At 42.5% G+C, this 121,136-nt stretch overlaps 4 protein-coding genes across 12 annotated transcripts; 2 read left to right on the top strand and 2 right to left on the bottom strand.

Annotated features, from left to right (window-relative positions):
* The first annotated feature begins 4,262 nt into the window (after positions 1–4,262).
* On the top strand, positions 4,263–5,272 carry tas2r202 (taste receptor, type 2, member 202). Its single transcript, XM_073465799.1, has one exon. It carries the CDS (start codon positions 4,263–4,265, stop codon positions 5,238–5,240), a length of 978 nt encoding a protein of 325 aa, XP_073321900.1. The 3' UTR covers positions 5,241–5,272.
* Positions 5,273–7,238: 1,966 nt separating this feature from the next.
* On the bottom strand, positions 7,239–56,156 carry dock5 (dedicator of cytokinesis 5). 4 transcript variants are annotated; one of them, XM_073465856.1, is made up of 51 exons: positions 56,016–56,155; positions 43,620–43,703; positions 43,372–43,412; positions 43,235–43,290; positions 42,883–42,979; positions 42,645–42,793; positions 41,924–42,059; positions 41,346–41,503; positions 40,849–40,930; positions 40,175–40,304; positions 37,135–37,207; positions 34,527–34,669; positions 34,238–34,363; positions 33,991–34,115; positions 32,671–32,769; positions 32,355–32,427; positions 32,160–32,263; positions 31,748–31,928; positions 30,464–30,561; positions 30,263–30,352; positions 29,500–29,600; positions 29,228–29,362; positions 29,032–29,143; positions 26,926–26,996; positions 26,588–26,694; positions 26,276–26,412; positions 24,580–24,675; positions 24,309–24,407; positions 23,029–23,199; positions 22,807–22,907; positions 22,663–22,721; positions 22,255–22,409; positions 22,035–22,120; positions 21,519–21,675; positions 21,352–21,392; positions 21,146–21,236; positions 20,932–21,051; positions 18,437–18,526; positions 17,829–17,933; positions 17,417–17,558; positions 15,704–15,785; positions 15,508–15,592; positions 15,244–15,330; positions 14,969–15,145; positions 13,400–13,483; positions 13,174–13,311; positions 12,771–12,943; positions 12,423–12,567; positions 10,492–10,651; positions 10,192–10,310; positions 7,239–10,056 (listed from the first exon to the last, which is right to left on the bottom strand). In XM_073465856.1, the coding sequence occupies exons 1-51, from the start codon at positions 56,056–56,058 to the stop codon at positions 9,955–9,957; spliced, it is 5,616 nt and encodes a 1,871-aa protein (XP_073321957.1). In that variant the 5' UTR covers positions 56,059–56,155; the 3' UTR covers positions 7,239–9,954. The 4 variants fall into 4 exon arrangements, with proteins under 4 accessions (XP_073321957.1, XP_073321958.1, XP_073321955.1 ...); XM_073465857.1 differs by having other exon boundaries at positions 12,423–12,546; XM_073465854.1 differs by having other exon boundaries at positions 15,508–15,785; positions 56,016–56,156.
* Positions 56,157–67,105: 10,949 nt separating this feature from the next.
* neflb (neurofilament light chain b) lies at positions 67,106–69,228 on the bottom strand. Its single transcript, XM_073465798.1, has 4 exons — positions 68,158–69,228; positions 67,873–67,997; positions 67,373–67,776; positions 67,106–67,293 (listed from the first exon to the last, which is right to left on the bottom strand). The coding sequence occupies exons 1-4, from the start codon at positions 69,226–69,228 to the stop codon at positions 67,106–67,108; spliced, it is 1,788 nt and encodes a 595-aa protein (XP_073321899.1).
* A 1,460-nt stretch (positions 69,229–70,688) lies between these two features.
* cabin1 (calcineurin binding protein 1) lies at positions 70,689–119,603 on the top strand. Of its 6 annotated transcripts, none has more exons than XM_073466477.1 (39): positions 70,689–70,797; positions 71,319–71,377; positions 71,484–71,576; positions 71,678–71,791; positions 72,049–72,183; positions 72,284–72,464; positions 72,563–72,692; positions 72,848–72,997; positions 73,267–73,574; positions 73,687–73,864; positions 73,954–74,087; positions 74,179–74,396; positions 75,426–75,498; positions 75,811–75,998; positions 76,091–76,228; positions 76,369–76,557; positions 76,653–76,898; positions 77,261–77,414; positions 77,512–77,627; positions 77,750–77,911; positions 78,925–79,131; positions 79,266–79,411; positions 80,721–80,982; positions 81,141–81,311; positions 82,495–82,584; positions 82,732–82,892; positions 82,974–83,185; positions 86,957–87,022; positions 87,719–87,898; positions 89,100–89,494; positions 91,611–91,724; positions 101,555–101,718; positions 101,814–101,910; positions 102,021–102,704; positions 106,247–106,321; positions 111,907–112,165; positions 115,780–115,938; positions 116,079–116,281; positions 117,091–119,603. In XM_073466477.1, exons 2-39 carry the CDS (start codon positions 71,375–71,377, stop codon positions 117,238–117,240), a joined length of 6,705 nt encoding a protein of 2,234 aa, XP_073322578.1. In that variant the 5' UTR covers positions 70,689–70,797; positions 71,319–71,374; the 3' UTR covers positions 117,241–119,603. The 6 variants fall into 6 exon arrangements, with proteins under 6 accessions (XP_073322578.1, XP_073322576.1, XP_073322577.1 ...); XM_073466475.1 differs by having other exon boundaries at positions 117,064–119,603; XM_073466476.1 differs by having other exon boundaries at positions 78,925–79,143.
* The last annotated feature ends 1,533 nt before the right edge of the window (positions 119,604–121,136 follow it).

The raw sequence follows: 121,136 nt of genomic DNA, 5'->3' as shown, positions 1-121,136 counted from the left end.
GAGCTTGTTGCTTTGGGATCTCATGGCTTGTGGAGACTTGGATTAAACCGGATGAGCTGTATGGAGCCATTTCATGTTTTCTTTGGTTGTTTTCCATTTTAAAACAAGTCTCCAAAAATGTTTTGTGGACTATGAAACTTCCCCTGACTTTCCATCAGCACGAGGGGAGGAGATGATGACTCCATAAATCCGCTCCTTACATGTGCAGAACCTGCCTGAGAAAAATCATGTTTTTAAGTTTTCTTCAGTATCAAAGTAATCCAGTGATAGTTGTCTGTACATCCACAGGTTCACTGCAAACAGGAACTACTAATAGATGATTCAGCAAAGTTTAAACGTAGTTTTGGAGAATTTTGATGCTGACTGAATTAACATTTTTTGTGCTGTTCCTTTTAGATTTCCATATTAAAAAACAATATAAAGTGTTAATTAGTGAACTTAAGTGCTGGTAGATTCTGTGAGCTTGTTTTTGTTTTCAGATTTTATGCTATGCTAAGCTAACCTGCCTCTTGATTAAGCTATATATTGACCATGAGAGTGGTATGGACCTTCACGTCTTACTCAGGAGACCATATTTCCCAAAACTTGAAACTATTCCTTTAAGGAAACGTGTACGTCCACTTCAGTGTGGAAGCATCAGTTACTGATCCTCTAATTGAATGTGATGTATTTTAGCATCGTAATGGATTCACGTAATGCTGTTTGGACCTGCAGAATGAGGTATAATTATATTAAAGCAGTCAATTAACTTGGAGAGGATCATTATGAGTTTTGAGCTGGTGCAAAACGAGGTGTTGAAATTCTGATCTGTGGATAAACACGGTCAGACAAACAATCTGTCTGTTTCATAGCATGCTGATTATAGACGGGCTATTTTCAGGGCTGTTGGTGGATCAATACAAATTCAGATCTTTGGAGCTGCTCATGAGTCAGACGACTGGGAGACAGTGAAGTTGATTTTGCCTCTCGTCCTCTTTGTGTGTTTGCCTCCTGAAAGAATTTTCATTTGCCGACCAAAGCTGCAGCAAAATTGCCTTGTTTGTGTTTGTGTTTGTGTGTTGCTCCACTTTTATTTTTGCAAAGCAGCCACTAAGCTAGTTATTAATCTAACAGCTAGCGCTGTAACCGAGGCTATAACCTGGAGCTGCCACTTTCAGAATCCAGAGTCAGCACTAAGCCCGCGGCCCCAACTCTCGCCTGTATCGGCCCGATCCCCTCTTCAAAAGGTGCATGTTGAATTAATAAGAGCTGGAAGAAGAAGTGGTGAGGGCTGACGGGCCCTTGGTAATAAATTCTGCCAGGGGCCTCTCAGCACTAATCTGTGAAGGCATTTGTTTAGAAACTGTTTCACACTTTCAAATGATCAGAAATAAAACGCATCAGAATTACTTTCCATTTCAGACACGCTTCTCTCACTTTTAAATTAGTCTTTCTTGGAAATTTAACCAGCAGCACTTTAGTTTGCATTTCCCCCCACCTCCAACCACCCAAAGCACACACACACACAGCGCACACACACACACACACTCATAAAACATGTTTGCTGTGTGCCTCTGCAGTGTATCTTACTGGTTTGCTTCCAACAAGGACAAAACTGACAACCTTTGTGCTCACGTCTTGTGTCTTTTTATCTGCTCTGTTCAGATTTGTGAAGCAGGCGTCATCCATCCGTCAGAAGAAACATTTCTCAGTGTACAAAATCAGTTTTGAGCGAGTCAGTCTGTCCCTCAATCTGTGCTTGAACTGTCGAAATAGATACAATAATTCATTACAAATAATTTCCATCGCCCAGAAACCCCGTTATCTCTACTTTTCATAATAAGTTTCATACAGGGCAGAACTTCTAATAGGGTTAGTAATTATTTTTCTTAAAAAAAAAAAAAAGCAAAGGCTCTCAGTGCAGCGTCTTCTTTCACCCTCAGTTTCAAAGAGCTTTTTAATATTACTGTGCAAAAAGGCGAAATCTGCCCTTGAAATGAGGTTGTTTGGTATAAAAGCAACGATTCATTAATGTGATTAACTGAACCTAGTTCAGGTGCCTTTCATTAAGAAGAACAGTGAGGAGGACCTTGGCAGATTGGATCGTTTGTACAATGAGTGGATAGTGAGAAGTATTTAGAATTAAAACAAGCAAATAAATATGTTTCCTCTCACCTGTAGTGTTAGTTATCCGTCCAGAGGTTTGGAGATATCAGCTGTGGAGATGTCGGCCTTCTCTCTAATATAATGTTCAACAAACTCGACACCAATGTCCAGAAGTCATGATCCGGTTACTCAAGATAATCCACAGACCTTGTTGGGATCAGTTTCATGTAGGAACTATTTTCTTTCCGTATCACCACTCAGAGGAAAGCGTGCTTCAACCTACAGTCCTGAAGCGTCAGTATTTAAAGCTTGTATTTTGGAATGAGACTCAAAAATCAACTCTCCCACAAATTGGACCTTTAACTTCTTACTTTAACCCAAACCGTGATCTATTCCTGAACCTGTTGCATAACCCGAACCAAGTTGTGACTGAAAGCTGAAAAGATTCCTTTAAATACCTGAAAACAGTCTAAAGACACTCATCACTCATAGATAACAGCCACCTTAACTGGGTTAAATGCAGAGGACCAGTTTTGCTCTGTTGTACACTGTATGCTTGTATGTAATAAAGATTTTTCTTCTGCAGTCTTAAAGGTACTGAAGCATTAGCAGCAAAATGTAGTTAAAGTGCTAGAATGGCACTCAGTAGAGCGCCGCGGCCCAACAGTCCTCTTTAATTCAATCAAGTCTAATCCAGTATCCTATTTATTACTGTAGAGCATCTGAAAGAAGACTTCCCTTTATGAAAATATGTTTAAATCCACTAGATACTTCCTCAACGCTTTCAGGAAAACTTGCTCAGAGGGTTTTTTACAAGGCAGACTAGATTTCCATGAACATGGATGCGAGAACAATACACACATTTTTTTAAAAACCACGCTCATCCGGGTGAAATGCCAAGTCTTTAGTTCACCGTGATACGGAAAGAAAAGAGTTGAGTAACCAGATCATGATTTCTGGAAAGAGACATTGCTGTTGAGTTTTTCAAACTTTACAGTATATTAGAGAGAAGGCAGACGTCTCTACGGCTGATATCTCCAATACACCACAGGTATGAGGGAAAATATGTGACAGGAAAAAACTCAAGATACAAAATCCAAGGTAGACTGGAGCAGGTGTATACAGACCACAATCTTCTCTTAAAAGGAAACATATGTATTTCTTATTTCGTTTGTTGTGCACTGCCCCTTTAAAAGTCTGTCTACAAAGTTGTCCTCCACGGCACAAACTACAGTGATAAGGTGTTGCATTAGCTCCTGAAGGTGATTCAAAGGTGATTTGGCTTTTCTTATCAGGTAAATAGGTGTGTGTGTGTGTGTGTGTGTGTGTGTGTGTGTGTGTGTGTGTGTGTGTGTGTGTGTGTGTGTGTGTGGTTTGGTGTAAATATGTGGCCGAGCGATTTGCATGCCGACTCCGGCTGCTGGTGGTCTGTGGATCTGCTGAGCTGTCGTGCCGCACTGATGGACATACAGTAAAGTCACAGGGTATTCACAGCGAGCACGTCTCCTGCACAGCCTGTTAATGCAAATACTCCATCACCACTTCCTGTGGTCATAACTGATGCAAATCACACCTAAAGCTTCTGTATAAATCCCAGTCAAGGAACGCTTAAATCCAAGGACTTCACCTTGCTGTGTGCCTCCTGCAGACGACTCCGGGCGAGGATTAATGCTCGGGATAAACAAAAAACAAAACAAAAGATTGTTCAGCTGCAGCCACAGGTATCCACTCAGACAATATATTGTGACGACTAAGAAGATTCAGCGATGAAAGGCCTCATCAACCCATGGGAGCTTTGTTTGAAGTAGAAATGGAAGATGTGTCTGACTCTAATTGCTGTAACCTTGTTACCTCAGCTACGCCTCGCTTCATTGTGCATACGGCCACACAAACTGTAGATTTCACATGTATTTCTAACCGTAATTGAAGAGTTTTAAATGAGCCACCCATTGTGTGGATTCAGAAGCTGAATGTGTGACTCTTTTCCTCAGGCTGCTCTGACAAACTGTGACTGATTCCATCCTGTGGCACAAACCACGAAGCGTCTGGTTGGGTGTGTGTGCGCCTTCTTGTCAGCTCTTTGAACACAGCAGAAACAAAACACTTCAAACCCCACACAGACCCAAGCACGAAGATTGTTCTCATCAGCCGCAGATGTTTTTGGGGTAAAGATCGTTATGTACGGGACCGTAAAATTCACGCTGTGGGTGATGACGGGCCTGTTGGCCGTCACCACCGTCTTCTTTAACGTCTACATCCTCCTGACGAGTCTGTGGAACTACAAGCAGAAGAAGCAGTGGAGTCCCAGCGAGACCATCATCGTGGCTCTGGCGCTGGCCGACGTGGCTCACCAGCTCGTCTGTTACTTATGGATGACCATGGACGAGGTGGACAGCGACTGCCACATCAACTACACGTCCTACACCGTCATCGTGCTGTCGATCTTCAGCCTCAAGTTCACCATCATGTGGGACACCAGCTTCCTCACGTTTTACTACAGCACCAAGCTGGTGAACACCCCCAACCACTGCTACTCTCAGATCCAGGCCACCATCCTCAAACACGTCACCTTGGCTGTGTTTCTCATCCCTCTTTGCGGCCTGGCCACCTGCATGCCGATGCTGGTGGTGTTCCACCACGACAACACCACCGCGGAGAACCAAGACTGTGGGGTTTTAATACCAGACACCCAACCCGGTAAGATCTACGAGGCCGTGTACCTGCTCCTCGCTGACGTTCTGCCAGGTGTGCTCATGATGAAATGCTGCATCTCCATCTCCGTCCACCTGGCCATCCACCTCCGCCACATGAAAGAAAGCACCAACGGAGCGCACCGGCCGAAGCTGGGCTCTCAGATGAGGGTGATCAAGATGTCTTTATCTCTGGTGGTCGTCTTCATCGTCTTCCTCGTGGTCGACCTGTACGTCCAGTATGAGATCGCCGTGCACCACGAGAACATAATCATGCTCACGTTCTTCTTCACGTCCATCTACACGACTGCCACCGCCATGGTGCTCATCTACGGGAAGAAGACTTTTTGGAAGGCTCTGATACACGAGTATAACGTCTGCCTGGATGAATATCCGTGTTTGTCTTGTCTGAAGGTGCCAGAAAAAAAAGCTCAGCCCAGCACTCCTGCAGAAGTTAAAAACTGAGAAGCCAATTTGCTGCACAGCGGAGGTCTTTGTGCTGGAATCAATTGGTCATTGTCTGAACTTATTAAAAACTTGGACAAAACTTGTTCTTTTATCTTTAGTTTTAGCAATTTCAGTAATGACTGCTGTCCTCCTGAACACCATTTCTTATAATTTCATCTATTCAGCTGCGTTGAGCCTGCGCAGGGAGGGAAGTGTAGAGCCTTTCACAGATCACAGCAGCCAGGTAACCTCCTTTCCATCCAAATCACAAGCTCGTCAGACCGACTGTACCTACGAATTAATATTTCAGTGGGACAAATAATAGTCCGTCTGTAAAATAGATCCCAAAGCATGGTTGCCTGGACATGATGTAACTCGGAACCCATCTAAAAATGTTAAAAAATACATGTGACTGTGGTGAGAGTACAGAGCATATTAATAAAACAACAACGTATGCACAACCTGGATTCTTTGCCTTCTTTCATTGCAGAGGTTTATTTCCTCAGATAGTTTTAAGCTGCACACGGTGACAACAGCAGCTTGTGTGTAACTGGAAGGTTGCCCAGTCCAACTTCCTGTGCCAGTTTGGGGAGATAAAAATAAAGATGAAGGGGTGGAAAAACCGCTTAAAAATCCCCATCCTCTCCTGTGTGTCTGTTCGTTGGCCCTGAACGAGCGTGTGCGCGCTCGTACTCGACAGCTCCCAGGTGTCATTGTGTGTAAGCATGGTGGTGTGTGTGTTTGTGTGTTTGTGGGTGTGAAGCTGGGCGTTCCTAAGAAGTGCACTCATGCCCGGTGAACCCACCCCGAGTAAACAGAGGTTAGAAAAAAATCCAAAAAAAATCAGCAGACCTCTTTGCAACGCTCCATTAGTTCACACCCTCTGGCACCACCTAGTGAGGTTCAAAGCCGAGATACAATAGTGCAGCTAATCCCGCTACACACACACACACACACACACACACACACACACACACACACACACACGGCTCGGGATCCCTCCAGCTGCTAAATGGACAAAGTAAGAAAGGCCATATCTGCCTTTGATGCAGAGTTAAGTCGTACCACGGCCTCGGCTTTTATCCCTCCTGTCCTCCTCTCTCTGTTGGAGGAGTTTGGTTTGGAAAGACAGGAGCAAAAGAAAGCTTAATGTTATAAAATACCATGCAAATCCATATTATTCTTTATCTTTATACTGCTTTGTGTAAGAAGTGACAGCACAGAAGACACGTTTAGGGTTCAGGAAGGGAGAGTACGCAGGTAGAAAGATGCTGCTGGATCAGTGGTTTCTGATCCGGAGGTTCAGACTGGAGTGTGAACAATGTTGACTTGTAGTGTTTTCACGTGAGGAACTGTGAGCTAATTGAGTTGCAGCTGTGATGACTTGAGTGAATGACACTGAATGGTTTTGAAGGCAGCGACATCGTGTTTATAGTCGTGGGAAATGTGTGTCATTCGGTAGATTGTGTCACGGTTTGGTGTGTGAGCAAATCCAGAACAACTGTAATTAACTGAGCCGTTTATTTATTTTTGATTCTGGCAGCTTCAGTCCTCCGTAGCTCCAGAGGCATTCAGCTAAATGTGTCAGTTGCGACGCTGCTCTCCCTGCATGGCTGAACATCACTTCACAGTTTAGTTGTAGCTCCTGAGACTCGCAGGCAGAGTGATATCCTTCACTTCTCTATCTGACAGGAAGGAACAGGCCGTTTGCAATCCAGATTAGCAAGACCAGCAGCTGTCACACAGCTCCCATAAACGTCTCATAAACTCCTCCCTACAGACGCCCTCCCATGATCATCTTTAGCTCCTGCATCAGCTGCAGAGGCATCGTTCTCTCTAACTGTATTTGAAATACATAAATCACCAGTTTGTTAGATGTTTTCAGCTCCAATGGGTCATTTTTCACGCTATCATCGGCCTCCAAATGAGAGTGAGCGTCAGGTTTGCAGTGATCTGTATTCACTGTCGACACCATCATAGTTAAGAGACAGAAGAAAATAATCAATGTCAAAATAATGAGTTTCTTTTTGATTGTTCTTTCAATCAGTCTTTATTTGTGTTCAGTCAACAACAACTTGTTCATAAAAAAAGATCATTATATATCTCTCAAGGCTGTTCGTATAAAATCTCTTTGATGCTTGTTAGGAAAAATACATAAAAAAGTCGATCCCTTGTAAAAGAAATGTAAAATCTAGAAATAAACTCACGTACTGACACGATAAGTATCAATTCAATTTTTGATTATTTAAAAAAAAAGCTTACATGCATAGATTCAGCTCTCTGAAGGCACATAAACTGTACTGCTACTTTTATAAAATTTAAACAGCGCACAGTAAAGCAGTGTGTTGAAATTAGATTCAATTTACGCACAAAAATAAACCGTCTCTGTTCACACTGAGTGTGCAAAACCGTGGAAATGTTAAGATTCAACCAAAAGCAATAATTTAAAATTCAATAATGAGTAAAAAAAAAAAGAAAAATCGACCAACACCTGAAATATAAAACTAAAGTGAACTTCAAAGGCATTTATGTTTGTACCATACAGCGTTTAGAGTTATTCAAAGGAGGAAGTTTGACGTTTTGGGAAGTTTTTGCTCGGATGAGAAGATCGATCTCATTCTCATGTTTGTCGATATGATATGTACCTGGAGCCAGCAGCCGGTTAGCTTAGCTTAGCATAAAGACTGGAAACGGGGAAACGGCACCAACATCGACCTGCCAGCACATCTAAAGCTCACTGATAAACACGTTCTAGTGTTTAGAAAAGCCAAAATGTGAAAATGAGCGCTGCTTTGCTCCGAGACTACAGATGGAAATCAGCTAGAAGCTAAACTTTTCTCAGTCGTGAGACTTTTGTGCTACATTTTGTGCAGCGTCCCTGATTCAAATGAATTTAATAATCTGAGCAATTTGGTGTTTTATTCAACAGAATATTTTTCGGCTGGAGAAAATGGTAAACAGCGCTTTTATCCAAAGGTTTTTTTTCCCCGCTGATTTCCCCGTGATCAGAGGACGCCCTGTTCTGCGCTCACATAACCCTTCTTAAAACCACAGATTGTTATTTTTTACACAAGGAGCAGTTCACCCAAAAATTAAATCCAGTCATTATCCCTTCCCCCGCATGCTGATGGTGAAGTTTCATAGTCCACAAAACATTTCTGGAGCTTCACAGCAACACTGGTGCAATCCAGAAAAGAAAAGACGTTATTTACACCTGTTTATAAGATGCAGTCTTCACTGCAGCTGCTCAAGTGGGAGCACAAGCTCGACCACTACGAGGGTGTACATAACGTTGTTAGTTTACGTTGAGGAGTCTGGAAGAAAAAGTCTTCAGCCACTTCAGCTGTTACGTAAAACGCTGCAACTCTGTTGTCGACCAACCTGACTTTCCATCAGCATGGCTGTGAGTAGAACGGTTCCTTTAAGTGTAACAACTTGTTGTTTTAAGACTGATTATAAATGTTGTCATTTATCCATTTTCCCTCAGAAATTTACTGCTTCCAGCCGAGAAACAGTCGGACAAATAACCACCTGTAAAACCACAAATTATTTAGATTATTAAATGTATTTAAATCTTAAAGTATTAGTCTCACAAATGAGAACAGATGCTTTGTACCAGGCTCCTAGCTAATTTCCATCTGTAGTCCCCGGGCAAGAGACGGGAACGGCTCCGAGCAGCAGTCTTTTTAAATAATGTAATAATAAATGCAGCCATTTGATGTTTTTATCAGTTGTCTTTTTAGGTTTTAAAACACGTCCCAGGCTGCTTCACTACTTCCACTTTACGCTGTTTTAGACGAGACTTCAGTATTCCTTTAAGATTTCCATATAAAAGCAGACAAATTATAAAGTGTTAATTGAGAGACATAAGCTAGCTGTTCCCCTTGTTTTTCCAGTTTTTTACGCTAAGCTAACCCGCCTCTTGTGAAAGCCACATATTTTATCGCTCCGACACGAGAGTGGTTTGGATCTTTTGCATATTTTCCCAAAAAAAAGTCAAACTCTTCCTTTAAGGAAACACGTTCTTCCCCTGCAGTTCGGAGGCACCAGTTACAGTATTCAGTTCATCACAAACATCAAAACAAATATAATCTGCTGCACATTCAATAATGCCATCCAGTGTCTCGAAAAATATTGCGCTTTAGGAGAAAAATGTATTTTGATCATAATATTACCGAAGCACAAAATAACTAACATTTCCAACTAACAGTTACATTCTGTACATTTATTCCCTGCTCAAGTTTGATCAAGTTCGACATGAATCTAACGCAGCTTTGTTTCCATGCATGGAAATGTCGGTATGGAATGGCGGTAAACAGCTCGGCGGGAATAAAAATCATCCAGTGTCACTCCAAACACATAAAAGCAACATATTACATTGCAGCATTGGTCATTCCTTTTTCCCTGCGAGTGATAAAATCTGTACAACACACTGACTTTTCTTCAAGAACAAAGCATCTGATCACTGTTTCACTACCTCTTATGTACCCAGAACCATATATACTCTTTCATCCTGCGCAGTAGTACCTCTCTGACAATAACCCCTCGCATATTGTTCCTCACGGCTTAAATACAAAACAACAGCTACAACTTGAGAACAAAGGGCTGCTCGGAGTTATTCGTGGCTTGCATCAGAAAAATGTCCCTCGTAGCTGGTGCCATAAATGAAACTGTGCTCTCATCACAGCCAAACAAATCAGAGAATTAGTGGAGCAGTGTGTAGGTGTAGCCTTTAGTGGGGGCTGTGCTCGTACGAGGGGAACATCGACTTCCGCGTTTTCGGGGGCGGCGGCGGAGGCTTGCTCTCGATTTTCATCGGCAGCGGCGGAGTGAACTGTGGGGGGAAAGAGCCGCGGAGAGCTCACGTTAGGACTTCAAATAAAAGATTAAAAACAGAATATTTCAACGTTTACATGTGGTTAAATATGCATTAGTGAGGGGGTGCTGTTTGTACTGCGAGCAGATGTACCTCTGAAGGGAACCCGGGGTTGTCAATCTCGTGTGGGTGTTTCTTCGGAGGCATGGGTGGGGGGGTCCCTGGGGTGTCAACGGTATTGACATCATAGTCACTGAGAAGCGATGAATAACCTGCCACAGGAGAGAGAAGAGAGGCGTTTCAGACCGCATGCGTCAGTATGTGTGTGTGTGTGTGTGTGTGACCTGATTTGGGGCTGTAGACCAGAATGTGCTTACGCGAGGTGAGCAGGCATGATTTTAAGAGGAAATAAAGTGGTGACATGCGGTGCCGTGTGTTTGTCAGACTACTTACTGGAGCTGCGTGGTGTGCGAGGTGTGTGTGGAGAGGCAGGTAGCGGGCTGAGGGGGTTCGACAGGCTGAGCTGGGATGAAACACCCTGGAACAGGGAGAGGGTGAGCCGTCGGTCTCCCAGCTGTAAACTCTTGGGTCTCTGCTGCTTCTCAGGAGGAGTCTGGATGAAAAACAAAGAAACAGTCATGCATAATGGAGCTTCTCCCAATTCACCACTGAACAACAGAAAGTTAATGTGAGGACGACGAGCTCGTGTAAACAGCTTACATGATCACCTGGATGAGGATGTTACACACAGACAGTCACATAGTAAAAGATAAATATAAAATATTAAATATTATTTGTACTCAAGTATCAAAAGTTCCCATGAAGTCAAAACTGTTTAAGTGTATTAATCACATTCGTCTTGCTCTATATCTCACCGATACGCCAGAATCAGGTCCAACGATGGCAAAAAAAAGTTTTGTAGGAGTTTCAGAGTTTGTATTTTTCTGTAAAACCTTAAAAAATCATGTTTATGACTCATTCTGCACTCAGGATGAGTCATCAACATCAGAGTGTTTCTGGAGGCCAGTTCTGACGGATTACTAACCAAAAACAACTTTATAACTTTATGTACTGATTTGGGTGAAAGTGGAAGTTCTGATTTTCCCTCTGAAGTCGACCCGCTGCCGTCAACAGACAGTCTGGACAGAAAGCTTCACTCGGAGCTGAAGTATCTGCTCACTGCTGCTAACACCTCCTGACCGGGTCCGTACGCAGCCAGTTTCCTGATGGACAGATACTGCTAGCGTGGTTACTATTGTAACCGCTAACTGTTACTGATGCAGCTAGTTAGCACAGTTAGCCATGCAGCTAGTGGTGTTGTCAAAAATATAGAAATATTGTAAAATATCAATACTTTCAATACTTATTTTCCACAGTATTGATACGGATCCTACTGCTCTCTCTTGTTCTCCACTATATTATTTTATTATATAATGTTGTTGTGCTTAACACACAGTACAAATGTCTTAATATATTTATCTTTTAATACAAACCCCTGTGGTATCCAACATGGTGTTGAATATCTATATTTTTCAAGGTGTCCTATCCAAGTTAGATATTCCAGTATCGTGACAACACTAGGAGCTACGTGAGCCGTCCTGACTCAGGGAGCCTCGAGTCAAACCCTCCATGAAAACCAGCTCAGTGCTGTACGCTGTCGTCAGACTGAGTTTTTCCCTCCTGGTCTGGCCGTTATCATTGCAAGATGCTAATCCGGGCGGAGTCGGTGAACCGCTGGCTTCATGGCGGGGGGGCGTAATGCACATTCAGCACTACAGTCAACATCAATCAATAACCGCGACAAGTCCTTCACTAGCTGCCGGTGTTCACAGGAAACACGTAAATATGCATAAAACACTCCAGCAGCCATTTCATGGGAACTTTAAGTATCAAAAGTAAAAGTAAACAACACAAATATTTACATTCATGTGATGAGTCAGCCAATTAGAACAAATCTGATTGTCGATAAAAATGAATTAATTTAAAAAATGCGTTACTTTGTCTCTGATGCAGAAAATGGAGAAGACTCCAGTAAAATAATAATTTTACTTTAAGTATTGAGTAAATGTACTTAGTCACATCCCATCCCTGTACACAGAAATGAAAATGGCCGAACACATCCAACCTATTCCTATTCCCTGTGATACCTTTTTTTATGGCCGGCAATCCTTGTTTTCAGAGTGATCAGTGCAGCGTTTCATTCAATCTTGAAGATCTCGGTTTTTGACTTTCTTGAGTGAATACTACAAACAATATTATTATTGCTTCGCCCACTTAGCGAATGCCTCTAAAGCCTTGAAAGTGCCTCCTGTGGTCAGTTATTAAGATTCTTTGTTGCTTATGCTCGTTCACCCGTTTGCTTCCCGGGGAAACTGAGTACTGACCTCATCTGCATCTGACGGCCTCTCCAGGAGGACCTGGGATTTGCTCACGCTCCACTCTTTCCTGTTCTTCCTGGCGATCCTGTTGTCCTCCTCCGAGCGGGACAACATGGAGGTCCTGCGATCGCTGGGACGGGACAACAACGAACTGTTTGTGAATAATCAGGGAGAAAAGACGAAACAGAAAGATGTTGAATCATGAAAAACAAAAAGTGCTTCTGATTTGAGCAAAAGGAAAAAAAACAAGTGTTTGAAGGGAGCAGCCTGTGTAGTGCTGGCAACACAGTGTCAGACAACAGCAGACGGAGGGGAGAGGAGGACGAAGGAAGCAGGAGAGGAGGCAGGACTGACTCTTGGGAGGAAATGCAGGAGGGTCCATCTGAGGATGCGGAGCCGCTGGAGAGGCCCGAGGAGGCGTTGGACAGGGTTGAGACAGTGGACATGCGACGCAGGGTGGAGGACAGGATGTAGGGCATCACCACGGAGCCCACGCGACTCTTCTTCCTCTCAGTGAGAGAGCAGGGCTGGGACACACAAATGGGATTAAGCATCATCGGGGAGTCTTGGCAGGAGGAGGAGCACAATGACGGGCTGAACTCGGGTTGCAATGGACTGGCTAAAGGAAGATTTATGGTCCTGCGCTAATATAATGTACACTGCTTTGAATGAGAAGCGTTTGATAGGAAGGCAAGAGGGCCAATAGCTTAAGTTGGCACGCTCTTACATTAAATTGAGTTTGCGGTTGGCAACGCACCAAGGTTATGACGCCATAATGCTTCTCCACTTTCTCCCGAAGGTCTGCGAAGCAAGTCACCAGACGGTTGTGTAAGGGCTTCAGCTGCTCCGTCGTCTTCTCCCCGTGGATGCGAATCCCATCTGCCAAGAGAGGGATCTGGAGGGGAAGACGAGCGCTGAAGAGTTACGAAAACGCGTTGCGCTTTGAGGCCAGTGTCAATGACAACGATGGTGGAGGGACTCACCTGCAGGGCGATGAGCTGTTTGAGGACCTCGATGCGCTCGTGGTCTTCTGGGTGCTCTTGGATGTAGGTGTCCGTAAAGAACGCCTGCAGAGGATGAAAACAGGAGGAAAGTTGGGCAGCTTGCTTGAAAATATAGCTGCAAGTACCAACGAGCAGGTTTCCACAGCATGGCAAAGAGGCCGGGCGGTCCCCTTATGAATAAAACTAACTGAGAACAGGCCCGAGGCAAGTTTAGCTCCTGTTAGTGAACAAAGGACTTACAAATTCATATTAATATTTGCAGTTGTGTGATTTAGGCCCATCTGTTGTTGTGTAGTTTGGCAATATTCTATAGCAGCAGAAAGTAAATGACCGAAATGTGTCTCCCTTAACGTGCCAACGCTCTCCACCCTCCCTCAGTACGGCGCTATGCAGGCCCAAGAAACTCACAATTACAATCACGTGTCGTACATCACTCACATGGCGCTGCTAAGCCAATCAGATCTGTGTATTGTTAAAGTCGAGTCTGACAGACACACACAGAGACTTTAACAGAGCTTTTAATCAGGAACAGACTCCTCCATGTTCCTTCTTCCCACAGGCAGTTCAAAATCAGTATGAATCATATCTGAGACTGTGGAGATTATTAAAAGCGCCGAACGCAAACATATAGACTCAAACTGAACTGAAGGGCAAAGACATCAAATATTTCATATGGCGCTGAGTCATAACGCATGTTAGCCATGATGATGTTCGGGACTGTTGCTTGAGGAAACGTTTGTCTAACTTGACCTCTTTCAGTTTTATCTTTCTTTCTCTGAATCCAGCATCCTGCATTTCAAACCACACCAGCGACACGGTTCAGTTTGACCCAGACTGAAACATCTCAGTAACTAAAGACGGATCTGAGATAAAATGTTGTGCAGATACTCATGTTCCTCAGAGGACGAGTCCTACTGACTTCGGCAATCCTGACTTTTCTTCTAGTTTCACCAGAAACATCAGCCTCAGCTGTGCGGCTCCACCTGACGACTGTTTTCATTGTCTATTAATCTGTCAACATTCGCTCAATGAATCGATTAGTTTGGTCTGAAAATTATGAAACATTTCGTTTGTAGTTCCTCAAAGACGACGTCCTGAAATGTCTTGTTTAGTCCACAAACCAAAGATATTCAGTTTACTGCCACAGAGGAGGAAACATGAAGAAATATTCACAGTTAAAAAGCTGGAATCAGAATTTAGATTATTTTTTTCCTTAAAAATCGCTCGAAGCGAATATTCAATAACCCAACAATTACTTGTTGCTGCTCTGCTCAGCTGTACTTTGTGTTCAGTTCCCTAATGTGGTTATTGGCAAAAACTGAGTATTGATCAGGTTTAAGATTATTTTTTGGGCTTTTATTTGACAGGACAGCTGAGAGACTGACATGAAACCGGGGAGGGAAGGAGGGAGAACACATGCAGCAAAGGGTCAAAGGTCAGATTCAAACCCTGGGCGCTGCCTCCGGTTCACGGGCTGCCTGCTCTACCAGCCGAGCTATCGGTGCACTCTGCTGGAAAATTGTCTTATTGAGCAAAACAATGCCAAACCTTCTCATAGTTGGAGAAGCCGCCCATGACAGCAGGGTCGACGATGCCGCTGAGCATCATGGACAGAGGGTTGATGGACAGGGAGCGATCGCAGGCCTGCTGCTGCACGAGGTTACTCAGCTTCTCATTGGCCATCTCCATGGTCTCTACGGCGTTCTCCAGAGGACTGATCTCCTCCTGTTCATCGGGAGAGTGACGTCAGCAATCAAATGAGGACTTTTAGGACGTGAACGAAACAAGAAAACAAGAGTTTAAACGTGGAGGCTGCTTCTTACCACTGAGACAGATTTGACCTCGAACCATTTCAGGATGCCGGGGAAGCGATAGGCGCTGATGTAAGTCGTTCTCTCGATCCACATGGTCTGTAGGGCAGAATTAATACCAATAAAATATAAAAGGGTGACATTTTAGTGTCGTCGTTAATCTTCAGAGGGAGGCATGTGCAGAGACGAGCTTGTTTATGCGTTTTCTGTGGATTTATGGCTGTGTGCTTACATATATGAGTCGGGTGCTTTAGAGTAAACTTAAAAAGTGCTCACTGCAAATTCATTGTCTGGGTCCTTTTCACCTTTCCTGAAGGGCCTGGAATACTGGAACTGGTCCACTTCATTGGTTCTGTAATAGCTGCGAGAGAACAGGGAAGGACAGCAGTGAGTTAGCGGTTTGACCAGAGAACTATAAATCCCAGGGTGTTCACGAGAAAATAAATCAGCCTTTAAGTGTTCTGTTACGCACTTTAATATCTGCTCTGGAACCCCCTTGTCTTTAAACTGGTGCGGCACGGTGAGAACGGGCTTGACAGTGAAGCTCTGGATGTCTGAAGTTCAGCTAAGGATAAGAGCAAGATTATGTGGAGGAGAAGACAAAGCAAAGTTTTATTGAATCAGATTATTTTTAAATCTGTAATTGTCAGGAGTCCACATCCGTGCTGCAGCTCTGTGAGGCTGAGCTGAGGCACAGCAGGGCTTTAAGTCTGACAGCCGCAGAGCTCAGAGTCAGTGATGTGTTCATGTTCAGCAGGTGTGTTTACCATGAGCGCCGGTTTTTGTGCAGCTGATTAGCATGCTAACATTTACTGATTAACAATTAACTAAATGTGCTGCTGATTATGTTGTTAATGTCATTCTTATTTGGGGGTTTAGTCATAAAGTATCAGACTAATTCATTTTGACCTGAAGATGACCTGAATGAGAAGTTAAAGCTGGTGTTCATAAGTTATATTTGTAGAAAATCTACTAACTTCAAGGAATCAATCAATAAATCAAATTCTCTGACAAACAAAGAAAAACAATAATAAACACTACCTGTCTGTCTACCTGCCTGTGGACTCATTGCACATGACCGGACTCTTTCACAGGGCTAGGTGGATGCACCTAGCTAAAGCTAAAGCTATTAGCGTGCTAATGGCACAAGAATGGCAGAGAAAGTGCAGCTAAAATTTCCCAATGCTAACATGTTAGCTTGACAGCTGTGAGTCCTAACAGTAGCCATGCTTGTTGTGCTAATGTTGGGGTGAGATGACTGAATACGGTTAGCGATGACAACAATACACAACCACTGAGCCGTGCAGACTGAGGTTTGTTTGTGACGGGTTTTTTGCTTTTGTTTATGATTGTGGAATAGAGTTGTTTATTTCTGTATTTATGAGACTAAAAAAGTGAAGAGAGCTTGTTGAACTAGCGACCTAGCCGCTAAAAAAATGGTTAGTTAAAAAAGGTGACCTTATATGTGCCTGCATGACCTGTTAAAACGAATCTTTCAAACTAAGTTCAAATGGTTTTTAACCATTGTGAATTTAATAGTTCACTATTATCTAAAAGAGAATTTAATGAAGTGATCAAAACTCTTTCTGGACACTACGGGAAGTTTGGATTTTCTATTAAACAATACCTGTGGGAGGACTTGAGATAAAATACGTTTCAAACGTCACAGCAGAGATGTCAGAAGATAACAGTCTCCCCCCACAATTAGATAAACTTCTACAGGAATTAGACGAGTTTTATAGAAAGAGAGTCGAAGGCGCTTTGATACCAACCAGATTAAAACTGGGTGAGAAAAATAGCAAAGTACTGTTTTAATATAGAAAAAAGTAGCTTTCTCTTGCTGGTTTCTACAATTTTACCAAAGTTGTTACAGTTCATCCGGAGGGGGACGACTAATCTAAATCTAAATCTCATAGCTGTTGAAATATTCCACTTAAAACCACAACGTTCATTCACATTCACACACTGATGGCGGAGGCTGCCGTGCAAGCTGCCAACTGCTCATCAGGAGCAACCCAGCAAGCAGCCGGGGGAGCCAGGGATTCGAACCAGCAACCTTGCGATCACTTCCGACCTGCTCTACCTCCTGAGCTATAACTGCCTTCAGTCTTGTGCTGCTAACGTGGCTAAACTTGTTGACAAACAAAAAGCTTTACTGTGGCTTATTATTATCATATAAGGATACGCTGTGCAGGTGAGTTGCTGATGTTGTCACCAGGGGGCGCTGTGCTGGTCATGCGTGTTGCGTTGGGGAACTGAGAGAGCAGCTTTAAGCTGAAGTCTTCCAGCCACTCGTACTCCTTCCCTCGGTAGATGAACATCTTGTTCTGCGGCGGAGAATAAACACATTAAACTCAATAAAAGGTTTGAATTGTGATCGAGCTTATTTTTCACATAACACACGAGAGGTGAGCTCGAGCAACGCCACAGATTGAGTTTTTTCATTCCAACATTCCCTCGCGTCATCAAAAAAGCCAATAACCTTTATCGGCATTATTGCACATCGCCCTGAGAAATGTTTAAAGAAGCAGCTCATTGCGTAAGCACGGTGCATGATGATGTCTATATTTATTGAAAGAGGTAATTATTTTTCTTACCCTGAGGAAAGAAGGGAATCCGAGGCCGTAATATCCCACAGCAAAGTACTCCGGCTGCGGCCGCATCGCATGCATTATGTTCTCGTAGAACTTGGCTTGTTTTTTCTGTGGCAGAGGACAAAGAGGATGGTGAGGCTGCAGCACACACTGTGCTGTAATTAGTCTCTTTGTGGTTACAGAATGAAATCGTTGAAAATAAATTAATTTCAATAACATCTTCAAAAAAAAAGAAAAGAAATGTGATTGCTCTCATTTTCTTTTATGCAATTATGAGAAGAAGATTATTGGATCATAATCAGACTTAAGTACAAACGCTGAGACTTTATATATAGATTCATTCAAACTCAGGAACATCAGGAAACACAGTGTGGGCGCAAAATGAGTCGATAAACAGGTTGACGCAATTATCTCTTCTGCATCTCCTCAAGTTGTTTTTCAGCTTATTGTGCTCAATTCTTGTCCACAATCACACGTCAATAGTCTAAATGAGGCAATAACAACACAATCATCTACATTCAAGCTCATGTCAGTCAGTAGAGCGTCCGTCTTCACAGGTTTTTGAGTGTGTTTCTGTTTACAGCTGATTTACACTGCACGTGTCCTCTTACCAGCAGCTGGCTCAGCTCCATGAAGTCAAACATGTGGCTCTCATGCATCTTGGCCAGCTGCTTTCCCAGCTCAATGGCCTTCTCCCACATCTGAGAAAGACAAAGTGCATCGCTCAGTTAAAAAAGGGGGACATAAAGCAACGCCGTAAAAACACAGGAGCACCGGCTAGACTTCTGCCATCTGGCTGCCACGGCTGTCCTCGGTGAAACCCCCACCCTGCCGGCTTTAGAGGGAAAACATTTGCAGCCGGTGAGAAATCTGAGTACTGACACAACAAAGAAACCTGCGGCTGGTGTGAGAGCTGAAGTAACTTCCCCTCGGATTTCATAACACCGACTGATTTCACAGAATTCTTTGGGTAATATATGACGATATAACGATGTGTAACTTTGGCATTAGCTCACATGCAGAGCAGTTAGAGGTGGGCGAAGGGATCCCGGCTTCATCACCGGCATCACGTTCTGCCACGTCATGGACTGCATGATGTGCACTCGATGTGTTTTACAATGTTATAAATGATGTGTTTTTGTGTCGCTGCAGTAACATGCAGTTAGAGGGCTGAAAATGTAGTCATAGAACCGGAGTTACATCTAGTAACCTTTGCACACCATGTCTTTTTTTTGGGTGTGTGTGTTTTCTTAATCCGTTGTTACACACACACACACACACACACACACACACACACACCTTGCACTTTGATGTGTTAATTATTCTATTTGTTGTGAAAATTCACATTACGAGACAAAATAAGAGTCGTCGAGCAGAAAACAATGATTTTGTGATCCGCTCACTTCTTAAAAAAAGATAAAGGAAATACTGATTCCATCAAATCCTGAAAACAAGATGGAGGAGCTTTGAAATTATTGAAAGAAATCACCGATTTCCACGAGCCAGTTGATCCTGACCTGCACAGCGGCTGGCGGTCAATGTGCGGCAATTTCACCTAAAAAATAACTGACTTGGTGTGAAAGGCCTGAACTCAAACTTCGGTTACACAAACGTGTAGACGTTGTGAACAAAGCACCAGAATTTCTGCGTCGATGTTTGCAAGAAGCAACACAAACGTCTTCATCTCCTCCCACCATCAGAGGAAGTGAAGACCCGCTGGAGTAACTGCAGTTTTGATTGAATTGTCCCTCTTAAACATTTTACTTTGGGCTGCGTCCTCAACGAGGCCCAGCTACATTAGAGGCAGCATCCAAGAGGGAAATTTCTGACAATTGTCTTTTTTTTTTGTCTCATCAAAGACAATAAATCATCTTCCTCAGGAGAAATAAAGACAGGAAGGAGCAGGAGACCAGATTCATCTGAGACAAATTATCCCGTCCAGGATGAGAAAACAACTAGAAAGCAGTTATCTTGTTTTGCTCATTGGACTCTCAGAGTTTGGTTTTATTTGTTTTATCAGAAATAAATCATCTTTTTATTCGGTGATCGCTGAATTCTGACCTGTTTCTCCTAAAACCCCCCGAGGAGAAGTAAGGAGCAGAAGTATAAATCAATCTTAGACGAGTTAAATCCAGTTTGAGAGTAAGAGCAGAAACACTAGAGAGAGTTTCACTGTGCCCACTGGCCTCTCAGGTTTTCTACTCAACATTATGGAGCAATAAAAACACACTGAAGAGAAAAAGACTCGACTGATGATTTAGATCTCAATGTTGTCAAACGTTGGTATCAGGTGCGTCTGATAAATTGTTTGGGGGCAATAACTTCAGAACCACATGAGAAAATGTGTGATGAGGATGGATTGTTACAGACTTCAAGCCTGGAACCTGTAATTTAGTTTTTTGTTGCTTTACTTTTTATTTTGCGCATTCGTTCCCCAGATAATGATGCTCAGGTCTTTTGTTGGAGTGTTTAGTATTAAGGGACGGTCAAGAGAACGTTAAGCCTCATTTGAAGCAGAGCAGTCGGTTAAATGTGAGAACCTGTTCACGTTCTTTATTGTGCAAACCTACTTAATACTGCAACATAACCTCAGCTGGCTCTGTTGTTAACGTTACACTAAAGCTCCTCCTGCTCTGTGATCCTCGTCAGTACGTGTTGCTGCTGAATGTAAATGTGCTGGATAGACATGGCCTCAGGTAAACTCTGTATACTTTGGGTTTTCTACAAATAAATGCTGGTGAGATGTTGAATCCTTCTCGTTGTCTAACTCCGAGAATGAATCATATTACATTTACTAATTTACCAGCATTATCAGGCAAGAAACTCCTCCCACAACACATGTAACTCATTTTTTGAAGCCAATAAACACATATTACAAACACATGTATCATTTTTCTTTCTTAAAAGGTGCAATATGTAAGAACTTTAGTTTCAAACAATCATAACCAAAATAAAACAACAGTTTTACAGTTATGTTATGGCGCTACTTCTCCTGTCTGCACACCAACCCGGTAGAAGGTGTTAAGAAAAACTAAACAGAAATAATCTTCTCGCTGATGGTTTTGTTTTAATTGTAGGTCATATCGTCCCAGCAGCTAACACTCACCTTTCCTTTGTCCAGATAGCAGATGATCTCCTGGAAGAGCCTCTCCTTCAGCTCCTGCTGGGTCCACACGTGATCCCCGTCTCTGGGTATCAGATGAGGAGCGCAGGGTTTGTCCGACCACTGAGGAGGAAAAGTCAACATTCAGGTAAACATGGTGATTCTTAGCAAAGATTAAAGAGCTCAAACATTAAAAACAATCTGAAGTGTCGGAGACCTCCAGCAGCTCAGCATGTAGCAGCAGAGTGTAGGCCGCCTCCGTGTAGTTCTCACAGTCCAGGTGCAAATCTCGCAGCTTGTACAGGTACCTGGTTACAAGAGCACATCAGTTACACACAGTTAGCCACTCGGTCCAAACACCATTAGTCCTCTCCCTCTGTGTGTGTGTGTGTGTGTGTGTGTGTGTGTGTGTGTGTGTCTCACCGGATGTAAATGTCCTCCCTCTTTTTTTCTTTGTAGAAATTCTGAAACAGAATAAATGTATATTGTTGAAAAGCGCATATTTTCCTCAAGCACTTCCCAGAACAGCCGGGGTGATGCTTTATGCACACGCACAAACGGCGTTGTGTACATATAGGCGCAGGGCGTACCAGCACATTGACAGTGCAGCTCATGCGGTGCTCAGGACTCTCGTCGTGTGTGATGGTGCGGTACGCCAGCAGATTCTCCAGCAGGCTGCTCAGCAGCAGAGCCAGCTCCTCTCCCGACTGTGACAGGTATCTGTGGCGCCTGCAGTGCTCCAGTAAGCTGCACATACAAACAAACTTCAATCACAGAGTGCTCTTTAGCTGTAAAGTTTATCAGTTTGCCAAAGTCAGACCATTAAAATCAGTTTTTGAGATAGTTTGGGATGGTATATTCCTCCTCCGAGGGGTTTCTATTGATTACAGGTTGCTTAAGATTCTAACAGACTTTCGTGTCCTTCTGGCTCCTCGAGGACTTCTTCAAAAACACTATCTTAAAGACCTTTGTTGTATTTTAGAAGCAACCCTATGTGAGTTCCCTATCACACAGAGTCGATGGATTTTTCATCGGCACGCTGTAATACTTAAACAACTTTCAGAAGAAAAGAAATATTTTCCGTTTGATCTGCTCCTCTGCCTTACGTTTTCTCCAGGAGGACTTTGTACTGCTCATCCCCTCGGCCTCCTTCTACCTCTTGATCCAATTTTGTTATCAGTTCGTTCTCAAACTGCAAAGATAAGAAGGGAATTAAAAATCACGCCATCATACACGTCTCAAATGTCATATTTAGCCGGCAGCTGCTTCAGTTGACTCAAAACAAAAAACACCACAGTGCAGTGAAGTTCTGAAGTCGCTCTTTACCGTTTCAAACGTGCGTCCGGGGCTGAAGTTGTGCTCACACTGCATCATATCAAAGAAGATGGGGATGGTAGCCTTCCTCAGCTCGGGCTCAGGCACCAGCGTGACCTCCAGCATGGGCCCGACCATGGCCGGGATGAACTTCATTTTATGGGGGCCTGAGGGACAACAAAACATTATCACACAGAAATATCGGAGTCTGATTTGAGAAGGCAATAAGCTGCCTCTTCATTTCTCAACAAACAGAGGACAAATCTAATAATGTGGTAAACAAAACAACAAGACTCCGTGAAACCGGACAATATAAAATATTGTCTTGTTATTCCCCTTGCATTACTGGAAGGCACTGAATAAACTATCCCACAAACTCTTTGATAACTGCGGCATTATCAGATGCTGCAGAATACTCACCAAGATTGTACCACATATCTCTGATCTTAAACCCGACAGTCTTCCTCATGTCTCCGTATCTGTGGTAAATGTACAATCAAAGACGTGTTAAATGAAGTTCTCTCTATTTAAATAATCTTTTTGATGAATTGTAAATGATCTCACTTGTTCAGAATCTTATTCCGTTTCTCTTGAGAGAATGACTCCAGCTGCAGTGTCTTGTGGGTGAGGAACGCCACAGTCAAATGAAAGTAGTTATTCCACAGCTGCAAGGGGAACGGGGTTTTCAAATATTAATACCCTAATTACCTTCTCATAACACTGGCTTTTGATTTTGTGATTAATAAGAAATGTGACCTCTACCGAGGTGACGAGCGAGAGACGCACCTGGAGCTCAAAATGCGCCTGGTCCAGAAAATACATGTTGAGGACGTCCGAGTACTGGTTGATGGCCCTGAGGAAGACCTGCATCTGCACCAGGTTCATGATCATCCAGTCAGCCGGGAACACGTTACCCATGAGGTCCTTAAACATGATGAACGTCTCCATGAGGAAGTCCTGAGGGTGGAAGAAGAAGAAGAATTAAATCTTTACTGCACACTGTCGCTTTTAAGAAATGGGTCATTCCATATAAACTCACTGAGGCGCTCCCACTTAATGTCACTGATGTACATGAAAAAATAATGAAAACTTCATCTAATTCATGGGACCGTGCAGAATCCTACAGCTGCACTTCAAATATGTTTTTAGTAAATAACAAGTTTGGCCCTCAGAGCTTAATTTAATATTTTTTTGTGTATTCTAAGGGTCAGCGTTTCTTTTGGTCGTTCAATTTTCTTTTTAGAAACTGGTATAAAAACAAAAAAAGGAAAGAGTGGTTATTTTTTTTGTTTCTTGAACGTTCAGGACAAATTTTAACCCAATCCAGTGAAAATAAGCAGCTGGGGAGGCTTATTTTTTATTCTTTTCACTGGCTGTCATATTACACTCAGTGGTTTTATTTCATATGTAGATATTTGTACTGTGACTTCAAGGTTTTCTCTCTTTGTGTGATACCCAATGAGCCTCTTCTGGAAACTGGCAAGTTAAAGCTTGTAAAGTCTTGATTTGATCTCAGTGGACAAAATTTTAATTTTTAGCTCTTCAGCTCAAATTTCAAAATTTCAAACGTGTCAGAACAAATTTCTGACAGCTATTGAAATGACTGTGTATTGAAAATCATCCTCGGGGTCTCCTGGATGCTCGAGACAAATTTCAAACCAATCAAGTGAAAAAAAGAAAGTGATTTGTATGAAACTGTTTATTTCAGAAATCACAAAAATGATGAAATTTATCTCAGAGGGCCAAAGAAAAAGAATCCACAACGTTTACTGAAAAAAGTTCTGAATTGTGAGTTGACACAGAATGACCCAAATATAATAATACTGTAGTAAGACCTACATTTTAACCAAACTCAGCAAATCCAAAGGCTGCGCTGCTACATGTCAGACACGCTTAATGGAGGCCCACTGACATCCTCATCATGTCCGTCCAGCCCGTTGCATGAAATGTCTATAATCAATATTCTCTTAAGGAGCCGTAAGTGGCCCGGCTGGTTTTATGCCTGTTATTGATGAGATGTTTCGGGACAAGATGTAGCCGACAGCGGAGGGAACTGGGACACTTACAATGATATCCTGTCTCGTCTTGAAGGTGCTGATGTAGTGGGCGTAATGCATGTCATCCATTTGCTTCAGGACGGCCGTCATGCAGGCGAGATAGTGACCCTGCAGCAGAGGAGTCGCTATTACTCACATGATTTCACTGGAGAGCATTTATTACAAAAACATGCATTTACAGCTCATATTCCCTGTATTTGTATTTTGCAAAAAGATAGTACTGTATTCAATATGTTAGTATTAATATTGAAACAAACTGTAACATCACAGTGTGTCTTACGATGAGAGGGGACGATCTGTCCATGCTGATGACGGTGCGGTTAACCCTGCGAAGAAGCCGCTCCATTATCAGCTGAACGTGGCCTCTGGTTGGACCCTGCACAGACAGAACAGCCTCAGGCACAATCACCAGCTGAAACACAGCGACACTGACACGCTACAGAGGCTCGGTCCACCCACGTTACAGAATTATCATTTTTTGGGGGATTGTTTTGGTTTTGCTTTTGCTTTGAGATACTTGTCCTGAGATTTCTCTTTCAGTGTTACACAATAGAGTTGGAAGGACTTTGTTTTGTGGCGCTCACAGTTTTGAAAGTAGTTTTTAAAAATTCAACAGCCGTGTGTCTTTTAGAGCCGCTGTTCCAGTTACTGTGGATAATGAATTAAGTTGTCTTCAGTAGAACAAATATAGAAACTAGAGCTGAAACAATTAGTCCATTAATTGATTAGTTAGTTGACAGAAAACAGCAACTATTTTGATAATAAATACCCCTTTTGAGGGCTGGTTCAGAGCCAGTGCCTTTTCCTGAACCAGATCTTTTACTTTCAACAACCAAACAACTTGCTGTCTGTGAGGAAAACCAACCAACAACCAACAACACCTCCTGGCTGGTGCTAGGGCTGATTCGGGGATTTGGTTCAACCAGGAACCTTTTAAGAACCGGCTTTTCCACGGGCACGAGAGCCACCGCAGAGTCACATCGTTACTGTATACGTTTCCAAATTCCCAGCATTGCCAGGAACCACTGTGACAGACTGTGAAAGTGAAAATCTTTTGTTTATTCTCTAGTAGTTCAGTGGCTGGTTCATATTTAATCAGGAACAACTGATGAAGAAAGTGCTCAGTATTGTGATTCACAGATATTTATGAACTAATCATTACCTAATGATGATTAATAAAGTCCCTGTCTGTTCTAGTAACTCATCATTATCTAATATATAGTCATCAAATCTCATTTATTTAGGAACTACTCATTAATGATTAATTATCAAGTAGTTCCTGATTCGTTCCTCACTCGCTCCTCATTAACTTCTCTCATCTTATCTACGTTGTATTTATATCTTGTGCTGTTAGTCGAACAAAAATGAGTTCACCTGAGCCTTCGGAAAGCTGTGATCATCGTACATCCTGTTGCTGTCAGTTTTGAATTGCTGTGAGCGTCACAGATGATTTCCATTCACATCCATTGTGTTTGGGTGTTTGCAGAAAACCACAGAGACAGACATCTGAAAACCTTGATAAATAAACCCCACACTGTCTGCGTGACTGGATGTTCCAAATATCCATCCATCCGTTCAGTCTGAAGCGTGTATCAGGGTGTTGGTCACGGTGAAAGCTCAGTCTCTCCTCTCTTTAGCTACATCCTCCAACTCCTACAGGGCAATACAACTAGATGCTACCAGCCCAGATGGGATATGTAATCCCTCCAGCATGCTCTGGGTCTGCCCCGGGGCTTCCTTCCAGTTGGACATGCCCATAAAACTTCTAAATAGAGGCTCAGGATCACCTCAACTGGCTCCTTTTAATGCAAAACAGCAGCACTTTTACTCCAGGGTCTCTACGGATGTCTGAGCTCTTATAGGAAACTAATTTCAGCTGCTTAGATCCACAATCTCTTTCAGACTAGATGTTATTTTCTTTAATTTTGTGTGCACCGACCTTTTAATTTATAATCTGTGTGAACTCGACTCCTCACCACATCCTTGCGGTCCAGGTTGTCCAACACGGTGCTGAGCAGTTGCGCGCAGGCCTCGTGGTCAGGTTTACACGAGTGGTCGTCCAGCTGTCCGCTCAGCTGGTCAGTAACAAGTGGCAGCAGCACATCTCGACAGTCTGCAGCCACAGAGCAGAGAAACACTCACTGCTCACTGGATCAAATAGCACATTTCCTTTTAATGGAGCTGACCTGACAGACGTGTATGTTGGACTGATGCTGGAGTTTTTTTTCCCCCTCCTTCATCTTGTGTAAAAAGTCATTATGTGATTTTAAAGCCTCGAGGACTCCTACCTGGCTGCCTGAAAAGGTCACTCTCCACCATTTTACACATGCAGCCCAGCTTCTGACGCACGAGCTGAGAGTCGGGAATGCTCTCAATGAACTTGGCGAGGAGGACGCTGAGAACAGAATGAAGGAAAAGAGCAGCTGTGATAATCTTAATGCTTTTCATAACTCACAGCTGGTAATTATTGCCACGGAGGCTAATGAGAAGAACATGTTACAGGTTGATTTTACAGCAGCAAGAATTGAGAATAAAGCCTTTTTTTTATGCTCAGAAGTAAATATGATAATTTGCTCTGAGACAGGCAATTATCATTTCCTGCCGTGCAAACCCACTGGAGAGTTACCTGAGCTCCACGGGATCAAACACCGTCTGGATGTCATTAATGATGCTGGGGAGGTATTTCAATATTGCTCCCTGTAAAAGCAAAGAATCATCAGGCTGCAGCGTGGGGATGTTTTTTATTCTTCAGCACAAAAAAAGCTTTTTACCAGAGCTTCTCCTCACCTTCCTGAGACTGCCGACAGGGAGAACACACTCACTTTGCAGTTAATTTGTAGACCTTTATACTGTAAAAACTTCCATAACAGTGTAACTAATTTTCACAGCAGGACCACTGCAGTCACACAACACTGGCAAATGCTAAGACTGGAAATGAAAGCAGCATCTTCATACAGTCCGACTGGATGCTTTTTTACTTTTACTTTCAAGCTGGAAAATGATCGACTTGCGAAATTTAAAAATGTTTTCACATGATTTTCAGTTCAATCCAACTACAAAGGGAAGGAATCTCCTTTGTCGTCCTTTGCATATCTCAAAAACCATTCATCTGATCTACTCCACACTTGGCAGACGTGTTGCCGCGGGCCCAAGGACGTTCAGAAGAGCTGCACAATACGCACGTGTATTTTAACGGATAATACGATTGTGCTACGAGTCATGATTTGAGTGAATGATCTTTTTTGCATCGCAATTTTCATTTTCACTGAAAAACAGCAATTGAAATCCTGATTAAGTGACATTTGTTATGTTTCTTCCTGGAGGCCAGGACGTCTCTGCAGCTCTGCAAACCTTTTACTTTTACAAACATTATAATGATGTTCGTCACATTTTGCCTTCAGCGAAAAACTGCAGCTTCTTGCTATTTGGATATTGCACTTGACCATATTGTGATTTTAATAATATTTTGATAAAAAGGTGCATTAAGTAGCTTTGGGGAAGAAATTGTAATCGGACCAAGTAGCTTCTATTCTAGCTTCAAACACCTTATTCCTCTCTGAGGGCAGCTTGTTGTTGTTATATTAATACACATATTTGAATTTGTATTACTCTTTTATTGATTTTGTAAATATTACCTCTCTGAGATAGAATTTCTTTTCCAAAACCACAACGTGCACCTTTAATTGTGCAGCCCTAAAGTGCAGTTTTGTATTTGATGTAATTTGGACACATGAAACATTCAGTATTAATAAACTCTGAATAAACAAGCGAGCAGCAGTCTGTAGAGCAGCGGGGGTGAAGCTTCAGGCGGTCTGAGATCCCTAATTGATCTGAAAAGATGTTATTTACGCCATTTTTAAGCCGAAACCTTCATTTAAATTTGCTAAGCTGTGTGAGCGGACAGCCCGTCTGAAATGGGTGCACAGGCTCGACCTCACATTGAGGGTGTAAATAACATCTTCTCTAATCTGGTCGGGATCTCGGGGCTTCTGGAGACTTGGATTTCACCACCTGACGAGCTGTATGGAGCCATATTATGTTGATTTTTGTGTTGTTTTGCTGTGAAGCTTTAAACTTCACCTGACTTTCCATCAGCGTGGGGGGAAGAGATGAGGACTGAATTTGCATTTTTTTGGGGTGAACTGTTAAAATACTGATTCTCCAGTTCAGAGAAAACCTTCTATAAATGTGTCACAGCGATCCTATTTTTCTGATGATCAGGCATCTGAATTATTATCAAAACGCAGCAGCAGAAATTGGATTACATTGATTAGATTATTGAATCAAATATTATAACGTTAATGAGAAGTTTTTGTTATTTATTTATGGTGAATTTACTGTTTCATTCATCGAGTAATGCTTAAATAACCTCTGGGATAATCGATCATTTAGCTGTTACATTATTCATTAGATTAATCAATTAAAAAAGTCTTTATTAGGTGCAGCCCGACCCAAACAACGTCATAACCAGAGCCACGTAGAGAGAGAGATAACCCTCCTTCTCACTGGTGCCTGTTATACCTAACGAGGCGTCTTCTAATTTGAGTTTTATGGTTTGACAACACAACACAGTCAGTGTCGAGTGTGAAGTAGTTTGGATGAGTGGCTCTCAAGAAAGCTGCATGAAGCAGAAACAAAGGCCCGTTCTGAACAGGCTGATTTCACTAGTAATACAAAAATAAAACAAGTAAAACAAAAAACAGCTACCGGAATCAATTTGTCTTCAGTTTACCTTTATCTTCACCCCCTCATCCAGAGGTCTGTCCATCAGAGTGTTGAAGGACAGGAACAGGGTTCGAATGGAGTTGAAGAAAGCGTCACCGTCCTCACTGTTCCCGTAGAATCTGAAAAACAAGGCCGAGACTGCATCACAGGTACTCATCCTTAGGATCTGAGAGTGAAGCGCTGATACTTGTGTGGCAGCGTACCTGAGATAGAGCACCCGTGACTGCACAATAAACCTGAACAGGTACTTGAGAGCTTTGAGTGCAGCATAGAGCCTCTCGGTCAGGACGGGCTCCTCGGCGTGGCCCACGTAGTAGTTGAGGACCCGGGTTAGCTTCCTGAGAAAGTGAATGAGTCAGGCAGGCATGGAGGTCTGCTGGTAATTTGGGTGTAGGTGGATACGAGGAGCAAAAGAAGCTCCAAAAATAAACAGCGTGAAGCGATCAAAGGTGGGAAACACAGAGCGCAGACTCACATGTAAGCCAAAGTGGCACTGAAGTGCTTGTTGATGTAGGTTTCCAGGACTGGGTTGAAGTGCTGGAATTTGATGTCACCAATGAGAGTGATTATAAACACCTGATTAGAAACGAGAAGGGAAAACAACATTAAGGCCCCGTACAAGTTAAAGGAACAAACCCAGGCTGTATATCAGTGGTTCCCAAAGTGTTTTATTACCTGTGACCCTTTAAAGTTACAGTCCTGAACATTTTCATAAAATCAAATCCTGTTTTTGATACTTGTCAATGAATTTACATCCTGTAATTACCCCTGCATGTAATAGTTTTCCTCCATTCCTGTGCAGCATCACTGGTTATTATTTCATCTAACTGCAGGGTTCGTACATCTCTTTAGTGGAGTAAAATTCAAGCCCTTTTGGGATATTTAAACCAAAAACTTCCAGACTCAAAGCCTTTCTCATCACATCTAAATTGTTACTATAAATGCAATTGGGGGAAAGTATTCCTTTATACCCACAGAAATCAACATACATTGTTTCATAAAGATTTTTTACTTGAAGGTGGAGTTCAGACATCATCAAGACAGAGAGATTGTTAAATATGGGTGTCACAGTGCACATTATCAGAAAGTCTCTCCTGGGAGGCATTCATAGTGTTCTGGTTGTACGAGTGAAAAGTGACAGAAGAAGGTGAATATTGTCTGTTTCTGAAAGTTGACACTCGTTCACTTCATGGTCAAAGCTATCTCGCATTGGCACTATGGCCTGAAAACATACTCACCAAGGCGTTGAACACCAGGGTGTCATAGGTCTCCTTCTCTGAGGTCTCCATCATAATGTTGAACAGGGCGTCCAGAGTGTCCTGGAGAAACTGCAGAAGACAGAAGAAAAGTGGCATTAAAAAGGATGTTATACAACGTCTATCAAATATAGCAGCTCATTACATATTTAGTGCAGCATTTGTGATGCCAAGAGCACTCACTTTGACAATCTCCCCTCCCTCAACCTCCATCAGCCTCTGCAGGCTCTGGTCCAGATCTTCAGGGTTCGACCTCCAGTTCAACAGGCCCAGTAAATCCACTGGAAAGACATCAGCGTATCAGCACAGACACAAGTTTGTGTTGGTTCAGAGGGTTCACTCAACTAAATATTATCAATTATCTTTTATAATAACACAGAACTAATAATCTAAGGAGGAACGCAAACGCAATCTAACTTTTAGCTTCCGAAGTAAACCTTTTATTAGACAGCTCTGATGGAGCTCTGGATTCATCTGCTGACAGCTGCTTCACTCCAACTTTCTGCCTTGTAATCTGGACTCTTACAGTCGTCGTGGTTCGCACGCCACATGACTGACCAGTGACAGACGGTCAGACATTACAAGATCACACACGTGAGCCGAGACACGGGAATGCTGCGGTCCAAGCGGTCCGGGTTGTTTGTGCGCTGAATTGCATTGGGAAAAAAAAAACAGTTCATAGGAGCACACGCCGATCGGCATTTTGTCGGCAACTCTAATACTCGTCAGGAACAGCAAGATCAGGGATGAAATCTTGTAGTGTGAACTCTGGTGTAGGCCTATATAGGATATTAGATTGCTATTAACATAATTTTTTCATGGGTTAAATAAACACATGACTTATTTAACAGTCATTCTTATGACTATGCATCATTTTACCTGCTCTCTCTGTGCCCTGTAGATTCCAACCAATCCAGTCGTTTTTACCAAAAAAGCAGACGGTATTCGGTTTTTGGCAAACGATCACTTAATCTCTGGAGAAATTGCTGGGATCTGTATCTGGTTTTTTATAAGTTTGGTTTCTAATTCTTGCAGTAATCCATGTCTCATTCAAAGTATAAGTCAGGATATGATGCACCTGCTGGTATCCTGATTATTCAATGTTGTGCAAATGTTATACACAATAAATTTCCTCTGGATTTTTATGTAGTGATCCCCCAACCTTTAAGTTCAACCCGTGCCTGTACACATCAGTATACATTCAGTAGCAGCGGCGTAGCCCCTGTGAAGATAATTGTGTTAAACGCCTGAAATTTCAATATAAACCTAATTAGATCTACATCAATCAACATCAACACATCAGCAAAATATTAGCAACACAGATTAGTTTAATTAATTTCCCAGCAATCGGGGGGGAGGAAATGATGGTGGCACTGTTTCTTTTCCTAAAGCTGACTGGTGACAGGACATCTTTTCATTATCACAGACTGGAAGACTGGGAACAATGGAAACGGCGCCCTGTGTTACCGTTCTGAGTGAGCTTGGTGGAGCAGGTGAGCGTGGCGAGCTGGAAGCTGTCTTTAGTCACAGGAATCGTTCCTGAATGGTGGAACTGCTTCCCTGTCTGCTTCTCCTTTTCCTCCACCTCAGCCCAAGTTGCTGGCAAGGTGAGATAAACCTTTGCATCCTCCGCCTTCTTCACATCCACCTAGGAAATTCATAAAACGGGGAATAAATCATGGAGCGTATTGATCGACTGAGATCTAATTTCATATTTATTGATTGGGGAGAGACTCATGCATAATCCATCTAGCCACTGTCAGCTACTCAAGACATATTTTTCTGTGTAATTAGATAAAAACAATCTCCTTATTTAAAAGTTAAGTGAATTAAGTTTCATACAAAATAAGAACACAAAACCACAGTCTTGCATCAGTACCTTATAGACGATAAGTTCATGCCTGCCATCTTTTAGCGTGGTCCCGTCTCCTCTCATTAGCCGGACGAAGGCCATGCCGAACGGCTTCTCCGATTTGTCCCGAGCTGAAGGATACACAGGAGGATAAACTGTATTCAACACGGTGGCAGGATTACATGCAGGTGTTTGTCATACAAATAAGGCACAGTCACTCACAGTCCTGGGAGGATCTGTGTCGAAACATCACCCTCAGGTGACACCGACACACGTCTTCAATGGGGATTGTCACCTTGCGGGGAGCAAAGAAAAGTCAGGGGAATTATGGGGAGTGAATACAGGATTATACGTATGGAGGAAATGCTATCAGCTGGGAGATTTGTATGAGTAGCACATTCTGTGCTCATATCTTCCCCTGAAGATTATTTCATTGCATTGAGCTACAGTAAATCCAGTTGAAAAAACTAATTAGAGAACATGAGATATGGTGTTGGAAGCACAGGGCTGCACACGTGGGTCCTTGACATTAGCTTACCTTGACTGTTTCATTCCAGCACGGCTGCTTCACCTGGTAGTAAATGACAGACTTGTACTCTGTGATGCCGTCGTAGCCGGCTCCAGGAAATATCGCTTTCTGTCGAAGGTGAAGGAAGAAGGTTAGTTAACATAATAGGAACAATATACAGTTACCCTTTGACGCCTTTGCAACTTGGACACAAAGGCACCTCAGTCTCAGCAGACGAAGATGATGCTAGCAGTCGGTCTCAGAAGAATAAGCTCTTTGTGGCTGTTTCGTATTGATTTTAAATTCCTTTATTTGTTTATAAAGCACTACATGGCCTTGCACCAGACAGTCTCAGAAATGCTTTTGCTTTATAAAGCTGGACGGCCTCCTAGATCTTCACTTCTTCTGTTTTAGCCGTTTCAAAAAGCAGAACTAAAACATTTAGTGATGCTGCCTCCAGCCGTCACGATCCAGCCTTTGGAACATCCTCACAGTAGATCTGAGATGAGCTAGAAATTATTCTATTTTTAAACGTAAACTAAAAACCATCTATTCAGTCTTATAAAGCGTTTTATAATTTTATAGTTTGAGTGTTTATCTTTGGTTTCGGTCATACGTTTCTGGACGTTTCGAGACATTCAGAGGCACGTGTCGTTTTGGAAATTTTAAATTTGAAAAAATTCAGAAGTACATTTGGTTTATGGAACGTTTCGAATGTGAAGCATTCAGAGGCACGTGTGGATTTTAGACGCTTCACATGTGAAGCAATTGGAGGTACACTGTTTTCAGACGTGTCACATGTGTTTTTTGGATATTCACATGCTGTTTTTGGACGTTACACATGTATTTTTTCAGATATTACACTTGTGGTTTTTGAATGTTTCACATGTGTTTAATCAGACGTTTCACATGTGATTTTTCTGATGCTTCACGTGGTTTTGGGATGTTGTACAAGTTTTTGTCAGATGTTTCACATTTGTTTTGTTTTTTCCAGATGTTGTACATGTGGTTTTTGTATGTTTCACGTGTTTTTCAGACATTTCACATGTGAAGCATTCTGAGACTCGTGGTTTTTGGACGTTTCACATCTGAGAAAGTAAATTTCACATGTCACATTTTCATAACGGTGATGATGATGGAAGTGGAACTATCAAGGGAGTCCAGAGGAAAAATCAAGGGATGAAGTCAGCAGGATTCATCATTTGGGGACCATATACGTTGCTGCTATCCAACAGTACAATATTAACAGCAGATTTACAAAAGTTAAAAGAACATGGTGGCACAGTGAGTCACGTTAGATTACATGAGAAAGAATACAGATCATCTGTTGTATTTTCTGATCTATTTTACCTCCATGGGATTGCCCTCATCATCATGCACACTCAGTATGACCTCAACATTTTTCGGGGTCTTCTTTTTACCGCGGTCAAACTCCCCCTGCAGCAAGGTCACGTAAATATCATTCCTCACGTTTCCTGGAGGAAGAACAATACATGGTCAGATTTTATGCACGCCTCTCACGGTTTTGTAAGCAATTAAAATGAACATGACCAAGGCGTTTGTAGAGCAATGCCTAGCAACAAAGACTTCAATCCACCTGGGAGGATGATTTCTGGAAAGCCCATTTTCCTGACGATAGCCGTGCTGCGGTCTACAAAGTGGGGGTAGTCCTTCCTGACTTGGGCGAGATCTCCCGGGAGGAGCTTCAGGGTCACGAACAGCCCTGCAAGCAAACATGCAATGAAATTCAATGAGGCAGACACCGCCAGGACACAGCCTGGAGACTTCTCACACATCATTTATTTCCCTCAAAACAACAAAGGTCAATTTAGAGAGACCCTTGGAAATCACAGGGGAACAGACTGTCTGCGAGCGCTTCATTTTACCCTGGCCTTTGTGATTGACCTCCCGCGTAGCAATGACTTTGTTGAAGACAGCAGTGAGAGGCTCGTTCTCTCCTATGACTCGAGACGGGATGAGTGGAGACATGATGAGCTGCCTCTGACGGATGTACGTTTCCATCGCTATCCTGGGAGAGAAACATCGGGAAGAGAAGAAGACAATATCAGCCGCCGGCCCCTGACAGGTGACAGACAAATGGACAGAAGAGCAGCAAAGGCGACGTGAGGCTCTCTGAATCTCTTAAAAGATGCACCATTATGCCTCCCCACATCCCCATTTACCTCGAGTGACTACCAGAGAGCAAAGTAACACAGTGGGAGTGCTTTACTGAGCTTTATAAAGTGCTCATGTGTGTAATCAGAAGTGGCTAAATCTGATCAAAGACTCATGTTGGATTTTCTCAGTTTCTTTCTGTCAGATGAAAATCGTGACTCTCAAACGCTGTGCAGCTGTCAAATCCACACTTCATTTTCATTTCACAACAGTAAATGCATTTCTTGTTCCTTTCATGCAGAATTCAAATGCACTGTATGAGCATAAAAAATCTAAACCTCTAAGGCCCTGTTCAGACCTGGCAGTAACAAGCATCCCGAGTGACCATCAGATCTCACTACTTGCTCTATATGCAAATAAACACACACATCACAGGGGCAAACGCACACAATGTTACACACAAAAAAAGAAATAACTTTATATAAAACATCTGCCGAATTTACAAGAAGGCCCAAATAATGAAGAATTTGTCAGAGACAGAGTTTCACAACGTTTATAAAGTGTCTCCAACTCAACAACTCACTAAATTGAGACATTTTTAAAGGGAGTCTGGTGACTTTCTCCACGGCCAACAAAGAAGTAGCCTATACTGGTTACTGTTTAGTGTATTTGTAAAATGTGACATGTTTAGCATCGATAAAATGTTTCTTCTTTCATAAATTGAGTGTAAATGGTGAAATCAGTGTAAACAGTGTGTTCAAACAGCTGCTAAATGTTGGCAGGTCAGACTTTAGCACTTTAGACACAGAAGCAGACAGGCTGGTGCAGCCATGCTGCCACAAACTGACACTTTTTACAAAGAAACAAACAACTTACTGTTTTCATTTAATGCTGAATTTACAAGAAGGGGACAATGATTCAGAATCTGTCGTAGTCGTTTCACAAAGTTTGTTCAGTTTCTCCTCATGAAACAACTCTTAAAATCACTACATTTGTTAAGGGAGTCTGGTGATGTTGCGGTTACTAGGTTGAAACAGTGTGTTTGCAAACATCTGCTGCTAACACTGGCAGGTTAAGAGAGCCCAAACATGTCATCTGCATTACAGTGAACCAAGGTAGATCAGATAATTGAAACTGAGTGTTTCTGTGAATGAAGGTGAACAATGTAGACGATTAGATGAAACTGGCATTTGATTGGAGTCGAGGCTGCAGTGAACACTGGACTGGTTTGTTTGGCGTCTGAATGAGACATAAATATGGAAAGAAAATGTCAGTAGACTTTGATGCCACAGTTTTTCAGATAATCGCCAGAAATGATAAGACGACGTGTCATTTTGGGGGCAGTGATGAATCCACTGATGATATTTACTTCTGACTCTCAAGTAAAATGCTTTGACGGCCTTTTGGAGGACAAATTAAAGAGTCAGACAGCATTGTATGGATTGATGTGATGATTGCACTGAATGTTTTATGAGCTGCAACAGAGTTTCAGAAACACTGCTGAATAAAAATATCAGTTTTCTGTTGTTATTTCAAGCTGAGAAATATACACTTTGTTCATTGTTCATTGGAAAATTCATTAAGTGTGACCTTTTTGTCATTAATTTGTAATTATCCAGCGGGAAATAAGTCACTCTGTTAATGAAATATAAATTAATTTGTCAAGGCTGGAAAGCTTGTTCTGTGGTACATTTATCTTTTGTAAAGGAACGCACTGGAGAGCAGAAAATTGCATATCCAGGAAAGTTTTAGTCACTTCCACGGAGGCAACACCACACATGAGCAAACAGAAAGTGTGCTTCAAGTCTGGGTTTAGTACAAAAGCCCTCCAGATACAAAATGCAAACGACTTCTTGTTTCAGGTGATAGAAATGTCGTAAAAATCCACGTTAAATACTTAGAATAATCATTCAAACATTTGATGAGTCCTTAGAAATCCTACAAAAACATGTTTTTGTCTCTGCCTCAGTGAACTGTGACACGGTGACAAGAGACAAAGACAGTTAAACCTCTGAGAAATTTGGTTTAGATGTCAAGACTCAGTCGAGATATTTTTAGGGGTTCCTCCATCTAGAATAAGCAGGTGCTGTGAAAAACGTGGCCTTGAAGCCTGCCTTTGACGAAAAACTAACACTCGGTATTGCAAAAAAGTTTTCATATTTGTCCTTGAAAATGTAGCACTGGAAGAAAAAATTCGAAGTGCATCCTCGAGAAAAGACGTGAGGGAACACAGTGAGCAAATACAGCAGCACAAGTCCTCTTCCAAATGTTTCCCCATTATTTCTGCTCAATTGTGTGATGCTGGAAAAAAAAACAAGGTTGAGCCTGTAAACAGTAGGAGAAGAAGAAGAAGAAGTGTGACAGCATCAAAAGACTCACTGCTGAAAAGGGATGAAATGCTGTTTGTCCTCGTCGTCTGTTTTGCCGTGGGCGACATCCGTAATGTCCATCACTGCAGTGACACAGAGAACATCAGTGAGGCTGCAGACTGTTGTCAAAGATAAGCTCATTTAACAGACGCAAGAACACAGAAAACAGCAAAACAGGGATTTTCTAGTTTTATACTTCTAAAAGTGGACTCCCTATAAGTGTATTTGCTGAGCCAGGTGTTAGATTCTCACTCACCTGTGAGACTGACAGACACAAATGTTTCACACTTTTATTTAAACGTCCTGTTTGTAAGTAGAGACGCTCCAATACCATGTTTTCCTTCCCGATTCTGATACCTGGGCTTTGGGATTAGGCTGATGCTGAGTACCGATCCGATACCAGTACGTTTTCTAACAGCTGTATATACCACTAACCCTGTATGGATGAGATATGATTGCTATCATTGTTGTATGGCTCAGGTGAAACCTCACAGAGACTGATTGCCATACAACATTATTTTACTTTGACAGTCGGTCATAACAGAAAAAGAACAAATAAAGAAATCTCTGAATAAATAATTCCCTGGGGCTCACGTCTGAGGTCCAAATGTCAGTATTAAAGCGGACTGCCTGCACGTCTTTCAGCCCTCACTGTCTCAAAACGTTTGTGGAGAGCCGTTTCGTTGTGCTCTTTCGCGCGATGCGTCTTCAAATGCTTTATAAGGTTGCCGGTGTTGAAACTGGCAACACTGGAAATCACAGCCTTGCATACTGGACATGGTGAAATGTGAAATCAACTTCTTCTTCTCTGCTCTAAAAACAGTAGCTGCCTGTGTTGGCTTTTAGAGCAGTGAAGAAGAATTGATTTCTGGTGTGTAACGTTAAGCAGAGCTAGCGAAGCTAACTGGGAAGCAGCAGGGTCCAGTTTCTATATCACGTGGTATCGGCTCGGTACACAGACTCACGTACTCGCCCGATACCGATACCTACATTTTTGGCAGTATCGGCAGCATTTCAGATACTGGTGTCAGAATCAGAACAACTCTATTTGTGAGAAAAATTGTTCCCAACTTGTCAAACACTTTGGGATGGTAGGTCAGGATGGTCCCCACCTCAAACCTTTCAATAGTGTGAGGAATATATCGTGAGATTAATATTCTGAGTTTTCGTGTTTTCAGCTAACTCATATTTCTTATGATTTTGTTGGGCGTGTCAGTCTTAGATTGGACGGCACAGGCACAACTGTGGCTGCGCGGCGATACACATGATCATTACACCTCTCTGCCAGTGAAGACCGACCCACTTTATCATAAATACACAAAGGTGAGTACTGCAGCTATGGCCAGTAATACATGTAGAGACAGTCGATTCAGAGCGTTTCTATAAAACACCGCTTCTGCTTCTGTACCAGAAGTTTTTGATGAAGCTACTGACAAAGATATTTAATATATTTAAATGTTAATTTCTCAGCCAGCCAGGTGCCGAGGTATTAATATTCAGTGACCCTCCGGATGTTTGATCCATTCTCAGTGGATATAATCATAATACAACAATCAATAACTCTGATTGAGGGCCGAGTTAATGAAATGATAGCGTTATCGTGATATGAGACTATACATCGTGGCATCTGTGCATTACTGATGATTATTAAGACTAATCTGAATTGCTCTTCACTAATATCTTCTAAAATCATTTGTCTTATTATGTGTTATGTAATCATCTGTTCTCATTATACAAACAAGCTGTGGAAATATTTGCTCAGAAGGAAAATAAGATTGCACCACTGCTAAGTCAAAAAAAAAAGAATAATTTATAAAGATTTGAGAATTGTTTATAAATGTCTCATTAATCGACGGGATGTGTAAGCGTTTGAACGGCCTTGGACAAAAGAAAAAGTCCGTCCGGCGGAGGAGACGCTGCGCGGGCGGCTGTAAGCCAGCAAAGCACAAAAACATCATTCGATCAGTCGTCTGTTATCGTTGAAGGCCGCAGGTTTGAAATACTCTGACATCGGAGATAAAAACATGAAGTGATCTCAACAAGGAGAGAAAACTAACTCTCAAACACTGAGGTTCACATTTTATGTAGCATCAGTACTCTGTTTTATCTCCACCTTCCTGTTCTGAATCCTCATTTTCAGTCTGTTTACGCTCTTCTTCTCGTCTCTTCTCCTCTTCCTCTTGTCCTGAGTCATTTCCTCCTTCATCCTCTCCTCTTCCTCAATTCTCCTTCCTTCTTCTTCCTCCTGTCTCCTCTTTTCCTCTGCCAATCTCTCCCGTGCCTCCTCCTGGTGGTGTTTATGGGTGGTTCGCCTATGTTTAATGTTTCTTTTGGGTATAACTTACTGGAGGTTCAGTGAGATAAGATATGATATGAGTGTGTTTGTTTCCCTGCTCTTTGCTTCAGTCCTGCGTGCTGCTGACTAACTCGACGTTTGACTCACAAACCTGACTAATATCTGTTAGATGCTGACCTGTCCGGCACCCCGAGCAACCAACGGCGTTTATCAGAAATCTCAGTGTGCTGATATGTTTTGAAAGTACCGATTAATATTAATATGGATGTACGCTTCTGAGGAGGTTTCAAAGCATCCAGATACGTGTCGTGTAGCGTGTTATAACCTGAACATATCACAGTATTACTTTAAGCCCTGCTCTGAGTTGTTCATTCCACTCATCTCTTTCTTTTCCCCCTAAAATGTGTATTTTGTTTTTCCTGGCTAAGAAGAACGTGGCTTCTGAGTTAAACGCTCTTTCTGACTCTGGTTTCAGTCCATTTGCTGGAACAGCAGAGGGAACCATTTCTCATCAAACCCACTAATCATCTGGCCAAAAACAAAAAAGACGGGCGCTAAACCAATTTCCCAGCGACTCCCTTTGCCAAGGCAGAGTGGAGGCATTTTCTAGGTCATGAAGCAGGTGTTCCCATTTCATTCAGCACATGGATCCTTCATTTTTACACCCCGGCAGAACCATTCACGCACCTAAAACTGCAGAAACGAGGGGGGATTTTTTTTTGTCGGGCTTAAACAAATCTGAAAAGTAGCTCACCAGCCACACCGAACGGCCTCCTCAGCCCTCCCGTGTGTTTCTTGCCCTCTTTGAGCTCCATGCTGCCCACTCTGATGATCTGACACACCAGGAAGAGCCGCTGCCTCATCAGGTCGCTGCTGCTCAGGTCCTGGACAACAAACAAAGGTGATTTATTGTGACACGCTGAGCGATACGGTGCATTACAATCATATGGCCAAAGCTGCAGAGCAGATGGTAAATATTACATGAATGAAATGATGATGAAAGCAGCAGTAAAACCCTCAAACGTATCAGCTTTCTACCATCTATGTGTCTGTGCTTCCTGGATGTTTTGAAGCTAAGCTGCCTCCACTTGTGTGCTTTGAGGAGGTAAATACGACTTTAAACTTTCAGCTCTTTGCCTCGATGAACCGCTCGTTCCTAGTGGCCCACATGGATTCAACACGACGACTTGTTTGCGGGGAACCGCTGCCTCTGTCATTAACATAAACAGCAGCGTTATAATGGAGGCAAATGTATTCAAATTTTCTAAAGACGTGCCGTGAATGTGAGCCATTGATTGAAAAACTTTCAGTAAATTCGGAGGCTTCCAGGAGCAAATTGTCTTCTTTTGTCACAGATTTCAGGCAGCGGGTTGGATTGTTTTAATCCGAAGCGGAGGGAATACAGGCGGCGGGTTGGGATTCAGTTACCGTGAATAGTGCTGGCAGGTTGTTGAGTTTTTCAATTTCTTTAGGCATCCCCATACTGTCCCAGCGCACCAGGAAGTTCTCGCTGCATGAATTCAAATATGAATCACAGTTAGAGATCACATTGTGTCGGGCATCAGGAGGAAATAAAGAAATACAAAACTAAGATACAAACTGCATTATTCTCAGATAAAATACAGAGGCAAGAAGATTTTGCATATTTAGAAAAGCAATAATGAAAGAGCCCAATGATCTGTCTCACAGTGGACACTGACTCCATAGTTTAAACATTTTCGGCCTGCTGGGTTCAGAAATGTAATTCTGCGCCCCGAGACTCCTCAAACAGTTTGACATTTTTAGGACCAGCGGACCGATGCGACAAGACCAACATTAACAGTGACTGAAACGACTTTCTGGCAAAAATTTAATGAGCCCAAAATGACAAATAACTCAGCTCGATACTTAAATGTGGAATCAAGAGAAAAAAGTGCGGCGCGGACCTGATGAATTCGGACTGGTCCGGGTCGTACAGAGACATGAGCAGCTCGGCGTCTTCCCCAATGTTGCAGACAAAGTTCTTCAGGTTCATGAGCAGGCTGTAGGTGTGCACGGTGCTGAACAGAGTCTGACGCCTCATTTCCAGGTTCTGTAGTCGCGTCTGCAGAAAAAGAAAAGGTTCAGGGTCAGAGCACGGACACAGATGTTAGTGGAAACGGAAAGCTACTGTGGAAAAAAGTGACGTGGGGAAAAAATTAGCTCAGTTTTGGGACTTTATTAAGAGTTATCATTGCACGGACACATCCAGCATTGTGATTCACAGTCCGTCTGATATTAATATCAACAAAGCGTTCCTCTGGTGATCAGTCAGGCAGGTTTATTACACACCTATTAACTCTGGGGACAAATTAAAATGAAATCAGGTAGAAAGAGCAAACAGAAACAGGCATGTGTGAGGTGACTGAATGTAAATTACAAAAAGGATAATAATTCAATGACGAGGAGATAGAATTTGTTGGCATCTTTAGCCGGACTATGAATTATATCTCTGGATGAAGCAGATTTAAATCTCAAGTCGTGCCTTCTCTTCTTGTATCCTGTCGTCCACGCTGCGGGAGGCGGTCTCGTGAGCCCGGAACAGACTGACCGTACTGGTCCAATCAGGATCCAGAGTGTTTCCTGCTTCATCTCGCACCACCAGGTCCAACCCCAGAATCCTGAGCATCAAACAACAGCAGTTAAGAGACAATGTTAGATCCTGTTCAGGCCTGGTTTCAACATCCATCCTGAGTGATCCGAACACAGGTGGAAACATTGAGGAAGCACAGAAACACAGAAGAAGAAGAAGAAGAAGAAGAAGAAGACAGAGGAGGAGGAGGAAGAAGGAAGAAGAAGCCACAACAACAGCAGAATAGGCTACTGGTGGAGAAAGTCACCAGACTCCCTTTAAAAATGTCTCAATTTAGTGAGTTGTTGAGTTTGGAGAAACTTTATAAACTTTGTGAAGCGTCAGCGCTGACACATTCTTAATTATTTGGGCCTTCTTGTTAATTCAGCAAATGTTCTACATGAAGTTCAATATGTCTTTGTGTAAAAACATGGCGTCTCTTTGTTGCGGTGATGTGCGTGTTTATTACTGACAGACTTGGAGCTGTCCACTTGTGATCAGATCACTGAGGACAGATGTTAATACCATCTCTGAACAGCCTCTTACAGAAATGACTCAAGCCAATAAAACTTTACAATGGCGTTTATGATATGAGGCAATTTATTACAGTAAAATAAGGAAGCAGGATTCATACCGGTTTCCATAATCAATCTTGGCTGTGACTTTCTTTTTGAGCTCCACAAGGTCATCCTTCGGCAGCGTTCCCGACACTATCTGAGATCGATACTCGATGAGGCTGTAGGCCATCTGCTGCAAACTCCTGAACTGGGTTGTTTTGTTTGCCTGTCAGATGAACACGCTCATGACAACACGTCCTGCACACAAAAATGTATTGAACTGGTGTAAAAACAGAGCAGTGATCAGAGACGTACCACGAAGAGCTTGTGCCATATCTGTGCCCATTCCCTCAGAGTGGCCCCAAGCTCCTGCACCAGGGGGAGATCTGCTGGGATAATTATTTCCTGCTGGCTACCGGCCACAAAAACAGAAAAATAAGTTATTGGCAAAGTGGCTCATCACTCACACATCATGTCATTTAACTTGGACAGACACAACATTTCTATAAATGATAAATAGTTGGGTGGTCTCCCTGCACAGCCAAGAAGAGCATTACTGAATCTTCACTTATGATAATGACGAGAGGGCTGCTGTGTTACCGGCGGGGCTGCGAGCTAAAATCAAAGCGCTTAATCTTCATGTACGTTTACTGATATGTGATCTCACCCTATCCCCTCGACCGTGGCCTCCTTTAGGTGGATGTATGAAGCTGGGAAAATGCCCTGCAGGAAACAAAGAGGTAATCAGTATGTATACATCAGAGGATTGTTTCCTGGATAATAGAGTGCTAATGACGCGCTCACCTTTTGTGACTTCTTACGTAGCGTGTAGCCTCTGTACCAGCCTGAGGAGAGAAATTAATAGAGAACATGTTGGAGTGAGGAGGAGGGGCAGTGGTGACAGGCAGGAGGACATAGTGTTGGACTTGTTTACATTACTATGCGTCGCATATTGAGCGCCGCTCAGTTCAACATTTCACTGAAGCTCCTGTGCCGGCTTGCTGCAGAGCAGGAAGAGGACGGACGTGTCGGGGCCTGTTGAGCTCACTCACCTTCCAATTTCTCAAGTATGTGCACGGTGTCGCCCACCTGTAGACACAGCTCCTGCTCACCACTGGGCTCATAGTTGTAGATCACTGAGGGGACAGAACAGGAGCGTCTCATTAGGAGGAGCACACACAACATGCCATACAAACTGTTTCAGGAACAGTTCACCCAAAAATGAAAATTCAATGAGTGTAATCTAAGAGGCTCAAGATCCCAGATTGATTTAAAAACATGTTATTTACACCCTCTTTAAAGCTGGAATCATCACTGTAGCTGCTAAGCTAAGAGCAAGAGCTTGATCGACGTATAAAGTAGCGGGAAAGGTTCAAACTGAGGTTAAATGCAAGTAACTCAAAAACTGTAGTACAGTAAAATGTGCCACCACTGTGTAATGTGATCTTATATTTGATGTCAGACAATTTAAATGATCTTTTATTTAATCTAATTTCAGAGCGATGTGGAAGACGAGTTGTAATAAGTGTAGGAAAGATTTAAAAAGACTTCATATACACGTTTTTTAAGCCAAAATCTTTGCTGCAGTTGCTGAAATACAAGCGTGGGGTGTAAATAACGTCTTTTTCAAATCAGTTTGTGATCTCGGGGATTCTGCAGACTTGGATCACAGCGGACGAGCTGTATGGAGGACTCAGTAGTCATTGGTCGGTCCTGGCAAAATACTGAAAACCACTTCTGTACTTTCTGTACTTTCAACTACAAAAGATGTCTCCAGGGCCAGATTTTGCCTTGATGACACACACACACTCACACACACTCACAAGGTGAAAACACTGCCAGCCCACACTGTTGCAGCTGGAAACGAGGCTATAACATGACAACGAGGAACGACTTTTCTTTTCTTGGCCCGTAGCTGAGAACAGCAGGACGACTGTATTAAATTAAAATCAAACTTTTTTAGAAACAGGTTTTTGTTTTTATCTCTTCAGATCAGACCTTTAAAAATGCTGTGTGTGAGCCAACGTGCAGCCGGAGAGAAGAGGCGGTGAGAAAGCGCGGCTGGTACTTTTGACTTTGATACTTCAGAAAACCAAACCGCTCCAGATATTCAAAATCGATACGCATCGATATTTTTATCAACACCTGTGAGTTCACCTGCTCCTTTAAGAACAGACTTCAGCCGACAGTTTGACTGATGAGTTTTGTTCCTCCACAAGGTCCAGTGGATTAAAAAAGAAAAAGAAAAACCCAAATCCCTTTCCAATCACTCATTGCACAGAGGAGCGAGTCTGTTTTAAAAAAAGTTCTGGATCAGAGGTTTGCAGAGCTCTCTCTCAGGAAAAGGAAACCAATTCACCCTCCTTGTTGCAGAACTTAGACGATCTTGATCTTCGATTTATTCCTTGGCTCTCTCTAACGGCAGGCCGTGTGTTTGTGCAGCAGAACCGTGTGACTCAGACCTTTAATGCATTTCGACGATTCTTAATTGAAACGGATGCCCCGAGGCTGCGTTTAACGTTCCAGTTAATGGGACCGGGCTGCAGGAGCAGGAAGCTTCAGTGTTTAAAAGTGTGGCGCAGAGCCTGAAAGGCGATGGCATCACATCCCTTTTTATTTCTGATGTCATCTCACCGCCGAGGCCTTTGGTCAGTAGTTACACATGCAGGTTGTGTGTCTGCCAGCTGGCTCACCTGTGCGGCCCTGCCCTACCTTCACTCAGTTTATTAACCTAACAGCTTTCCTGGAGGCGGCTCACTCTTTCCTCTTGCACCTCTCTAACCAGGACACATATGGGAGGGATCACACACGGATACGTCTGCGCACATGCACCAACACACACACACACACACACACACAAAACCAGACGGTGTTGCAAAAGAGAAACCTTGGCAAACAGTTGTGTAGCAAAGGTCTTTGTAACAACTTGAGCGAGCTGCAATAGCGCGCAGCCACTCGTTCTCATAGTGAGATAGAGGAACCACAACTCTGCCCTGACTTGCATGGTGATAATGCTCGTTGCTGGAGGCTAGATTTCACAGCACGCTTCAACTGGCTCAGCTTATCACACCTCAGTCTGAATACCAAAACTTGACATGACTGAATCCGACTAGCCCTCTCTCTCCACGACTTCCTCCTCACTCAGAGATATTTTCCGGCTTTCCATAAAACACATTTGCTCAGACAAAACATCTCCACAGGGAATCTGTTTCTTCGTCCGAGACCGTGTTTGTGTATGCAGCTCATGGCTTTCTTTAAATATTAGGTTAGACACATGCAGGCTGTGTTGTTGAGATATCACCTGCACTTGACGCCTTCCAGTGAGATCCGCTTATCCAAAAGGAAAAAACAAGTGCCGACACCTGGAAGGGTTCAGCACTAACTAAGGACAGGTTGAGCTACTCGTTACTTTCAAGATCATAATTTTGCATCTGCTTCCTGTCCAGTGAAAACAGCTTCATCTCCAGATGTGTTGATTTTGAATGATTGTGATAAACTGATGAAAGAAAGAGTTCACCCGCAAATGTAAACCCAGTCATCATCTCCTCCCTCCACGCTGATATAAAGTCAGGGGAAGTTTCATAGTCCACAAAACATTTCTGGAGAGTTGCAGCATTCTCCTGAAGAACTGAAGTATCTGGGGACTTGTGTTAAAATGGAAGAAAACAACAACCAGAAAACCATGAAAAGGCTCCATACAGCTTGTCTGCTGTAACCCAAGTCTTCTGAAGCTCTGAGATCCCAAATTCATTTTTAAAACACGGTATTTACACCCTTGACTTGCGTTTGGGCTTGTGCACCATAACATTTTAAGCAGCTACGGTGAAGATTTCATCTTAAAAAAGGCTGTAAATCTCAGAGCTTCTGTACCATTTCTGTTTTTTTGTTTGTTTAGCAGAACGCTGCAACGCTGTTTTGCTGTGAAGCTCCAGAAATGTTTAGTGGACTACGAGACTTCACCTGACTGAGGACATAATGACTGGATTTACATTTTTTGGGTGAACTGCTCCTTTAAGAAATAAGGAGGAACACAACATTCAACACCTACACATCTGATGTGGTTTTAACTGGACATGAAGCAGATGAAAAATTGTAATCTGACCAGTAACTAGTAACTAAAGCTGCCAGACAAAAGTACAACATCTACCTGTGAGATGTAGTGAAGCAGAAGTATAATTAGCTTTAATTAGCAGGAACAAGCGTCATCACAAAGCTGAAATCAGGCTGTTTTTCTGACGTTTTTAGACTGTTCAGATAAACACGGTTTTCACAGGACAGCCACGCTGCAAACATGAGGATTTTATAGAATATGATTAAACTAGCCAGCAGGAAAAGGAGTCGTCTCACTGACGGCCCTGTTTGCTTACTGTATGTAGGTCATGCAGAGGCATCAGTATTAAATTGAGGCCCAGCATGTCGGACGTTCAAGTAAAGGATCTGAAGACTTTCTCAACCGCTGAGGTTCTAAAACTCTGGCGATACCGAACACGCTTTACTTCCCTTTTCTCTACTTCAAATCAAAGTATGAATTTCCTCACATCACAGTTTCAGACCAAACAACTGAGAGTGTTATGGACAGAAAGTGCAGGTCTTTTGAACTCACTTACTAACATACTGTTAGTCCACTGTTCACTGATGTGAATTCTCTTTAAAATAAAAAAAGAGGATTTGTTTCAGCAGGATTTCTTTTTGTGCAGCCAGAACAATATCGAATGAAACGTGCTCTGGAAAAAATGACATCTGCCTCTGGTCATGCCGAGAGTGACAATGGCCCATTCACCAACTTGACACAGTGTCCGGGCCCGGCAACAGCGTGGCAATAAGCCAGTGTCAGGAGCCCAGCTGAGCGTGTTGTGATGCCACACTGTCTAAACTAAAGGCAACAGTCTGGGCCTTGGCAGCACGGCTCATCTGCACTGAGATCTGCTTCTTTAACCTTGAACGCTGAGCCTGTAGCTGCTGATGTAAAGCCTCTATCTGTGCAGCTTCAACTATAAAGCACATTGTAATTTAAAATCAAAGTCTGGCTTGTTCACCCTCAACGATTTATCATAGAAGTAGATTAGAAAACAATTAAAGGGGAACACGGCTGAACAGTTTGAGCAGCTGCTGGCAGCTCATCAAACTTCACACGATTCAAAAGAGAATCTATTGTTCCAACACGTCCACAACTATCCCAACTTATGGCATTTATGACGCTCACAAACAAACAGAACGAAGGGAAGAAAAGCACACGACGGAGGATACGAGAGCTTAGCAACCAGCCCTTTAACATACAATAGTACAGAAAATAGGTCCAATGAATTCATTCTGATTCTCAAGGGGAGAAAGAAATGAAATAATAAAGCCAGTTATGGTGCCGGCACAAGTCCCCTGCAGCACAAACACACTCCGATTTAACAAAAACAACAAGTGTACTTCACACAGTGGAGGTACACCGGAGCTTATTGAAAGACTATTGAAAATATACATGTCTTCACAATAAAAAGGAAATGTTTTGGTTTAAAGGCGACTGAATACAGAGGTAGAAAGACCTCACAAAGTCCTATCGCTGCTCTTCAAATACTTCTGAGTTATGAACTTTTAAAGTTTGGTCCTCGGAGCTTAACGTCATTATTTCAGTGATCCTTTGTATGTTTGTTCTCATCAACGTCTTATTTTCACTGTGTTGGGTTGAAATTTGTCCTAAACGTCCAAGAAACCCCAAAAATCATTTACAAATATTTCTTAATTGTTAGTTAAGTTCTTAATATCCACTGCATATATACTGTATAGTGATTGATTGACTGATGTTGACTTCAAGGTTTTCTATCTTTGTGAGATACCTATTGAGCCCGTTTGTCATTGGGTTCAGGATGTTACAGCTCGTAACAGCTTAGTTTGATGCATACTCTCCAACAACTATTTAAATTTATACGACAAACTTACTCTCCTGTTAAACTTAAAGGGACAATATGTAAGAATTTAGTTAAAAACATTAAAAAATTAAATAAAATCATCAACTGAATGTGGAAAATAACAGTTTTGACGTTATGGTGTCTATTTATTGTGTTGCAGAGAAGTTAGCATGCTAACCAGCTAGCCCTTGCATCAACACACATCTGGTCCCTAAGCTCCCAGTCCGAACCACTAGCTGCATGGCTAATTGAGCTACCTAGCTAACAGCAGCTACAGCTAGCCGCAGTTAACATCGATGCTTAGTGCTCACAGACAGTCGAAATCGATGGACAGTGTTTTGAGTTTATGTCCATTTGTATATAAATAACTTTATATATGTTCTGTACAGGGGAGTTTACAGACTTTCATTTCATTTTAATGAAATGAAAATTTTTTTGCTCCCTGATATTTGTATCAGCATCGGCCCTGAGAAAATCCAGTATTGTTCGGGCTCCACTTTATACATGTTGCAGAACATCCTGAGGGTTTCATGAATGTTCAGCACAAACGGTGAAGTATTGGCAGCTAATGAGGCTTCAGAATACACAAAGACGATGAAGAAAATTTAGCTCCGAGGGGCCGAACTTTAAAAAAAGCATGACTAAATAAGTATTTGGAGTTTAATAGAAGATGTTCTGAATTCTGACCTTATGTCTCTTATAAAAACTCAAGCATACTAAGATCAAGTGCTACCGAAGCAGGGAGCGGTACAGTCTCTCTAACTGTAAAAAGCGAGTCTATTAAAGGTTATTTTTGAGCCAAATCTCCTCAGGCCAGACATTTCAAAACATAAAGGTAGAGAAGCCTTTTTGCCTGCCGTCTTCTGTCTAGACAGCCAGAAACGATCTGTAGCTCTTTAAACTCTGCCCCAGCTAATAAGTCCTTATAGGTTATCCATAAATCATGGAGTAAATTCTCAGGTTCACTGCAGAAAAAGGTGGAAAAATAGAGCAGTGAGGGCTCATCTTTTAATTCAGTTAAAAACCTGCCGCAACATTTAACAGAAAGAAAAATTACAAGTGACTCATCTGCAGGAGAGAAAAGCACTTTCTCCAGCTTCTCCAGGAATTACTCTGAAATGATGTCTTCTAAATGACTGACAAACCGTCCGGTCGGTCCAAAAGACACTGAACTCACTGGCAGCAGGTTGGACACTGGGAGGTGAACAAACACGGATGTACTGATTTTAATCTACGGAGGCTGTAAATCTCAACAGCTTTACATTTGTTTTGCAAATACGACTCCCACACACACACACACACACACCGTGAAACACCTGCACAACAAACAACTCGAAGCGATTCATCTTTTTATTCATAGTTATTGCATAATTTTTAAAAAGCAGAAGTCGTGGCTGCGTACTCGAAGGCCTTTTCACACCAACACGGTGAGTGCAACGAGCATTAGTCAGCTTGTTATGAGAGCAGTGGTGGATACATGGTAGATCCCTGAAGAAAAACTCAAGGTGATTACGGTTTGCAGTAGTGCTGCTTGTAAGCAACTGAACATTACAATCATTAGGAATACAATATATACACACACCCACACACAGCATGTAAACTCCAGGGGGCTGCTGCAGTAGTTATATACAATAAAGTAATTATGACAATTACATGAACGTTCCCCTCCTTCAATAACATGCTTATTCTTAACCAGAAAACAGAGGTGGGAAGTACAAATACTTCATTACTGTACTTCAGTAGAGGTTTCAGGTACTTTACTTGAGTATCTCTGTGACTTCCCCTCTCTACATCTGAACACAAATATCTGAACTTTCTCCTCCTCACATTTTCAAAACAGGCTCGTTTGAATTATATTAATATGACGTGAGCTTCAGTTAGCTTTGACCACAAATGTCCTTCAGAGGGAGACTTTTTACTCTGATACTCTGAGTACATTTCAGAGCCTGTACTCTATTACTTTTACTGGAGTAAACAAGTTGAATCAGTACTTCTACTTTTACCAGAGTCTGTTTCTACACAAATATCTGAACTTCTCCTGGAGGAAACAATGTGTTCACTTTGCCACGTCTGCTAGAAAACTATTTTGACATCTGATGAGGGGGAAACACCTTAAATCTGAGTTTACACAGGTGACATCTGAGCGTGTTTGAAAGCCAATCATAGCCTGACATGCAGCTTACTCAGGTGTGACACCTGATACCTCCAGTGCACTAACACTGAGAGAGTCAAGTAATCCCAAAGTTCACTCTACAGGATTTTAGCCCTGATCTTCAACTCTCCTACGGTTTTTGGAGACACGATCAATATGTGATCCAGGAGCTTAGGGACAGCTCTCCACTGGATATCTAGCAGGCTAACCCTGCGTTCTAATAGCTATACCACCACACTATCTGCTTTAGTACGTCCCAATATGAAGTATGTGAAACACAGTATGCCAAAACCTCCAGGATGTCTCACTGCATCCGGTCACATTTTGCAGTAAGCAGGCCAGCATGCTTCTCCGTCTATTCTGACCCACGATCGTCACATACGTCACCGCGTGTTGCGTAAATATAAACAAAGCTGAGCGAGCACAAACATGTGACAGCTCACTGGCACAGTCTAAGTACCTTTTTCTTTGTACAGCAACATTTTCGTGCCAAGGCTGCGACGGATATAGAAGCAACAGGGTGAAAGTTCAAGGAGCTCCGTCATGACAAAGCAGTAGGTACCGACTGTACACATACTGCATGTTACAGTGTGTCCTTTGGAAGGGCAGCTGCAGGAGTACGTCCTGCAGCTGCCCTTCAAAAAGTAAAAGTAAAAAGACGTGTCGACGGCCAGGAACGAGCGACAGCCAATCAGAGCAGACATTCCTGTACCGTCTCCCTCTCTCCTCTGCCGTCATCCACGCAACCCAGCAACCCTTCATCCTGCATTTATTTGTACAGAGCGAGCACAATAATAGAAACACATGAGAGCGTATTTCCTTGTTTTTTCACTTTAAATCAGGGCACAAAAATCTTGGACCGCCTTATTCCCTCGTCACGTCCCGCCTGTATGATCTTATAACATGCGTCTGTCCCGGTCTCTGATCAGTCGCGTTCTGTGCAAACCAGTAACGACTGCAAGGCTCCAGATTACAGGGCAGAAAGTTGTGTTGTGTGAACAGACGGCGATCTTTGAAAGTCGTGCAGCGAGACGAAGGCAAAGGAGACATCTCTTAAAATGAAATTTGCATATTCAGAGAAATGAACCGAGGGAGACGAAGCAGAATCTTTAACTAGTTATTGAACTTTTTGTGTAAAATCCTGCTGCAGCAGAAGTTCTTGCCAGTCACAATTACTTTGCTTTTTTCTAAACAAAGCCAGCATAATGCAGCTCAAGTGTGAGGATTTAGCGAGCATGCTGGTGTTCAGCAGGCTAAAGAGGCGTGACGTGACACAGCAGCACATAACTAACCCTAACCCTAACAGCCTGTGTCACGTTCTGACGTCTCCACCTTTAGACAGACGTAGATTCAGCTCCGTCACAACCTCTGGTGCCAGTTAAAGCTGAAGAACAAGGCCCCCCTTTGCATATTTGTACCTTTTAAAGGGAACAGTGAGGCCACAACACAATATTCCCACCCTGAGCAGGCTAACAGTAACACAGGACTCATAGTTTACAGTGGAGCTGTGGAGCTTTCTTGAATCTAAGATGCATCATGATTAAAGATGTGATGATAAAAGATTTCTGAAGTGTCACTGAACTTTCCATCAGCATGAGGGCGACGAGATGATGACTGAATTCAGATTTTTTGTGTGAACTGTTCCTTGAAGGAGACAATGCTCTGAAACTTACAAAGCATCGGGACGTCATTAGAGATGCACACAATGTTTAAAACCCCACAGATGCAGTAAATTAAACTAAACAGGGGCGTGCACGTGTTGTTCGCCTGCTGATTTCAACGCTTCACTTGAGTCTGTGGCGCTCTGCTTCTCTTCAGGACGTTGAATTAAGAAGCGATCCTATTATGATGGTGTCACACATTCGCTGTTAAAGATGTGTGATATCTTAAGCCCCATATTATCCACATTTCCCTGTTAGCTAACATGATAGTGCTGATATTATCAGAAACCTTACGATCTCCTCTTTCATCTCAGAACGTAGTTGCCTGTATTTGGGCACAGCCGAGGGTTCGCTAATCGGATTAAAAATGTAAGACCTTGTATAGCGTCCGATGGCATTTTGAGGATTAAGAACAGTGTTGGTGACTCCTGCCCCGTCTCTGAGGAGAGTGGCAGGAGAATGGCAGCGGCTACACAATCACGCAGAGCAACAGTTTTTGAACGGCGTACGGGGATCTGATAGGATTAACACAAAACATTTCTCAACATCAGCTGCTAAAACAAGGTCATATAGAGCTGAGAGGGGGAGTGTCGCTGCCGCAGGGCGCTCGTACACACCTGAATCTGTGGGGTTAAAATGTTTATAGTCACAACAGCAGCCGAGCTCAGCAGGCTCCCTTTAAAACCAGAGATAAGTCTGTGAGAGGAGCACGTGGCCCAGGTGTTTCAGCAAGAGCTGCAGCTATTAGTCAAAGTAATGTGATAATTGATTAATCTTTTCTGTTAACATTTGTTAGTTCCAGTGTCAGAAATGTGAGGATTTGCTTTTCTTTTTTATCTCTGATTGTAAATGAAGAGTTTTTGGGTTTTGGACTGTTGGGTGGGAAGAAGCAGAGGTGGTATAAAGTCCACACATTGTTTCCTTCAGTAGAAGTTCAGATACTTGTGTAAGCTTGTCCCAGCTGTTCCTGAACGCACCACAAAGATAGTTGATGGTTGAGTCTCATTCCCAGGACGTCAAACAGCCACATGTTGGGTTGGTAAAGCATCCCGAGCAGCAACAAAGTGAGAAAATAAGAAAATCTCTGCAGATACGAGACACTAACACGCCTTTTCTCCCCATTCCAGCCTCCCTCTCTGTCTGTTTACGTCTTTTACGTCTTTGTTTCGTCTCGCTGCGTCTGAAATCAGTCTTGTGATGTTGGGAAATAACAATAATCCATAATTCACCTCAAATGCATCAAACTAAAGTAACGAGGCTGTTTGAAGCTGTGAGGAGGAGAAAGTCCAGATGTTTGTGTTCAGATGTAGTGAGGGAAAGTCAAATACCTGAAACACCTACTGAAGTACAGTCGTGAAGTATTTGTACTTCCCACCTCTGCAGAGAAGCAATCTGAAGATGAAACTGTTGATGAGCATTTTGTTGCAATTCTTTGACATTTTATAATCTAATCTATGTCCAACAAGTAACAAATGAGTCTTATATTTATTGAATGTGTCCACATTCATTTCCAACGCAGAAGCAAATTCTATACCCCGAAAAAATCCTTGAAAAACCCTCGAGGGAACCAAAAATTAACGTGTACAAAGCGATTAGATAACACGTTTAGGAGGCTCTTTTTGCACTGATGAATACAGGCGTGTCTTCAGATTCTGGCCTTGGGCACAACATTTCGAGAACCTCTCATCTCGACAAAGAAAACGATGAATCATGAGAAATAATCTGCAGATGAATAAATAACGAAAATAATCTTTCAGTTGCCGCCCTATTCTCAGTCTCTGATTCACACACGCGCTGCAGAGAGGCTGCTGCACGCTGCGTTCACGCAGATCGTTCCTCATGTGTTCACACATCTGCTGCACACCAGGAAACACCGTCTGTCGGAGCGCGTGTAGCTTTAAGAGCAGGCTGAGCGGTGAGTCAGGGAGGTAGCCAGCGAGCGGCCGACCTGTGCTGACAGTAAAGTCCTCACACTAAACCTGGAAAGAATTTCTCACAGAGCCGACTAGCTGTGCTGATTTGCCTTGAGGGTGTGGAGGAGGACTGATAACAGGGACATGCTGCAAGCCCAAAACACACACACGCACACACACACGCACACACACACACACACACACACACACACACACACACACACACATACAGTGTTGTAGAAAGTACCCAAAAGTCATATTGTGTTGAATCTTATCACTTGCTGTATGACTTTAGTGAGAGTGTAAGTTGCTCATACGAATACTACTCGAGTTAAAGTCTTAAAGTATCTGATATTAAATGTACTCAAGTACTTTAGGATCAAAAGTACTTTTCTGACGATACATTTAAGCAGTTTTTTTAATTATCTGAATTATTGGAATCAGTCTTTTCTTTTTTTTTTACTTTGTAACTTGTAACTCAAGTTAGCGGATAAAAGTAGTGGAGTGGAAGTACAGGAGCAGAAAATGGAAATACTCAAGTACCTCAGAGTTGTACTTGAGTACAGTACTTGAGTAAATGCAGTGATGTAGTGTCACTAAATACATTTACTCAAGTACTGTATTGAAGTACAATTTTGATGTATTTCTACTTTACTTAGTTTTTTCCATTTTCTACTTCTTTACACTTCCACTACATTTACTTGCTAACTTTAGTTACTAGTTACTTTGCAGATTACATTCTGCATCAGAGCCAAAGTAAAGTAATTGTTAAATTACTTTATCAGCAATCAGATACAAAAAAACAAAAACATGGATGCTGAATATCAGGTCTCACTTTAACTGAAATGAAATTTGAACATTAAATCTTTTGGGGTACTTTTTTTTTACGACACTGAGTAAATGTACTTAGTTACTTTTCATTACTAGTAGCAACTAAAGTTATCAATTACATGTAGTGGAGTAAAAAGTACAATATTTGCCTCCAAAATTCAGCGAAGTACTTCCACTTATTTTCACTTCCACTCTGCTACATTTACTTGCCAACTTTAGTTACTAGTTACTTTACAGATTACACGCTGCATCAGAGCCGAAGCTGCACATGTTTAAATGAATTCATCAGCTAGAAAACATGGATGCTGAATATCAGATCAAACTTTTACTGAAGTGAAACTTGAACATGAGATCTTTTGGGTACTTTCTTGAGTAAAAGTACTTAGTTACATTCCCTCAGACACAGGGCCACACCTCGCTGCAGTCCACATTAACACTGCACAGTTACAGGGAGCACAGACAGCCTGATGCCTCTGCAGACTCAGTTCACTCTGACAGACAGTCTATGCAAACCCTGCCCTCTTATCTGACATGCGCTCAGCTCGGGCTCCCATGTGGGGCCCCCACAGGGGTCCTGGAGGGGCAGGGGGGCTTCAGGGGAACCTCCAGCAAAGTGAAGACCCAGTGAAGTCCCCCTCCAACCTCCCAACGAGTCCGCTCGGTGAGCTTACGCAGGAAAATGACTGGTATGCTCATTGAACTCTTGGCTGTTGTCCACTTTTCCTCAGCAGCTCTCACAGACAGTTACACAAGTCATTTACTGCAACAACTGAACATCCAGCCCGAACCAGGAGGCGCCGAACCAGAACACAGAACACTTAGAAAAGGTCGTGATCCCCCGGGGGGGGGCTGGGTGTCGGTGTTTCCAGCCCGACATGCACCGACACCACCAACAACAACACAGTCAGTTGTTTCCCAACTTTCACAGCAGAGTTTCAGGGAGTTTCACTCGGCGAGCACAACGCGCACGCAGCGCCACATTTTGGGAACTTACCGACTCCGTACTTCTCTTTCTTAGTGGGAATCCAACGGGTCATTGCGGAGGAGAGCGCGGAGCCTGCTCAATAAATAAATTACTATATACAAATGCTAAACGAGGACGGGCGGTGGACTCCTGCTCGTCCCGAAGTCTACAGTTCCGCCATCATGACTTGTAAACGGGGAGGTGGGGAAGGAGGAGGAGGAGGAGGAGGAGGAGGAGCAGGAGGGCGCACACGGCCGGGAGCAGGGAGGAGAGGACAGGCGTGAACCAGCAGCAGCCTCCTGAACAACCACCACAACCAGCACAGTGAGTTCATCAGGGAAAACCTGAAGAAGAAGGAGAAGAAGAAGGAGCTGCTCCCCCTCCAGACTCCAGACAGTCGATACCTGCAGCAGCGCCTCAGATCAGAGCTCAGATTAAATCCTGGAGATTAAATGAGACTGACCTGCTGTGCGTCCGGGACTCCTTCACTTTATAAAGCTGCTGGCACAATTAAAGGAGCACTATGTAGAAATTCAAACTCAGAATTTTAATGTTGACAATAACAATGAGGTCATGATACAAACTTTTTGTTTTCCATAAGTGAATAAACAAGCTGCTCTCAGAGGAAAAAAAGGCCTCAAACAGTGTTTGAGGCTAGAAAGGTGGCAGGGTCCGCCACATATAAACAAAGTAAAACAGTATAAACTGTGTTGTCCTTTAAGGTCAGTTTGTTTATTCAGTTTATTTATTAGTTATGCTGCACCTTCGTCAATCAATCAGTCCATGTTGATCACTTGAGCTGTTTTTATATCTTTTATACCTTTATTTTATATTTATTGTCTTTGCACAACAACAATACATTCTGTATTTATATTTGTGTACATGTACAGGTAGATATATACACATGCACCTTATCTCTGCTATCCTATATTTGTATTCTGTGTACTCTGTTTTTGTTTTCTTTATTTATTATTTTATTATAATTATAATTATTCTGCAACAAATCTTTCATTCGCTCTGCAGTAACCACTCTGATTTCTATCACTGTTGGAACAGACAGTAATATTTATCTGTCTATATACATTTTATTTATCAATAACTTTTTACTCTTTCTGTAGTGAAGTCTGAGCAAAACATTTGTGTACTTGTACAACCGGAGGGACAATAAACGGTCACTGGACCTGCATTTCTGTCACGCTTTTCCATCTACTGACCGCTCAGAGCGCTTTACGACACTCACATTCACCATCACACACACATTCACCCATCACACTCACATTCACCCATCACACACACATTCACCCATCACACACACACATTCACCCATCACACACACACATTCACCATCACACACACATTCACCCATCACACTCACATTCACCCATCACACACTCACATTCACCATCACACTCACATTCACCCATCACACACACACATTCACCATCACACACACATTCACCCATCACACTCACATTCACCCATCACACACACACATTCACCAGCACACACACATTCACCCATCACACACACACATTCACCATCACACACACATTCACCCATCACACACACATTCACCCATCACACACACATTCACCCATCACACACACATTCACACACTGATGGCAGAGGCTGCCATGCAGGATGCAGACCTGCTCCTCCTGAGGGGCTTTTTGCTCAGGAATGCTTCGACATGCAGCTGGAAGATCCAAGGAATCAAACCAGCCACTTTGACAAGAGCTTGTTTATTCATTTTTTATATTTTTGGGCATAAAAAATGAGTCGATGAAGATGTTTCTCTTCTGATTAAAATTTCTTCTCCAAAACTACATCGTGCACCTTTAAATGACACTTGAGTTATAATTATAAAATTATCACCAGGTTGATATTTTTTATTTAAAATGAGGTTAAATTGCAAAGTGCTGCTGCTCACGCTGATGTAAAGGAGAGCTGTGAGCATGAATGGACTCGACCTAATATATTTATACACTCGCATGCTAACATATTTTTTGTGGGCTGACCTGGAAGTTAGCATCGGTTCCCTCCAAGAAGCCTATGAGATTTTTCAATTGGATCGGATATAAGCGTGGTCTGTAGTCTGCGGTCCTAAAACCCGGAAATCAGTTAATATCTTTGCCCTTCACGTTCCCTCGTCTGCTAACGAGTGTCTAAATGAGACTACAGAGGTTGTCGGGGACATTAAACGTCCTCACAGCGAACACGGAGACTCATCTACTCACTAGTCCGTCTTTACAGGCCCACTTTAGTTACAGACTATTCTAACTCTGACTTTACAACTTGTACGTTGATCAGTTTATAGAAAACCTGGATAGTAATTGTGCAGTAAGATGTTTAGTGGTGGTGACGTTTAAGTCATGTGACCGTGATGTCGCCTGTTTACAGCCTAACATTAGCTTTTTACTGCTACACATTTAATGTACACAAGTGGTGTTCATCTGTGGAGATGATCTTGATAAAACAGAACCTGCAGAACCTGTCAGAATCATAAACTTGTGTTTGCCACAGAGAGTATTTTCAGCAACGATCCAAAATCTAACTGGGTCATGATTTCTGGAAAGAGACGCTGCTGCTGAGTTTTCCAAATATATTTTTTTGGCGCTTTCGAGCGCCACAAGCCGGGCGCCATCTAGTTTCATTATACTGGAGAGAAGGTGGACGTCTGCACGGCTGATGTGTCTCAAAACAATCTCGAGTTTGCCTCCAAAAAACAAAGAATTAATTCTAAAACATGGTCTTTAATCATGTCATTAATCATTTTCCATAATCTGAGCATGGCAACAGTCACTTTGCACAGGAAGTCAGTCAATTAAGGAAACTTTCTTGCATGTTAAACCATGACAACATGTGGTTTCTTTTGGCCCGTGACCCACCATTAAATTTCAGTCTTGGCTCTCCAAGGCTAAAGGTTTGGCCCCCCCTCGATCGAGATGGATCAATGGCACTAGCTAAGAGGGAATAATATGTATTTATGATTCTGGGGTGAACTGTCCCTTTAAATGTCATGCCACCAGGCCAGTGTTTCCCAAATGGCTGCTCTCCTCCCTCCTTCCCTGCCCTGTAAAGTAATTTACAGCTGCTGGCTGAGATCTGGTAGTCCACTTAGCCTTTTGTTTGCCCATCATGTGTGTTTTTTTCCCTCCCCGCTGCCTCCGGTCAGCCAACTGGTGCTGTCAATAATGTTCGAACATCCAACGCTTTTGTTCGTTCCCTTTGAAAGTGTGATGTCTGTTGTGATGTGGCTGCTTTTAAAACACAGCTTGTGGTGAATTAGCACCGACAGAACGCAGTCTGATTGAAGGCTATTATTGGATCTTATTATGTAGAAATCTATTGAACATATGGCAACTGCGAAATAGCATTGTGAGAGGCTGTTTACCCGCCAAAACTATAATCAAGAAAAGATGAATTTAATACCCCCTTTTCACCACATAACACAAAGTTAGAGGCATACATATGTGAAGTGTTTTCTTGTTTTTCAGACCGAGACGTACATTTTTCCTCTCTGCTGTAAGTTTAATAAAAGTCACACAGCTCACGGGTTCAGACAAATTGACTGAGCTCATCCTGAAAGTAAAGCAGAGATGTATCTCGCAGCCATACGTAGAATATCCACTTATAACTGGAGCTGTTACACATGATTATTCTGACCTATTTTCCGTCTGAGCTGCAGGTGCTGAGTATTTGAATTTACTGTAAATCTGCTCGTGCCCTTTTCACCTCTGACTCTCCTCGTTCCTTCAGCAGAACCTCCCGCACTTCCCCTCAAATGTGAGGAGTTGATAGTTCAAAAAGTGAGAAAACAATCAAATCTACAAAAAGGAATACAATATTGCCATCAACTGACTGCTTTGTGCTATTGCATACAGGAGAAATACCCATGAAAAACCTCCAGATTAGGTCACATTTAGTTGTGACATGGTTTTTTAAGATATCTGCTCCGATGCAGCTAAAACTGAGAATCTTTAAGTTCATCTAATTCAGCGGGTGGAGTGCTGGTCCAGGTTAGTTTGCGTGCGCGTCTTACATTAGTGTGTTTAACATCTCGACAAGCAAACAGAGTCCAAACTCTTGAGTTCATCTGGAGTTGAGGACTCTGTAAGCGATAGGAGTCGACAGGCTGAGTTTTCACAGGAGAGCTCATTTTCTCAATAAGATCATATCATGTTAAGTCTCAGACATCCAACTATTAAAACTAAAGCAGCAATCCTAATCTCAGTAATAAAAAATACATGCAGACGTGCGGGTAATAAAACGGGTCTCGTTTTGTGCATGAGAGCGAGGGAGTGTTCTGGTGCGAGCTGGCTGTCGTTATTTTAGATAAAGAAGAGATGAAGCTATTGTCTGGAAAAGAAGGGAATCCTCTCCGTTTACTTTGCCTCGGGGCTTCTCAGTGTGATGCCAAACAGGCTCACTATGAATTAACATTTAGCATGACAGACACTTGAAAGAATAATATCTACCATCCACTTCCCCACACTCTGGAGCATTGGATCAGTTTGTGTGCAGGCAGGCTCAAGTGCACATGTGTGTTTTAGCGCAAAGATAGAGCACACCGAGCATCCATATGTATGAAACGTAGCGTTTATATGAAGCTTGACCTGGTTTGACTCGGCTGTTGTTCGGAGGCTGACATTACTGAAGTTGGTGAGCTGTGATTTCTCTGATGTGAGGGAGTATAATGCTTCAGAGAGCGCTGAGTGGTCGGCCTCTAAACGCTGGTTGTAGCCCCCGCTGAGGCGTTCAAGTCCTGAGACAAAAGCAGACAAAAGGCCTAATGGATTTATGGGTCCATTGCCAGGACCACATGACGCCAGAGGCAAATTGGGCCTCAGCATCCACCTGGCTGTCTGGCAGCAGAATCAGGTAATCGTCCGGGCCTGCGGTGCTGTAGCAGATAGGTCAATGCACAAGAGCTCAGTGTCCTGGGGCAGAATCTGATATGCAGTCTTGGTGCAGTCGCATCAAGACTTTTCTACCTTTACAGAATATATAACAGATGTTTCTTCTGTCTGCCTGTCGCCATGGTCACAGTGTGACGATACAAGGTCCCAGTCAACACGTGTCTGTGCTAATATTGACACCTACATGGATTCCAATATATTTACTCTGCTTGTGATCCATCCTTTGGTTTGAAAAGGTACAGGCTGCACATAAACTGTCGTTTTGCAATGGAAGGTTTAACTCAGACATGACAGACAGTAAATGTATAGTGCTCACCCAAAAAATGAAAATGTTGTTCCTCATGCTGATGGAAAGCGTCAGCGCAGCCCGTCTGAAGCAGGTGCAGGAGCTCAACAGTGTGTAGATGGTGTAAATAATGTGGATGGATTTCGAGGGACTTGGATTACATTTAGTGTTTTGTTTTTTTGGGTTTTTTTACGTTTCCTAACTCAGTTTTTTAGGAGAAAGCTGCAACGTTGTTTCGCAGCACAGCTCCAGAAATGTTTGGCGGACCATAAAACTTCAGCCGACCTTCCATCGGCACAGAGGTGAGGGGATAATGACTTTGAATTTTCATTTGATATGATCACAGTCCTCAGGTGAGGCAGGGTGAGCATATTATACCCACAAGTCTAACATCTCATTTCCAGGTCGTGATTCATGACCGAGGAGGTGCCCTGAGGCTCCTGCATTTGTCTCCATATGACTCAGTGAAGCATCCTTTGTACCCCTGTAGCGGGTACAAAAGGCCATCTGAAAACTGTAGCTATGTGTACACCAGGAGAAAGCGAGTATCTATTTTTAGAGCGAGAGTGCCACATCTCTAAATGAAATAGGCTCTGTCTGCTGTCTTCCAGGCAAATGTGAAGGCTCATTCAGCAGAGCCTTTTTAATTAGGTGATTCTCCCAGATCAGCAGAGGGAGCCACAGCTCTTATCTGAGACGTCCTTTTCTTTGTTGAGACAAAGCGTAGCTGTGTGACAACCAAACAGACAGACTGCAGCGTGACCACCCTCAGAGTCTGGACCGCAGCCCGAGCTGTCTGAGAAGAGTGAGCCTACCCACCTTAAAATCTGAAAAACATAATCAGGACGTGAAAGGAGGAGAAGGTGAATCATTTTTTCTTCCAAAGACATGGAAAACATTTCCCCCCCAGTATTCATTACCAGAGTCTGAATGTAAAATGTTTTTCAATTGCAGATGCTGGATTCTGGTGCAGCGTTTCACCTCAGCATCAATTTTGGTTGTCAAGGTTATAATGCGGGCCTGAGTACAGAACCAAATAGCAACCAGCGATGTCGGAGCTTTGGTTTGAAGAATAGATTTCTGACATCGAGTCCAAAAACAGAATATGGCTGTATCTTCTATCCTCATGAAATGTAATATGTCTTTGTTGTGATGGAGAGCTGATATTCTTTTCTGTATGGAGACAATGATTCATTGATTCGTGACTCATGGCCAAGACAGACTTTACACAATGTGCTGTGAAAGTCTAGGAAGAACTGAAGGTCAGCTGGTCCGATTTTTCTTTTTTTCTTCCCCGACAGTTGTAAAATAAGTATAAGAGAAAAGTCTCTTCTTCTTAAGGAAATTTAAGAAAACTAAAGTCCAGTTCCAAGTTTTTGTCGGCTTTTACAAAGGAGCGACCGAAAGCATCCGTGAAAACATCTCAAACTGGAATGGCTCGTTTGCATCCCAATCGCCAGAACAAATGTGATTGTACGTTTCTGCAAACCACAGATATGCTGAAACTTCATATTTCCTTATGTTGCAACTTCATGTTTCTTTCTGTTGATTCAGGCACAAAAACCACTTGGTTAGGGTTCGAAAAACATTGTGTTTTGGCTTAAAATACTTCCTTTGGTCACCACAAACACGGCTGGAAATCGTCCAGAGGACTTTTTTTTAAATATCCAGTGGTTTTGTTCTTACAAACGTTGAAATGCAGTCTCAAACTGCAAACACTGGCTTGGCAGCCTTCTCACCTGTAACTCCTCCACCTCCATCAGGTCATTAACATGTAATGTGACACGTATTGGAATATATGTTATGCAGCCTATGACACGTACAGATGTGAACGTATCAGTAGTTTGCAGAAATGTGAGCTACCGACATTTTATTCTGGCAACTAGTCTGTGAGGTCGTAAATCTCAAAGCAACATGCACACAAACAAAAAAAAAAGATATTAGGGGTATCAAGGATGAGTTCAAGATCTCCACCTGTCGTCTGGTGGTCTGGATCTCCTGCCATCTGGCAGCAGGACAGGAAGTCTCTACAGCGGGTGATTAAAACCGTCCAGAACATCATTGTACTCTTCTACAGAGCATCAGTGACTTCGCTGAGCCCACTGAGCCAACAGGATTGTGATTTTGGGCTGTAGAAATAAAACTGATTTGATTTGATTTGCAGTGAGATGTCTGCACAGAGCCCGAAGGATACTGAAAGACAACACCCACCCAGCCACAGGCTGTTCACCCTGCTGCCAGCTGGCAGGAGATCCAGACCATCCGACTACAGAACAGGCTGTGAGACTCCTGAACTCATCCCCAGCACTCCATCATGAAGAGTTTTTTACTCACCCGATAATTGATAATTATCTATCAGTTATTATGTCTATTTCTTGTTATTTTGTGAACATGCAGCTTCGGGAATTACAACAAAGATTTCACAGCCTTGTCACAGAATAACACGTTTTCAGTTTACGTTTCTGTGAACCACTGATATGTTCACATTTGTTCGTGTCATCGGCTACGTACCATATTTACATTTCAAAATATGTGTCACATCACGTTCACATTACATGTTTACAACTTGACTTCGATATCAGGAGGTGGAGGGGACGGTGGTGGGTTTAGAAGCCAGGGATCGCAGTTCGAGACTTGTTTCAACATTTGTAAGTGTGAAACTACACAATGTTTTTGAGACGAGCTCGGGACGATTTCCAGCCATGTTGGTGGAGACAAAAACCCGTAGTTTAGGCCAGAACTTGATCTTTTCGTAGCCCTAACCAAGCACAGCATTGTCACAACATAAAGTAGAAAACTGAACGTAAAGAAATGTAAAGTTTCAACACATCTGCGGTTTGCAGAAACGTCCATCGCCAATATTTATTCTGGTGATTGTGTTGACACAGTCTTGTGCTGCATGGTTTCCTGTGATGCTATAATCATTCTGAATGTAGATGTCAAACACAGAAACTGGATATCTCTATTTTGGGTGACTGTACTGGTGCTTATTCCTCTTACCTTTTTCACAGGAAACCATCTGCTGCCGATGTCTCCCGCTGCATCTTCAGCTCTTTGTTTTTCATCAAAGGATGGTGTGTTTGGGAGGTCTCGGTGGGCCTCAGTGACGGGTCTCTCTCCTTCTGACACAGTGTAGGCCCACAACAGGGAGAGGGAGTTATAAGATTTATATCCCGGGCTGTTCCCATCCCGAATGTGACGGATGAAATAAAGGATGAAACTCGATATCTGAGCGATGAAATGTGGTAAAAATAATACAGCTTTGCTTTGATATGCCACTTTTACAGGGGATCCGTGTCCCATCATGCCCTGAGATAGACACACACAGTACACAGACACACACAAACACACACTGTACAAACACACACACCCACACACACACTGTACAAACACACTGTACAAACACACACACACACAGCCTTGGCCATGAGGAGGTTTTATATATCCTGCTGGTGGTTTACTGTAACTATTGTGAAGAGCTCGATCGTTGCTTCATCATTCTGTCTGCGGGATGGTAAGTGCATTAAAGGAACAGTTCGCCAAAAATTATCCACTTTACTTTTTCCACAAAAACATTTCTGGAGCTTCACAGCAAAACATCGTTGCAGCATTCTCCTAAAGAACTGAAGTAGCTGGAGACTTGACGTTAAAAACCAACCAAAATATACATGAAATGGCTCCATACAGCTCGTCTGCTGTAATCCAAGTCTCCTTAACACCAGAGATCCCAAATTGATTTTTAAAAGATGTTTCTTGTGAGGTGGTCGGGTCAAACGTTCATATCCAGTGTGAAGGTGAAAGTCAACAGTGAGCTTTTTTAACTTACTAACTTATTTAAGCTACACCACACAGTCTGAAGTGGGTGCACACGCTCAACTGCACATCAAGGGTGTAAATAACATCCTTTCAGACCAGTTTAGGATCTCAGGGCTCCTGGAGACTTGGATTACTCCGGACCAGCTGTATGGAGCCGTTTAATGTTTTTTTTTGGTTGTTTTTTCTGTTTTAAAACAAGTCTCCAGCTGCTTCAGTTGTTTCGGAGAATGATGCAACTTTTACTGCGAAGCTCCAGAAATGTTTTGTGGACTACGAAGAACGACAAAACTTTTCCTTTAAAAATCCAGCCAGTACTATATCATGACCGTACTTTTAATCAATAAGAGAACATTAACAGTATTGCTGTCTCTTTGAGTGCTGAGAGGTGTGTGTAAGCGAGGCCAAATCCATTGCAAAGTATAATTTAGGATGATTAAATTGAGTGCTCCTCTGGAATGACTCCGTCTGTAGCAGCTGAGAGCAGCAGAAGGAGGAGGCTGGTGCAGTTTAGCTCGGGGCGGGGTAGACCGAGGACAAGGAGGACGGAGAGGGAGAGGAGGAGGAGGTTGAATACAGACTGGGGCTTTTCTCTGACACAGGCAACATGTGCTCGTACGTGAAGCACGTGCACTAAGTGTCATTATGTGAATACTTAATTAAAGGTTGATGCAATATTTGTGCGTCAGAAACATCAAACGGATCCTCACACACCACATCCACTCCTGTGTGTGTTTGTGTAACTGTGTCCGAGATATGATGGATAGAGTGTGTGTGTGTGTGTGTGTGTGTGTGTGTGTGTGTGTGTGTGTGTGTGTGTGTGTGAGTGAGTGAGTGTGTGTGTTCGGGCTTCATCTCCGTGATTGGGATTGCATCTCTGCAGATGCCTGGAGGAAGCCTCTGGTCTCTCAGCCTCTTTACAGGGTAAATAGCAGCCCGTCCTCTGTCAAGGTTTAGTGCAGTGAGTCTTTCTCCTCTCTCTCTCTCTCTCTCCCCCTGATTCCTCCTTAATCTCTCCCTCTCCCCAGTGAAATAATGAAATTGCGCTCCCTCTTCCTCGCTCTCTGTTGCCGTCCTGCGTGATTTGACACTTAGCCAGATTCTTTGGTGCAGCAGACTAGCTGAGTCATAAAGGTTTCAGTGCGCCCTGATTTATGGACAGTGATGTGGACGAGGGTGAGGCAGCAGGAAAAACACCGGTGTCAGCTCGCTGATCACACACACACACACTGGACGGAGACGACCTGCTGACTTCAGATAAAGACAGAAACGCTGCTGTTACTCATTTCTTAGATACCAAACTTCTGGTCTTCTTTATTGGCCAATCATGTTGAAAACGTGACGCTTCATACTGTTTGATGTGATTTCTGCAGACTTTTCTTGTTTGCTGTACTTTATTGTGGTGTGATTCATCAGTAAGGGCCGTTTGGCTGCCGTCTGTACTTTTTCCATTAACCTCCATTAACATTCTGGTGAGAGAAGAACATTTTGTTTTTAAAACCTGACTGAAAATGGAGCCTCGGCTGATTAGCAAGTAAAACTATCCTGCCTGTGAGACGAGTCACAGAGCTTTGACGTGAAATATGATTCTCTGCTAAAGTGTTTATTCATGTTAAATGTGATTGACAATTATTACAACCGTTCCAAGTGGAAATGAAGAAGCCAGGCGCCAGCTTCAGGTTGACAAGGTTTTTTATTCAGGTTCAACGCAGCACATGTAAAGAATTATTTAAAGCACTCAGTGAGGACTTAGTAAGGCATTTCAAACTGGGTATTGCACATACAGACAGTTGTTCAGGCATGTTTTGGTGACAGTAAAGCACAAAGGTGTTTTGCAAACAAATCTCCACAAAGCAGAATTTCTACCTCCGACACTTGTCACATCCTGTCTTCATCAAGTTATTGATTAGCTGTTTGTTTTCTTTGCTGGTAGAGTGAGCGTACATGCTGTGAGTCACTCAGACGATTTATTCACCGACATGTCGTCTTCTGATTTCAAGAGCTTTTCGTTTTGGTTTGAATGTGACAAACATCTCTGAGAGCACCAGAGAAGACATCCTTCAGCTACAGAGCTAGCAGGTTATTTTTAAAAGCATTCAGATTTAAGCTTTCTTATCTGTCGTTTTTCCATCTTTCTCTCCGGCATCCTCTTTTTCAGGTTCTTCCTCCCCCTTCTCACCCTCTTCATCACCCTCGTCGTCTTTCTTCTCAGCATCCTCCTCTTCTTGAGCCTGGCCCTCCTCTCCTCCGTCCCCCTCGTCTTCTTTCTCTCCATCCTCTGCCTCACCTTCTTCATGTGAGGAGGGAGAAAAGTTAGAATTAGTTTACCACCACACACAAATCAATTCAACAAATGTGACCACACTAACCTTCTCCATCTGCTTTTTCCTCTCCCTCGTCTTGTTTTTCCTCCTCCTCCTTTTCTTCCGCCTCAGCCTCCTCTTCCTCCCCCTCTTCTCCCTGATCCTCCTCTGCCTCTGCCTCCTCTTCCTCTCCCTGCTCCTCTTCCTCCTTCTCTTCCTCTTCGACCTGCTCTTCCTCCTCCTCCTCCTCTTTAGGAGGGCTGGCCTCCGCCTGCTGTGCTTTGCTCGCGGATATTGTCTCCTCTGTGGAGAGTGATGAAGTGTACAGGCGGCTGCTCAGCAGGTACGGAGCTGCAGAGCTCAGCTGAGACTGGAAGGAGAACTGTGTTCTTCCGTAGGATGGAGTAGCGTACATGAAAGATGCCGGTCCGGCCACATTCAAGCGATTCTCCTCTCCTTCGAGGAGTTTCCTAATAAAATAAGATATGTATCGTAAGGAAAAGAGATGCTAAACTATCGTTCTTGGTGGCATTCGTTTAAATCACACAGTTTTACAAAACACTCACCTGTAGGCTGCGATTTCAATATCCAAGGCCATCTTCACATTCAAGAGGTCCTGATAATCTTTCAAGTAACGAGCCATGTCGTTCTTGTTTGCCCTCAGCTCATCCTCCAGTTGACCTATTGTATCCTGCAGGTAGAAGATAAATGAACATGTTGGTGGCACAGGACTGACAGCTAATCTTTGGGGTCATTGCAAGTGAACAAACTGGCAGCCAAAAAATGTAGAAATATAGAGAAATTATTTCATCATACAAAGCACATTGAGATGTTTGCGGCCTGTTCCTCACCTGCAGTGCAGAGATCTCAGCACTCTGTTTCTCCTCCACGTCCTGCAGTTGGTTTTCCAGAGCGTTATTCATCTCACGGCAGGCATCGATCTCCAGCGTCTTGGATTTGAGGAGCCGGCGGTAATCTCCAGCCTCATCTTTGGCAGAACGTGCACTCTCCGTGCTGCGAGCAGAGCCTACTGTCATCACATTCATCTTGCTGCAGAACCAGTCTTCGGCCGATTGAAGGTTTTGTTGTGCCAGCTTCTCGTACTGGACTCGGATGTCACGGAGAGCAGCAGACAGGTCAGGCTTGGCGATCTCCATCTCCACTGACACATCGGCGCTGTACTGTATTTGGGCCTGCAGCTCTGCGATCTCACTCTCACAGAGGCGCTTCAGGAAGGCCAGCTCATCCAGCAGGGTCCCGACTCTTTTCTCCAGCTCAGCCTGGCCCAGTGCGGCCTCGTCGGCTTCCTTCCTGGCATCCATGAGCCGGCCCTCTGCTTCCTCTCTGCCAAGCACTTCATCCTCATAGCGCTTCTGCATGTTCCTCAACACATTTTCCATCTCATCCCTGTGGTCCTGGGCTGCCTGCTTCTCATGGCGGGCCTCTTCTACAGCGGCACGGAGCTGGCGGATCTCATGCTCGTACAGGGCCCGGATGTTGGATGGCTCCGTCTGCCTCTGCCTGAGCAGCAGGAGTTCAGTCTCCAGCAGCTTGTTCTGCTGCTCCAGCTCATGGACCCTCTCGATGAAGCTTGCAAAGCGATCATTCAGGTCCTGCAGCTCAGCCTTCTCCTGGGTCCTGATTACTTTGAACTCAGAGCTGACCTGGGCTGCTTGGTCCAGGCGTAGCTCAGTGGCAGCTGCAGACACTGGAGCAGAGAGCACGGAGGAGTAGCTGGAAACAGCTCGGGCATGTGTGGGATAACTTCTGCGTGAAGATGCATAGGAAGTTATTGGAGCAGAATGGGTTGAGTAAGCAGACCTAGATCCTATTCCTCCACCTGCTCCATATCCTGCAGTGCGCACAACTACTCTCCTCTTGTAAGAAGATGGGAAGTAAGGGTCAAAGCCGATGGAAGTCATGGCTGCACTACGTCTAGGAATGTAGCTGGGTTGACTGCACTGAGAATCTGCATTACCCCGGCTTTTATAGAGCCTGTAATGACTATGACGTAAGCTATTTTTTGCCGGCATGCTGACAGAAGGAATTGATAATGGTGCCAGCCAGCCAGCTTCAGCCAAGGCAGAGATGGGAAGGGAGTGGGGGGGGTGGAGGAGGCGGGGATAAGCAGTGGAGCAACAAGGGACTGCAATAGACAGGGTCACTGAGGACAAAAACGGTATACTGTTACTCCTAAAAACTGCAGAAGTTGTTACAATTTGCCACCATAAATCCTGAGTAAGACATAATGTGTCTGCCTTGTAGCTGTGCAAACTCTTGAAAAGCTTCCTGACGGGCGAGGGGAGGAGAAACAGCATCCTTTTGTAAAAGATGACACAGCTTTGCACTGCTTTGTCTCATCTGTCTGCTGAGTTAGACAGAATATTAATGACAATATTACTATGATCCAAGAAGCAAAGCAAATCATCTGAAGATCAAAGTATTCTGAAGATCCTGTGATTAAAAAAATACCACATCAGTCTGAGAGAAAACATTTTACACCATTAGAAAATGAAGGTTTGCCATCTAGTGGTTGTCTGTTTACCATGCAGGTTAGACATTACAAATGTTGAGTGTAAATGTGTACGACAGATTACACTGATACAACATAATTATCTGGCATAAGAAATGATTCGGATGTTGCCGTCCATGTTTTTCCTAATCTATTCTGCATAAAGTGCATATTTTATAGAGCTAATGCCTCAGAGAGAGCAGTAAGGCTGTGTCATACCGGGTAAATGATGCAGGCTAAGGACATGCTCTGACATGATATAAATAATTAATTGAATAAATAAATAAATAAATAAAGTTGTTTACAGGTTTAGTTTGTAAGAAGAAGGTTCTCTACCTCTTTAAACAGACTGTTATTAAGACGCAGAAAGAAAAGGAAAATAAAAACTGTGCCTTTTTCTTACATATTCACCTTTATACCCAAATAATTATGTTAAGGTGGTTTTTCACCATTTAAAACAATATCCACAAATGAATGCAGGCTCTTTTCTGTACTTTAAGGTTTAAACACAATTTTGAGAGGTTTAAAAACTTATTTTGAGAGTTGTCACACACAAGTGTGAAAAAACTGACGTTAAATTGTTAATTCTGTCTAAATAATTTCAATAATTACTTTAATATCACGTTTTTTATTACAATTAGCGACATTAAAGCGTTTACCTGTGTGATAAATGCCATTTTTTAGCACTGTGCGTGATGACGTACGGTATCGTCTAATATGCTAATATATGATTGGTCACAGGAATACACCCACAGCGTCTTGACCAATGAGCGTCGACTTTACTAATTGGCGGGGTAGCAAATGTCACGCTGTGACGCAAACGGCCGCAACGCTAACAACAACAAAGGATGGAGAATAAATGAAGTTTGAAACTTGCTTCGTGCTTCGTGTTCGCTCATGACCGCGCTGTTTTTTCACACACTGCTGCCTCGTTGTTTTAACAGCAGCGTTACAAGTGCAGTTAAAGCGGAAATGAACGGTAAGACGTCCAAGCTTTGCTGAGTGATGGTCACCCGGTGAAACACAAGCTAGCGTTAGCTTAAATAATGTTTGCTAACGGTAGCTAGCTGCGAGCTGTAAAGTGAGTTATCCAGCCCCGTCGGGGAAGATATAATCACCACCTGCTGTGGTTCCTGGTTGTGTGAAGGTATAGTCAGGGGAAAAACTGCATCGATACCCAACGGCAAGGCTAAGCTAACCAAGCTAAGTTTTGAATGGCATTTTGGAAAGGTTAGCTAATCGATGTCAACCTCCTCTCACTTAGCAAGTGTGCAAAATGATAACGTGACTGCACCGGGTTGCCTTGCTCGTCTCTCTGTCGAGTTAGATTACAGTTGGCTCACATATACACTCAACATGACACTAACTAAATGAACAGAGTTGTTTGAACACTGAGAAGTTGACTGACAGTGGTCGGTAAAACGTGCTACAACAAGGTTTGTCTAAATGTTTGTAGTGTTGCTTTAACCTTCCTCTTTGGGTTTCCATACATTTCTCTAGATCCTCTTAATCACTGCAAACCGTGAAGGCGGCCAGGCTGCTTTCTACACATCAAAATGGTAAGGCTTTTAAATAAGTGCACCTTGTGATCGTGCAGATTATTCCTGGGTTGTATATCTGCTTACTGAAGGGGGTTTGTCTCTTTTCCTGTGCTGCTCTTCACAGATCCGCATAGCAGCACTGAATGCTGCTTCGACAGCTGCAGATGAGTCTCAAGACCCACTGCGAAGCAGCAAGAGTCAGACAAAAGAGGCTCAGGTACAGCCCAGATGCAGATGAATCAGCAGTATCGGGCCTGTTTGCTAATGTGGATCCAAACTGATTTTTCTTTTTCTTTTTTTTTGTATCTGTGTCCGCAGGAAGCTGAGGCGTTTGCTTTGTATCACAAAGCTTTAGATCTGCAGAAACATGACAAGTTTGAGGAGTCTGCCAAGGCTTATCATGAGCTTCTCAAAACTCCTCTGCTCAAAGAGGTAACATATCTAACAGCATATTGTCCACTCAAAACACTATGTGGTACTGTGTGTCTGGGGTGTAAGTGACACCTGCGTAATGCCTTCAAATATCCACCCCAATACACCTCATTTAGTCAGTGAGGATGATCACTTTTAATCCTGCATGATGCATTTCAAATGTAGATTTGCTGTAATCCAGCCCATGTGCAGCAGAATGATTAATCTGCATTACTCTGTGTTTGGTGCCAAACTTAATGTATCCTCTAATATTTTAGGCGATGGCCTCGGATGATCAGAGAGTGGGTCTCAAGCATCCCGGACTGATGTTGAAATATTCCACTTTTAAAAACTTGGCGAGTATGTCTGCAACACGGGATGACCTGGAGACGGCTATGGAGTTTTATTTAGAGGTAAAACGATAAAGTCCCAGTTTTCTTCACTTTGTGTGACTAAGTATCTTGCAGATGTGGTGAGTGACATGTCACATTTTCTGCTCTCTTCTTTTCTCAGGCTGTTATGTTGGACTCCACTGACGTTAACATGTGGTACAAAATCGGTCAGGTGGCTGTGCGACTCATGCGCATTCCTCTGGCTCGACATGCCTTTGAGGAGGGATTGAACTGTAACCCGGACCACTGGCCCTGCCTGGACAACCTCATCACTATCCTCTACACACTTAGTGACTACACCTGTAAGAGATGCAGCATCATAAGCTCTTTCCTCTCATAACCAGTGCAGGAGCTCAAGTATAGAAAGAAAAAGTAACTGTCATGTGCACGCTTTTTCCAGGCTGTTTGTACTTTATCGCCAAAGCCCTGGAGAGGGATCATTGTTACACTAAAGGCCTCGTGCTGAAGGAGAAGATCTTTGAGGAGCAGCCCTGTCTGAAGAGGGACACCATGCAGATGTTCTTGAAATGGTGAAGCCACCTCACTTTTAATTCCTCCATTTTACAAAGATACAAAATTGTCGGTTATCCTATCGTCGCGAAAAAAAATCTTTATCATGCATCCCCAGCAGCTCTATCCTTTCACATCACTGATGAACCTCTGTGCTGCGTTGTGTCATTTGCAGTGATATGTCCATTCACTATGTGGAAGTGGAGAAAGAGGAACGCGACTCCATCGTGGAAGAGGCGCTGGACATGCGGAAGCGCAGGCAGGCTCTTTCTCACCGTGAACAAACACCTGACCTCGTCCTGACTCAGCCCATCCGCTGCCTCTCGTGAGTGATGTGATGTCAGGTGGTTTTTTTTTCCAGTCTGGGTGCTGGATGAAAATTGCTCGTCACTAGAAAATTCACAAACGGGACACTGTACTGCAATTTTCTAGTTCTAGTTAACATTGACTGAATTGTTTCCTGGGCTCAATTTTGCGAACCTGTAGACAAACCTTCACCCCTGATTGTTGTCATGTGTAGTTTTTGTCTTTGCTGTGAATCAGTGACATCTCCTTTTGTAAAGCTAACATTAACAACCTGTTTTTGTATCTCAGATGGAAGCACGTTGGTGAAAGCCTTCTTGCAATGTACCGACATCAGACCACATGTGAGCCCCCACGGCCAAGTCTTGGCCGCAGAATCGACTTGTCAGAGTACCGTGACCGAAACTTCCTCCAGAACCTCCCCCAGCCCAGCAGCCCTGTGAGTATGGGCCAGACCACAGTGCTGAGCAGCAGCCCCAGCTCATCCCTGCCACCGGTGGTCCTCCCTGAGCCAGCAGTTCTGCCCCAACCCAGCACTCAACCTCAGATTACCCCCAGCCAGGCCACCGTGGAGGTCACCACCTCTGCTCCCCCTGTCGGTTAGTTGTTTGTCCAGAGAAATGTATTTTTCGCCTGCCAACATATGATGATGAAGAATTATTTGCTTTCTCAACAGCAGTTTATGTAATATTTTAATGTTATCTTTCACAGTTACAGCAATGGAAGTGTCTCTGACAGATAAAGTGAAGAAGGCTCCAAAGAGGAAACGTGTGGTGGAAGATAGTGGAGAGACGGCAAAGCGGCGCTCGGCACGTGTTCGAAACACAAAATGCAAGAAGGAAGAGAAGATAGATTTTCAGGAACTGCTTTTTAAATACCTTCCATCTAGGTATCTCACTCTAAACTTACTATACAATAAATGAATACATACATCATTGTAGTTCTGTTGATTTAAACTCTGTTTCTGTTTTGTCTCAGGTTAAAGAAGTTTGATCCTGATAATGATGATGAGAGTCTGAGTAATATGGAGACACAGTGTGATGGGAAGGAGGACATGCAGACTCTACATGGCAGCTGCTTGCCTGTTGACTCGGTTGAATACATGGAATCTGGTATGTAGTGCATGATGGATGTTCTTACAATACAATGTTGTGTCTTGTTGCTGTTTTGTCGTATTAACAAACTAGTTGTTTCCATCTGTAGAGCAACAGGATGTCCACAACTTCCTGCTCAACAATATGACCAATGGAGGAATACTGGACCTGCTGATGCGCTACCTGAAGGCAGTGGGTCAGAAGTTTCTGGAGGAGTGGCCTCGGGGGCTGGCTGCTGTGGTGCTGGAGGTCTATCAGACCTGGAGGAAGCACAGCAGTGGTCTTCCTAATCCTCTTCTTCGGGACTGCAGCAACCAACACATCCAGGTAAACCAGAAGAAAACTGCTTCATCTCTTTAATTTCATGACCTTGAATTAGATTTCAGATGTTTCAGACAGACACACTACAGAAAATATCAGTCTCTGCACTATGTGAACAATTCCAATGGGTTTACTGTGGTGGGATATAAAATGTCAAATCTTTATTAGGAACCTAATAAAGTATCTGAGGATGTTTTCACATATAGTCATTTTTAAATGAACCAAACTCAGCCCTCTTAAAGTGGACCATTAGAAAAGGGACTTAGTTCTTTTTGTTGTCACATTGTTGGTTCATTGAACGACTCTGTTCTGTTTCTGGTCCACTTTAGCTCTGGTGGGCCCTCTGTTCTCTTTCTGTTTACATTTCATTCCCTTTGGAGCTCAGACTGCTTTGCTTTATTCGTAGTTTTCATTTGGAACAAGACGGCTGAGGATCTCTCCGATTTTGACGTCTTTGTGTTTTGTCAACAGTTGCTGTTTTATGTGTTCTTTGCTCCATATCTGGAGAGTTGCAATAGTTTCTTCCTCAGACTAAACTACTCTTCATCCACAAGCCTTGCTAACTTAGTCCATGGGTCCCTGTTTGTTTTTTCGGGCAGCCTGGTGTTGTCTATGGCACATTTACAGGTCTGAAATACTACGGCAAAGGGCGAGGTCAACCTGATGACCACAGGATGGGTGAACTGTACTCAACCAAACTCCTAAGGAGATCCGAGTACGGTTCTTTTCAGAGGGGTCCGAGTAAACGCATTATATGCAAAAAAAAATGCTGCCTAATCACTTTAAACTTGTTTGGCAGGCTGAAGGGCCCATTAAAGATTATTTTTTGTGATAAAATGAAGACATTGGTGTTGTCCCAGACACTTCTGATATGTCTAGACTCAATCTGGATCCAGTTTTGGGAACAATCTGCGACTCTGGGGTCAATTGAAGGTTTAACATTATCTTAAATTGAAACGAGGGATATAACTATAGTTATTCATCAGAATTAGGCTCATTTCCTCTAATACATGTTTGTATCTGCTACATTTACAGGAAATGTTGGCAATGAGCCTGGCATGTATGGAGTTGCAGTTGGAGCAATGGTCACACAACAAAGGGAAGACTGGTGAGTACCAGTGAGCCAACCTTTGTTATTTTTGATTGTATTTTTACCAATCTTGGTTTATTGATGCTTTACAGAACTGTGCTGTAGAAGGCTGGAGCTACATTGTGTAGCCTGGAGTGTCATATGTCATATCTCAAGCAATACTGTAAAAATGTTTACCAGACCTTTTAAAGTTGATGAATGTCCTAAAGGGGGCACTATAGTTACAGTTCTGAACATGAAGACTCGCAGGTTTGTTTAATTCTGGAAAGTCATTTGTAGGGAACCACATGTTCACACTTGGCTTGTTAGAATATTTTTTTCCTTGTCTAGGGCCTCTAAGAAGAAGCAGCACTGGTGCTGGCAGTGATGCAGCTGACTCAGAGTTTCCTGGGCAGCACTTCCAGGGTGATTTGTTACTGCTGGCTTTAGGTTCCTCTCAGAAGGACCTTTTCGAGGATGACTGGCTGGATGTCATGGTGCGCGTCTACTGGCTCAAAGCACGATTCCTGGCACTGCAGGTAAAGTTGTAGTTTATTTTGTTTCTTTTTTAAAAATTTGACTTTTGACTACAGCTCGGCCAGATGTGACTTTCTTTCTTGTCCTCTGTCAGGGAGACATGGAGTTGGCCCTGGAGAGCTATGATGTCTGTATCGGCCTTCTGCAGAGCAAACCAAAGACTCCTGAAGGGAAACATTACACCATCAACCTGCCTAACCTGCGTGTAGACGCAGCAATCTCTGTGGAGGAGGTTAGTGCTGATTGATTCTTACATTTTTCAGCACAATAGTATCTATTTTAGAAACTCAAACTGTGAACAAGTCCCCTGAAGACTTTCTTATTGTTTTTGTCTGAGCATTTCTCTTGGCTTTCATCTATCCCCATGGACAGATTGACAAGAGGCTGAAGTCTCTGGAGCGTTGTCAGTCTCTGGAGGAGATCCAGCGTCTCTTTGAGTCTGCAGACTTTGAGTCTGTTGTGCGTCTGCTGCAGCCCACTCTTAATTACGGCGGCAGGAGTAAACCTCTTGAGTTTGTGAGCTCAGCACCAGAGCGGCCTGCTCAGCTGATGCTTCTGCAGGTTAGATAAGCCACAAAAGTATAGATTAAATATACATAAATATCATTCTGAGTGCATGACATGACACTTCTCTGAATTTGAACTCTCTGGTGTAGAACTCGCTGTTGAAGATGGAGGACTACCAGCAGTGTCTGGATTGCAGCGAGCTGGCTCTGAATGAAGCCTTGCAGCAGCTCAACTCTGCTTCAAACAACAACTCTCCCCCGAGTAAGGAGGAGTGGGTCAGCACCATTCTAAAGTTGCTGGATGGCACCGAGGTCTGCTTCACCAAAGACTCTAAGCTTCTAAGCAACGTCCCCCAGTTCTCTAGTATGGCTCGACTGGCAAACAACCTCATTCAGGTGAGAAGGGAACTAAAGACCACACTGGTGTACCTAAACAAACAGTTAAAGGGGCAATTTGTAAGATATGGCCAGAATTTTAGGTTGAAATGTTCAACATTATCTGTTGTCGCTCCAAAGTTGCAGTGGGCATACTCCTGTTAACTAATAGGGCCACTTAGCTCCACTGCTAACTGAGCAACTTGCTAATGGCAGGTGGACCCTCCAGCAAAGAGCATAGTGAGCAGCAGTAAGCTGTAGTTTTTGGTGCAACCTTTATAAATGCTGGCAATTTCTAACAAATTGCACTTATTTTAAAGTGACACTATAATGAGGAACTGATGTGATTTTGATGTATTGTGCGGTCGCTGTTGTGTTTTCAGCTGATTGATCTGAGCATGAGCGTTTCCGACGATCCCAAGGAGCCTTATTTCTTCTCGGTTCTGCCTTGGATCATCCTGTATCGCGTTATCAAACACGAGGAGGCTGCTTTCGACTGCATGCTCCGGCAGCATATGTCTGTCGGGGATGATGAAGGTTTGTTGACTTCTTGTTTTCATGCCTTCAGTGTCCCCTTGGTGTTCATGCCACGGTAGTTGTTACACTGAGTGACCCTGTCAAGTCTCGCTTTCAGATGACTCAGACACTCCCATGCTGCCCTCCTCACTGATGCTCCTGAACACGGCACACGAGTATCTTGGCCGTCGCTCCTTGTGCTGCAACTCAGACGGTTCATTCCTCAAGTTCTATGTAAGTTTGCAAATACTGTACTAATGTACAGCGTGTATATATGCCTTTTTATAATTTGTATGACAGCTTATTTCTTTAATTGGTATGGACTGTTTGACAGAGCTTTGTTCTTATGTTTGTAGGTTAAAGTTTTGGAAAAAGAGCTTGCAGCCTCTTCCAAAACTACCTCTCATCCCTATAAGGAGGAGCTGGAGATGGCCTTGGAACAGTGTTTCTTCTGCCTGTATGGCTACCCGAGTAAGAAGAGCAAGGCCCGCTACCTTGAGGACCACTCGTCTCCACAGGTCAGAAGATTTTATTTACGTAGAACATAAGTCCAACTTAACCAGCATGTAACCAATATATTATATTAGACATTATATTGAAAATATGAAACAAAAAACTCAGAATGTGCCTGAGCTGGTATTTAGTTAATAGCTAAATGGTGCTGAAGAGGCGGTGAAACAGTGAAGAGGTGGTGAAAATGCCTCAAGGCTTTGACTAATTGGCATCATTTCTCACCTGTATTGGGAAACTTACATAAATAGTGTGTGACGGGGAGCAGAATGCCAGTGACGCAGATGTAGCGCCCTCATTGACCCTCACAACGCACAGGAAGTTAGCTTTCACCATTAATGTTGTTTGTCAGCATGCAGGGTACACGCGTTAGTGTCATTAAAATAAATGGAGGCCGTGAAACGCCATTAATGGCGTAATAGCATTAATTCACTGAGTGAGACATGTGAACGTGGTTTGATCAGCCACAAACAACATACCTGCGCAATCAGATCCGCAGCAGCTTACTCACTGTTGTTTAGCTTCTTTCCGTCTCAACCTTTTTGTAGTCGAGAGACAAAAGAGATGATGGCATCATGAGTTTTTTGTCCCTGTATTTAGCTGGATATTATGTTCACTCATTTTTAGTATGTGACAATTAGATGTGTGTTTGTATTGCCCTCTTGGTCAGGTCACTCATTTTAAACTCAATAAGGATGTAACCTGGTTGAATACAGGATATATATGTACATAACTCTGATATTGTGAGAATGTACCCAGCAGAGTGAGTCATGGCTCTGGAGACTTTGTGGAGACAGCCCCCTCTCTCTCATATTTTTGTAATGCACATGTCCAGCCACCAGGTGGGTGTGACTCCCACAGCTGTGAATTAGTGCATTTAGATGACTGGCATTAATACTACAGTGTAAGTGAAGAGTCCCCAGGAGAGCTTGATGGGACTAAATTGCTCTGGCGCAGTGTGTTAAACTCTAACACAGTGATCTGACACTAATGTTTCCTGTGTAATGAATCTGTTCTGCAGGTGGAGCTGCTCTGGTCCGATGCCCACTTCATGTTCCAGTACTTCAAACCAAAGTCGCTGCCTGAGTTTGACAGCTACAAGACGAGCACAGTGTCTGCGGAGTTGGCCAACCTGCTGAGGAGGTTTGCTGGCATCGCCCCCACGAGTGACACCCCCATCCTCACAATGGATGAAGTGGCAGCCTACATCGAGGGCATGTCAGAAAAGGTCAGTCGGTGGGTGAGTCACCAGTGAGTCAGACATGCTTAACACACAAGTTTGAAGTCTTCATAACTTAATAACGTTTGCCAGCTGAGATTCTCCTGATTATTAAAGAAATGTACATTTTTGATCTCTTGAAGGCCCCATGTCCTCCTGAGGGCAGCGCTCCTGCTCCACCAATCGTTGATGAGATCTACTACCTGCTGGCTGATTATCATTTCAAGAACAAGGAGCAGTCCAAAGCCATCAAGTTCTATATGCACGACATCTGTGTCTGTCCCAACAGGTAGCTCATCTCTCTACGCTTCTGTCAGTGCTGCTGCACTCAACAAAACATAATGTAGGGTCATTCTATGGCAACTCACCCAGAAGTCAGAGCTATTTTTTTTTAAGTTTGGCCCTCTGAGATAAATGTAATTTATTTTTGTGATTCTTGCTTATTTTTCACTGAATTGGGTTGAAATTTGTCCTGAACATCTAAAACTATGGTGCGACCAGCATGTTTTTTTTCAGGACTGATTTGATATCGGTTATTAGTAATGAAGAGGAAAAATATCTGACATTTTGGAACCAATAAACATTTGCAGTAAAAATAAAGTACTGTACTTAAGTACATTTTTGAGTTACTTAACTTCAGTATTTCTATTTTCTGCTACTTTATACTTCCACTCTGCTACATTTTATTTGATAACTTTGGTTACTTTGTAGTAATCAGTCAGTGTTGTGGGCAATCACACATTAGTGTCAGACATTGAGTGAGACCACAGAGTATTGTATTTTTTAAATACATTTATTTTATCAGCAGTCAGACACAAAACACACAGATTTCGATAATTGGAAAAATGCTGAATATTGGCCCCGATAATTGGCCAGAGTGTTGAAAGAAATCAAATTAATAACAATAAATCAAGAATGTTTATTTTCAAAAATGTATACTTACACTAGTTTTGACTTTGTTGCTACCAAATGCTGATTCTGTGTTTTTATTTATTTATATCACATCTGCGAGTGATTTGGTCCTGCATAAAAAAACAGTGCCACAGATCTTGTTAATTATAGCCACAGAGCCATAAAACAGACTTTTTGGGTTATTTTGACTTCAGATTTTCCCAAGAAAGAATATTTTAATTCCCTGGAAACGTTTGGTTTGTGAAAGTATAATATTCATTCCAATACATATAAATGTAATGTTAATATATATATATTTTTTAAAATGGCAAATCATCTTACTTTACCCTCACTGTACTTTTACATTCAGTGTTTTTATTCAATAGTAGATATTTATTAGTGAAAATAAGCAGTTGGTGAGGCTGAGAATATACTGTACATACAAAGAATCGCAGACATGATGAAATTTAGCTCATAGGGCCAAACTTCAAAAATTCATAACTCAAATCTAAAGGATTTTGCAAAGTCACATGAATTTTTTTTCAAGAAAAATGCTTGAAATGAATCTGGAGGGCCTGGATGAGTTGGTATGGAATGACATATTGGCAAATAAATGTGAATATGGGCGGCTGATTTTGTTGTATTTTACAATAATACATCAAGTTCAGTCACTTTACTAAAAAGATGTTACCGGTATGTTTCCTCAGGTTCGACTCCTGGGCAGGTATGGCTCTAGCTCGGGCCAGCCGTATTCAGGAAAAGCTCAACTCCAACGAGCTGAAAAGTGACGTTCCCATATGGAAACACTCGCAGGCGGTGCTGAACTGCTTTAAGAGGGCCCTGGAGATCGACAGCTCCAACCTGTCTCTGTGGATCGAGTACGGGACCATCTCATACGCGCTGCATTCGTTTGCTTCGCGGCAGCTCAAACAGTGGCGCAACGAGCTCCCCCCAGAGGTGGTGAAACAGGTGAGGGGCGTGTTCACATGGGCCGAGTTATCTTGTTGCTCATCTGTCACATCCTGTCACTTCTGCTTCCACATGTGAATTCATCTTGGAGCAAATTGATCTGTCGCCTCGAGCGGAGTTACTCATGACGGCTCCACTGTGCGTCTGTTGTGTTTCAGATGGAGGAAAGGAGAGACTCCATGTTGGAGACAGCCTTCCAGTGTTTCCAGGGTGCTTCCCGTTGTGAGTGTGACAGTGATGAAGAAGAGTGGCTCATTCACTACATGCTGGGGAAGATCGCAGAGAAACGCAAACAGACTCCACTGGATTATCTGCAGCTTTACAATAAGGTAAACGCTTCAGGCTATGAATTCATCCATGGTCAACCCATTCTGACCGGATGCAACGTATGCATGTTTCTTTGATTGTATTAGAACAATAATTTTCCAATTGAAGGCCAAAGTCTTAAACTCTTAAATGGCTCCAGAGGCTGAGAAATAAAGGTTTTATTTATATTTAAGTTTTTCAGAAAACCTTCAGGTTTTAGAATTATTTTTTAATGGGTACTTTTTTGCTCCACTGTGAGGTAAAATTAGTCAAAAAATGTAAGTATGTTAGTTGGAACCAGTGTTAAAGAATTGTAGGTTTTAATTTGATTTGTTTTTTCCATCCTGATGATTGATTTAAGTTAAAGTTACAGGTAAAGCACAGGGCTCAAGCTTTGAAGGTGATTTACACAAGTTCTGAGCACCCTGACACCTCAGGCGGGCAATCAGCCGATGTCGGGCCATCATTGAGCGTCTGGAGAGTTATTTCCTCTCACCTCAGCGCTTAAAAGTACAAGCTGGTTGACCGTCAGCTGTTGTGTTCAAGTGCCTTTTTTTTGGCTGAGACAGGCAACAAGAGTCGATGCAGCCATTTCCTTCGTTGCCACTAGTTCTTTATCTATTCTTTGATATATATATGTGTCTGTCTGGGCCCCAACATTAAAGTAGAGTAAAAAAACATAAATAATATGTTTTAAGTATCTGTATTGGAGAGTAGTTTTTCAAATATTTCTGAGAAACTCAGTGACAAAATTTTTTAGAGCAGTCAGTTAAATAAGTAGGAAAATTATTTAAATAATTCAGTAAAATAAAAATCCTCAGTTTAAAGTCATCAGAATAATCCTTCTGTATCAGGTCGTTTGCAGACATTTTTTTTTTCTCTCCCTGGACTTGTTTCATAATCCGCCTACAGAAACAAAAGATCTCTGCCCTTCCACCCTCACAAGATGTTTTTCACCAGAGACATCAATGTATGGAGTTAGTCATAGCTCTGCTGTTCTGATTAGATCAGTGGAGGCAGATGAACTTGGATGAAACGCAGTGTCATGGAGGTCAACAGCGGATGAGGAGGGTAGTGTGAACACAGTGAACCCTGATGTTGGCGCACAAGACTGTCTTCTGCTGATTACTGCACTCCGTCCCTCCATTTTCCCTGTTAAATTATATTGCCATGTGATTGTGTTGGATCTCCTCTTTCTATTTATAGGCGGCACACTATCTGCATGAAGAGGCTGCCAGGTACCCCCGGAAAATCCATTACCATAATCCTCCTGACCTGGCCATGGAGGCCCTGGAGGTAAAACTACCTGTGGCTGGTAGCTCAAATAGTTTCCTGCTGTGTCACATTGATTGTGTTATGTAAGATAACGGTTTGAAAGCATTAACATTTGAAGACGTTGTCCAAATACCTGCGGACCATTAAATGTCTTACTCTTTCTTCTAGCTGCATTTCCGTCTCGGTGCCACCATCCTTAAGCTACTGGAGGCTAATGAGCCCGATCTAGAACATGAGCCGTTGTTCAATTTGCTGGTTGAGGCTGCGACCGGGCCGTTTGCCAGAGGGGAAGAGAAGAGTATGCCAAGCATGCCTAGGTCCCATGAAAAGTAAGCTACAGATGTATAACCCAGCAGGAATTATGAAATAAAGCCTTCAAATCTTAGGCTGAACATTCATTTTCATTGCAGGGAGAAACCCCCCTCCATGATGGATGAGGACTTTACTTGCTCCTCAGTTTGCGTAGGAAACAACCTCAGCTCCTCCCTTCCGTCAGCTGCCACCCCAGGTCTCACATCCCCTCCTTACGTGGCCACGCCGTTTGACCACGATTACGCCAAACGCAAAACACTCCGACGGCAGCAGTGGCAGCAGCAGCGGCATGAGGAGCAGCAGGCTGATGGTACAGTCCCAGTCCTAGACACTGTCTCTGGGGTTGGGCTCTCTGCCCTTTCTGCACTGGGACAGGAAGCCCACTGGGGAGTGCTCAGATTGCTAATCACCATGCTTAATGGCTTTGGTTTCAGTTACAATGATCCCCATGCACTGGGTGATTGGGATGTGGTGAAATGGGCAATATGGCTGCTGATTATTTGACTAATTTGCTATGCCTGACAAAGCAGCAGTGTTGAAACAAAGTGTGTGTGTGTGTGTGTGTGTGTGTGTGTGTGTGTGTGTGTGTGAGAAATAACATCCATTTCTAGTCGCTTTATTGCTGGACTTATTTCTCTCCTCAACAATCATCTTGCCTCTCCTAATATTTTTTTCCTTTTGTTGTGACCTTCTCAAGCCTGAAGCATCCTGGAGTCATCTGTGCAGTTTTGCAGGCTTGTGTGTTTTGTTTTGTTTTTTCCAGCCTCAGTCCGATCAGGTGCTGTTGATCGGTAGCACAACACAAAGGCTGCAAATTCTCAGTGATCCTGATCGATCACTAAGAATTGGATAGAGCTGTAAATCATCAGTTTTAACACGGATATCGATTCTGTGGACGACGATACGTTTGCCAATATCAGTCTACTATTTTGATCGATTTAACTCGGGGCCTGTGATCGATATGAAATGATATCATAATTTAACACAATCGGTTCCAGAAGAAACTGCCACAACTTTTCGCCATAAATAACATAACTAGGAATGGTAATGACTAATCAATTGATTAATTGATTGTTGGTAAATACATTTTTAATCAGTGGAGATGGTCACAGATGCATCAAAAACTGTCTTGTTGCCAAGTTACAAATACTTGTTATCAAATATATTAAAATAAAATACAAAATACTGGTATTAGAAAATGTACTAAGGAGGATATTAAGTTAAAAGATTTTGTTTGTGAGCAACAGACGGGAACACCGCAATTAAAATGAATATTTACTTTATCTGTTCTTTTAACTCGGCCTACTCTGATTTTGCATCAAACGTAGATCAAGTCAGTGGTTACATTTTTTTTTTTTTCGAATGGAAAAAACGTCCCACATATTTCATATATCATTAGTCATTAACTGATAATCTATTCTTAAGGCATCACAAATAACAACACATTAATTGTAACCAGTTAAGTGCATTAAAGTTTACTTTAAACTGACAAAACAATAGTTTTTTGCTAATCACCATTATTGGCTATCGGACTTTTCCTCCACTCATAGCTCAACTATAACTGTACTTTTTCTTTCTCACGGCTTGTCTACGTCACAGCATCTCCCGACTGGACATCGTGGTTGAATTTCGGCCTGCATGCGTTTTATTCAGCCTAAAATTGTTGAAAAAGAGCAGCTGATATGTCCTTAGTGAGAGCAACAGATGCGCCGTTTGTCTGAAATTTAAAATATGCAGGTTTCTTCCTTTTTTAGAGGGGAGTAAATATCCTTTTGTTTTGTTCATGGGAATGTCAAAATGAAGACATCTCCTTAAGATGATACATGACATGGATAGATGTTTCCTCTTTGCATCGATGGTATTGGATTGTTAATGATTAAATCGATTTTGGGGGATTCATGTGCATGTGTGGCAGTTGTGATGAACAGGAATGTTTTCAGCCCACATGTGCTGACGTCTTTTTCTCCCTCAGCTGGAGATGAAAATAGAGAATTTCCTGCTTTTGAAAAACAGGCTTGAGTTGTGCACTCTAATGTGTTAGATGTATGTAATTGTACTGGATGTACATCACTGAGAGCAATGTGTACAATGAACATTACAAGTGACCTTTCTGATTCATGCGCATTAACCATCTTTAATGTACAGGAGCTTCTGGTCCTGCAGTGCTGTGGTCATACTTGTCTTTGCTTGAATTTCAGAGACTTTGTGTGTGTTTGTCTGAGAGAGTTTATGTGGCATTTTTTTGTGTAACCGAGATGTCAGAATTAACAAAAAGAACAAACAGCCACATACTTACACACTGAGTATGTGGCAGAGTTAAAGAAGCCAGAATTTCCATTTTAGGTATTGGATTGAACATTTTGATGAGTTGTAACTCTGTGCTGGGGATTCTGATCCAGAGGCCGTAATGCTGTTTGGAGAAAATAGTCCTGGTCATTCTTTCACATGACAAAACCAGTGACATCCGTTCACCCACCCCATGTGTCATGTTTAGCTTGAATGTGCAAATAACGCAGCCATATTGCCCATGTTGCCAGTTTTGTCACCCTTTCCAGATTCCTTCCTACCTACCTACCTGCCTGCTACTTCTTTGCCTGCTTGCTTTTTACCACCTGCTTTGCCATTTATATGCATGTAGTTCTAATGGGGGTGAATGTCTTCACGACTGGACAACGTCAGTCCTCTGTCACAATCCACTAAACTGTCTGGTGTATCATGTGGTCACATTTTATTTGAGTTTGGTGTGGGCTTAATTTGACAGAAAGTCAAACTCCCCGGCGATATTTCAGAACCTCGCGTGAATCATGTGTTTGCTGTTTTTCCACTAATTGGATATAATTTCCCAATTATGGCCAATTAGTGTGAAAATGTCAAGTCAGAATGTGGCTGGCCTGTTATTGGCACACAAGTCAGAAAATACCCCACCATGCACATGTTTGCTTGTCGGTGTCCGGTGTCTGGCTTCTGCTTAAAGCACATCTGGGTGACGAGACCGTAGGACCTGATTCAGACACGACTTTATCAAAACGTTATCTGGGAAAATGCTCCTGTTATGATCTCCTATCATCTCTTATGATCATCTTCTACAACTTAGTACTACTACAAGTACTAGTTCTGCTTTTTTAAATGATAATTTGTTTTATAGAGCCTGACTGATGCTTGATTTTCGCAGCCGATACAGATTTAGCATGTAAAAAAACTTTCTAGATAACATATAACCCAATATATATAAAGATATGTAATGAGACACGATAGTTTGCAGTTTATCATCCAAAATGTCATCAGTGTCCAAAAACTGAACAACGTTGGGAATTGAATTATTATAAATCAACCCAAGCATCTTTTTATGCCTCCGCACTGACGACAACTGTGGCCGGAGGTGTTATGTGATTGGATTGTCTGAAATACAAAATCTCAAGAACACATTGAGGTAATTTCTTCAAATTTGGTGCAGATTTCCACTTGGACTCGAGGATGAACTGATTAGATTTTGGTGGCAAAAGGTCAGATGTCAAGGTCACTATGACCTCGCAAAACACATTTTTGTCAAGAAGTCATACGATAACATTTTACATAAATGTCTAATATTCATTTATGAAGTGCTTTTGAGGAGATTTCAAAGCCTAAAGATATTGTGATATTATTAAGTCCATTCCGCTCAGCCTTATCATATCGGACAACATATACGGATCAATAATATCGGCTGCCTGATGTATCAGTCAGGCTCTATTGTTCTCTTGAGGTTGCTGCTCTATTGGCAGTAAAATAGGAGATCAGTTATGTGTCCTAAATGCATCCATTCATGTCACAGGCCTTATTAAGTTTAGGAGGGAAATTTAGATTTTCAGAAATACCGAAATTTTAAAGATCATTGAAGTCGTATCCAAACACTTCTCATGTTGTGTGGTTTCAAAGATATTTGTGTCTGAATCAGGTCCTACTTTCTCTCGGGGAGTGGCATTAAATCTGCTGTCAAGAAAGGTAAATGATTGATTTATGAAGAATTTAAGAAAATATATAAATTCAGAGATACAGCTTTTCTTGAATATATTTTAAAACCAGCTCCCCGTATCTTCAACAGCCTCACCAGGGTTTGACCATGATTACTGCCTGCCCAGGTCTTCAATGTGGCTGGCTTCCCTGAATGGTACTGCTCCTCAAACCCACCAAACTCTATAAGAGGCTGTATTGTTCTAATCCTAAAGGAAGCACTGTTTACTGTCAGTTTACACAACTCTTACAGTACAATAGTAACTGTGCTGTCAACTCACTACTGTGAATCTTTTTGAAAAGTCCCTCGTGTGCATTACTCACTGAAATAGCAAAAGCTTGTTGCCCCTCTGACTCTGTTTTACACTTCTCTGCCAAGGACTTTTTTCTTTTTTGCTGAGGCAGCACAACATGGCAATTAAGAGGATTGCTGGCATTTTGGATTTGGACCACTTACAAAAACAAACCTTCTCTCCTTTTATAGCAGTGTGTCATTAGGGATGCACTAATAAGGAATTTGGCTCATGACCTATTTTTGTTTCATAAGTGCATTTATTTATTTTTTTACCCACATTACTACAGGGAATGTTTGACATTTAAAAACAAATCTCCAATCAACAGCTTAAAAAAAGCCTACACAAGTACATGTTTTGGATAATTGGTTGAAATTTATACAATACACTAATCTTAATTAAGATTATCCCAAATGACAGTATATTAACTTTTTTTTAAGTTCATAAACTCAGCTTTTTGGAAAGAAAACAACATATTAATGTGCATTTATCCACCAGTTGTCTTGATCTGGGTCCATGCAACTGGTGGCATGACCTGTGATGTTTTTTTGTTTTGGCAGAGCGCAGTCAGGACAGTGAGGTGGTGATGCTCTCTGACTCCAACTCCACGCAGGATGCCTTCACAGATCCCGCCAGCTCACAGGACAGCAACCACAAACCTGCCTCTGTGAAAGCAAGTTCATCGTCGTCAGAAAGCACGACGCCGGTGAAGGACGGGCAGTTGGTATCGGAGGACACAGGTACACTGGGATTGAAATGTTGGATCTTTTCTGGCTGTGTTTACTTGTTCCATTGCATTGTTTTAGCTGATTGTAGTCATTTCATAATGACAGTGCTCATTAAGGAATTTAAATGTGCACAAAGACTAAAGTCAGATGTGGTAGCTTGTTTAGGGATGCGGCGACTCACCGATTTCACTTTTAACTACGGTTTAAAACATCACAGTTTTGTAACTTTAAGGGCTCAGCTTCTCTTGAGTGTCTCTTTTCTCACTCTGAAAAAAAATATGTACTGTAATGTCCCCTTTTAAAGTTGCGGTGAATTAATCGCTGGTTGTTCAACCAACAGCATTGCGCGGTAGGGTTGGTTTTGCAGGTCCGGTGAACGAGCTTCAACCGGTTTGACTTTGTACCAACCAACTGAACCTACATTTTTCAGGTGTGATGTCAGGTGGAGAGAAATAGCAGGATGTGACTAGTTAGCAGGAGCCAGGGGATAGCCAATTAGCTCAGCTCCACAGGTGGTGCAGTGCATATGTCTTGTTATGATGTACCAGTGTTGAGAGTTGTGCGCTGATGTCACTATTCTACTCAGACTGAAGTCCACAAGAGAAAACTAATCAGTAAAGAGTTGGTGCAGGATACGCTGCAGCTCATTAGCCTTACAAACTGTTTTTGTAGCCTGCAAGAAGCTTCGTTTTGATGCGCTGCTCCTGTTTGCCCTCAAAGTTGCTGCTTTACGTTGTTAATACAAACTCAACACTTCCTGTATCCCTTTCAAATTAAAAGCCCTATAGCATTACAATGGACAGATTTTATTGTGAAACATTATCAGAGACGTGTTGTGGGAAAGTCAATGACTTGTAGGATTCACATTAGCACCGCTTGAACTGTCACTGCTGCAATCTTTTCCTCCGTTTCACTCAGATTAAGTTTTATTTTATTTATTATTTTAATGTTAAACATTTAGGAGAAGAGACGTTGAAGTTGAATGAAAATGAAATGAAAGCCTGATGTGTAGCAGTTGCCCTGATGGACTGTAGTGCTGCTACACTCTCATTCATGTGCTCTTATGTTCCTCTTTGGAGTAGCAGAGTGTTGAAATTCAGTGTTACTGGTGAAAACTTCTTATTTAAAAATGCTTGTGTGATTTTATTCGTGTGTTGCTAGAATACATGCTGTATTAAAATTCTGACGTCTTTTTATTTAAATCCTACTCTAGTATGTCATGGAGAACATTCTGGCATCCAGGCGGATGAAAAAGTCATCCAGGAAGTCATTGAATCTGTGGTGGTGACGCTCCCTGAGGCTTCAGCCCCCAAGGTCTCTGTGGACCCTTGTCCTCAGCCTCTACCTGTCCCAGCCACCCCTCCAAAACCAACCCCCTCTCAGCAGACCACTCCTCAAACCCCAGCCAGTGAGGGGAAGAGGAAGCCCGAGCCGCCCGTTGAGGTGATCGAGGTGCCCAAAGCTCTGCCTGCAGAACGTGCCGAGCAGAGACGAATGCTGCTGGACATGTGCGTCCGTGCTCTCTTCCTCTGCCTCGGCCGCTTCCCTCAGCACTACAAGAGTCTCTACCGCCTGGCTTTCTTCTACAGCAACAGCAAGACCCACCAGGTCAGTCCGCCCCTGTTAACTGATGCACTCGTCCATTCTCATTGCATTTCAAAGGCCAAGTCATCCATTAAATCGTTCCATACACCTATAATCAGTGTCCCCTGTCATTAACGGTGACATTTACAGAAGATGGGGCTTGCTAAGAATTCCTACAATTTCCTCAAAAGTCACATGCTGCAAAGGCTATTTCTTTCTTTCTAATTTTTTTTCCCTTGGATTTTCTTGTGGGTCCGTGAGCTCAGCAGTGAAGCACGACTTGCTGAAACAGCCTGTGTTGGCTGTGAGGCTCTGTGGGCAGAGGTGTGTGTGGGTGGTAGCACAGTGCTCTCTCAGCCAGTTTGGCACAGGGAGTTACCGTTGAGCTTCACTGTGGCGGCATCCTTCTGTCAGCACTCGGTTTTGTCGAACCCTTTTAATGCAGCCTTTGTCCCTACTCAAAACAGGTGAATTGGCCATTAAAAGGTCCAAGCTTTTTATATTTTATGTTTTGTGATATGCTTTTTTTTGACCTGAGAGTGCTGTCTGTGCAGCAGCATGGGTTTAATGGCTCCCAAAGGAAATTGTCTTCCTTATCTGCAAACAAGACTGAAGATCTTTGAAGAATCTTTCATTTTTGTCTTTATTTTTATAACATTACTTATAACAGTCAAACACTACAACTAATTATGAAGTTTAATATATTTAAGTCCAGTAATGATGATTACATTGCGGTTCAGTAAATGCAGAATAACTTTTAGTTAAAGCACACGCAGGTGGTGAGGTTTCCTTCAGTTCTTGTCTCCAGTGGAGTTAACAGCAGCCTGAAGAAAAGAAATGCACCCAGCCTGTTCAGACTTTGGATTAACATCTATCATCAGTGATCAAATAGCTTCTCCCAGCGTTTAAAAACTCTCCTAACTCAACAACTCACAAAAATAAGTGTTTTTAAAGGGAGTCTGGGGACTTTCTCCACGGGCGACAAAGAAGTAGCCTATATTGGTTACTGCTTACTGTATTTGTAAAATTTGACATGTTTACAATAAAAGTAGGGATGCACGATTATATATCGGACCAATAAAGGAACATTTACATTATCGGCAGATAATGAAATTATAGCCGATGACTAGAACTGATAATACGAAGCCAAATGGCTTTAGTTGACTTAACAAGTGCAGCATTTACACACGGTATGTGGCGGTATGCACCTTTTTTAAAGTTGGTTTGCCAGCTGCCAATAAACACACGAAGACGAAGAAGAACGACAACAATGCTGCTGTTGCGTTCATGACGTAAAGCTTGTCGCTGGAGTGGCCGTTGTTTTTCAAGTTCAGAAGAAGACGACACAATTGTAACTCGCAAAACGTGTTCCGCAAGTGTTCGGAGAGGAGGGAAAAGTCTGAGTTTAACAATAAATCTTATTAGAGCTATGGATAATAAGTCACCCGTCTTTGCCCGCTACATCTTAGCCTTTTTACCCTCAGGGTTTGCATAAACTACAGGTTATGAACTTCTTTTTAAAACACAAAAATGTTAAATTATTATCCGTATTAATGCCGTATTAACCACCTCTGAATGTGGTCTGAGTGATCAGATCTCGGATGCAACCTCAATGTGTCTTTTGGGCGTTCACACCTGCACTGAGAGCTGTCCACTTGTTAATACGAGGACTGAACAGGGCCAACAACACAGTCAGTTGATGTGATCCTGTTTAGACAGGCTGCTAAGTTGCCCTCACAACCTGACACATCCAGCTTTAAAAGTCTCACATTGACTGGTCAGCTTTATCCTCACAAGATGGAGGCAGAGGGGGCCCATAATTTCATGCTATAGGCTTCTGTGTTTGTCAAAGATAACATGAAGTGGCATTTGCTTGCTATCTTTTCCAACAGCACTGGTGTAGACACTGATTTGTGAGTCATCACACTGTGAAAAGGGCTCTGCTTTTCCCTGATTGCAAATAGCACATTTTTCTGCTTTTTCTTTTATAACAGATAATAAATCTGTTTTATCACTTCTGTCAATCTATTCTGATGGAGGGCTTTTCTCATCAGAATGTCTGTCGTGTTGTGCTTATACAAAAGTGTACATACAAATGTATGTGGATTTTTTAAATTTATTTATTTATTTCTCCCCACAGAACCTACAGTGGGCCCGAGACGTGTTGCTAGGAAGCAGTGTCCCATGGCAACAGCTGAAGCACATGCCAGCACAAGGACTTTTCTGTGAAAGAAACAAGACAAACCTGTTCAATGTAAGTCAGAGTTTAGCATGCCGGCATGTCATCATGTCACCACATGCTGCATAACACATTTTGTTGTCCCCGGTCATCACTGGATTAATTGCCACTCTATTACAACAACACATTAAATTGTTAGGAAGTCATTAACAGAAGCAGCGGAAAACATTTCACTTGATTGAGTTGTGACATAAAGATGGTTGTTGATGTTTCTCAAGGTCAGTTTTGCTTGAATATACAGTATATTTCTGTTGGTTACTGATCAGTTAAACATTAGCTATGTAAGTTCTGATACTAGGGGGACCCTCAGTCAAAAACATGAAAACGATAGATGTAGTTTTGACGATGTCATGAAGTGGTGTGGGATTATTGGAGTTGTTGTGTAGATTGTTAAACAGTCTACCTGACGTGACTCAGAAATATTTTTGGACGAGATTGTGTTTTATTTACATTTAGTCACCATCCTCCTCTCACTCTCTGGCGTGTTTCCTTGGATATAATTCTGGATTTTTCTGGGTTTAAACATTGTTGGAAACATTTCGGGAAATGAAAGTACTAGGCATGGGACAAGATGACTATTTCATGTCAAGAGTATCCTGGCAAAAATAATTCAAATTCACAATATTGTCCCAATAATCATCAATCATGCTTAAAGCAGAAATGGACAACTTATCAACTTTTCCACCTCTCAGCGTTTCCCTGTGGTATTACTGTTGGCGCCGCTGTCACAATCACATGGCTACTGCTAGCAGCCTTGCAACTCTCCAAAGGCAAAAAACCCCCGTAAGAATCTCAATTTGATCTAGAAACCCTGATTTCACTGATATGAAAAGTCAGAGTAAGACAGGCGTTTGTGTTTCTTACTGATCTAGTAGAAAGAATGCCGATTTTGAACTGTCTCAAGACCCGGTGGTAAGAGGAAACTCATATCAACGAGGGAACAGACTTCGACACAACATTGGAGCGCTCTCCATCAAGTGAATGCCGTCCATTCACTCTTGTTTTACCTTGGTTTCTATCACTCTCCTTCTTCACCTACTTTGCCTCTTCCATCAGTGGGTTTTTTTTTTCTATTGCAGTGTAGAGTTTCCACAGTTATTCGAGTTGTTTCCATTACCTGGGGATAGTGATTGTGGAAAATAATGTTTCTTCCTGTTTGGTTGCGCACTGGCAGGCTTTGTGCCGTAATTCGACCTTCATTTATCTGGGAGAGATCCAGCTCGGTGGCAGACTGAATAACATAATGAAAGCGAGGCTTACAGGGAACCAGTCTATATGTGGATGGTGTCATTTTTCAACGATTAGGAAATGTATATAGGACTAGTTTTCAAGTTATTTGTTTGAGGGTATTGGTGATTATCTAGATCAATTGAATTCACCACAATCAACCCAGTGTTTTTATTATGATCTGCAATAAAATCTTATGTCCCATCCGTAGCACGTACACATTTTAAATGTCGCATATTATATTTTTCAAAGGGAAAAAAGGATGTGGTTATGAAACATTGGCCTGTAGCCTGCACAGATTTCAGGTCAGGTCTTGTGGTGATCCTTTTTTCTACTGCACACCGAAGCACTGTTCATACAATAATCTGCCTGACTGCAAAATACTTGTTGACTAGCTGATGGAAACTCCCAGAGTGAGTGAAGCTCTGAAGTGTGTCCTCACGTTTGTGACTAATGAGTTGTCTGCGTGTATGCTGAGCGAATGATTGGCGTACTACAGTGAGGTTTACCCTTTTCACACACATTATTCACATAATTCAATTTGATGCACAAAAATCATCCCTAAATATGGATCAGTAGATACAAGCACTTGCTATAAATGGAGTCTCAGTGGGAGATTGTTGAATTATCTGCCTCTCAGAATTACAAGGCCTCTGTTGGGTTCCAGTGGAGGAGATTACAGTCTGAAACTGTCATCTGTTCTGCATGTCAGTTCATTTACCTCTCCCCTCTTGAAGCAGATATTATGTCTTTTCAGTGTGTGCAGTAATTGGCTCACTTTTCGATCTGTTCCTGGTTTGATGTGACAAAACCTAAATGCTCCCACTTTTGTTACAGAGCAGATAAAAACAAGCAGAATATCACATCATGTCAGCACCTCGTATCAGTCAGTTGTTGGAGCATATTTTTGCGGTGCTCATTGTTTTGGACATAGTCGATCCTGTGTTGTGTAGAGTCAAACACTGAGTCCAGAAGGCTTCGATAACAGACTGTAGGAGTGATGTGGGCCAGGTCTGAGCTGGAGGAGAGCTCTGCAACGCTCTGGCTCCCACTGGGTTCTCACAGAGCCCCTTCTGGAGGGAAACCTGCCACCCTGGCATACCAACTGTTGGGGCTTTACTGCTCCCTTCAAATGAAGCCCTCTCTCTCTGCCATAGGACAATGCAAACATTTCTAAATATTGATCAAACATGCTTGTTTTCATCGAGTCTGTGAGCATGTGGCAGCTAGATCATTAATAAAAAGTTGCCAGAACACAGTAATGGCATGAATTTTAGTCTTGAACATTGTCTTCTTCATGAGAGCAGCGGCTCTTCAAATGTAGGTGGATAGAAAGGAATTGTTCAGAACCCAGTTTTTGCCGGGTGAAAGTTGTTTTTGAACCAGAATTCTTCAATGCCAGCTCTCACGCACAAAACTGACTTCAAATAACTAGCGGCAATGAAGGCCAATGCCTCAAGCCACCTGTGTCCTGAGAGAGAACAACTGTCAGCCAATGTCGTGGCCCTTACCTGTAAACTTTAATCAAGTCGATCTGTCAATTTATGGCTCTTGTGCAAACACAGTGTTGATTACATTAAACAGATGGCACAACAGAGGGATTCTAATGTCAACAAGACTTGACTCTCAGTTGAGGACACACCTCAGTGAACTTGTTGGTGAACACTGAGTTTCCTAATGTAGGTCATGATGCCCTACTTTTCCTGCTTGCTTTGGCTGGGTTACATTAACTGGGGCCTGCATAAAGTAACCTATATACTGGTGTTTAGAAATGATCCAGATGAGCTTGTGTTGCATAATTTATTGGTGTGGTTGTCAGCAGGAGTGCTTTCTAAGGGGGCCAACTCGCTTTGAAACTAATAATAAACCAATAATTATGTAGTAATTAGAAATATTAACCTAGACGTAATCGACATCATTTTAAATTAGAAGAGTCACAGACATTGGACGAATAATTTTATTTGTAATATGTCATCAGAGCTGCAGTGATTAGTCAATTAAGTAGGGCTTATTTTCATCATCAATTAATCTGCCGATTAATTGGTAAATTGTTTAGTAGATGAAATGTTGTAAAAACTTGTAAAAATCATCACAATGATGAATGAATCATCACAATTTCCCAGCAGCAAGATGATGATGATGATGATGATGATGGTTGATGATGATTGTGATGATATGGTGTAGGCATCTTCACATTAAAAGTCGGACGTCGTGGTGGAGACAGGTCTCTGTAAAGATGTTCTGGGATGTCGTGGTGGAGACGGGTCTCTGTAAAGATGTTCTGGATGTTGTGGTGGAGACGGGTCTCTGTAAAGATGTTCTGGATGTCGTGGTGGAGACAGGTCTCTGTAAAGATGTTCTGGATGTTGTGGTGGAGACAGGTCTCTGTAAAGATGTTCTGGGTATTGTGGTGGAGACGGGTCTCTGTTTTCCTGTTGTTTGGTCAGCCTGTCTCCACCACAACATCCCAGAACATCTTTACAGACTGTTGGGCCCACATCTTTACAGAAAGTCCAATTTGTCCATTTCATTTTCTTGCGACCTGATATTGCCATGTTAGTGTTGTTCTTATGACATCATGATTAATGTTGTTCCACTACAATCCTTTCTTGAGAACAAGCTTCAAATTCTGTGTAGACTAAGATGACATGACTGAATGAGTTAAGTATTGAACGGTCACTCTTTATAACACTTATTTATAACACTTATATTTACACTAAGTTAAGTTAAACACGTTTGGAAAAATACGCACATGGGAGGAGGATATCCTTTCAGTCTTCTTCCCGAGTCCCTAAGCGGTGACATTACAAAAACGTGACCGCTCAGTTGCAAGGAACGCCCAAGACGAACATTAATTATGATGTTCCGGGAACAACAATAACACGGCGATATCGGATTGTGCAATGAAAATAATTGTTAGTTGCGGCCCTTTATGTCATGCTTCAGTCTTTGGCAATGCATTATTAATACACTGACATTTGTATTGTGATTCTCGGTGTTGTGACACCGGAGCAGAAGTGTTGAAGTGTCTAGTATGCATGTTGCTCAGACTCTGACTAGTCTACTCATTATTTCATTTTAACTCCTTTTATGAAAACTCTCTGAAATAGCTGAGTCATTCCTCAAAAAGCTGATTTATTTACTGCATTATAGGGGTAAATCTCCCTCTTTAATCACAGATATTATGTTGCAACAAAAACCACAAAATCACTGTGTGTTGTGAAAACATAATTGTATTAAAATTACTCTCGTAGCAGCATATCCAGGCTGAATCTCATGATATTGGTCTTCATGCTGCAGTAATGCGAGGCCCCCCTGGCTGTTGGGACTACTGTGATCGTGAGGAGTCCCTGTGTGTTCGCTCAGGCTCGGTGTTACCTCCTCCCTCCTCGCCCCCGACTCTACACACCACACACATATTCTGCTTACATATTCTTCCACCCACTCACACGTTCACTCTCTACGAAGCTCCAGAGAAAATGATGTCGTTGTTGCCGCGTTTCAGAAAACAAAAAAAATCCATCCCAGCGTTGTAACTTATTTTTGAGCAGATACTGTCTTTTCAGAACGAGCATTCGTGTTTGATTTGACTGCTTGAATGTAACTTTGCTTATAGGTAAGCCTCAGTGTCTTGTTATATTAGGTCGGGGTTGTCTTCTGGGGAACAGTTACACTTGTATTACTTGCCTCGGTTTGATGTATGACTCAAACATTTGTGTGTTCAGCTGTGCTGTAGGTGGAGCTCCACTCAGGAGAACCTTTTTTTTTCTTCTTCGGGGAGGAGTGTTGGCCCAATGAATGCATCTTGTAGAAGTTGATATTTTGATTTGCATGTTGGAGGATTACTGCCAGTATGTTTTCAGCTGCCTTCTTCCTCTGCTGTGTCTTCAGTTGACATTTTTCAGCAAGTTTTTTTTATTATTATTATTTTCTATTTGCCTCATTCACACAACAGGAAGCAGGAAAAACAAGGTGTGTTTACTTAATATGTTTATGGTGGCCAGCAGGAGAGGCACGAGCAGAGTTGAAAGAGAGGAACGGAAGAAGGTGAGGGGCTGCTGAGCTGAGGAAATGGTGTGTGTTTGTGCGTGTGTGTGTGTGTGTGTGGGTAACACAGTCCTGTGCTCAGACATTACTGTTCTTCAGCCTGTGGTTTCTGTGGTCAATGAGGGGCTTCACTTACACGAACCTGACCTTCTTTTCACTTTTCTTGTTCTGTTTTTGTCACTACTGGCGTGACGCCTCCCTCTACACGGATGTGGTAGCATTGAGGTAATTTTTCAGTCAGTTTATGTTCTCTTGTTCTTTTCCTGTTGCTCCGTCTTCAGGGTGATCACGCTCTACCCCTCCCCCTCGCTCTTATTCGCTCTACTCATCTCCTCTCTCTGTTGCACTCGTTCTGTTTCCTCATTACTCTCTCTCTCACACTCCTCTGTTTGTGTGTGTATTGTGTGGGTGTGCACTCATGGGCGGGAGTTTCTCCGTTGGCCTCCGATTGGCTGGCGAAGGCCTACGAGGATTGGCTATACGCTGTGTATAGTGCGAGAGAAGGGAAGGAAGGAGGGGCGGGGGGAGAGAACTCCAGCAGGCTGGGGTCAGGGGAGAGCGGAGATAGAGTGCGTGGGTGTTTTTGTTTTGAGATGGCAGGGTTTGAAACCAGGAGAGGAACGAGTCGGCTTGACTGTCAGTGGCACACTGAGCTCATAGGCCCTGACTCCAGCCCCATTTCTCCTCTCGCCAGAGAAGCTGCCATCCTCCTCTTCTTCTTCTTCTGCTCCTGCTCTGCCGTGTGCAGCTGTGCTTCGCTGCCCTAGCACCCAAATGCAGCCCACCCCCTGCTCTCTGTGCGTGAGCCTCTTTCAGGGTAGAGGCGCTGCCAGGGCTGCTGGTGCTGCGACGGCCAGCAGGAAACTATCCAAAAGAATACAAACACAGACGTCGTGGAGTAGCTTTCTTTGGTGATGGTGAGTCGCTTTCTCTCTTCGCCTCTGACTTTGACAAAATCGGGAATAAGTTGGCGTTGATTTTTGTGCGAGCAGAGTTCCTGTGTTATTTTGTGAGAGTTTGTGTTATACTAGAGTGATGTGGTGTTTTTAAATTGGTGCTACTCTTGTGTTAAAGGCACAGAGGAAAGTCTCAATTGTGCACGGCAAGGTACAACAATGTATGACCGCTGTTAAATTACACCACCCACCTACCAAATGCTGCTAGTATTGGCAGGTAACAAGTTAAGCTAAAGTTGTATTTGGCTGGTAAAATAGTGCAATTGTTACCATTAAGCTGCCCAATTAACTGCTGGATGCTAAAAGACACTCAGTTTGTGCAACTTCCATGCAGTTGATAAGTTCTACTATGGGTCATATTTTGGGCCTGTTCTGTCACTGACAGCATGTTATTCATGAGATGACATACATAAACCCACAGGCTGAGGGTTTTCCCCCAGATGTTTAGCAGACAGCAAGCATTTTGTTTTGGCTAACTTTCGCACGAGGAAGTTTGGGGACTAGGGGCAGTTTATTCTACGGTCAACAAGGACAGCAGTGGGTTGTATCTTTGCATTTAAGACGGATAAAAATGACAATTTTGACACTAAAGAGCTGTCTCACCAGTTCCTTGTCAGCCAAAGTCTTCTCAAGGTTTATGCTGTAGAGTTGGTTGGTTTGCTTAGAATAATTTGAGGTAAGTTGTCAGTGAAGAGCTTCCTGGGGAACGGAGGTACTCGAGGGTGGATTTGATGTCAGTTGGTCCTTTTTTAGTTGAAGAAACGGATGGAAAGTGAATTTTACATCCTTGAATGTAATTTCTCAAAATTAATGTTAGCATTTTAGCATCCACACCTACCATTCCCTGTAGTAGAGCCCGATCGGTTGGCCGTTATCTGCTTTTATTGGCTTATCAAAGATAGATCTGTGTCGGTGTATATATTGTCAACATGTAAACTTTTTTGGGAGATTATAATGCGAAAGAAGATGCCTGCTTATTTTATAATTATTAAATTCCAGTGAAGTTGTATCGGCTGATATATGGATACCATTACTACCTCATATCAGTATCTTCAGTCGGGCTCTAGTTTTAAGTCGCATAATGTTTCTTAGAGATTTAAGATGAATTTAATTGTTATTTTGCAATACAATATTATATAATGGATATTTTTGTGGTAACTCCCTAAACTAGGTACACAAAAACTATGTTGACTCGTTGGTACATGATGATCCAATCAGAAAAATAAAGTTTAGGAGTCTCACAGTCTGAGGAAAAAGGTTCCTCTGTAGTCTGGTGGTACGGCAGCAGATTTTTGCCCTTTCTTTATCTTGCTGCAACAGTACTTCCTAATGTTGCTGTTCTATAAAACATCCATAAGCAACTAACTATAATTACTTTACAAAGTGACTTGTCTCCTGTCTGTTTTTATCCCCATCGTCAACCCTTTTGAACCTGAAAATGGTCTAAAGAAAGACCAGATTCCTCTCGTACCAAAGGATTCTCTTGCCATCCCTTGGTCATCTCTCGTCTGCTGTGCATCTTAATCTATCTGGTTTTCGCGTGATGTATCGGCCACATCTGTGCCAGAGCTGTCGCTCCAGATATCAAGCAGTGCTCATATTTTCTCTCACCAAAAAAAAAAAGGGAGAAAAAAGATGCTTAAAATCATTGCAGTTAAATTCTTACAAATCTGCTTTAGCTGTTGTGCTACAGCATAATCTGTGTAAAGCCATGGCTCTGCTCTCCCAAAACAGATTTGCTGTGGTTGGATGGTTCTCTGATGAGGAACAACTCTCCTCCATTAGAGATGTTTTTTTTTTTTTTTTAAGTGATCAGAGCCCACCCCCTCATCGTACTTGTCCCGCTCCGTTGGAGGCTTTTGGTAATCTGTGCATTGAAAGGTTGAAACCTCCCCAAGCCCTGCGTGATTGCATCATATAATATTTATATACTTCTCATTTTCACATGTACATTTGTTGTTCAGAGTTTATTTGTTGAATTGGGATCATTTCACCAGCTAAATTAAATCCAGGACATCATAATTGAAATAATTAATGAGCAATCTGAGCAGATGAGATTGATTTCTAAATTAATTCTTAACAGATGCCTGCAAACAAAAACTCAGTTGCCTCCATGAACTAAAAATGAAAATGCAAACTTAACTTAGGATTTTCGAGGGAGGAGTGTCACGAAATCCTGAAATCTCTAACTTCGATACATTAACTTGAAAAATATAGCTGTCAAATGTGAAAATTGAACATTGAGGGAATAACATTTCTGATTTTCTTTTTTAAAAACAAATAAATGTAACACGGTTTATTCATGCGCTGTGTGTTAAGAACAATAACATCAAAGTTGATTTACTTCTGAACGAGGTGGCCACTACAGCAGTGCATGTGTCAGCAAAAGATTAAATCAAGAAAATAATCAGTGTATCCCGATGTCCTCAAATGTCTTGTTTTGTCCATAAGATATTCAGTTTACTGTCATACAGGAGGAAAGAAACCAGAAAGTATTCACATTTAAGAAGCTGGAATTGGGAATTCAGACTTCTTTATTTCTTAACAAATTACTCAAACCAATTAATATCAAAGTAGTTGGTTGTTAATTAAATCGTTGACAACGAATCAATTTAGATTGCATTTTAGATTGCCACTCTTTCTCAGTGAGTAGGCGTTAAATCCGTCCTCAGGAATGTGATTTGGTTTATTTGCCTCTCGCTCCTTTCTTGTTCCTCTCCGGTGGCTTTGAAAATGTCATCCGACAATCTGTCTGTGAGGAGGAGCGCCGCGCTCCCCGGTGCCTTCAGCAGCTGATGAAGCCATCTCGTTTGTTTTGTTCCGTCCTGATATGGTCATCTTTGTTTTGTCTCGCACACATTTTGTGAGGGCCAGAAGCTCTCGACTCTGTGCCATGTGTCTTTATGACAGAGCACAGCCTAGGCCACCATCTGCACTCGCATCAGTAGCTTCAGAGTGCAGAACCTTGCCTCGCTTCACCTGCTGGGAGGACATGTGCTCACTGAAAAGGTGGACTCGTCCATCAAAAAAGGGGAAAAAAAATCATCACGCTTTCTGCAAAGGAGGACTGTTTGTTGGTTTACAGCCAGTCTGCTGGTGAATTGAATTGCTTGGACAGAGCTGAGCGCTAATGAGGCTTCCTATCATGTGTGCCCAGAGAGAAAGCCCCCCATCCCTCCCTTCCAACCTCCTACATGGCCAGCCAGTCCGCAAGATCTCTCCTGCAGCCTTTCCATCCCCTCATTAGGGCTTTCTTCTTTGAATGCCATGGTTTTAACTCCCATTAATTCTTTTGCTTTAAACTTTCTTTCCTCTCAGTTTTTCCACGTCTTTTAATTGTTTCCGTGTGCTTTTGAAAACCTGGAGTCGTAGCAGAGAGCAGACTTAAAACATAAACTTTCAGAATTTCTCCAATTAGCCCTGTTGGCTTGTTGTCCAGTCAAATGTGAAAGCAGCTCCTCCTGGACAACAGTTGGCCTCCTCGCCCATAAGTTCGTCTGTGCCATGTTCCACTAGCAGATGGCTGAAAACATAATGTGTTTTTTTTTATTGTTGCCGCACAGTCAAACTCAACTCTTCTGCTTCTCTTTTTTTTCCTCTCCCTGTCCCCTTCAGGGCATCTGGCGTATTCCAGTAGATGAGATTGACCGTCCGGGAAGTTTTGCATCTCATATGAACCGATCCATTGTCCTCTTGCTGGAGGTGCTGTCTCAGCTTAAGGATCACGACACTCTGGTGAAAGTCTCTTTCATGCTGCAGAGAACCCCTGACCAGGGAAAGTAAGGACCTTTTTGTATGATGCTTCTGTTTGTGATTTGTATTATGCATTTGTTCTGTGACACCTCTTCTTCTCGTTTCTTTCTCCTCCATGAAGGAAGTATTTACGGGATGTTGATCGCCAGGTTTTGGCCAAGAGAGCATTTTTCCTAACTGTAAAAGTCCTGGAGGACAATCTGAACAATCTCACAGGGGTAAGGAAGCACAAATCACTACACACACACAAAGAGCTGAGAGACGCTTGGTGTTTTAGGCCTCTGGCATGCACCCACTTCATGTTTTGACAGGCTCTGGTCTCTTTCAGGTATCGGAGCAGCTTCCCAAAGCGCCTGCGCCCTCCATGGGGGAGATGACCACAACAGACGCATCCAACAGGCCCAGTTCAGAGGACAGCAAACATGTGCTGCCTAAGAAGTCTGGGCTCACAGAGGGAGCCTGTGCCACTGATGCAGGGCCCAGGGAAGCATCACAGGCTCAACTCACCCCACTAACGCCATCCATAGATAAAGGGAGTAAGGTTCAGGAGAGCTTCCCTGGAAAGGTGGAGATTCCTGGGAGTGAGGAGCACAAAGCGGGGCCAGAGGAGCCCATGGAGCTGGAAACTGGCACCTGGAGGAGGCCCCCTACTACCACAGATTCTCAGGGCAACCAAAAGGAGGCTGAGACCTCCATGACTGCCGTGGAGCCCCAACAGAAAGTGATTGACAGCAGCCGGACACCAGAGCTGTCTCTAGAGGAGCTGAGTATCAGTTCCAGGCAGCAGCAGCTTCAAGCTGCAGCACCCAAGGTCACTGTGGCAGCCAGTGGGACTGATCAGGGGTCACTACGGAGGCCAAACAGGAAGAGGAAGCTTCTTGAGGATGTGGAGTCGGGGAAAACCTTACTGCTCGATGCCTACAGGGTGTGGCAGCAAGGTCAGAAAGTCATGACCTACGACCTGGGACGCATTGAGAAGATCATGTCAGAGACTTACATGCTGATGAAACAGGTAAAGCTCTTCAAGATGCACCACACGGTTACCTCTGCTGTGCACAATCAGATAACACTGTTGTTGTGAGAACGTGCACTGCTATCATTTTTTTTAATTATTTTCGAAGTCATGCATCATGCATGGAACCTCCTAAAATAAAGTGGCCTTGGGAAACCCCTCTTCTAACTGAACTAGTAACACAACGCCCACTGTAGATGAGGGACTTTCCCTCTTTCAGATTTCAAACACTTTGACACATCCAGCTCACAAAGTGCGGTTGTACTCTCATTTCACCCAAATTCAACCTTTGTGACTTTCTGCTGTTACTCCTGCTGATTCTAAAAGTAGCTCTGCGGGTATTTTATAAGAGGAACTGGGATTTTTTACATGTCGCTGTGAATCAGTCAGGTTTTTTTTTCTTTTTTGATTGATGCATCTAATCACTGCAATCACACACTTTTTAAGTAGCAGTGATTGGCCCTCAGGTTTCATTTAGACGCAGCACTAATGGAAAAAAATTTGTAGGATTTGTGTTCTAACAATTATATTCATTATAGATTAATTGTTTTGTGTAAAATGTAAAAAAAAAAGCCCGAAGTCACGTCTTCATATTCCTTCTTGTGTCAAACCAACAGTCCAAAACCCAAAGACTCTTCATTTTCTTTCATAAATGACAAAGAAAAGCAGTAAATTCTCACATTTAAGAAGCTGGGACCAGCAAATGTTTTACAGTAACAAATAATCAACTATCAAAATTTCTGGCAACAAATTTTCTGTTGATCCACTAATCATTGCAGCTCTGTCTGGGAGCATAAACCAGCTGAAAGATGGTAGAAAACAGACTATTGAATGGTGAGAACTTTTATGTAATGGCTGTAGAACCGGTGCAAAGAGTGGGAAAAAATGTGTTGTGGCTTTGTTGCCATCACAGAGATGAACTCTGACTTTTGTGGAGAGAAAAGGTTGAAATTCTCAGATTTCAGCTTCTCAAATGTGAATATTTTCTGGTTTCTTTCTTCCTCTATGACAGTAAACTGATTATCTTTGTGTTGTGGACAAAACAAGACATCTGAGGACGTCATCTTGAACAACTTGAAACACTGATCAACATTTTTCACCATTTTCTGACATTTATAGACCAAACAACTATCAATCAATTGAGAAAATACTTGACAGATTAAATGGCAATGAAACTAATTTAGTTGCAGCCCAAGGCTTTCTTCTATTAAGCAACATGTTTTATTAAAATGTACAGTAATTAATGAGTCATGGAAAGAGCTGCCTTCTGTGTAACTTTATGATTTATGTTTCAAACTTCTCCTGCTCAGGAGATGTCAAAGCAGCGAGACATTTCTTTGAGGCACACTGGCTGTAAAGTTGTTCAAAGTTAGTCCAACTTCAGGGCTTTCTGTGGCATTAATGATGTCCATAGCAGAACAACCCACATCAGCTTGTATCGCCATATTGAGCTGAAGATCAATGCTGGCCCTACAGAAGTAGCCTTGTCATTGGCTGTGTAGTGCAAGAGAGCTGTAGCTGTAGTGGGAGGGCAGTAGGCGAGGGACGGATGAAGAAATCAGTTTCAGCAGCTTTGTTCTTTTCGTTTTTAGGTGCTCGTGTTGCAAGATTTTCCCTTTGCACTTAAAAAAAACCACAGAGAATATTTCCTCAGACACACCCATCAGAGAAAGTAGCCACAACCAGCCCCGACATGTTTCCTGTCACCGAATGAGTTATATAATTATGATGCCTGGACAATTTCCAGAAGCATCTTCTGATTGTGCACCTACTTGCACAAACTGCAGCACTTTGTGGTTTTATGGTCTGCTGCACTGCAGGCTACAGCTGCATGTAGTCACAGTTTAGATCTGTACTTTGCTTCTTGTTTTGGTTTTTCTTTTTACCTCCACGTATTTCGGTCAGATATATTTCTTTCTTTCAGTTCAGTTCAGTTCAGTGTTAAGGTGGTAAATTTCCAAGAGTCTCTGAATCGTTCGTTTCTAGACGTACAGAAAGTTTTTCCTGCCATCAGAAAAAAGTATATCCTGACACATCAGAGATAAAAATGTAATTAATTACTTTGACTCAAGTGCTGTGCTTCAGTACACTTTCAATATGCTTATACTTTACTTGGCTATTTCCATTTTCTGCTACTTTTATACGTCCACTCCACTACATTTTTGAGTTTTACTTTAGTTACTAATTACTCTGCAGATTACATGCTGCATCAGAGCCAAAGCAGAGCATGTTTAAATTAATTTATTTGATTGGCAATTGGATAAAGACAATCCAATAATCAATGGATCCATAGTACAGTAGATAGTTTATACATGCATGTAAATGTATGTATCATTTTATGTGTAATTTTGATGCCTGAAGGTCGGGTCGCTCGTCATCCCACAGTGGACCTTTTTTTAATTGATAAGTTCACCGAAAAATTTAAATGCAGTCATTTAAAAGGCTTCGCACAGCTCCCACCCAAGTCCTAGAAAGCAACAAGATCAAATTCATTCATGTGTTTAACACCCTCGACTGCGGTCGAGCTCGTGCACCAACGTCAGAGGGGGTGCACTCTAACACTTTAAGCTTTGCAGCTATTGTTGTTTTTTCCTTTTAAATCAAGTCTCCAGCTGCTTCAGTTGTTTAGCAGAATGCTGCAACGCTGTTTTACTGTGAAGCTCCAGAAATGTTTTGTGGACTACGAGACTTCACCTGACTTTCCATCAGCACGGCGGGAGGAGATGATGAGTGGGTTTTTTCATTTTTGGTGGAACTGCTCCTTAAGTGCATTTAGTGTCAAAGTACTTTTTGATACTTGATAACATACTTCTAGACTTTTACTCAAGTACTTTTTGTACTCAGGTATGACTTTTGGGTCACATTGAGTTTTAGTCATGTGATGGATGCCTCGTTGACGTGTACACATTCAGATAATAATCAGTATGTGATATTGATGAGCCATCACTGACAGCTGAATGTGTTTTGACAGGGAAGGTTTGCAGTCAGTCAGTCAGACATGAATTGAAAGCAGAGTCCTGTCCTCTGTGATGCACCGAAGCTTCTCTCAGCTCATTTAACAATTGGCATCATTTGAGAAGCAGAATGAGGCTGCTGTAAAAATCCCTCCTTTTGGGTGTCCCTGAACTGTTTCCTACAACAGGCTGCTGGAGGGAACATAACAGCTGTGTGAACAAGATTACTGCTAAGTGTACGATGTTGGGCTGCAGCTAAGCTTGCCAACTCCCACACATCCGTGAGCTGCACTGGACCTTAATGTGAGCCCTTCTTTACTCAGAAGAAATCCTGCTGGCTCACAGACTGAATCAGAAGAAATAGTTGTTGTACAGTGAGACAGAACGAGTAATTAACCGGCTCTGTACACAGGACAGGTCGCCTTGGAAATATAGGATGAATTTACAGTAGTATACTCACAGCTCGAGTGTTGCATGAGGAGGTTTTACTAAGTAGAAAGATGTGTGAAAAGATGTGACTCTGTGGAAAATAACCTTGAGCATCTGAAGACACGTTGCCCTGACGTTCTGCCTGTTCTCCGTTCTCAGGTCGATGAGGATGTAGCTCTGGACCAAGCTGTGAAGTTCTGCCAGATACAGTTGGCCACTTCTGCCCAAAGACAGGTAAAAACTCATCTTTCTCTTTTTCAAAATTCTTTACAATGTCCGTGTGTCGGTCCATCAGACACTTTGATAAATTATTTTGTTTGTAAGCGCTGCTGCAACCAAAACCGGTTGTGGAGACTCTGCACTTACAATCTTTAAAGGGAAAATGTGTAACATATTGCCAGAACTTTTGTTTTAAAACATTCAAAAAATGAACTAACATGATCAACAGTGTGTGAACAACAGCATCGACGTTGTCAAACACGTCCCTGTATTGTGTTGCAGTGATGTCTGCCAAAGTTAGCATGCTAACCAGCTAGCACCGGCCTGTCCTGTCTCCTGATACCACTTTGTACATCAAGAAGTGATAGTCTGGTGTATACTAGCAACAAGTTCGCTACTTGGTCTAATAAGTAAACAAAATGAACTCTCAGAAGTATCAAGAACAGAAATACTTTTATACCTATCGCAGAAAAATACAATCGGACACCGCCTATATTCAAGATGAGTTTAATCACCTCTAACTGGTCATAAAACACATTTCATTCAAACTGGTCATAAACTAAAACAAACTCACCAAAACAGTCTCTGGTTTGGTCCAAATAAATCCTCAGTTCAGAGTAAGATGTGAAAATATTCTGTCTCTCCTGTCCCCGCCTCCCTTGTCTTCTCATCCCTGGAGTCATAGTCCTGGTCAGAGCGGCTATAAATCATCTCAGTACTGTATCCCCTGTCTTCAACCTGCCCTCAGTCGGTCTCAGAGGCTGTGTTTAGACCCCTGGTGCTGCTGTATGGATGCTTTGGAAAATGAGTATTGAAAATGTTTCCAACATTCCGAATCAACGTATCAAAAAATTGATATTTTAGTCTGCCTCCACCGAACGTATGCTTCAGCAGCCGCGCTAAAATGATCCATCTGAGTTGTCGTGATGTTCCCCATCTGCCACTCAAATAGTTTAAATGCTAATTTTGCTTAAAATGGCAATTTTGAAGGATGGCTATTTTGCCGTTCTTGTGTGTGGTGAGGTAACATGTGGCATCTGTAGTAAGATGTGCTGAAATGATAAGTAGCCTGGTAATTCCCACACTTATTTGAGTCTCTCCTGCTTCAGCCTGCCAGCACTAAATATAGCCCAAAGTGTGGCGCGAATGCTCCCTGTTGTCCCCTCACGCAGTCGCTGCCAAACTTGTCATCGGTTTCATCTGAGCTCTGGTGTGCACGTTGCTAATTTGCACAGTCATATGATTTACGAGGGAAATGACAGGAGTGTCTGACTACATTTAATATGTCTCTCTAATTGTAGTAAATCTAAACCAACTATTAACTCAGCAGCTTTGTCTTCAGCTCTCAAATTCCTCATCGAATTATTAGTTGCTCTGCCTCATCCTGTGTCGGTTACTCCCCCTTCCTCACATCCCTCCTCCTGCCCACACAGTCAACAAGGGTCTCTCTGCCCACATCCTGTTGTCACGGTGATGTTCCCCAAACCTCAGGCTCATGAGAAGTAGCTGTGGGCAAAATAAATCTCTCTTTCTTCCTAGTTCACTGATCCTATCATCATATTTTCTGCATGAGTCTTTTTGTTGCCTTTGTTCGTTTTGTCTGTGCATTTGTTTGTCTAATAAACAGCCGACGTAGAGACGATGGTGCTGCAGAGGAGACGGACATCATTTCTCCAATGTGTTAAAACCTGGTTGGCATCAGAATCTTTTGACTGAAACATCTGTGTGGGCACCTTTTTTGAAACCTAGTTGTTGTTGTTTCTTTACATAATATCCTGCTGCACGCCATCTCCTGATCTAATCTTTTTAAAATTGGTACTCCTTGTTTTATTTCAAACTAAATGATATTTAACTTCCATGAAATTGGTGGCAATGAAGAAAATCACAAGATGCCTGAAGCAAAGGTCTTTGCATGCAAATGTCAGGAAATTAAGTCAATTAAGTTATTATTCAATCCAGGTCTCTTTTTTTTTTTTTTTTTTTACTCCCTGAGGGGATCTGCAGAGGCAGGTAGAGCGGTCCAGATAACAAGGAACACACAGGGAAAATGTAAAAATATGTAAAAATAAAAACAAACAGTGGCGCATTGCTGATTTAGAGTTATGCATCATGTGCAAGTTGTTATACTAATAATACTAATAATATTACAGTAATTAGTGATATATCAGCAACATAACTTTAAACTCATCAACATTGAAAACTGTTAAAATATTTATACTTGTTTTCATTTTTGTTTTGAACGGTTTTTGTTTAAATATATGTCAGAAGAACCTTTGTTACATATTTGGGATAATTTAAGAACACAACTCGATGTCCAAACCCAGAGAAATCTGTTATTTTATTCAAGTTAAGGGTGCATTTCATAAATGAAACATTCAAACATTACCGGGTCTGTTAACATTTGTGCCTGAGCCACATCAGATAGATCTTCATCAGCAGTTGTGGTTGGTTAATGAAGGTCTGGATCTGCACCTGACTCTCTCCTCTAGAGCTCACTGGCCCTCTCTACACAACAATCAGCAAAATGTCTTTTGATTTGTTTTGATAGAGACCCGTAGCTGCAGAAATTAGAGTCAGACGCAGTCGAGTCCTCTGACAACTATCGGGTAATCATGATAGATATTATAGTAACAGCAGTTACATTTAAATAAAGTAAATCTATATTTAGGGCTGAACAGTATTTCATTTTTTGTGATTTTTGAGGGAATTGTCTTTTTTACATTCCATCGGGGTCTGTACCAAACAAGCCTGTTCCCTTACATCTGAATAATATGATATAAATTGTTGACCTGTAGCTGATGCATGATGTGGTTTGTGTTGACGCAAATAAGATGATTCTGCATAAACTAGCTTGTTCTGCAGTCTTGTTGTTTGTTATTATGCCAGCAGCTCACGTCGTGGTTTGCGTTTGTGTGTGGTGGGAATGTGAGTAGGCACCTCGGCGTTCGCAGCTCGAGGACATGAAAAATTCTTGCTTCTTGCAGATTCACACATTCCTTCAAGCCCCCACAAGTGCAGAGCACGATCTGAGGTGTAGTGCTGAGCTGCAGAATGGGTTGTGTGTCGTGCTCTGTGTAGCGTTCGCTTCGCCGGTTTGATGCCATACGGAGGGAACACATGTCGAGGCTTTCACAACCTGGGCTCTTTGTCTGTCACTCAGCTAACGTATGATATGTTTTTGTTTTTTACTCTCCTCTCTTCCGGGAGATGGTGTAGCTTTTTAAGAGACTCTGTACTTAATTAAAAACACAGCCGTCCCCCCACTTTGGAAGGATGTCGAGGTTTTACTCATCAAAGAATAAGGACATTTGCTTCACAAAGGAGCCTCGGTGTCAGTCCCATTTGAGCAGGCAATTTAATTAAAATGTTCGGTTGGCCGCTCTTTCAATTGTGTTGGAAAGATGACCGAACCATCTACAGCTGCTCTAATCTGATTTAAAGCCCAATCTCGATAATTGCAAAGAACCATCTTTCAATTCAAATTCGTGGGACCTCAGTTCGGCTGCCAGCAGCCCACTCTCACCACCCAGCAAACACTGGAGGAGCCTACAGCCCGGCTGCATGCTATGTGCTGCAATTTTCTCAGGTACAGTGTTTTTCTAATGCTCACGGTCCAGCTGACTTGTTGGTGTCCTTGTTGGCGATGTTTAATTCATGACATATGAATCATCAAAGCAGGCTATGGAGCTGCTGCATGCTTGAAGCTGCTGCGTCGAGCTTTAGGATCCGTGGCTGTCTAAGTGTTTGGAAGGCCGCTCTGTTTGAATTGCCTCAGCTCTGCTGTGTGAATCCCGTAGGGAGCTTCATCATACACAGCTCTGATTCAGAGGACAGTCTGACTTCAACTCCCAGCAGAGAGCTGGAGAAAATGGCATGAGAGCTCTGTTATTGCTAAATTATGTTGTGCTAACATACTGTATCTGTCAGCGCCTGCTCGTCACGACAGCGGCGTAATGTGGCCCTGAACGCTGCCTCCAGGCTCTTCTTGACGACTGTAACACATTTAATAATCAAAGATGCCTCTGAGACAGAAGCTGTCTTTGTAGCAGATAGAAAGTAGGGCTGCTGGATATGGTAAAAAAGAAAAAAATCATATTGCGGTTATTTTGACAGATTTAAGTGCTGCTGGAATGAAACTGAACATGAGTAAGCATTTTTGCACCACCTGTTCCCTCGTCTCAATGTCTGGATTTTTTTGAATTGGTTTTCGGGTTAAATGGCTAAGATGAGCTGTGTGATTAAAGGGGAATTCCAGCATTTTTATACCCAGGCCCTGTATTTACATGTTTTGGTTTGTAAATGATTCATACCGTCAAATTTACATCCGCTACAAGTGCTCGTTTTTGTCACCGACAGGCTGAGGTTGTTAAGTTTCATTACAGAAATGATTCCCACAGAGACGATTTTGTTAAATCATGAGTTCAGTTTTGTAACTAGAAACACAAATCTCGTTCAAGGAGAAGTCTCGCTCTGAAATCTCGGGAGGTGAGTTGTTAGTTTTTGTCTCAAGGATTGTCAAAAACTTTGGAAATAAATTCTTGCTGGCAGTTCCTCAAGTTAATCGCCAAATCCTTATCCAACTCTGACTCATGTGTCAACTGTCGTCTTCCTGCAACACCTCACCTCTCACAAGATTTCAGAGCAAAATCCGAGAATTGAACGAGAATTGTGTCCCGCAGGCTTTTTGTCAAGGGAACAAGGGCGATGCCAACTTCTGGGTTAGCCGACAAAAATGTTATCCCTCCCGTTCTCTATACAACTGTGATGGGGTTCGAGAGTAGTGGGAGTGATCATGTTTGCATCATAATTTTAATTATTTCCTGAAAAAAAGATTAAAATCATGATTATGCGACACTTCTACAGACGCAAACATCTGGAGAACAAGATGTGCATCAAAATATTGAATCCTTTGCGATGTGGCTCTTTGTCCGTATTGATATTTTGATATAATATTCTAATATAAAGTCATTTACTGTCTAACATGGTTCCATAATTAACCCAGTGCACATCTGTGCAGCCTTCCACTGAATGTAAAATAAACTTTTTTCTTCAGCTTGTTGAATCTTGCCACATTTCATACGAGCCGGGTTTACAGGCTCGTTTTTCATGCAACTTTTCATCCATTTTAAATAGAAAACTAGAGAAGGTGTGTTCATGTCTTTTTGACTGTGCTGCTCTGTGTTGCCATGACAGCAGCTGTGGGAGCAGGGCGGCTGTTGTCGCCGGTTGTTTGTGCAGCTCTTGTGTTTAGAAGTGGTCCTCAAAAGGACACACAGGAAAGTGGCTCAGAGGGATTCAGAGCGGCGTAGAGCCGAGCACCCGACACAGAGTGCAGCACACAGGTGAGCCTCTGAGCCCCCGGGGGACGACATCACAGCTCTCCAAAGGATTTCATGACTTTAAGACTAATACTGCTGATGTGTGTTGTTTTGAAAAGTGCAGTGATGTCGACTGAGTCTTTTTTTTGTTTCTCTGGCACTGAGTCTGTCTTCAGGATGTTCAGAAAATCTACCTGAGCAGAGGAGGGTTAATGCTGCAGATGGATCCCCAAGGTCAGTCACTCCTCCTCACGACCACTGCTCTTCTTCTGTCTCCAACAGTCTGCAGGCGATGCCCCGACCACACCCAAGTACACCAAGGAGCACCGAGACCTCTTCTTCCCCGCCTCCCTGCCGACGCCAGTCCTGCTCAGCCACACCGCCTGCCACCCGCTGTCCACCCAGGACGGCCAAGCTAAGGTGGTGTACGAGCCCCTGAGCAAGCTGTCCAGACCTCAGACCTCCAGCTTCCACGATCAGACGCAGCACAGGAGAGCAGCCGCCCACCCCACAGCAGCCATGGCCTTCTTACCCCACACAGGTACAACGGGCTGCACGCCAACACATCACACCAGCTTATCTCCACAATGTCTCTAAACTTTTCCTAGCATCAGAAAGTTTAATAACTCGTGCAGATACAAAGTGGTGTTCTTGTTGTGTAGGAGTCTGAAACTACTGCTGAGGTGAAGATCCTAAGGTGCTTTAATCTGTGTGAGCAGCAGGGGGCGCCTGTGGACCTCCAAAGATCTGTTACATAACTCTGGCCTGGTTATATTTTGCCTTTTGGGTTTTTGTCTGTCCCCCAACAAGAGTTTTAGAAATCAGTGTCCTCCAGATTGTGACTCTGTCTGCCTACGTGAGCTTCAGGAGGGGGTTTGGCGTAATCATCGCTCATCCACATAATGAATATTCAGCTGGATACATTTGCACTTATCTCATGTTGAATATAATAATAGAAAGATGTAATTCCTTCACCCACGGTCTGCAGCCTGAACTCAGCCTGTGAGCATTAATCACATATATGTAGTATTCTTGTTTCTTAACGCAAGAGACATTCAAGGGCAGTAAGCAGCTTTCAGAGACACTGAAAACAAATGAAAGCTGGAGGATTGTCTTCAGTCATAAAGTGCTAATTAACTCATTTGGTTCCCCTCCAGATGGTGCTTTTGTTTTCACTCATTTTCAGCTAATGGTCATTACTGCAGTCTCTGAAACCTGAGCTCAATTTGACCTCTCTGTCTGCAGATATCAAACTTCACAGTTTTTGCTTTTGAGATGTTTGACCTTGAGGATTTTTGTATTAGAAGGACTTCACTCAAAATCTACTTTGAATGAAGGAACAAACCAACCGTCTAATTTTGTTACACACTTTCATATAAATGTCTGTTTCCTCTGTAATTGTTTTGTAGCAGGAGGTGATTTTTGTTTTAACCCCTGTTGATCTCAGTTTTGGTTCTAGTGGTTGCAGTCAACTTGATCTTGATTATAACGGCTACTTCTACACACCAGGCGGCATGCTTTCTGTGCTGTATTACCCCGATTACTGCCGTGTTGTGACTGTGGCAAAAAGGCATACAGCTCTTGTCTCTTCTAATTCATTGTGATAATTTTGAGCAGGTTCTATTCTTTGATAATTAATTGAAAGTTCTCACTCACAAATATCTGTCAGGTGGAGCAGCATCTCGGCATTCATCTGTTTTTGTCCCACATTCGAAATCCACAGTGCTGCTTCACAGCAAACTTCAGAGTTTATCGTTATCTGTCAAATTCTAGCCAATAAAAATGAGGCCAAATTGCTGTTAACAAGCGCAGCACGTATACACTCAGATACAGTAGGTGGTGGTATGCACCTTTTTTTAAAGTTAGTTTGTGATCCTCCAATAAACAGAGCAGGAGAAGAATTGCAGTCTGTGACATCAAACAGCTGTGTAGAGCCACACAGTGATGACTATAGAGCCAAACATGTCGCTGCTGTGGACGTTTTTACAGTTTGAGAAGAAGAAATTGTAAATTGCAACACTTCTTCTGCAATGATTGATTTGGAGAGGTGGGACCAGTTTTGATTTTACTCGAGCTATGAATTCTTAAATCCATCTTTGCTTCCCACATCTTTGTCTTTTCTACCCTCATGTGTTGATAAACTGCAGGTGAGGAACTTCTTTTTAAAATACACGTGAAGTGATGGGGTATCTTATCCGTATGGACCATGAGGCAGGTAATTATCGGTATTGGCTGAAAAAAATCCAAACTGTGCACCCTTAAATAACAATAACTAGTTATAAAACCATGAGTACAAAACTGAGTGAGTCAGAATCAGAGTATGCCAGTTTGAAAAAGTGTTATGAGTTGGGATTTAAAGGTCGAGGAAGAGTCAATTTTTCGAACTTTTTGTGTGAGAGCTCCAAAGGCGAGAGGCAGAACGGCTGAAGGCTGTTGACCCGCATGGTAGTCAAGTGGGCGGATGGTGTAGTGAGAGGATCTGAGAGGCGCAGGAGATTGTGTACAGAAAAGGGACAGAGGAACGAGGTTATGAAGGGCCTTGAAGGTGTAGAGTGTTATCACCTACTGAATCTACACGGCAGTAAACCCTGGCGGCCTTATGCCATCAGAAAGAGAACATTTTTCATCTGTAGACTCTGATTACATCACTAAATCCACGTGTCTGTAACCAGCAGCGGCAGTTTATCAATTTATTCGAGTCTATCAAAAAGATTTTCTCAACTTATTAAAGTTGGATGAACTTTGAAGGTGTTGCAGAAACACACACGCACATATTTGCATGCGCACACACACACACACACACACAGGTTAGCATCAAGCCTCACTGCAGCACTGTGTATTATGTAATGGTTTCCAAGGCAACATCAGTGGGTAAGCCTGGAAGAGCGTTGGATCATATTTTGTTTTCATTCGTGTGTCTGAGCTGCAGATAGTTCTCATGTTTCAGAGAGACGTCAACAGGGAACTTCAAAGTCTCATCAAATTATCAGTAATCTTACAGACGACGTGCACAGAAACGTTGATGCTGAGTCATTCTGTGGTTTCCACGATAAATAACACAAAAACTAACTAGAAGTGTTAGTTCGCTCCCTGTTGAAGCCGAAGGGGAGAAAGTTGCTGTTGGCAAAGAATCCAATTTAGATCTTTATTGACGCGTTAATTAACTACAAATACTGCAGAACTAAAAAAAAACAGAACTCCAGCACTCAGACTTCTTCCATCTATCAATCAGACTTGATGACGACCCACAAATTTTCAAACAAATCAACAGGTGTGGAGTAAACCTTTTAATGATCTGTTCAATAGGAAAATATTGGAGCCTAATAACAATGTAGACACTCAATGGGTGGATTAAATATAATCTTTCTTTGCCTCACGTGGTTTCCGAGTGGGACAGAAACATGGAGGTAGATGATCAGAGCTGGTCTGTACAGATACAACTTTTCTGTTGGAGATCTTAAAAGATTTATGGATTAGTAAAAAGTGAAAATAAACAAACAGTGACTGGCCAGCTTACCTGTAATGGAAGGCCATGGTGTAGGTAGGTGTCTGATTATAGTAAAAATCCTTTATTAACTCATGGATGAGCCCTGATGAAAACTCTTCAGAGTCGAAAACGTGTAGGCTTATTAATAATTCATTCATCTTTTGTAGCACAACCTGTTTCAAGCCTTTTGACCAACAAGTGTTTGGCAAAAATGAACAAAGCTGGAATCTGCTGAACCAGAAGCAACAAATATCGTTCCCGGGACACGATGTGGGTCCATATTGAAAATTTCCGGCAAATAAGACGCTTCACAGCAGGCACATGTCAAAAGAGTAAAATTCTGATTAAATTATTTTTTATCCACCACTTACTGGATCACTTTTTTTTAAGTCCTTGCAAATAAGTTGGAATCTGTAGAATGATTTCTATCGGGTTGAAGAAATAACGTTTTTTGGATGACGCTAATGGTGGCTTCTAGCTTAAACATGATAAATAATAGAGGAGTTATCAGTGAGTGCCAGAGTTTTGTCTTTTTTTTATCCTTGCCACCACCGTGCGTCTGATATATTGCACAAGTTTGAGAGCTGTGCTGTTGTTCTTTCAAATATTGTAAAACCGTTAAATACTCTGCTGACAGTATTTTGTTGTCGTGTTGTTTTTATCCACAGAGGAGCGGGAGGAGCCCTCAGAGGGACTTTCGTACCGACAGCAGGAGTCACACCTTTGTCAACAGATGAAACTCGCCACAGTTTCCCAGGGGCAGGAGTCAGCAGCCGCCTGGTTCCAGGAGGAAACTGCCACATGTAGCACCGCACAACCATGCCCAGGTCAGAACCTCTGAATGAGAGGTGTGACGGGATCACAGCAGGATGCATAGATTGCATTAATTATAGTCTAATTTGGACTGTGACTTCACATGACTTGAAAATGTTCAAATCTTTAGAAATGTTCTCTTTTTGTCTCTCAGACCAGCAGCAGTATGCCAGCAACGAGCAGTCAAAGCTTCCAGACCCCAACCGGATTCGCTCCCGAGTCCCGCCCAACATGCCAAAGCTTTTCATCCCTTCAACCGTCTCCAAGTTCCCTCCAGAAATCACAGTAACACCTCCGACACCCACACTCCTCTCCCCGAAAGGCAGCATCTCAGAGGAAACCAAACAAAGACTTAAGGTGTGCAGTTTGCCTCTAAATATATGATTCTGTCGGTGTGCAGCTTTGCAGACGTGGTGCTGACATCCGTCCTGAGTGATCACTTGTGATCAGATCTCACTTCCGTGCACATCTATCACTGGGACAAACAGACTGGAGGTTTTCTGCACAAAGGCAGAAAATATCTTCATGTAGAACATTTGCTGAATTTACAAGACTGCACAAATAATGAAGAATTTATCAGAGACAGCGTTTCACAAAGTTTGTTAAGACTCTCCTCACGCAACAACTCTTAAAATTTCGTGATTTGTTAATGGAGTCTGGTGATATTGTGGTTACTAGTTCAATGGTTGGATTAGTTGAAACGGTGTGTTCACAAATATCTGCTGCTAACATTGGCAGGTGAACAGAGCCCAAACATTTGAGTCTTTTATTGATCTAAACATGTCAAATTTTACAAACGGTACACGGTAAACGGTAACCAATATAGGCTACTTCTTTGTCGCCCGTGGAGACAGTCCCCCAGACTCCCTTGAAAAATTGCTAAATTTTGTTAGTTGCTGAGTTAGGAGACACTTTTTCAACTTCTTCATTATTTGGACCTTCTTGTAAATTCGACATTAAGTTCTTTCTTTCTATGTGTAAAAAACATTGTGTTCGTCCCAGTGATGTACAAGTTTATTTGCATTTGGAAGTGGTCACTCAGACTCATGTTAATGCCCGGTCTGAACAGCATCAGTGTCTGTGTGAGCGTACATTAACCATACAGTACATGGATCTGTAACGACTCTAACACTCAACAGTGCCCCCTGCTGTCCTCTCCTATACAGAACGTCATCCTGTCGTCTCAGTCTGCAGCCACGGTGAAAAAGGACACTCTGAGCCAGCCGGCGCTGGAGGTGCAGGAGACATCGAGCCAGGAGTCGTCACTGGAGAGCGAGTCGGACGAGGAGGAGGAGGACGATTACATGGACATCTGAGCCTGTGGAGACCTCGTGTGCACGCTCAGACTGAACGAGACCGGGCCTTTTGTCGCAGCAGGGCCTCACTCTGCCAAACCTGTGCACCTGTCTTAAAGAAAATGAACGGTACATGTCACTGCAGCTGTCTTTTCCCTCTCATGCATTTCAAAGAAACAAGCACTCCCAAACTGAAAGAAATGCAGTGTTGTCATCGCCTGTCATGTCACTGACGGTGCTCATGACAGGAGGCTTCAGTCTCACAGCATGTCTGTAAATTTGTGCCATTTATGCATATCACACATCAGCTTATGGAGCTCTCCTGCAACCACCTGCACTCTGGATCCGGCAACAAAGACTTTTAGCCTTTACAGCCTTCCAGTCCTGTGTTTATGCATCTATTTTTTTAATGTTGTGTGCTATCTGTACCTCCGAGCTGCAGCTAAATCTGAGAAACCAGTCCATCTGAGGTTGCACCTGCTCTCCTCCATCATTTCCTTTTTGGCATGAGAAGACGCATCGCATCAGTACATGATATATTTCAATGAACATAAAGGTGAGATCAGGACAATCGGCTGCATTCATCTGTGGAGCCACACAGCCTCACAACCCGTAGCAGATTGGAAATGTTTACACTTTGGGATGTTTTTCAGTTGGCACTCAACTCTGTGCTATTTTTGTACTCAGTGTATTTCTTGTAATATTTTGTCCGATATATATTTTTCTTTTCTTCGGTGTGCATTTGTAGCTAAGAGGAACAGTTCTTACCAGGAAGACGTCCTGTCACCAGCACTGATCTGAATGAGGGGTTTCAGTTGTTATGAATTAGCTTTTGTACATATCATAATGTCACAATCCAAGTATCTTTCCAATATGTTTGGCTTTAACGCGTCGAGTATGAAGGACCGTCCTCACCAAGAACGATGACTTTAAATAGATTGTTTTAAAAACGCACTACAACTAGAAATAGAAAAATAACTATCTTTGTAGATTCAGATGGATTTTAATCTGCTGTCGTTCATCAGATCGCTCTGAAAGTTTCCAGAGACATCAATTAGCTTGATTTTTGAGTTTTCTACAAAATATTTCAGGAGTACTTACAATGGGCTGTTCAGACCTGGTATCAATATTCACCCTGAGTGATCCAATCACAAGTGGACAGCTGCAAGTGTTAAAGCCCCCAAGACACATTTACAACACATTTGACAACCAGCCACTCAGAGATGGTCTGAGAAGGAGAAGAAGAGATTCACCGAATGAATAACCCCAATATCACCAGACTCCCTTAACATATCGCGTAATTTTAAGAGTTGTCACATGACAAAAAAATTCACAAACGTTTCAAAACCTTGCTACAAGAAATTCTAAGTCATTGGTGCCTTCTTGTAAATTCAGCATTAAATGAAAACATGAAGTTGTTTGTTTCCTTGTAAAAAGTGTCAGTTTGTGGCAGCATGGCTGTACCAGCCTGTCTGCTTCTGTGTCTAAAGTGCTAAAGTCTTACCTGCCAACATTTAGCAGCTGTTTGAACACACTGTTTACACTGATTTCACCATTTACACTCAATTTATGAAAGAAAACATGTCAAATTTTACAAATACACTAAACAGTAACCAATATAGGCTACTTCTGGAGAAAGTCACCAGACTCCCTTAAAAAACTTCATTATTCTTCATTATTTGGGACTTGTTAATTCGGCCAACTACTTTTTATTGTTCTGTGTAACGTACAACAGTAACAATTAACTGATATCCATTTTCCAAAGCTGACAACACAGCTGGAGTGAACAGCTTCATCAGTAAGATGCTCACATCGCTGTCATTACAGTTAAAGTCATCGTTCTCGGTGTGGTCGACCCTGTAAGCTGGAGAAGTGTGCGCATGCGTGAGGGTGTAAACATTAAGGTGAGGCTCGCTCAGGAAACGACTCGGCGTTAACAGACGTCATCTTTCCTGAGCTGAGTGGAGTTGAGATGCACGTCGAGGAAGCCTTTCTAATACAGATGCCTTTCCATTAAAAACCATTTTGGTAAATTTGTCACAGTTCTAGCTTAACTCAGAGGAAGACAACCGAATGTTTTTTACAGATTGTTTTCTATAAAAAAGAGAGATATTTACTGATTGTGTTTCTTGAAAGCTGTCTAAAAATACTTTTTAAAAAAAGGACACAAATGAATAATTGTAAACAATCACCCTTGTTATTAAAGAAAACTGTTTTGTATTTTATTTCTTTTGTTTTTTTGCTGTAAGATAGTTTTTCTATTGTTCTGCTGAGCTTCTGGGAATGTGCCACAGCTGGAGAGGCTGCTGGAGGGGAACTGTTCTCTCTGTCTGGACTGAATGCATTATAGATGTCGAACCAAAAATATATTTGAGAAACACATATTTGTTCTGTGTGCTACTTGAAATTACCGTCCAGGTCTGCAGAAAATGTTAAAAAAGAAAAAGTACCCGAGGAGCCGCCGGCTGTAGTAACACCATCTGTGGTTTATTAGAGGACCTGTGGACACGTCTTTCTCCAGTGAGTACAGCAGCAACTCATCATTCTTCATTAATTTTTCTCATACTGTGAGCTTTTATAATGTTTGGAGCGTCAGCAACAACCCTGCTGACATTCAGCTTTGTAGCCCGAACATTCACAGGATGCAAACAAAGTTCTTACATGTATGTGTTTATGAATGCATAAGCAGACGGTAAGTAATGTTTTAATGAATTATGAATGCATTTAGAAAATGAGTGGGTCACCTATAAGTACCACTAGTTTGACTTTCAAAACGGTCAGTGTTTACTGTCATTAAAAACAAGTCTGCTGTGCCTGTGCCTTTCACTGTGAATGCTGTTTCACAATAAGTATAAAGTTGAAAATATAAAAAATACAATAAAAGAAAATAAGATGTATAATATGCAAATATACAGCATCAGTACAATATACATTAGTGCCTTATGCAGTGTTTTAGGACTCAAACCTGGAACATTAACAGGGAAATGACGTCTTTATTCACACAACTTGATTAAATTAATACATTTTAGTGTCGAGATAAACCGGGGGAAAAAATTTTTACTTGCACTTTGGTGGGAGCATTAGTTCACCATTTGAATGCTTTAGTGACAAAATATATAGAGGATAAAAGCTGTCGCATGAGGTTTGGTTTCAACAATCATTTTGTTTGTATTATTTTTTAGGAAGCTGTCGGGTGATCGAGCTGAGACGTCCGTGTGCTCCAGCGTTCCCTGAAGTCTTGAAGGTGACGGTTACTCACTAAAACACACAGCAGTCGTTTCTGTCACCAGTCGAGGCCACACAACATTTTAACAGTGATGGTGACAGTCAAGTTTATTCTCAGTGTGTGTGTGTGTGGCCTTTGATGAACTTTATATAATGGGTTTTTTTAATCTCGGTGTTTGATGCAGATTTCTTATTGACTGCAATAAAAAAAAAACATAAAAACAAATTATTTTCTGACGATCAAACTCTTAAACAGGCTAATTTAAAAACAAAACAGCAGGATACTCAATTTAAGTGTATTTTATTTATATAGCCCAAAATAATGAATCGCAGGTTGTCCTCAGATCTGTACAGGATAATAACTAGTCGGTCTTTTTTCTATTAAAGGGTTTTTCCTCTCAGACTCGAGGGTCTAATGATGGATGTAGGAGAGTTTCTGAGATCGATGGTGCCTTAAAATCTCTGAGATCTAAATTAAATTTAAATGAAAAGGTATCTTCTGTAGAGGAGCTGTGACTCAGCCAGCAGCAGACCACCCCGCTGACCACGCTGCCTCTGTGGTCAAAGGGCTCGTACACGCTGGTGTGAAGTCTCCGACACGAGGGAAGTCATTAGTCTTCATTAGCAACTTCCAGGAGTTTCTTATGAAGTGCTGTGAAGTTGTCATTTGCCCCCTTTGCCAGGCAAGCTCG

The sequence above is a fragment of the Pagrus major genome, chromosome 5, assembly GCF_040436345.1.
Source record: "Pagrus major chromosome 5, Pma_NU_1.0".
NCBI classification, from domain to species: Eukaryota; Metazoa; Chordata; class Actinopteri; order Spariformes; family Sparidae; genus Pagrus; species Pagrus major.
This window is presented reverse-complemented; position numbering and strand designations above follow the sequence as displayed.

Bases quoted from the DNA above. Each gene is read 5' to 3' on its own strand.
- neflb (XM_073465798.1), bottom strand. From the start codon at position 69,228: ATGACTTCCATCGGCTTTGACCCTTACTTCCCATCTTCTTACAAGAGG. The intron at 67,998-68,157 runs GTGAGGAACAGG...TTCTACCTGCAG, and splicing joins CTGAGATCTCTGCACTGCAG to GATACAATAGGTCAACTGGA. The intron at 67,294-67,372 runs GTTAGTGTGGTC...CCTCACATGAAG, and splicing joins GGAAAAAGCAGATGGAGAAG to AAGGTGAGGCAGAGGATGGA.
- cabin1 (XM_073466474.1), top strand. The intron at 79,412-80,720 runs GTAGCTCATCTC...ATGTTTCCTCAG, and splicing joins ATCTGTGTCTGTCCCAACAG to GTTCGACTCCTGGGCAGGTA. The intron at 116,282-117,063 runs GTGTGCAGTTTG...AACACTCAACAG, and splicing joins AAACCAAACAAAGACTTAAG to TGCCCCCTGCTGTCCTCTCC.
- dock5 (XM_073465854.1), bottom strand. From the start codon at position 56,058: ATGACCCGTTGGATTCCCACTAAGAAAGAGAAGTACGGAGTCG. The intron at 21,052-21,145 runs GTCTCCGACACT...TTTCCTCCTCAG, and splicing joins TACATGCTGAGCTGCTGGAG to TGGTCGGACAAACCCTGCGC. The intron at 15,146-15,243 runs GTAAGAAGCAGC...CCCGATGAACAG, and splicing joins AGGTCAAATCTGTCTCAGTG to GAGGAGATCAGTCCTCTGGA.
- tas2r202 (XM_073465799.1), top strand. From the start codon at position 4,263: ATGTACGGGACCGTAAAATTCACGCTGTGGGTGATGACGGGCCTGTTG.